General features: G+C 41.8%; 1 protein-coding gene, 1 long non-coding RNA gene and 1 pseudogene across 3 annotated transcripts; 2 read left to right on the top strand and 1 right to left on the bottom strand.

Annotated features, from left to right (window-relative positions):
- The first annotated feature begins 46,876 nt into the window (after window positions 1–46,876).
- Window positions 46,877–47,037, top strand: LOC149467848 (U2 spliceosomal RNA; annotated as a pseudogene).
- Window positions 47,038–48,083: 1,046 nt separating this feature from the next.
- Window positions 48,084–109,863, top strand: LOC149467849 (uncharacterized). Its single transcript, XR_016311825.1, has 2 exons — window positions 48,084–48,388; window positions 109,427–109,863. It is a non-coding gene; the product is annotated as an uncharacterized LOC149467849 (long non-coding RNA).
- On the bottom strand, window positions 103,841–121,590 carry FGFR4 (fibroblast growth factor receptor 4). 2 transcript variants are annotated; one of them, XM_089671155.1, is made up of 18 exons: window positions 121,114–121,590; window positions 117,941–118,102; window positions 115,725–115,976; window positions 115,083–115,175; window positions 114,484–114,650; window positions 114,233–114,356; window positions 113,032–113,222; window positions 112,775–112,913; window positions 111,841–112,034; window positions 110,163–110,308; window positions 109,954–110,075; window positions 109,723–109,833; window positions 109,412–109,602; window positions 108,057–108,179; window positions 107,871–107,941; window positions 106,313–106,450; window positions 104,919–105,024; window positions 103,841–104,819 (listed from the first exon to the last, which is right to left on the bottom strand). In XM_089671155.1, the coding sequence occupies exons 2-18, from the start codon at window positions 118,035–118,037 to the stop codon at window positions 104,658–104,660; spliced, it is 2,427 nt and encodes an 808-aa protein (XP_089527281.1). In that variant the 5' UTR covers window positions 118,038–118,102; window positions 121,114–121,590; the 3' UTR covers window positions 103,841–104,657. The 2 variants fall into 2 exon arrangements, with proteins under 2 accessions (XP_089527281.1, XP_089527282.1); XM_089671156.1 differs by lacking the exon at window positions 121,114–121,590 and adding an exon at window positions 120,427–120,584.
- Window positions 121,591–122,436: the final 846 nt, after the last annotated feature.

A 122,436-nucleotide genomic window follows, 5' to 3' on the forward strand; every position in this document is an offset into this window, starting at 1 on the left:
ACTATTTTGTATGGCTCTGCTATGCAGAGCCATACAAAGCAGTGTGCTGGAGTTGACAGGGGAGAGATCTGTGTTGTTTATACACAAGTTTCTCACCTGTTGGATATACTTGGTGATCACTGGGTGCTGGGGAGAAATCACTGGGTTGGACCCGATGATTGACAGCCGAGGCTGCGAATAGCGGTATTAACAGGGTGTGCAGGCAGGGCGCATGGCGTCCCCTAACCGGTACTGCAAGATCACATATATATATACGTGATTTTGCGCACCCGTGCCACCCTGTAGCAGTATCTCTGCTATAGGGTGGCATGGAAAATGGTTAATAATCACCAGGATGCATATACAAAACTGATATATACATACAGTAAATATTATACAAATCGGATACCACCCAGCCCCGTCCATGCCAGACATCTTGTTTTCTCTTTCATCAGTTTTCATTCTGGAACTTGGCACTAAACCTCCATCTTGTCTGTCTTCTATATTTGTGTGGAGATGCAAGCTGGCCTGTCTTAGCTCCAGTTGGCGGGTGCTGGCAGTGATATGCGATATAAGTCTTGGCAGGAGCTCCGCATTTCCTAGGGGAGGGCATCCAAAACAGTCAGTTAATAGGGAGGGGAGCAATGCACAGCTGCTGAACCCTATATTATCTTACATGCAGGAGGAGGATGGGCTGTTTCTGCATATGGATATGAAATGGAACCGTGTGCTGAAAACAAAAACAGACTATGTATTATACATGGTATGATCGACAGTGTGCGTAAATGTCTGTTGGTGTGTAAATATGCACAGAAAACCTGGACGTGGTGCGGAGCTTTGAAGTGTTATTCAGTAAATTTAGAGATGATGCAAATAAGTACAGTAGCATTGAAACAGACAGAACTCTATGACCTTTCATAATCTTACCTTTGAAACAGAGCTCCATGACCTTTTTAACATCTGCTTATACCAATGTACTGTATATTTACTTTAGTATCTCATGCTTTGAGTAAGGATACAAAATCATGTAAAATTCAGCAGTACATAAATTATCATTTTGTATTTTTTTGTCTAAAATGCTTCAATGTTACATGATTAAATAATATTTTGGTAATATTTAAAATAATTCTTTAGCAGCAAAGAGTAAAATATAAATTTGACATGAATTTCTTGAATAGTATGATACCCATATACATATTATCATCATCCAATACATGAGAGCAGACAACGATCAAGGTGTCTACAGGGAATCCACAATATCAGGAAGACACATTTTAAGTTCTTCTATAGCAAAACATCATCAGTTGATTATGACATTTTGTGGTCATTAATTTCTTGAATAGTATGATACCCATATACATTATATTATCATCAATAAATTTCAAAATAAGTGAGCGCTTAAAAACAACTAATATAAAATCACAAAGTGTAAAAGAAGAGAACAGCAGCTGAACACCAAAGAGGTACCATATGAACCTTCTCAATAGAAATGTATACAAGGGAGAGGTGCAGCGCTATCTATATGAATATACTTATATACTTAAATATAAATATAAATATAAGTCAATAAAAAGTGCTATTATAGTGCAAATGGTGACTAAATGGTAAATTCAGTCCATAACGTGCTCAGAATCCAAAAGAGTCCTTTAAGAGCTCCAGTCCCTGGATTCGTGGATAAGGTGATAAAAGTAAGAATTGCGCACTCACCAAATGCGCAATTCAAATGCGCATTAACAGCTGATATTCCAGGGTCCTCATATGGATCTGGTCAGGTCTGGTCATAGAAAGCCCTCCGCCACCTGGTAGTGTACTCCACACTTAGAGGAAAAAGCCGTTCTGCAGATGTAAAGGACTCTCACCAGAGCCCAAAGAACAAAGGAGGCCAAATAGTGTGATACCAGATAGGTAAGGGGTGTTTATTCCCAAAAACACACAATATAGTATACAGGCAGAGGCAGGAAGGATACTGACCATACACTGGATATGTAAATAATGGATGGCCGCCGGGGCCCTCGTGGCGCCGGTCGGCGTGACGTCACACCGCTTGTAGCCGCTCCCTAAAAGGGAGCGGCTACAAGCGGTGTGACGTCACGCCGACCGGCGCCACGAGGGCCCCGGCGGCCATCCATTATTTACATATCCAGTGTATGGTCAGTATCCTTCCTGCCTCTGCCTGTATACTATATTGTGTGTTTTTGGGAATAAACACCCCTTACCTATCTGGTATCACACTATTTGGCCTCCTTTGTTCTTTGGGCTCTGGTGAGAGTCCTTTACATCTGCAGAACGGCTTTTTCCTCTAAGTGTGGAGTACACTACCAGGTGGCGGAGGGCTTTCTATGACCAGACCTGACCAGATCCATATGAGGACCCTGGAATATCAGCTGTTAATGCGCATTTGAATTGCGCATTTGGTGAGTGCGCAATTCTTACTTTTATCACCTTATCCACGAATCCAGGGACTGGAGCTCTTAAAGGACTCTTTTGGATTCTGAGCACGTTATGGACTGAATTTACCATTTAGTCACCATTTGCACTATAATAGCACTTTTTATTGACTTATATTTATATTTATATTTAAGTATATAAGTATATTCATATAGATAGCGCTGCACCTCTCCCTTGTATACATTATATTATCATCGTCCAATACATGAGAGCAAACAACGATCAAGGTGTCTAAGAAGAATCAACAACATCAGGAAGACACATTTAAGATTTCTGCTATGGGAAAACATCATCAGTTGATTATGACATTTTGAGGTCATTAATTTCTTGAATAGTATGATACCCATATACATTATATTATCATCGTCCAATACATGAGAGCAGACAACGATCAAGGTGTCTAAGAAGAATCGACAACATCAGGAAGACACATTTAAGATTTCTGCTATGGGAAAACATCATCAGTTGATTATGACATTTTGAGGTCATTAATTTCTTGAATAGTATGATACCCATATACATTATATTATCATCGTCCAATACATGAGAGCAGACAACGATCAAGGTGTCTACAGGGAATCCACAATATCAGGAAGACACATTTTAAGTTCTTCTATAGCAAAACATCATCAGTTGATTATGACATTTTGAGGTCATTAATTTCTTGAATAGTATGATACCCATATACATTATATTATCATCGTCCAATACATGAGAGCAGACAACGATCAAGGTGTCTAAGAAGAATCGACAACATCAGGAAGACACATTTAAGATTTCTGCTATGGGAAAACATCATCAGTTGATTATGACATTTTGAGGTCATTAATTTCTTGAATAGTATGATACCCATATACATTATATTATCATCGTCCAATACATGAGAGCAGACAACGATCAAGGTGTCTACAGGGAATCCACAATATCAGGAAGACACATTTTAAGTTCTTCTATAGCAAAACATCATCAGTTGATTATGACATTTTGAGGTCATTAATTTCTTGAATAGTATGATACCCATATACATTATATTGTCATCGTCCAATACATGAGAGCAGACAACGATCAAGGTGTCTAAGAAGAATCGACAACATCAGGAAGACACATTTAAGAGTTCTGCTATGGGAAAACATCATCAGTTGATTACGACATTTTGTGGTCCATAGCCCATTTGCCTCCTTTGTTAAAGCGGTCGTAAAAAAAAAGAATAGAAAAGAAGAAAAACCCTGCAAGGTAAAGGCACAATGTGCTAGTATTCATTGCATACTAGCACATTATGAAGGACTTACTTTGAAACGAAGCCCTCCAGTGGATTGCTTTCACGGTTCCCCAGGACTTCCATCTTCACCCGGTCTTCCCTCCGGGTTTGTTGACTGGCCAAGCCGTGATGACGTCACTCCCACACATGCACACAGAAGTCCCACGCCACGGCACAGTGCTCTACCCATGCCATTCCTTCAGATCACATGCAGCCAAATTCCAAAAAGGAGGGCTAATATCTCCTAAACGGTGCACATTTAGGAGATATTCATTTTACCTACAGGTAAGCTTTATTAGAAGAAGAGTTTACTACAACTTTAATAATAAAGTGGGCCTATCTCTAACATTTATACCTTACCATAATCAACTTGATACATATGACCATTACTGTCACTTTCTTATTTTAAATTAGAAACTACCTCTTGCTTTCTATTAGCCCTGTTTCACACGGGTGCAATTTGACAGTTTCAAATCACATGACAAGTCGCACCCTATTGTCAGCAATGGAACCGTTCAAATCGGTGAGACACTGACTTTACTGTGCCTCGCCAATTTGAAAAAAAGGTTATTATTTGTTGCGATTTCAGGTGTGACTTGCATAAACATCTGTGCATGTAGTCGCACAGATGTCTGCCAAGTCGCACCTGAAGTCACACTAACATGCAACTTTGAAATCAAGTGAAGTTGCGCATTTTCAGAGTCGGATCCAGTGTGAACCAGGGTTTAAAGTCTTAAAGGGTAACTCAATTTTCATGGGAAAAAATATAGCAAATAATAAAATGAATACAGCATATACAATTGTGACACAAGCCATATTGTTGTTCAATGTTATTAAAAATGACCTTTCCTTTTAAACTGTAGTTTTCTGTAAATTCAATGCAATATGGCAACCTAGAGGCCTTCTCATGTGATTGTCTCACTGATCTTCCTAGAAGTTTGTACTAAGATACAAGTCAGATTTTAGGCATCTTCTGCAACAAAAATTTCAGCTGATCAATAATAAAAAAGTCACTCCTATTCAGAATCAGTATCCAAAATCACACAGAAGAACAGCTTTTACTTCAGAGCAGAAACAGGTAGGAATCTACAACTAAGCTTGTTAAATACCTACAACGTACACTGATCACCAAGAATGGGTTTTGTTTTGTTGTATCTCAACAAAAGCAGAGTTAAGCAAGCCATGATTTTTTTATTTACTAAAAAAATGTACCCGATTTCCCCATCTACATATTTGAAGTGGATGGGGAGGGGGATCCTGCCTGCTGTGTCATTGTATTTTGAGGTCTGGGAAACTTCCCCACCATCAGAATACACAGATCAGCATCGCAGGCTATAGCCTTCAGCGCTGATTGAGCAGGGAAAATCCAATATACAGAAGTCAGTCGGTAGATCGACTGCTGTACAAGCACTGAGTCAATAAATGAATGGAAATTCAGTCTGTCCTTGCTGTACTGGTTGAATTTCGATCAAGATATGGCTAGCTTTACTATAAACTAAGGGCAAATTGGAAATTTACCTATATGATGCAATCTGTCAATAGTAATTATACGTTTTTGTTTTTAGCAGTCAGTGGTAAAATCACACAGCAGCATTGTCAAACTGTGGATAGGATATATGGCGATGTAGTCTTAAATGACTTCTAAAGTGGAAGATAAGCCAAATTCTAACTATTCTTAAAAATGCCTCCCAACCTCCTCCTACCAAACTTGCCTAACCTGTATAAAAAGATGTATGTAATTACTTATATTTAATTGTCTGGTCACAAGATTCTGCAGCTCCGGCTCTGGGAGTTGCTCGACAACGACTGGGAATTCTGTGAGCTGCGATAACATCTATAGGGTCCCATGGCCCAGCTGTTGTCGGTGCTCCCTCCTATCCCCTGCAGCAGCTTCTCACTGACACAGGGGAGCCAGAGCTACTGGATCCTTTCACCAGACCAAAGTGGTTTAAAAATTTTTTTTTTTTTATACAGGTTAGACAGAATAGGTAAGAAGAGGAGGGAGGAATTAGTTTTGAGAACAGTTAGAATTAGGCCCCTTTCACATGGGCGTTCCATTTTTTTTCCAAGAAAAAACAGATCAGTTCACATGAGTTTTTCAGCATTTTGCATCTGTTTTTCATCAGTTTACATCAATTTTTCGTCCGTTTTTCGTCCATTTACATCCATTTTCGTCCATTTACATCCATTTTTGTCTGTTTACATCTGTTTTTCGTCCATTCCATTTTTTTTAACAGCAGAAAAATAGGCCCCTTTCACACGGGCGTTCCATATGTCGGTTTTTCATCCGTTCGTTTACGGATGAAAAACGTACACCTATGTATTTCTATGGACTAGTGGATGTAAACGGATGATCATCTGTTTACATCCGTTAATGTCCGCATCCATTAACATCCATTTTTTTGAACAGAAGAAAACCTTATTTTTCTTCCGTTAAAAAACCCTGAATTGGACGAAAAAAATTAATGTAAACTGACAAAAACAGATGTAAATGGGTAAAAATGGATGTAAACGGATGAAAATGGATGTAAACAGGTGAAAATTGGATGTAAACGGACAGAAACAGATGTAAACAGACAAAAAAATGGATGAAAAATGGATGTAAACTGATAAAAAACAGATGAAAAACAGATGTAAACGGATAAAAAACGGATGAAAAACTAACGTAAACAGATGAAAAATGGATGTAAACTGATGTGAGCTGATTCAGTTTTTCTTGTAAAAAACATGACTGAACTGATGAAAAAAAAATGGTACGTCCGTGTGAAACGGGCCATATGGTTTTCTTCTGTTCAAATAAAGAATTTTAACGGATGCGGACATTAACGGATGTAAACAGATGATCATTCGTTTACATCCGCTAGTCCTATTTTTCATCCATAAATGGACAGGTGAAAAATGGACATACAGAACGTCCATGTGAAAGAGGCCTATGACTTTCTTTTAGTAAGAAACAAACAAATTAGCCCAACTACGTTGACACTTTTTAAAATGTTATTACTGCAAAAGTTTTTTTTCTTTTGGATAAAAGGCTTAAGCCACTTGAATAAAAGCTGAGTGCACCCTGCAGTGTTATGAGATTTGTTCCAAACGTGTAACTGTTCCTACTGCTGCACAGCCATACACTGAGCAAATTTTGTCCTTTTCCTAATAAACCGACCAAAATTCGATCAGTGGGTGGCCCCAGGCATCATTCCATCCAAAATCCTTCAACTGGAAAATCGGAGGAACCGGAAAGTTGTCAGCCAAACAGGCCTGCAACCTGCACTGTTTGGGTATTTTCACAACTGGCCACAGCAGGAACCTCTGTTTAGCATGGGTTGAGGAATCTGTCCCCAGGCTGAACAAAAGGAATCTATGAGTTTATGGCCCTATTTAGTCTTAGTTAAAAAACAAGGTCCAACTGGCAGGATCAACAGGTAACAAAATATGCTACAGGTAGAATCTTCTTTTTTTTAATTCTTTATTTAAGGTTTTCACAATAATATATAAGGTAAGCAGAAAAGTAAAGCTGACCATTATTTTCTGTCAGTTTAAAAAAACAAAATACAAACAAAAAAGTTAACTTCATGGGGGATGTACACAGAAAAAAGAGAACTACTCTTACGTGATTACTGACCTGGGTGTAGACAAGAGAGTGAGGGCTAAGTCATAACAACCCTCATGCCAACCTGTAGACTCTTCGTAAGATACTCTTCCTTTTTTAGTCAAATAATGTTCTTTTATTTTAAAGTAAGCAGGTGGAGATGATTTTAAGTGTTACTAAACCCACAACAGTAAAATCAGTCTCCATATGCCCTAAATCATGCTTGTTATACTCACTGTGGAACCTAAGGGGTTATTCCTCCACATTGTGTAAAAAGGCTGTTTGATTCTGTCTTTTTTGATCCTCCCCTTCTTCTACTGTCCCCAATCCATTTCCTGAGGCTCTAGGAGTCACTCTGCGCATGCTCAGTTTAGTGTGTATTGCTATAGAGTTTTTTCTTTTTCTCTTTGGGAGGGTGCATGTGACCAGGACCAGCACAGGGCCAATCAGTACTGTCAAGACAGAGGGTCATGGGTTTTGCAGCCTCATAGGGCAGTCAGAGCAAATGAAAACTCCTACCAGCTTTAACCAGTGCTCAGCTGGACACTGATAGAAGTCACAAGACTTCTATATTATTATTATTATTATTATTACATCGAGTTTATATAGCGCCAAAGGGTTTGCTCAGCGCTGCACAATATAGGGGGGACAATACATGGCACAGTACAACAATAACAAACAACGTTCGAGGGGTAAGAGGGCCCTACTCTTTTGAGCTTACAATCTAGGAGGGAGAGGGTAGTGGTACAGTAGGAAGTGGCTGAGGGGAATGAAGTGGTGGGAGGAATGAGGGAGAATGGTCGTTAGGTGAGGGTGGGGTAGGCTTCCCTGAAGAGATGGGTTTTGAGGGAGCGCCTGAATGTGAGGAGGGAAGGCGACAGTCTGATGGATTGGGGCAGTGAGTTCCAGAGGATGGGGGAGGACCTGGAGAAGTCTTGCAGTCGTGCATGGGAGGAGGAGACCAGGGAGCAGGATAGAAGGAGGTCCTGTGAGGAGCGAAGGGTACGGGTAGGGCGGTACTTGGGGATCAGGTTGGTGAGGTAGTCAGGGGCAGTGTTGTGAACGGCTTTGTAGGTCAGGGTTAGAAGTTTAAATTTGATGCGTTGGGCAATCGGGAGCCAGTGGAGGGAGAGGCAGAAGGGGGTGGCAGAGGTGGAGCGGTTGGTGAGGTGGATGAGTCTAGCCGCTGAGTTCAGGATGGTCTGAAGCGGGGAGAGCTTGCACTGGGGTAGGCCGGTGAGGAGGGAGTTGCAGTAGTCAAGGCATGAGATAATCAGGGAGTGTACGAGTAGTTTAGTGGTGTCTGGGGTGAGGAAGGTACGTATCTTGGCAATGTTGCGGAGGTGGAGCCTGCATGTGTTTGTAAGTGATTTGACATGAGGTTGGAAGGAGAGGTTCGGGTCAAGAATGACGCCAAGGACTTTGGCTTGCGGGGCGGGAATGATAGTGGTGTTGTTGGTGATGATGGATAGGATGGGGGGGGGGGGGTGTGGGCAGGGGGAAAGACGAGGAGCTTGGTTTTGGAGAGGTTAAGCTTGAGGAAATGTAGCAACATCCAGTCTGAGATGTCGTTTAGGAGGTGAGTGATGCGGGCGGAGAAAGTGGGGGTTAGGAGAGGGGTGGAGAGGTAAATTTGAGTGTCGTCAGCGTAGAGATGATAGTTGAAGCCGTGGGAGTGTATGAGTTTGCCCAGGGAGGAGGTGTAGATGGAGAAGAGAAGGGGTCCAAGGACAGAGCCTTGGGGGACCCCAACAGAGAGGGGGAGGGAGGGGGAGGAGGCACCATTGTAGGTGATGCTGAAGGAGCGTTGGGATAGGTAAGATGAGAACCAGGAGAGAGCGGTATCTCTGATGCCAAGGGAGAGTAGTTTATTAAGGAGGAGGGGGTGGTCAACTGTGTCAAAGGCCGCGGAGAGGTCCAGGAGAAGGAGGACAGAGTAGTCGCCCTTGGCTTTGGCGTTTAGTAGGTCGTTAGTGATTTTGAGGAGGGCAGTTTCAGTGGAGTGTAGGGGACGGAAGCCGGACTGGAGTGGGTCAAGAAGGTTATTGTCAGTGAGGTGGGCGCTTAGGCGATCGTAGACTATGCGCTCAAGGAGCTTGGAGGTGAGTGGCAGCAGGGAGATGGGTCTGAGGTTGTTGGGGTCCGTGGGATCCAGGGAGGGCTTTTTGAGGATGGGGGTGATATGCGCGTGCTTTAGGGGGGAGGGGAATGCGCCAGTAGAGAGGGAGAGATTGAAGATGTGGGTGAGGGAGCGGATGAGGGAAGAGGGGGGTGACCGGAGGAGTTGAGAGGGGATAGGGTCCAGGGGGCAGGTAGTGAGGCGGGCTTCTGAGAGGACCTCTATATACTGCTGATGAGAAAAGGTATTCAGCAGTTTATGTTTAAAAAAATAATTGCATTTTCATGTTCTGTGTACTGGGGGAGATCAGATATAGTGAATGCAGAGCCCTGGGTTTAGTAACACTTTCAGCTAACAATCACACATTAAAATCTATTTGTATTGTCTCCCTTTACAAAGCGCTATATAAATCCTGTATAATAATAATAAAAAATTATAATTTGTACAATCTTTTTTTAAGATCTACCAATAACTATGTACTGCAAGGGTCTATCTGACTGGACACACTTTAATTGGGTAGTTTAGACAAGTTCTTTATTTACTTGGTGGATAAACCTGAATTAGATTGTGCGAAGGTTGTATAAACCAGATAAAGTGTAGTGAGCCTAAAGCTGCATTCATACATCATGATTTTGCATTGCGAACAGAATCGCTGTGATTCTGCTTGCAATTCCAAATTGCAATTGTGGCAAAATGCAACACATTAAACCCTCCAACAGGGCTGTTAATAAATGTAAAAAAAAAAGAATCTTAAAGAATGTTACCTGACTTCCGCTTTAAATGCGAAACATGTTGTCACTTTTACACCTGCAAATCATGTAGAGTGTCCATATTGTTTGTCCAATCCCTGTATAGTTACATGTAAACATACAGTATGCAAATCATAGAACTTTCTTTGGGCAATAAAGCTGAAGTTACGGGAAACAGCTATATACTCAGTTTAAAAACATTACATACTATACATACGTGGGAGCTGTTTAAAGCTAGCTTCACACCTATACAGTTTGCGTTTGATCCGTTTCTGCAGTGCTTTTTGCAGTGCGTTTTTGATGCATTTTTTAACATTTTTTCAACTTGTTACTGGGGAGAATAAAACGCAAAATGCAAAACGCATCAAAAACGCACTACATGCTTTCCTACCCTCCCTCCCCTTCTTGCAGCTATCCTTTGTTGGGGAAAATTTAAAATTTAAATTTAGGGAACCCTATTTATTTGAATTTACTAATTATCTAGTTTAGTTAGGGAATGTTTTTTTTCTGTTCTTAAAAGTTAGTGTTAATGTCAAATCAGATATTTTTATCATAAAATGTTCATTTAAATGCTGTTCATTTGTATGCCTCTTTGTTGCTGTATTCTATGTGTAGTGCCCTCTAGTTTAGGTAGGATTTTTGTGTTTCGTTAGAGGCTTGCTAGAAGCTGGGAGTATGAGTCAGCCTGGGAGTGAGTCAGTGAGTCACTTCAGGTTAGGCAGGGAGGCTATACAAGTCAGGGCTTCTGGAGCCCTTCCACCCTTCTAGAAACTGCTGGTACTGTCTAGAAGAGGGGCAGAGGAGGAGAGGAGCCCTGGATTTGCATGTTTGACTAAACCTGGACAATTCCCAGGCAGGAGGCCTGGCATGGTGGTTGGACAACCCTTAAATATATGGGGAGCCTGATCAGCAGGGGATGTTGGAGTCGGGTGGAAGATGGAATGAGTCAGATGCTGTTGGTGTGGAATCTGGGAGGGGGCCCCAGAGGAGGGCGGGCTGCCTACAGGCTGAAGCTGGATGGAAAGAACTCCACTGTCCCACAGTCTTCGTAGGAAAGATAGCCTGTCAGCAGGGAAGGAGCCAGCCCAGTGAAAGGGCTGAAAGCAGCTACAACCCTACAGCTACAGTACAGTGTTAGTACTTCTTCACCCCCTGAGCCAAAAAAGGGAGAGGGCAGTCAGGTGCAAGGCCAGATAGTTCTCCCTGGGGCTACTTCATTTGCACCTCAAGGACACTCTCAAGACAGCCAGGTGGATGAGGATATTTTCATCTGGGGTCTGAGGAAGCTCACTAAGGGGACCAAGTACTCTGCAAAGACTGTGTGCTGCTGAGTTTTGTTTTTTTTTGTCCTCCAAAATTGTACAGTTCCATCGGGCATCCCATATACCCCTAGATCCCTTCCAAGTTAAATCCCCTCATAATACAATAAAAAACAGGCTCAAGGACTGTTACTGACTTTGGCTGAAAGTGTGGAAAATTTGTGTTGCCTGGCTGTGTAGAGCCAAATACTCAACAGCCTTTGAGAGGGTAGTGCTACATATGTGTGTTCAGGGTTTGTATATTTTTATAGTGTTTATATTCTCCAGTAAAACAGTAGCTAATACAACTGTTTATTGCATGCACAATGTGCCAAGCTTTGCCAGGATATGCTAGCGATTTTGTCTGTTTTCCCTAACTCATGGATATGAGCATGATAATTGCTAACATGTGGGATTATACTGTCATAACATGGACTCCCCTTTGGTAATGAACATTATCCAGGGGATGTTCTATTTGCCAAAAAAGCTTACTGCTCTAGTTTTATACTTTTTTCTTTCCAAAAAATGATAAGATGGATAGACAGCTAGATAGATAGCTGGAGAGATAAATACTGCATTTCGTTTCTTAGGTAAACCATTTTCAAATCGTTTATCCTGGATATTAATAACTATCCTTTGTTTGTTTTTTTAAAAGAGGGGGTGGGGGTGGGGGTGGTAGGTCGGGGGGAGGGGGAAAAGGTCATACGAGGTTCAAGGAGGAGCTTGACCATCGGGGAGCAGGGAACGTTATCTGTCAACCCGGAAAAACCCTTGGATCATACATACAAAGCAAGTATTAGGTATATTGGAGATATTCATCTGAGAAGCAGAAGAGGTCTCAGTAAAACCACCTGGTGTTCCTCTGATTTGTCTCGGATAGCAGAAGTCGGGTCACTATCCTTTGTTTTTGATTCATCTGCCTTTAAATGCTGAAATTACTTCACACAGATCAGTCATCGTATAAATATTTAGCATCTAAAGGCCATTTTTATTCACAAATCTTACAGTATCTAATACATGTTTCATATGCAAATTACATAGTAATCAAAATAGTGTAATCACAAATATTGTATTGTTAAGAAAATCTGACGTGAAAAAAGGACATAAACTGCAGCTACCACCACAGTAAGCACTAGGGATGAACTTCGGGTTCAGGTTAATCGCTTCCCGACTGCCGTATAGCAGATATACTGCTACAGGGCGGCATGGGTGTGCAAAATCACGTGTATATATACATGGTTTTGCATTTCCGGGTAGGGGGCGCGAGCACGGCTGTCAATCACCGGGTCCAGGCTGGTGATTACTCGCTGGCACCTGGTGATTTCTGAGGATCTCCGACGGGGAGGAGAACTGTATGTAAACAATACAGTTCTCCTACCTGTAAGCTCGTGCACAGCACAGCCATCCAAAGTAGTGTGAGTACAGAGAAGCACACACACAGAGCTTACTTGGAAACAGCACACAGCACACAGTTAACCCTTTGATCGCCCCTCATGTTAACCCCTTCCTGCCCAATGCCATTAGTACAATGTCTGTGCTTTTTTTTTTAGCACTGATCACTGTATTGGTGTCACTGGGGATGTCAGTGACACCAAGTTAGTTCCCCCCAGTGTCCGAATGCCTGCTGCAGTCCCTCAATAAGTCGCTGATCGTCGCCATTACTAGTAAAAATTAAAAAAAAAAATCCAGTATCTATACCGCTATTTGTAAACGCTATAACTTTCACGTAAACCAATTAATTTACACATATTTTATATCTTAAGTATGAACTTGCTTGATCTGTACATTATTTCTTTTTTTTCTGTGCAATAGTACACCTTAATTTTTGTTGATTTGTTGATATTTATTAATTATAAACCAGGCTGATCTTTCCTTGTGAAACTATAGCCTAGTAAAAGTACGTACATAGTGTACCTGAAGTCAGTACAGTATTTCCAGCCTTTTTCTGTAAAATAATACACTCTAATTTTTTTTAATAATTGTAAACCTGGCTGGTCTATCCCTGTGAAACTGTAGCCTAGTAAAGTAGTGAAATAATACACTCTTATTTTTTTTTTTCTGTGAAATAGTACACTCTATTTTTGAATACTTGATTAAAAAGTTGCCCATTGTCTCCTTTTGAAACTGAAGCTTACTAAAGCAGCTTACAAAGTGTGCTTCAAGTTTGTACAATATTTGACGCTTTTTTGGGGGATATAATACACTTACATTTTTATGTATTTATTAAAATCTGCATTATATCTACCTCGTAAACTGCAGCTTACTAAACCTGCGTACATAGTGTACAACAAGCCTGTACAATTTTTGTGGCTTTTTTGTGTGGAATAATGCATTTTAGGTTTGTTTTCTTCATTAAAATCTGCCTAGTCTACTTCTTAAATTGCAGCATAGTAAAGCGCTAACATAGTGTGCAAGGAGTCTGGAAAATATTTCTGGCTGTTGTCTCAGAATTAATACACTCTAATTTCATGACAAAACGTACCTACTCTCTCACTCCTAAATTGCTAGGAGCTAAGAGCACAGATAGAGAGTACATGGAGGCTAATCACACGTGGGTGTTTATTGGGGAACTTGAGTATACTGAAAGGATGGCAATAGGACAAAATGCAGAGAAATAGTCCAAAGGGCAACAATGTATCACAGCTCTGGTAAATAGTCAATGGAATAGTCAGTGGTATGGCATCCCCAGGGTATTAATAAGACCTTAATATGACACATCAAAAGGGGCACAGTCCACGGGGCAATACAAAGGCACAGCAAGGGATAATGATCTACAGGATAGTAATATGGCACAGCAAAGAGGAAATAGTCCACAGGGTGACCAGAAGGCTCGACAAGGAAGAGTGGTTTTCAGGACAGTAATATGACAAAGGAGAGGAGAAACAGTCCACAGGGCGACAACAAGGCACGACAAGGGCAAATGATCCTCAAGAGGGTAGAATGGTACAGCAGAGAGGAAAAGGTTTACAGAGCGATAAAAAGGCTCAACAAGTGAGAATGATCCTCACGATGGTGGGTAATAGGGCACAGCAAGGGTGATAATTACCTGGGCAGTAATAGGGCACAGCACTAGTTACCAGTCCAGGGAATGCGATTCGGGCACAGCAAGGGAGGGCAGGAGGGTTCATGGACTCGCACTTAGGATGCCTGAGGGCCCACGGCTGCTGGCGAGGTGGTCGGGGTGCTTGATGGCTTGTCTTGGTAGGTCCATGGAAGCAGGGAGCAGGCAAAGAGGCAGCTGGGTAATGGGAGACAGGATCACTCCTGGAGGCCCAATCTCAGTTTGAGGTCCTCACAGGCACAAGTAGCACACAGGGCTGGCAGCAGGAAAAAAGTGTTACTGTTTTTCCTACCTCAGGCAAATATACCTGAGCTGGGGCATGGACTTGTGATCCTAGTTATCTGATGCTCAGCATCAGATTGCCTGGGCAACAAGCTCTGCACCCCTCCCATGCGACTGCATCAGACTGGGGGGTGAGCTCTATTGTTCTATAGTGGGGCACAGTGCGGGAAGAAGAGTGCGCTATGCCCACTAGACCCTAGCGTCTAGAAGAAAGAAGCCTGCGAAGAGATCAATTTACTAGCTACAGCAGGGGATCCAACCACCTAGTGCCCCGCACACAGGAAGTGTGGTGTGGCAGAAATTTTGTGTGAGAAGGGACAGGTGTTGGATGCATGGCTCCATGCACTTATGTGGCATAGTGAGGTGGGGGGCATGTGGGGAGCAGAGGAAGTCGGGGGACCATGACAACCTGCTTTACAACTCTGTTGTTTGTGTTAATTAGTTTTTCCTGTTCTCATTGGGTTCCCTGACAGAGACGTCTAACTTTTTTGAAACATCAGTGTCCATCTTTTCCATCTTACTATCAATACCCTCCCTACGCATTGTCAGGGGAGCCCAAGGATGCAATTGACGCCAAAAAAGAAAAACGTGCAGAGAATGTCAAAAATACTCCTTGTTGCCTTCATGACCTCTGTGAGTTCAGTGTCTGAGCTGGTGGCCTTAACAAAACTACAAAATTCTATAAAACAAAAACACATCAGCTATTGCAAACTGTGGGAAAAAATAAGGGGCGCTTTGATGCATACCACTATTGCTCATAATTATTCTCTGACACAAAAAAACAACTTTTCCTGTTTCAGGATCAAACCACACCAACTTTGTATGATGACAGCCAGCCATTTCCCTTTGTTTTCCACCCTACAGCTATGCCCCACTGTGGTGAAACCAGGCACCAGATTTAATAAATGTAATAGTAGCTATGGCAAATGGGGGATAAAAGAGGAGGCATCTTGGAGCACACTACTGTTGCATACAAGTTTCCAGTGGCAAGCTGCACATAAGAAGCAAGTAACAAGTTTCAAACCAAAGCCACCTTTTGGGATGTTGGCTTCCAGTGCTGTGGATCCAGCCACTGTCAGGAAATGTGGCAGAGATGTTTTCATCTTGGGGCACTTTGTACTCCCTTTTGAGTGTTGGCAATAGATTACCATATAATTTTCCCTTTTGTACTAAGAGGGTTCAAATGTCACATTTGAAGCTGCTATAGCTCTTACTCCCTAGGGAGCTGCTGAATAGATCTCACTGCCGCTCCTCAGTGGTGACCCGCTATGAACTGAGCCCAACACTTACTGACACACCATTTGTAGGCAGGTGGAGTTCTCCATAGGCATCTTAGGGAAAGCAGCTGTCCAATTGGATTCTGCAATCCCCAGTGACCATCCGTGGCCATCTTGGATGGGGCAGCCCTTATGAATAAGGGACCCTGCCGGGATTCGGTGCACATTTTGTGAGTGAACAGAGTAGGGACAGAAACCTGCTTGTTAGGGATAGAGCCTTAGCGTTAGAGAAAAGTTCCAGTATGAAGATGGAAAATGTAAGGACACTGCTGTACACCCCTCAAGCCACCAATCTCTGGAGCTGCTGCTGCAACCTTCTCAAAATCCTCTCAGAGCCACTAGCTGAGTCTGCCACCTTGCCAGTCAACCACCCCTCCTGCAGCTGCTGTCTTGGTAAAGTAGGCATTGCCTATATGGTGACTTACTGTGTGAATAAATACCTCTGCATATCTGTGTTGATGCTTTGTGGCCTGCTGGTACAAATTGGTGAGACCACTATTGCTATTGCACCTTCTGTGCCTTCACCTGCAAACTGTTGGGGACTGTTCTGTGATTAAATGAAGCATTAATTATATCAGGTACTGTGACTGATACTGCAACTGTTACTGCACCTGTTACTGCAAGTGTTACTGCACCTGTTACTGCAAGTGTTAATACTAGTGGTCCCAAATATGTTGCTACAAGTACTCTTGTAACTCTTCTGCCATACTACTTTTTTGAAAACAAGAACGGATAACTCTTTCTGGTCTGTGTATGTACTGTTCTCTCTGCACTGGGTAACTTAGCTCCTGCCCCCTCGCACGCACGCACGCACGCACGCACACACGCACACACACACACAGCAGTGTTAGGTTGTGCTATGTTTAAGAAAAAAAACCCTTCAAAGGAAATTCTGTTAAAATAGCAATAACAAGGTTAACAAAATGTCAACCACTAACTTCAAACACTGTTCAGACAGTATTTAAGAAGTAGCAGTATAGCCTATATATAGTTCTGAGACCCTGACTGCACCACTCGTACGTGGAGGATAAAATATACAGTCCGCTGGCAGTGGAACCTTTAAAATGGTTCTAAAGGCTGAAGGTTTTTTTACCTTAATGCATTTTATCTCTGCATTAAGGTGAAAAACCTTAGTGGGCTGTTCTGCCCCAGCCCCCAATTACATATACCTGAGCCCAATATCCGTCCAGTGCTGTGTACGAGGGCAGTGGCTCTCTCCCTCCTGAAGGCTCAGAGACAGCAGTGAGAGCCCATCACAGTCACCAGTGTTGTGCAAATGTGTGCAGTGAGGTGCCACACACAATGGGTAGCTTTGTTTGTTTCAGCAACAAATGTCAAATTAAACCCACCTTGTAAGAAGGCAGCCAGCATTTTCCTATTAGGTTTTCCCCTTCAGTACAGTGAATCCATCTACCATCAGGAAATGTGGCAAAGGGCTTCTTTGCTGTGCATTCTCAAAGTAGGACTGGGAAAGGTAAAACATCTCTCTTGAAGCTATCCCAAATTTTTTCCTCCTCATCACTAGCAATGAACATACTCCTACTTCTCACTGCCGGTACCCCAACCCCCATCCTTACTTCCAGCATCCCAGCACTCCTCCTCCTCCCTCCCCCTCCACCCCAACCCTCCTTCTCCACTTTACGGTCAGCACACCAACCCCCCTCCTTATTCCCAGCATCCCAGCACTCCTCAACCCCCCCCGGCACCCCAACCCTCCTCCACTTTATGGTCAGCACACCAATCCCCCCTCCTTATTCCCAGCAATCCAGCACTCCTCAACCCGCCCCCGCCCCGGCACCCCAACCCCCCTTCTCCACTTTACGGTCAGCACACCAACCTTCCTCCTTTTATGCCTCCACCAAACCCCTGCCTCCTCATGGCGTTCCATATGATAGTGGACAGCAGTCTTTCTTTCAGTGCCAGGTGCTAGAATACAAAGAGCATTCCAGCTTCCGGCACCCAGCTGCCACTCTATTTTCTCTATGGTGCAAATAGCCCATAGGCTGCATTCAGAAGGAGGCACTGAAACAGCAGGGTGCAAATTCACTGGGGGTGCTGCGGCTGTCTGACATCTCAAAAAAATGTCAGACAGAAGAAGCACCCCCAGTGAATCTGTTCCCCTATTTCCACTGGTACATTTAGGTCCAGTGGCGGACTGACCATTTGGAAACTCGGGCACTGCCCGAGGGCCCGGGGTCAGTAGGGGGCCCCATGAGATGCCCCTGGTACCTTTTTCATAGGCTTTTTTGAGTTTGGGCAAGGACAGAGGGGCCCTATGATCCCCTATTGCCCGGGGGCCCCATGAGTTGTCAGTCTGCCCCTGTTTAGGTCTACTAATGCTAGATAAAATACCAGGTGTTGCATCCAACACTACCGAAAACAGATTTTTTTTCAATCAGATTCATTACTGATGCTGTATTTAGGCCAAACAATATTGTAAAAGTGAAATATCTATGACACATGCTAAACATGCAATGCAAGAATATGGTGTCTTTGAAGCTGTCTGTGAGAATCGCACTGTTGTGTAACACCACATACATCTTAACCTCCCTAGCGGTCTGATTATGTCCATATTACTGTGCTCAAAGCGGTACATTTGTTTGCATGGAAATATGTATTTTTTTATTGTAGGCCTGTAATTTTTAGGAATAACTCACTGAAATCTGTCTGAACAAGAATCTAGTAAACATCCCCGGTATGTTAAAATTTGAAACACGAAATCATAAATTATAATTTAAGAAATAATCATAAAAAATTATAATATAATAATAATAAATTTAATTCAATAATATAATCAAACCAAAATCACTGAAATTTGAAATATAGCGCCAAGTTCGCACATCACTGAACAAAGTCACAAAATCGTTTTCAGTGTCTGATGACGAATTTCCCCACTAATCATTATCACTCAATTCTGCAAGTGGTTCTAATTTACTATCGCTGTTCTCTAGCTGGTCTAAAACCGCTTTTGACCTAAAGGGATGCTTTTTGGACGTCATGGACATTTATCAGTTTCCAGGCAGAAAGAATAGTAAAAATATAGGCAGGGCACAGGACAAAGCACTAGGAACAAAATGTATGTGAAATGGATTGATACAGTAACGTTTTACTTTTAGTGAATTTAGTGAATGTCACTTTTTGTCATTTTCAAATTTCCCGCTGGTCCATCCCCGTACGTCCCGGGACGGAACCCAGAAGACAGATGCCAGCATCCACTGGAGGACATTACAGGGGATACTGCAGGAGGGACATCGCGGGAGCGCAGGACAAGGTTAGAGAAGAACAGATCCCGGAGCAGCGCCGCATAGTAAGCCCGAGTGTAGCTCGAGGTTACCGCTTGTGGTACTGAAACTTTACCCCGAGCTACACTCGGGAATACCGCCAGGGGGGTTAAAGTGGAAATTCACTGCATCTGAGCACCACAAACCAAAAATGCTATTTAGTTCATTGTTAATATTCAAAGCCAATTCACCCACCCATTCATGTCTCCATGCTTTATTTTGGTGAGAAATAATTTTGAAAAACACCCCCTAGCATTTCTGGCAGTGGCCATCTTGAGTGAGGCCAGATGATTCAAGTAGCATTTACTTCCTGGAGTCCATCTGCTCTTAGCAGGCATTGGCTGAGCTGAGAGCCCTCCCTCCCCTTCTGAAGACTGCTTTGATGTATAACATCATTTGCCTAGGCAGGAAACCAGAAAGTAACTGAAGAAATGTAAAAAAAAAAGTTTAAAATTAGTAAATATGATCTACTTTCCTATTTACTAATGCTAGCAATGAGGATTAAAATAGTCAATGTTGATTGAGAGAGTGATTTTCCATGTTTAGGACTCAACTGATAGGTGGTTGGAAGCCCTCTCTGTAATCCTGTTCTCACTGGCGGGCCCTGCTATTCACCCTATCCTGTCTCTGATATTGCTTTGTCAAAATGTCTAAAAAAGGAACAAATGGCTACCTATCGCTGTAGATTTAAATTTCATTTCTGTCAATCTGCTGGACATTTCCTATCTCATCTTTAATGGCATTTTCCAAGCATGTGATTGAAAGGACCCTTTGTCCACTTACAGTATTTATATATTTGTTGTTTTGCATTCATAAATAGCAGTGTCTAGATCCTCATGCCCTTTGTTTGGCAATCCCCTACTAATTAGCTGAATTGATTTTCAAGATCCGAGCCCTCCTCTCCAGAGACTTCAGTGGAGTGCAGATTAAAGTGTTACTAAACCCACAACAATAAAATCAGTCTATATATGCAGTAAAACATCCTTGGTATACTCACTGTGGAACCTAAGAGGTTAATCCTTTGCATTGTGTAAAAGGCTGTTTGATCCTGTATTCTCTGATCCCCTTCTTCCAGTGTCCCCCTCTTATCTCCTGATAAGACATATTGTGTGGATTCACTCTGCACATGCTCGGCTTGGTGTGTTTCTTGGGAGAGTTAATGTGATCAGCACAGGGCCAATCGACACTGTCCAGACAGAGGCCAGGGGTTCTGCATCCTCCTAGACAAAAACGAACACTCCTCCTACATGCTTTAACAAGTGCTCTGCTGGACACTGATAAAAGTCACAAGACTGCTCTAACTGCTGATGAGAAAAGGTATTTATCAGTTTATATTTACTAAAATAATTGCATTTCCATGTTCTGTGTACTGTGGGAGATCAGATATAGTGAATGCAGGGTCCTGGGTTTAGTAGCACTTTATGTTCGCAACTGCACAGTCTGTTTGCCTTTAGTAAATCAGCAACATAGTACCTAACTTTCTCTTTAGAGCTCAGCCATATGGGTGTTAAAGTGATTGTAAACCCTCACCTTGTAAAACAACCCATTCACTTTAAAATAGTAATGAAAGGCAAAACATTTGTGTATGGATATTAAAAAATTATAAATTTCCCCCCTATTTTTTTTATAAGTGATCACATTCCCTCTGTTCACAGCTGCATAAGAGCTGGGGGAGGAGATATGGCAGCACACTGATCTTCCCAGTGAAAGGCTGTGCAGGGGTTGGGTGTCAGCAAAGTTCTGATCATTGGAGGAGAGCCCACTGAGTCCCCAGCACGTCTAGAGAACTGACCACGTTGTGCTCTCATGCTTAGTATGGTTAGTTTTTTAATAGGACCGGTAGGAACACCAGGTATTTCATGTTGGTTTTACATATTATTTAAGTATGCTAGAAAAGGTGCAGTTTGGTACCTCATTTATTGTGTATGCTTTGATACCTTTTGAAGACTGTTATGCACTATCTGTTTTATTATATTAAAAAAAATTAAAGAAAAGTATCTGTTTTACCATACATGCACCTATAATCAGTAGGAATGGGTGTAATCAAATCTGGCAATATTACAGCATATAAAAAATCTTTTATTTTTTTGCCAGGTTTTGTTCTCTTGTTTACCTTTTATTTAATAAAGCTGTTACATGTATTTGCAGAGAAAATGTCACCATTTAGTGAGGGAGTTAATGTCATTATGCTTAGGTGCTGCCCTCACTACAATAATAAAACTCTCTTCTTACACCTTAAGTGCTACATCAGAAATCCTAGCCAGCTAATGACAATGTAATGACATGAAGTGTATCATGCTCACAGCATGTGGTGCTTCTACCCCCTCCCTCTTCCAGGGTAATATTCTGATCATGAAAAGTAGAATTACACCTGTCTATGTCTAGGCTTACAATGCAAACAGAGAAGTGGAGAAGTGCAAGTGCAATGTGCAGCAATCAATCAGAGGTCTGTGCCAGTGTGATTGGTGTATTATGATTGGAGTTACTGTGCTTTGTTCTTTGCATTCTTTATTGAATTAAAACCTGTTAGTATTTTTTAATACAGCAGGGATGTTCAATTTGCATCACCCGACATCCTGGACATGTAGTTCCGAGTGCCGGGCAGGTAGTTTTTTTTAATCCCTTTGCTCTGGCGCCTCCCGGCCCTTTAAGAGTTTCAGAAGCCGGGAAGCAGGCAGGGCAGGGCGCGCGCTCTCAGCACATATGTATTTTCTAATGGCACGCAAATTTGCGGCCGCTCAGCATCAAGGCCCAGACGCCGAGAGGCCGCATATTTATGTGCGGTTGGCGTCTAGGTGTTAAACCTTTAGCTCTGCTGCAGGCTGGCAGCAGGGCTCACCTGTCAGGTGGAAGCCTTCTGCAACCGATTGCACCTCTTGTACCTCCATCTTACCCGTTATGTCTCCCAGGCTCCGCTTGCCCATCTGCAGGCTTAGGACCAGTGCAGCGGGAGCCAGCGTGTAGAGGGGATGAAGGAGAGGACACATCCACTCCCCTCCTCTTCTTCTTCTGACCCAGAAGTGACGTCATGATGTTACTTCCGGGTTCCTGTCATCAAGGCTGGGAAAGAATGTAACATAGTGCAATGTGCACTGCATTACATCCAGTTGAGTACAGGGGAGACATGCAGGGTCTTTTAGACCCTAGATGTCTCAATAAAGAGAACCTCTCACCGCTTTATTAGGTACAGCTTGCAAGTGCCAAGAAAATACCCCCCACACCATTATACCACCAGCCTGAACCGTTGATACAAAGCAGGATGGATCCATGCTTTCATGTTGTTTATACCAAATTCTGACCCTACCATATGAATGCCAGTCTGCCCACTCTCCTCTGACATCAACAAGGCATTTTTGTCCACACAACTGCCGCTCACTGGATATTTTCTTTTTTTTTGGACCATTCTCTGTATACCCTAGAGGTGGTTGTGCGTGAAAATCCCAGTAGATCAACAGTTTTTAAAATATAAAGACCAGTCCGTGTGGCGCTAACAACCATGCCACATTCAAAGTCACTTAAATCCCCTTTCTTCTTCATTCTGATGCTCGGTCTGAACTTCAGCAGGTCATCTTCACCACGTCTACATGTCTAAATGCATTGAGTTTCTGCCATGTGATTGGCTGATTAGCAATTTGTGTTACAAGCAATTGAACTGGTGTACCTAATAAAGTGGCTAGTGAGTGTATGCTTCAAATTATGTTACCAGTTTCCAGCTGGTAGTTGGCACCCACTTTCTCCTTAGCATTTCCAGAAACATGTGAGATGGGAATGTCATACATGGTCAGGAGACATGTTGGATGCTCTTGCAGGATAAAGGCCGAAGCAGGGGTGGACTGACCATTTGGAAACTCGGGCACTGCCCAAGGGTCAGTAGGGGGCCCCATGAGATGCCCCTGGTACCTTTTTCATAGGCTTTTTTGAGTTTGGGCAAGGACACAGGGGCCCCATGATTCCCTATTGCCCAGGGGCCCCATGAGTTGTCAGTCCGCCCCTGGGCCGAAGCAAATAAAAAGTGTTTACAAGAGTACGGCCTTGTACAGCAATTTACCTGTATAGCAAGTTGTACGTGAGCTCTCTGGTAAAGTGCTGAGAAATTACTCTAGGCACTAGAAAATACCCGTGTACATGAACCCTAAATGTCGATGGCTACTCTGCATTCTTGTAACAGGGGTATCCTGTTTTGTTTTCTTCTATGCTTTTTTCTGTACTGGCTATTGACACCTGTTTTGAAACCTGTTTTTATTGGGTTTAAAGGTCAAATTTATAAATGAAAAAATAATAATACAAAATAACAGAGACAGTTGATGATCTCTGCCCGGAGACCAAAGTGGTCAAGTAGTCTGGTGGAGTGTCTTTAGATTTGAAATAAGCTCCTGTTGGGGGGATGTGGGAGCAGGTGGCTAGTGACATGGCTGGGGGTGCATTATGTGTCTTGCACATGGTGTTAGTGAAATCTGAAATCCTTTCCCATCCTTGAAGCGGTCACAGCTGTGGGATCAGTTACAGATCTATGCTGCTAACAGAGGTCATGGTTACTTACTATAACAGGGGGACTAACTCACAACAGATGTGTTTCAACACACTCACTACAGACTTGCACTGAACGTGAGACACAGATACATAAAGTAGCTGTGTCTGTTTATCTGCCAAAATATGACATGAATCATGTTGTGTGGCAACCTCATTAGCACATCCTAGTGCACATACAGTATACCTAGCATAATGATAATGATAATAACCTGATATTGCTTTGTTAACCACTTGTCCTCCTGAAGATATACTCCCTTCCTGACCAGGCCATCTTTTGTGTTACAGAGCTGTTTTAATTTAACTAACAATTGCGCGGTCATGCAACGCTGCACCCAAATGACATTTACGTCCTTTTTTCCCCCACAAATTGAGCTTTCTTCAGTGGTATTTGATCACCTGTGAGGTTTTTATTTTTTGTGCTATAAAAATTTTAAAAAAAGACCGACAATTTTGAGAAAAAAACAATATTTTTGACTTTACCTATTAAACATGTCCAGTAAAAAAAATTTTAAAAATCAAATTTCGTCATAAATTTATGCCAAAATGTATTCTGCTACTTGTCTTTGCTAAAATAAAATCCCAATACGAGTAAATGAATTGGTTTACGTGAAAGTTATAGCGTTACAAATGGCAGTATATATACTGGGATTTTTTTTTAATTTTTACTAGTAATGGCAGCAATCAGCGACTTATAGTGGGACTGCGGCAGACATTCTGACACTGGGGGGGAACTGACTTGGTGTTACCGACATTCCCAGTGACACCAATACAGTGATCAGTGCTAAAAAAAAGCACTGACACTGTACTAATGGAACTGGGCAGGAAGGGGTTAACATGAAGGGCGATCAAAGGGTTAACTGTGTGCTGGGAGTGTTTTACCAGGGAATGGTGTCAGTGTGCTTCACTGTACTCACACTGCTTTGGATTGCTGTGCTGTGCACAGCCATCCAAAGCAGTGTGCCCGAGCTGACAGGGAGGAGAACTGTTAGCAAACAAAACAGTTCTCCTCCCCGTCAGAGATCCTTGGAAATCACCAGGCGTCAGCGAGTAATCACCGGCTGGGACCCAGTGATTGACAGCCGTGAATGGCAGCGCGGGTAGGGCTCACGCACCCCCCAACCCGGAAATGCAAAATCATGTATATATAGGTGATTTTGCGCACCCGTGCCGCCCTGTAGCAGTATTTCTGCTATAGGGCGAACGGGAAGAGGTTAAATTATCTAAGTATAAGTAACAATGTCCTGCAAAGGATACATTGAGGCTATTACAAATAGCAACATACAATGTAATTTATTAACATAATTAAATTTATATTTTTTTAATGCAAGCACTCTAAGTACCTGAATTTGATTTAGTATCAGCCACTGTACAGCAGAGCCCAGAGTGGGTATGCAAGAAGCAACACAAGGAACTAATCAGTTCATGTGCTGATGTAGCACTTACTCCCAAAGGAGCCGCTGAAATTTTAGTAGATTGTCCTGCAGTCAGGCACACGAACACTGTCATTCTTTTCCTCAATAACCAGACTTGGTTGAGGGAATTGAATGGAGTACTCCAAAAACAGAAACTATGTACAAGTTAAGGACAGTGATCTCCTTTCTATACAGCTAAAGCAGGTTTGTAGTAGAAACAGTTAAATGTAGAGCTGAAGCAGAAGTCCCTTGTATATAGCAAATGGTGGACTTGGCTTTGTAATAGAAGCAGTTAACAGCACACAAGCTTCTTTCTTTAGAGTAACAAGAGCAGAGTCCCTTCCCAGAGAACTAGATAGATGAAGCTCTTCAGAACACTCTGTAGCAAACACACCGCAACACCCTGAGAAGTCTCTAGTATCTCTCAGAGCAGTCTGTACTCACAGAATGACCAGGGACAGTTGGTTGGCTCCTTCCAACTTCCAAGCAACACCTTTCTCCAGTGATACCAGACTAAATCTTCAGCAGAAAGCCCCTCAGTCAGTTCTCTGCACCTTCATCATTTAGGCTCTCAGGTTGCCCACCTGAGGCCTCATGAACAGCAAGCACATGGCAGCAAGCACATGCTTAGTTGCCAACTGTTACAACTTGCCCAGGACAGTCATGAATTTTTGAATGATGTCCAGCATGCCTCAGTCCTGGCCAGTGTCCCGAAAATCCGAGATCAGGGCAGGAATCCCAGCCAGTGTCCTGGAAATCCAAGATCAGGGTGGGGGCAGTAGCAGATAGGGGTTCCTAATTCTGCAAGAGCCTAGAGTAGTTAAAAGATAAAAAAAAATGATTTGCCTTATTTTCTCAGCAGGAAGGGGGCATGGCAGACTGGGGACTATTTATCCATTTCTAGGAGTGGCAGAGTAAACTATAGCACTGCTGTTTCTTATCAGTATACTAAACTCCCGTCCACTTTTGCATCAGTCCGCCGGATTGCTCCGGCGGATTGATGTAGAAGAGGATGGGACATTAGTTTAATGCAGGGGTCTCCAAACTTTCTAAACAAAGGACCAGTTTACTGTCCTTCAGATGTAAGGGGGGGCCAGACTATGGTTATAGGGAATAGGAAAGGTCCCGATGTCAGTGGAATAAACAATGCACCATCTTTGGTGTCAGTGGGAGGAATTGTGCCCCATCGCTGATGTCATTGGGCCCCGTTGTTGGTATCCTTGGGGGGAATTGTGCTTCATCTTTGGTGTCATTGGGAGGAATTGTGCCCCATCATTGGTGTCATTGGGCCCCATTGTTGGTGTCATTGGGGGGAAATTGTGCTTCATCTTTAGTGTCATTTTGAGGAATTGTGCCCCTTTTTGGTGTCAGTGTTGGGAATTATGCCCCATTGTTGAGGCATTGGGTCAGTGGATGAAAAGAATCCCCCAAGGCTGGATAAAAGCAAGCAAAGGGCCACAGTTTTGAGACCACTGGTTTAATGCATCGGTGTTACTGCACTGCAGAATAGGCTGTGGCACCCGAAAATGGAGAAATAGTCCCCTGCTGTGGCCCCTCGCTTCCTGCTGAGCAAATAAGGCAAGGAAGTTTTTAATCTTTTAACTACTCTAGGCTCTTCCAGAATTAGGAACTCCTATCTGCTCCTGCCCCTGCCCCGATCTCAGATGACCAGGATACTGGCAACACGTGTAAAGCTGGAGTGGACCCGACAGGATATATGCTTGTGCTGAAATTTTTGCTCTCTTTGCATCTCCATCTCTGGGGGGGGGGGGGGAGGGGAGATCATGATGGCTTGATCTTACAAAAGTTACACAGGCTGTAATTCATAGGAAGATCGAGGCCATTGTGACAGCTACAGTCCCCAAGCATCCTAAGGTGTGGCAAGCTTGGGTAGATACTATTTTAACACCTGGTTTTGACTCTTCCAAACTTGAGCCCTGACCTCCTATCCCTACCCAAAGTAGAAGATCACAGCTCTGACTCCTTGGGAGTGGGTGCCCTCCTCTCATCATCTCTTATCCTTTTTCTTTCTGCCCCCCCCCCCCTTTTTTTTCCTGTCCTTTTCCCCATCTCCCCTCTCTATCCGTGGAAGTTTTGCACTAAAGTTTCAGAATAAGTTTTGCACCACGAATTTCCTAGATTGGCTATCTGATATTGTTATTAATGTTTTTGTGTATTGGCTAAATGCATTTCATAGGGTTTAGCAATCCTGTTATTTGATCTTATAAAACATTACTGATTATTTATTAAAAAATGAATAGCTATTCGCATAGTGAAAGTATATATGCTTTAGGTAACTAGAGTAAAAAAACAAATGTTATTAGGCTATTTCCGGTGCTAGTTGAATGGATTCAGGAATCTAAAATGGAAAACATCACAGTTGGGCATTAGATAGTGCTAGGTATCATATGAAAATCATATGCTAATTAGCTCCATCCAATAGCCAAATTAGGTATTTTCCATGTTAAATCAATGAAAAACAATCATTCAGCAGTGGAAATAGCCTAATAACAATTGGTTTTTGCCCTTATTCACATGTACTTTTTCCATGTGTTTTGCTTGCTCACAAAAATCAACAGGATGACAATGTATCATTTTGTAAATAAACAAGGGTAGTGGGCCCAAAGGCAGGTTTATAAAGTCATCTTAGATTAGGGCTGGTGGCCACAGTATGAATTTATGAATTGAATGTTTACCAAAAATCTTCAAGCTCATAATAGATGATGCAGTTATTCAAGAGCTGGAAGCATGTGCTGATTTTGGCACCAGCAAATGACATCAACATCAACAGGATGACAATGTATCGTTTTGTAAATAAATAATCCCTTAGGCTAGTGGGCCCAAAGGCTAGTTTATAAAGTAGACTTTTCAGCTTTCAATTGAGAATCATAACCTGAAATTTCCTATTTCCTATTTCCTAAGCTCTTCTACTGCTGAGAATGCACCATGCCAACTTAATGGGCACCTGTTCCTCGACTATGGACATTAATCATTTAAGCTTCAGAAGATTTCACCTCCTCAATGACCAGGCCATTTTTTTGCTATTTAGTGCTGTGCTACTTTAACTGGTAATTGTGTGGTCATATAACAATGAAAACTCTGTGCCGCAGGCAAAACCAAAAGAGATGCTAAAGAAACACAGATAAGTGTGATTGTGGCTGCTGAAGTCTTCAAAATGTTTCTAACTTCCACATTAGTGAGCCCTATAAATATCTATATAGACTGCGCTGCCAAAAATGTGAACCAAAATTACTTAACAATTTGCCACATGTGAAAATGCACAAAATGGAAAAAAATTATAAAAGTGGACAACACATAGAAATTAAAATAATGTCCAATGTGTCAGTAAGTCCCATTCAAATAATAGTTGCTTGAAAGCCAAAAGATAGGTGAACATGCGCTGGTGCCATTAGTAACAGAAAAAACAGGTGACCACTTCCAGGTGCTCTAGGTGACTCCACATGGATTTGCACTCACAATTGATGAACCTTCTATTACTAGACAGGTTTCACTGCATTTTTTTTGGTTGGACCCACTGCATGTCTTGTCACCAACTTGACCATTCACATATACCAGGAATGCGATTTCTTTAAATGCAATACACCACCAGCAGTATCAGGGAAAAGGTTCAAAGCAGCTGACGTTATTAAATGATATAAACCTAACAATTATACTGCACTCACATGTATATGTGCCTAGGAACTGGCACCGAGTACATACAGCACTTGTTGTTAAGATGGCTACCACCGCCCCGAAATCAGAAGCCGGCTTGCGCTCCAGGGATGGGATGGGATAGGGTGGGGTGTGAAATATCGGCTCGGGAACACTGCTTCAAATTACGCAGTCATGCAACGCTGTGTCCCAACAAAATGTATTTAATTTTTTTCACACAAATAGAGCTTTCTTTGGTGGTATTTGATCACCACTGGGTTTTTTTGCGATATAAATGAAAAAAGTCAGAAAATTTCGAAAAAAAGTTTTACTTTTTGCTACAAAGTATCCAATAAAAAAATTTTAAAAATCAGATTTCTTATAAATTTGGGCCAAATTGTATTCTGCTACATGTCTTTGATAAAAAAAATCCCAATAAGTGTATATTGATTGGTTTGCGTGACAGGTATAGTGCATACAAACTATGGTATACAGTCAGGTCCATAAATATTGGGACATCAACACAATTCTAACATTTTTGGCTCTATACTCCACCACAATGGATTTGAAATGAAACGAACAAGATGTGCTTTAACTGCAGACTGTCAGCTTTAATTTGAGGGTATTTACATCCAAATCAGGTGAACGGTGTAGGAATTACAACAGTTTACATATGTGCCTCCCACTTGTTAAGGGACTAAAAATAATGGGACAATTGGCTTCTCAGCTGTTCCATGGCCAGGTGTGTGTTATTCCCTCATTATCCCAATTACAATGAGCAGATAAAAGGTCCAGTATATACAGTCAGGTTCAGTATATACGTATATAAAAAACAAGATATTCAGGGTACATTCCACCTGTACTGCGACACAGCGCATAAATGCCCTAAATAACAATACAGTCTCAGTCATACAATAAATACATTCACCCAGTGGTATGATGCCTAATGTGATCTGTGGAGCAAAAGTTCCCTGAACCATCACATCATGCATTATGCTGCTTACCCCGAAACTGTTTTGTGGCCCCCTAAGGTTCCACCGGAGTACCAAGCAGCGCGATGTAAGACATGCAGTGCCTGGGTTAGACCCCTGTCCCACATGTCCTACTTGGCACTGCAGCATAATCCATAGCATGCAAAATGGAAATGTTTCAAACATTGGCAATAAACAAAAACAATTCAATAAGCAACGGATGTGATGGGGGGTAGATATCAGATACTAGATTTGATCTTAGCTAATGTCACTTTGCCTGTGCGGGCAATGTACTGAGGACGGGAGGTCCGCAAGGTGTTATAACAACCCTATTGGGGGGTGGGGGAGGGGAAAATCAGAGTATATGCCTGTAAAAGAAGCAGGTTCATACTTATTTGACTGATGAGAAGTTTGCGGAAACTTTGCATTTTTGCAGAGTTCTGTACACCAACCCTATTCCATACTTCCAGGTTTCTCCAGACAGTGTGAGCAAATGGCATTTTGATATTTGTAAAACCCCTCCTAAGAGTCAATCCACCTTCTGTATCAGAGTTGAAGGCTCTTAAGAGGAGTACTCGGGCAGAGTGCTGTGGTGTTTTCAGATAGTTATGTAGAGCACCTTACTGCCCCCACCCACCAGCCATGATCTGCCTGCATTCTACAGAGAAGAACAGAATCTAAATAAGGTAAGTCATGAAAATGGAAAGGTTTCATTTCAAAATGTCATCAACACATATATGAAGGGGGAAAGGAGACACAAGGGAAGGCAAAATATGGTCAGACTAACTTCAGATTTCCTTTACCTTGTTTTTATCCCACTACTGTTGACCATAATGTATCTTCTTAAAGCAGCAGGTATAACCACTTCCCAAACCCCCTATAACAGATCTACTACTACAGGGTGGCACGGGCATGCAAAATCACGTATATATACATGATTTTGCAGTTCCGGATAGGGGGTACGTGCGAGGCACTTGTGCGCCTTACCCATGCCACAAAGCTGTGGCTGTCAATCACCGGGTCCAGCAAGGTGATTACTCACTGGCGCCCGGTGATTGCTGAGGATCTCTGACAGGGAGGAGAACTATATGTAAACAATACAGTTTTCCTCCCTATCAGCTCGTGCACACTGCTTTGGATGGCTGTGCACAGCACAGCCATCCAAAACAGTGTGATTACAGTGAAGCACACACACAGAGATTACAGTGAAACAGCACAGAGTTAACCCTTTGATTGCCCCTCATGTTAACCCCTTCCTGCCCAGAGTCTTTAGTACAGTGTCAGTGCTTTTTTTTTTAGCACTGATCACTGTATTGGTGTCACTGGGGATGTCAGTGACACCAAGTCAGTTTCCCCCAGTGTCAGAATGTCCACCGCAGTCCAGCTATAAGTCGCTGATCGCCGCCATTACTAGTACAAATTAAAAAAAAAATTCCAGTATATATACCGCCATTTGTAAGCGCTACTTTCACATAAACCGATTAATTTACACGTATTGGGATTTTTTTTTTAGCAAAGACGTAGCAGAATACATTTTGGACTAAATGTATGACGAAATTTGATTTTTTAAATAAAAATCAGTTTTTTCTCAAAATTGTCGGTTATTTTTTTTAATAGCGCAAAAAATAAAAACCGCAAAGCTCAATTCGTGGACAAAAAGGATGTAAATTTAATTTGGGTGCAGAGTTTCTTGACCGCGCAATTATCAGTTAAAGTAAAGTTGCGGCATAACACAAAAAATGGCCTGGTCGGGAAGGGGGGGGAGTAAATCTTCTGGAGGGCAAGTGGTTAATCTGGAATCTGAATAACGCAAATGCAGTTGATTAAATGTTATTAATTTGCCCTTTTGTGCTCTGTTTCCTTTCACAAACACTTTCAATGTGAAAAAAGTTGACCTGCCTGACTCTGAAGGAGTTAGTCTCCACATGTTGGCAGCTGTTGACATATTTTTCAAGGAAATGTTTTGGTAGACAGGAAGAGGTTAACATTACACGGCAGCAGAAATATTCCAAGAAGTCCTCCAGCCAGAACCGTTAATGCCCAGATGCAGCTTCTACCCTAGAATGGAGAGTCACCACAGCTGGACACTGGAATTCTATTCAGCAGGAGATACTGGACAGAGAGTCCTGTAATTGTTGTGTAATGATCAGGATTAAGGAAAAGGCCTAGTTCTGCTCCTCCAGTTTCAAACATGATACACTTGGAAGGATCCATATGATTCTTATCTCCGTAGAACAGGAAGGAAGGAGTAAGGGGGAAGGGGCTTTGTTTGTTTCTGCCATACACTAGTTGACTGTGGATCAGGCCATGTGATTGCTATGGATGGGATTAGGGATGGATTGAGATGGCCATACACAAGGGAAGCTGATTGTTAGGAAACAAAAGTCTAGTTTGTTACGTCTCAAAACCATGAATTGTATCAACAGATTATATAGATAAAAGAGGTTTTTTTTACTTTATTTCGCATAAAATATATCAGTTTTGACCCAGTAATGAGTACATGAAGAGTAAGGGGCCTCACATGCTTAAAGTATATGTACACCTGGCAGCAAAAATCACACACAATTTTTAACATGTTAATGTCCTTTGAAAAGCGATTTTCTTTTCCAATAAATTAATACCTGACAATCCTTCCATTAAAGTCTTTGTTCAGGCACTTCCTGTTTTAGATCACAATGCTCTGTCCCTGTCGCTCAGTTGTGTTACTGCACCATGTCAAATGCATTTCTATTGGAAGAGGCCATGCCAATGCTCAATATGCTCATCATGTTCTGGTCTGAGCAATGACATGCCGCTTATGCAGGAACGAGTGCTTGTAGATAGGTGCTGGCTGCAAGAGATAGCAGGAGATCAGCAGCACTGAGATGTAACAAAGGGTGAAAAAGGTGTAAACAGTATTTAATGAAACAGTACTTTAGCAAAGTAAATGGCAACTAGTTAGCATTTACATAAACTTTAAAGGTAGATGTGGACATAGGATGGCCATCAGATCATTCTGTAAAAAAATCTGAGGCAAAAACGAGCACAAATTATTCCCAAATTGGTTGGTCTAGGGGTTTCTGCACAAATCTGGGGCAACACAAAGAAATACAATTGTGCCGCATCCAACTATTATCAAATGTATTAGGAAATTATCATTTAAAGTGGTTCCAAAGTTTTTCAATGCATTAAGGTAAAAAAGGTTTCACCACTTTTTGTGCCCCCTCCCTCAAACACTTACCTCTGAATTCAGTGCTGTTCCCAATGTTATAATTTATTTTCCCCATCTCACAGGAGACTCGTGTAACAGCAAGAGTAAGTGGCTCATGCTGCTGTCAGTCAATTCCTGTGAGGACGGAGCAGGGGCAGGGTCAATCCACGCTGCTGTGTGAGTCTATGGAAACACACAACCCGGGTCAGGAGCATGCCCCTGCATGTTTGCCCCTATAGCATACAGTTTGCTGGGGGGCACATGTAGGAGAGAATGAGCAGAGAACTCCAGAGGGGGACTCCAGAAGAGGAGGTAAGGGCCTGCTCTGTGTAATGCCATTGCAGATTAGGTAAGTATAACATATTTTTATTTTAATAAAAATAAAACCTTGACAACCGTTTTAATGTTTTTTAAGTACCTAAAGGCTAATCTGTAATTTTGTCATACCGTGCAGAGCAACAGGTTCACTAGCTCTACATGTCTACCTTTGTTTTGCTCTTGCTGTCCATTTCAGAAGTCAGGGAAAACAGAGTTAGCTCTGCGTAAGTTCTAAGTCTGAACTATGTCAGCACTGGTTGCCTCTGTAGTCATATGCAAAACACCAGTGCAGCTACATGAGAGGAAGGGAAGTGAGTCACATGTTCCCCATACCTGAAAGTACTGATTACATTTGGTTCCCAGAGACTAAACAGAAGAAAAGTAATTATATCCAACTGGTGGGGCAGCCCTTAAAGTGAACTTGTTGCTTTGCCCTGCATGGGGCATAAACTTTGGACAATTGTTGCTTGAAGCTGGATGATAAAGTAGCTGTATAGAAACATTTTTCCAAAAAGTAGAAATATGTTTCAAAACATTGTATGGATTTGGGTAGTGTTGGTTAGAGTTTTATCCCCTGCTGGGTCATTATTGCTGTTTGCGCACTTTTTGAAAAGAATATTCTACATAAAATTAAAACAAAAAGAAAACTCCTATTAAGTTTGCAATGGCGTAAAACACAAAGTTTTATGCTTGCCATACATTATTAAATTTGAAAAAAACGAACTGATGCCTCCATCCAAACTACACAATTAAGATTGATGAATCTCCCACTTTGGCTTCTGTATTTTGACAGCTGGCTCTGCCTTGACAATTTTCTGCCCAGCTCCTTTGGTCCACGAAGTGTATTTCGGCCTGTTAATCAGGAACTGGCCAAAACTCTACAGTATATGGCCAGCCATGATAACTCCCATGATAATGCCCATATTGCTAACCTTATGCAAAAGAGCAAGTTAATTACAATCAACTAAAGCTGTCCATAGATGGGATAGTTTTTTTTCTGTCAGTGGCCTGAACTATTGTGTTCTGATGGAGGAGAGACTTCCACACCATCAGAACACACTGATCACCTGGCGGCACTGATCGAGAGGAATTTATCAGACAGGGTGGTTGTACAAAAGTCGATTGGTAGATCAACTTTTGGACAACCAGGGTGCTCATACATGGATCAAAATGTGTCCGGTCCCTGCTGAACCAGCCAAATTTCAATCCATGCATGAGTAGCTTAAACCTATACCCTCACAGTCTATCATGGTTCCTACTGACCATTTCAACAAACAAAAGATAATGTTGTTTTCATTGCAGGTTGCTTTCCCACAATGGAATCTCTGCTCTGCTAGGAACTGAGAGCAACATGTAGTCATCAGTTTAATTTTATAGAATTGTCTAATGAAGTGCTAATTCCAAGTAAAGAGAGCACTTGAAACATTTTAGCACCTCGTTCTATTTTCATCAAAGAGCTTGTTGAGGGCACCCATAAGCTACTGTCTATTAGTGTGAAGGTTTTACCATTTACTGTAATCACCAGCCCCTCCACCCCCCCAAGCCCACCCTGACCACTCAATCCTGTTTGGAGTCAAAAGGTTTAATGTTGGTTCTAGGGATAGATAGATAGATAGATAGATAGATAGATAGATAGATAGATAGATAGATAGATAGATAGATAGATAGATAGATACAGTTGCAATAAAAAGTATGTGAACCCCTTGGGATTACGTGGAGTTTTGCATGAATTGGGCATAAAATGTGCTCTGAATGTCATCTACGTCACAACAATAGAAGAACACAGTCTGCTGAACATAATAGTACACAAACATTAGATGTTGCCATGGTTTAATTGCACATAACATGTAAACATTCACAGTGCAGGGAGGAAAAAGTATGTGAACCTTTGGACTTAATAACTGGTTGACCCTCCTTTGGCAGCAATAACCTCAACCAAACGTTTCCTGTAGTTGCAGATCAGACCTGCACAACGATCTGGAGTAATTTTGGACCACTCCTCTTCACAAAACTGTTTCAGTGTAGCAATATTCTTGGGATGTCTGGTGTGAATCGCTCTCTTAAGGTCATGCCACAGCATTTCAATCGGGTTGAGGTCAGGACTCTGACTGGGCCACTCCAGAAGGCATATTCTGTGCTGTTGCAGCCATTGTTTTGTTGAATTACTTGTATGCTTTGGGTCATTGTCATGTTGCATCACCCATCCTCTGTGGAGCTTCAGTTGGTGGACAGATGGTCGTACGTTTTCCTGCAAAATGTCTTGATAAACTCTGGAATTCATTTTCCCATCAATGGCAACAATCCGTCCAGGCCCTGAGGCAGCAAAGTAGCCCCAAACCATGATGCTCCCTCCACCATGTTTTACAGTGGGGATGAGGTTTTGATGTTGGTGTGCTGTGCCTTTTATTCTCCACACATAGTGTTGTGTTTTCTTCCCAAACAACTCAATCTAGGTTTCATCTGTCCACAGTATATTTTGCCAGTAGTGCTGTGGAACATCCAGTTGCTCTTTTGCAAACTTCAAACGTGCTTCAATATTCTTTTTGGACAGCAATGGCTTCCTCTGTGGTATCCTCCCATGTACTCCATTCTTGTTTAATGTTTTCCTTATTGTAGATGTGCCAACAAAAATGTTAGCATGTGCCAGAGATTTCTGTAGGTCTTTAGCTGACACTCTGGGATTTGTCTTTACCTCATGCAGCATTCTGCGCTGTGCTCTTGCAGTCATTTTTACAGGACGACCACGCCTAGGGAGAGTAGCAACAGTGCTAAACTTTCTCCATTTGTAGACAGTCTGTCTTACCGTGGACACATGAACATCAAGGCTTTTGGAGATACTTTTGTAACCCTTTCCAGCTTCATGCAAGTCAACAATTTTTGATCGTAGGTCTTCTGAGAGCTCTTTTCTGTGAGGCATGGTTCACATCAGACAGTGCTTCTTGAAACCAGTAAACCCAAAACAGGTGTGTGTTTTTTTAAGGGCAGGACAGCTGTCAGCAACACATCCAATATCATCACACTGATTGGAGTCAAGGTTGGCTCACTCCTGGCTCCAATTTGCTCTGGGAGAAGTCATTAAGCTAGGGCCTCACGTACTTTTTCCTCCCTGCACTGTGAATGTTTACATGTTATGTGCAATTAAACCATGGCAACATCTAATGTTTGTGTAGTATTATGTTCAGCAGACTGTGTTCTTCTATAGTTGAGACTTAGATGACATTCAGAGCACATTTTATGCCCAATTCATGCAAAACTCCACGTAATCCCAAGGGGTTCATATACTTTTTCTTGCAACTGTAGATAGACATAACAGATGCTATCATTCACATAGTGCCTGCTAAAGCAGATCACACCCAATTGGGTTTTGAATGTTCAGGCCCATTTCACACTATGGCATTTTAAATCACAGAGAATAGCTGTGATTCTGCCCGCGATTCCAAAATGGTTTGCTAAAATAATTAATTGAACAACAGTGTGTTTGTGTGTCATTCATTTTAATGGCACCTAAAACCACAGTGCTTTTCTTCAGTGATTGCCATGCAAACCGCATCTTGCAAAGTGTGTTGCCCAAAAGAAACTCCTGACCACTTTTGGGCGACACGCGTTTTGCCACTGCATTTTAAGGTGCTATTAAAATGAATGGCGCCTGAACATGCTCTTGTGTGATTTGTTGTTTGAGCAAAGTGTTTTGAAATCAAGGGCAGAATCGTAACGACTCTACCCACTATTCAAAACACCATAGTGTGAATGGGGCCTTAGATTTTAGCAGATTTACATTGAAAACAGGTACGCACATAGATAATCTATAAACACAACTTTATGGCCTTTCACCAAATAGGGATGAAAGTATATTAACATAACATAATGTAGTCTCCAGCGCCATTATTACAATTTGCCACTTTAGGCTATAAGTAACAAAGGCAAATAAGTGGCATTTCCCTGTTCTATTATTAACCAGAGGCAGTATTCATTAGTTGCTTTTTGAAGGCAAGAAAAGATACCGTATATACTCGAGTATAAGCCGAGTTTTTCAGCACATTTTTTGTGCTGAAAAACGGCCCCCTCGGCTTATACTCGAGTCAACGTCTCCAGGTGTGGGCAGGATGACATGCCGTCCCTGTCATCTGGACACACCCCCGGGATCAATCCTCGCCGATGATTGGCCGCCGGAACTGTAGCTCAGGAGAGGCACACAGGCGCCCAATCACCGGCGAGAAGGTGGAGCTTGGAGAGGAGGAGCCGCGAAGATCGAAGAACTGCGAAGATCGAGCGAGTAAAGAGGAGGAGAGCGGCCGGAGAAGGAAGACATCTGACCGGTAAGTGTGTACCATGGGAGAGGGAGGGAGGGAGCGAGCCCAGGCTGGAGCAGGGGTCACTATTCCTCCCCCCACTGACACCAACGATGGGGCACTATTCCTCCCCCCACTGACACCAACGATGGAGCACTATTCCTCCCCCCACTGACACCAACGATGGAGCACTATTCCTCCCCCCACTGACACCAACGATGGGGCACTATTCCTCCCCCCACTGACACCAACGATGGGGCACTATTCCTCCCCCCACTGACACCAACGATGGGGCACTATTCTTCCCCCCACTGACACCAACGATGGGGCACTATTCCTCCCCCCACTGACACCAACGATGGGGCACTATTCCTCCCCCCACTGACACCAACGATGGAGCACTATTCCTCCCCCCACTGACACCAACGATGGAGCACTATTCCTCCCCCCACTGACACCAACGATGGGGCACTATTCCTCCCCCCACTGACACCAACGATGGGGCACTATTCCTCCCCCCACTGACACCAACGATGGGGCACTATTCCTCCCCCCACTGACACCAACGATGAAGCACTATTCCTCCCCCCACTGACACCAACGATGGGGCACTATTCCTCCCTCCACTGACACCAACGATGGGGCACTATTCCTCCCCCCACTGACACCAACGATGGGGCACTATTCCTCCCCCCACTGACACCAACGATGGGGCACTATTCTTCCCCCCACTGACACCAACGATGGGGCACTATTCCTCCCCCCACTGACACCAACGATGGAGCACTATTCCTCCCCCCACTGACACCAACGATGGGGCACTATTCCTCCCCCCACTGACACCAACGATGGGGCACTATTCCTCCCCCCACTGACACCAACGATGGGGCACTATTCTTCCCCCCACTGACACCAACGATGGGGCACTATTCCTCCCCCCACTGACACCAACGATGGGGCACTATTCCTCCCCCCACTGACACCCCCGGCTTATACTCGAGTCAATAGTTTTTCCCAGTTTTTTGTGGTAAAATTAGGTACCTCGGCTTATATTCGGGTCGGCTTATACTCGAGTATATACGGTAAGTGTTTCCTTAAAAGCTAGGTTTACCTTTTCCAGAAAATAGCCTATGCTGTGAAACGGCCTCAGTAGATATTAAAAAAGGTTCAGCTTTGTAAAATGTAATATCATTTTATTGCATACCTGTAGGCCACTTGCCCCCTGCTTTCCTGGTAGCCTGGCCAAAAAACTCCCAGTTAGCAATCTCCTCATTATTTATTTCAGGTACTTATAAAGCGCAGTCAATTTACGCAGCACTTTACATATATATTGCACTTTCACATCAGTCCCTAACCCTCAAGGGGTGTACAATCTAAGGTCCCTAACTCACATTCATACATACACATACTAGGGCCAATTTAGACAGGATCCAATTAACCTACCGGCATGTCTTTGGAGTGTGGAAGGAAACCAGAGTACCTGGAGAAAACCCACGCAGGCACAGGGAGAACATGCAAACTCAATGCAGGTGGTGCCGTGGTTGTGATTCGAACCAACGACACTAGTACTGCCAGGCGGAAGTGTTAACCATTTAACCACTGTGCTGCCCCACATCCTACATTGTTGCTAGGACGTGAAAATATTGGGTGTTCACGCTCAGCGTTACAAAAGCGAAAACTAACTTTTTTTTTTTTGCCATAACAACAAGGTACGAGAATGGGGTTTGCTCACTGAGAGTTTTTTGCCCAGTTCTCGTGGAAGGGGAGGGGAGTGGAGGGGAGGAAGAGCTCATGAAGGGGAGTTACAGGTATGACAATAAAATAAATGAACATTTTTCAAAGCTATACAGTTTTTTAACTTCTACTGAGGCCTCTTCACCACATAGACTTTTTTTTTAAATGTGAACTTAGCCTTTGAATAAATACTTATCATTTTGTTTTTTAATGAAGTCTTCAGGCTGGTCACATGATGTAGCACAGTCCTTTTTTAAAATCTTTGCCTATTCTCTTGGCAGGGTGGTCTTTAATTATGATGACATAAGCACCACTTTCTGCCCCATTACACTGTGAATGCAGGGCACCATGGTGATGCTGTTTAGGGGTTGGGCCAATGACACCCTGCACTTTCTACGCTTCAGATTTGAATGACGATGAACATCATGCAACCTGACCGAGGACACTTTGTGGTGGAGAAGAGGTACCGTGGAGGACAACAATGGACTGAAGGAGAGTATTACAGCTTGAGCTGCTTTTTCTTTTGCTAACACTAGCTGGTTGACATTTTTTAGAAAAATAAAATGTAGCCCAGAGTTGAATTTTAAATTAAAAAAGTGACCCTATAATCAATACATACTGTTTTGTTTCATGTGTATTTTAATGCTAGGCAAACTTTAAGGCACATACGGACACGGACAGCATGCATTATATATTTGTAAGGCATTATTCACACCACTTTGACTTTTTTAGAGGTTTACTTTAAAGTGTATTTCTATTTCTGCAGTTAAACACACCTGTATGATTGTTATGCATTCCCGATCACACAGCATTACTAATTTTTTGTTAATATTTGTTACCTTTTAGATGTTTCTCAGGAGGTGTCATGGCTGACTACAAGGTTTTTTGAACAATGTTAGAGTGAACCTGTCCCAGGTCTGTCCTGATTAACATGCAATGCAAAAAGCCCAGCTTCTATTCCTTTAATCCTTTGTTAGGACAGATAGGGGTTGATTTACTAAAACTGGAAAGTGCAATGGCTGGTGCAGCTCTGCATTAAAACCATTCAGCTTCCAGGTTTTTTTCAAAGCCTAATTGAACAGCTGAAGTTAGAAGCTGATTGGTTATCATGCTGCACCAGATTTTGCACTCTCTAGTTTTAGTAAATCAACCCCATAGTGTTCAAATCGAGTTAGCTTTGGCAATGAATATCTTCCTACACAGTGCAGACAGGATTAATTAGGACAGACATACCTGTCCTGTCCTCTCATAAACAAAGAAAACTACCTAGGATTTTTCCCAGCTGGAGGCCATCTAAAAAAGGTAAGCAGCATTTATTTTTTTAACTAATGCAGTATGGATGGAGGCATGTAACAAATATAAAGTAGGATTTATCTCAATTTGGTTGCAAATGTGGAAATAAACTTTAAAAGCACTTGTAGATTGGAAGAACCTCATGGCAATTATGTGACCAGCCCATTGTTATAGAGATTACTGAGCATCCAAAGTTTTTGTACCAGTGCAAAGTACAATGCAATGCAAGTGAAAGAGAAAAGGTTATATTGTTGATAGCAGAGATTTTTCATCATGCTGGAAAACATCAGCAACAGTTGTAGTGTCAGTCACTTTTACACACCTATAGCAAAATTTCTCAGTCTTTTAGTTATTGCAGACCCAGGTTTTAGTGCACACCTAAAGTAGTGCAGATGTCCAACATAAGTGTAAATTCTGCAATCAGAATCATATATCATACATTATAACTTGACATTATTTTTGTTAGCTTGTTTAACTTCTAACTAGTAAAAATGCTGGTAAAAATCAATATTATATGTATATAATATGCTGACAGAGTATCATATGTAAACGGCACATGTAAACGGGATCTGCTGTCCATCACCTTTTCAGTTTATAGATTTGAAACAAGTAATGTGACCCACATGCAGCCACATCACAACATCTCCACGTCTCTGTTTACAGCCTGTCTCCTGGATTTATGTTGCTACTAGTGTTTCCATAACCGCACCATCTGCTGGTGGATAAAGCAGACATGTTTATCAAACACCTGGGCATCCCCTTTCATCGCATTGGGAGAAAGGCTTTGTCACGGCTCGCAAGCATTTTATTCCTTGCATAATTCGACATAACATCCTTTACAGCTGGGTTATGGGCACATCAAATTTACCTGCTTCCTTGTAGTCTCATTGAACCTCACATTCAAAGGGAAATAGTTTAGAGTACATTTATTTAACTTTTTTTTACTATGTCTACAACAAAATTATGAATAAACATAAAAAGCCAGACTCCAGTCACCATCATTCTATTAGCTTTGGAGAGGATATTATCTGGTTACTTCTGCAGTAGTAATCCCATGATAGGTTTCTTTATATAGCTTAAATAGATTGCTTTCAGTTGCTCTAGATAGTACAGCTTCCACTAATATTAGATTGTGCAATTACATGCTCTAATATAGCCTTAAAGTGTATCTATGGACAAAAAAACATGCAGTACATATCTGCAATATACACACATTTCTCCTATGTTTTGCATCTTTTAAAGTTGTGGGTGGGTGAAGCATGGTGCAGTAGCAGTGAACAAATGGAGTTTGGTTGCAGTTTACAAGTTGTATTGAAGGAACAACTCAAAGATACAAACAGCCTAGCAGGAAGACTCCTGGCTGGGAACAGTCACTGTTCTGTCCGAAAATGTAGCACGGAGCTGATTCTGATGCACTGGTAGCTTCTGTCTCCGAGGGTGTAATGCGACCTGGCCAGTCGGAGCCCAATGGGGAAGGATATCGTGTCCATACTCGACCAGAACCTTTCCCTACTGCTATTCACCTTCACTGGCAGGCTGGTAACTTGTCCCTACCCTGTCCACTTGCCAAATGCACACCAAGCCCAGCAGCCAGGGTCTTAAATAGACTCTGCCTGACCCAAAATGACATCCAAAGTCACATGTGGAGACGGCATCCAACCGGATCACTTCTCCAGTGACCCAGGAAACCATTGAGAAATATGTTATTATTATTATTATTATTATACAGGATTTATATAGCGCCAACAGTTTGCTCAGTGCTTTACAATATAACAGGAGACAATACAGCAACAATACAGTTCAATACAAGAGGGATAGGAAGGCCCTGCTCCTTGGAGCTTACAATCTAGGAGATTCCTCTTCCTCTTGACTTCCTCTCCCTCTGCGGTGCTGCTATGGATGCAGTAGGGAAAAGAGACTGCACATGCCTACAAGGTACTGCAAGTATAGAAAAATACCTGCTGATCTGCCAGTAAAGCAAGTCGTACATGGATCAAAACGTAGCTGTTTCAGCAGGGATCAACTGAATTTCCATGTATGGGCATTGTGGTTGAACAGAGATTGATTGATCTACTGGTCGACATCTGTACAAGCTCCTTGTCAGATTTTTCCCACTCGATCAGGGCTGCAGGCTATAGCCTACAGCAGTGATCAGTGTATTCTGATGGCAGGGAAGTCTTCCTACTTTCAGGATACAATAGCTCAGTGGAGAGGGTTCCCTCATCCACATCAAAACTGACTAATTTATGGGCTACTTAATCCAGGGTGCATCTAACTTCCTGTTTTTTTGTGTGTGTTTTTGTGCATTGTACATGTACAGAACAAGTTCTAAGATTGACATAAAGGTTACAAGACAACAGTGTGATGGCCCAGTTACAGTTCAAAGCACAAAGACTTATAAAGAAAAAGTGTCCTTTGGAAAATTAGTGTAGGAGGAACATCCAAGCTGCAGAACTTAACATGTAGGCAAGGTGGCAATTATCACACTGAACAATACAAGTCTCCAAATGGGATCAACAGATGCATTGTATACTGCATGAACCTATTACCATTAATCTTGATTTGGAATGAGAAAAAAGAGTTATCCAGGTTATCACAATGTAAAATAACTATAGGAACGTCCTCCTTCTCTTGTGTCAAGGGAATTAGGATGAGAAAAAAGGAGAAATTTAGGAAGTGTTGGTCCCACCCAAAGTGGGGTCTGTTATATCTTAAATACCAGAAGGCGGGATCAGTAAAGGAAGAGCTGGGAGGGCTAGGAAGAGTGTGAATGGAAGAAGAGGGGTAAATTCTCTTACTACCACAACCCCTAAACCCCCTCCCCAGGAGGGACAGCAGACAGCTATTAGAAAGTACTGAGGTCAGAGCCCAACCTTTTAATGTTGGAAATTCACAGAAGCAGCCATTGTATCAATGTCCCTTTTTGGGAAAATGTTTGGTGGATCATTGCTATCTAACATCCTGTTTGAGCTAACAGCACAGTACCTTCACTGCACTAAAATTCTAATCAACATTATCAGCCCTGCCTGCTCAACTTCCGAACTCAAATTATCCCCCACCCCACTTCGCATGCATGCATTGTTCTTCTTCTCAATAAAACAGTGCTACTGCCTTGACTCCTAGGACCCTGCCCACACACCGTATGGGAGCTTGTGGAGTATAGCTCACCCTGGAACCCTTGCCAACCAGCGCTCCATCGACCTGCTCGTCCAGACCTGCGAGGACTTCGGCCAAGCTTCGGGGGCAAAGGTCAACTGCGGGAAGTCGGAAGTCATGCTCTTCGGAAAGTGGTTCCTGCCTTCTTCTGCATCCATGCCCTTTGGCATCAAGACAGACTTCATGAAGGTTTTGGGAGTTTGGTTTGGTGCCGAGGGCGCAGCCCTGAAGTCTTGGGAGGAGAGACTGGCCAAGATGCGCCAAAAGTTTGGACTCTGGAGCCTCAGAGACCTCACCATCGAAGGGAAGACACTGGTACTCCGCAGCGAGATTCTCCCTGTGTTGCAGTACCTCGCCCAGGCCTGGCCCCCTCGGGTCAACACCTGCAAGGCCATCACCAGGGCGGTGTTTCACTTCATCTGGGGCTCCAAGATGGACAGAGTGAAGCGGGCAGTCATGTTCAAGGAACCCCTCAAGGGCGGTAAGGGCGTGCCCGACATCGCCACCCAGCTGAGGGTGTTCTTTGCTTGCAACTGCATCCGCAGAACTTTGCCAAGACGGACTATGGACTCTGGCGGGAACGCAATGTCTCGCTTCTTCCTGTTGCCTCTCTGGAGGTCCCTGGGGTGGGACACTTGGGATAGTTCCATCCCCTACAACTGGGACACTCCTTGGTACTACTTGGATACTTTCAAGTTCATCAGGGAGCAAGGGCTACAGGGAGTCAAGCCTGACTTGTGGAAGCCAAAGACTATCTACAAGCTCATCCGAGCCAGCGACATTTTGGAGTCGGTTCCAGGCCTGCCTTCGGACACCTGCAAGGTGGTCTGGAGGAATGTTTCTTCAAACATCCTCACCAACAGGCACAAAGACCTGGCATGGATGGCTATCCAGGGGGGACTGCCTCTCAGGACATTTATGCATGCCAGGAACCTGAGCAGATACAGACACTGCCCCTTCTGCATCATCCATGAGGAAACGTCTTACCACGTTTTCTGGGAGTGCTCATTTGCTCAGGCCCTGTTGGGGGCCCTGGAACCTGAACTCAAGGACTTTGTGCCACAGACAGCCATCACTCACTTTGGGGTGTTGAATGGACTGTTCCGTGGAACCTTTTCTCTGGAGGACATTGACAGCGCCTGGCGGGTGCTGTGCTGTTTTAAGGACGCTTTATGGTGCGCCAGAAAGCGCCTCACCCTCCAGCGGGAGAGGATGTCCATTGAGGACTGCCGCAGACTGACCCTCAGTCTGCTCAGAGACTATTCCTTGATGGACTTTAAGGAGGAAGAGGACGTCTGAAGATTTCCCCCTTCCCCCTACTCCCCCTTGCGTGTCTTTGTCCCTTCAATAAAGCTTCGGGCCTGTGTTTCCCCCCTCCCCCCCTTCCCCCCCCCCCACACACCCGATGCCTATTGTTGACCGTGTTTTTCAGTTATCGTTATCGTGCATGACATAGTGACTAGGAAATGTATATTGTATTAGGATGCTACAGTTTTTGGGGTAAGCGGCGTCATGCATGACGTGGTGGTCCGGGGGATTCATCCTCCGTGCACATCACGTCAGGCATCATACCGCTGAGCGAATGTATTTATTTGCCTGACTGTATTTATCGTATGCTTGGAACTGTATTGCTATGTGGTGCGCTGCGTCGCAGTACAGGGTGAGATGTACCCCGATTACACGTAACATGTTGTTTTTGATGCTTCTGCAATAAAAGTATCTTTTCAATCAAAAAATAGCTCACCCTGGAACCTGAACTCAAGGACTTTGTGCCACAGACAGCCATCACTCACTTTGGGGTGTTGAATGGACTGTTCTGTGGAACCTTTTCTCTGGAGGACATTGACAGCGCCTGGCGGGTGCTGTGCTGTTTTAAGGACGCTTTATGGTGCGCCAGAAAGCGCCTCACCCTCCAGCGGGAGAGGATGTCCATTGAGGACTGCCGCAGACTGACCCTCAGTCTGCTCAGAGACTATTCCTTGATGGACTTTAAGGAGGAAGAGGACGTCTGAAGATTTCCCCCTTCCCCCTACTCCCCCTTGCGTGTCTTTGTCCCTTCAATAAAGCTTCGGGCCTGTGTTTCCCCCTTCCTCCCCCTTCCCCCCCCCCCACACACCTGATGCCTATTGTTGACCGTGTTTTTCAGTTATCGTTATCGTGCATGACATAGTGACTAGGAAATGTATATTGTATTAGGATGCTACAGTTTTTGGGGTAAGCGGCGTCATGCATGACGTGGTGGTCCGGGGGATTCATCCTCCGCGCACATCACGTCAGGCATCATACCGCTGAGCGAATGTATTTATTTGCCTGACTGTATTTATCGTATGCTTGGAACTGTATTGCTATGTGGTGCGCTGCGTCGCAGTACAGGGTGAGATGTGCCCCGATTACACGTAACATGTTGTTTTTGATGCTTCTGCAATAAAAGTATCTTTTCAATCAAAAATAGCTCAGGGGACGCCTCAGGGCCTGGTCTGTGCACAATTCGGCACGGTACCACTTTTTTATTTTTTCTTTCTCTTATTTATTTATTTATTATGCACTTACCCACGTTTGTCACTTTTTCTTTGCCTTATGTGTGTGTTTTTCACGGATGGAGGGTGTGGGTCCTCGGGCCTACCCTGAAGTCTAGGGGGAGGATGTGTGGCCATACGGTTCCTTCCTCCCCTGATCCCTAGAGGACTCTTCTTCGGGAGAGTCCCCTTGCCTAGTACTGAATGTCCGGTTTCGGCTGGGCATAGGGAACGGTGGTCCACCAGGCCTTTTGGCCAGGAGGACCAAGTGGGAACCTTGTCCCCGTCAGGAGCTTCGTGCCCCGGGGGATCAGGGTAAGCGGTCCAAGCCCCTTTAGGGGTAGGACACAGCACACCCCTAAGTGCACTTTTTGTGTGGTGTTTTTGCACTTGCACTTTTTTGTGAAACACTTACGGGTTTTTCGTTATAGTTGCACGTTTGCGGACTTTAAAAAAAAAAAAAATAGCTCAGGGGACGCTCGCTTCTTGGCCTTTTGGCTAAGATCAAGTGTAGTATCTGTTCTTATCAGTGTCCAGTGGGGGTGCTCCCGACCATTCTAGCTTTGCGGGGATGGTTGTTGTATAGTACTCTCACTGGTATGATGGGGGTCCGGAAGGCTAGTACCGGAGGGACAGAAACCGGGGAGCGCCACGAGTTAAGCTGGGGCCCCGGGAGTAATTCCTCTGAGAAGACTGGAAAGACCCAGTACCTCCTGATTTGGACGGATCTACCTTGGTCTGGCCTGGGGCTGGGGACGCAAAAAGTCCGCAAACTCAGTGCCCCCTGAGTAGTCGCCTCAGGGGTGTCACTAGTAACACTTGGGTGTGGGACCCCACGGTGTGAAGATGACACATGGCCACTGTTTTTCACCTCTTTTTGCACAGCGCCCTAAGGACCAGGTCTTTTGGCTAAGTCCAGGGCAATTTTTGCTACGGGCCTCAGGGCCTGGTCTGTGCACATTTCGGCACGGTACCATTTTTTTATTTTATTTACTTTACTTTATTTATTTATTTATTATGCACTCCCACGTTTGTCACTTTTTTCTTTGCCTTATGTGTGTGTTTTTCACGGATGGAGGGTGTGGGTCCTCGGGCCTACCCTGAAGTCTAGGGGGAGGATGTGTGGCCATACGGTTCCTTCCTCCCCTGATCCCTAGAGGACTCTTCTTCGGGAGAGTCCCCTTGCCTAGTACTGAATGTCCGGCTTCGGCTGGGCATAGGGAACGGTGGTCCACCAGGCCTTTTGGCCAGGAGGACCAAGTGGGAACCTTGTCCCCGTCAGGAGCTTCGTGCCCCGGGGGATCAGGGTAAGCGGTCCAAGCCCCTTTAGGGGTAGGACACAGCACACCCCTAAGTGCACTTTTTGTGTGGTGTTTTTGCACTTGCACTTTTTTGTGAAACACTTACGGGTTTTTTCGTTATAGTTGCACGTTTGCGGACTTAAAAAAAAAAAAAAAAAATAGCTCAGGGGACGTGCAAACGTCAGTGGAAATTGATCTCCCAGTAGATGCCTAGTGATGATGTCAAAGGGCATAAATAAAGCAGTTTCTTGCTACAGTATCAATGTAAACAAAAACAACACACTGGAACATACTCTAGAGGGGGAGTGGGAGGTTTGGAGATACATTAAATGTAAGTAATGCCTGGACCTATCCTTTTCATTTGAAGACACATAGTAGTGGAAGAGGAAATCATGGGTTCTCAGTGTAGTGAATCTGAGGCCTTGAAATCAAAGCACCTATTAAAACATTGACCTAGGAATGGACATACCCTGCTAAACAAAAGTGGAAACAAGAAAAAAGTGGTTGTCAGTGGATGAACATATGACAAAGGGGGATATAAATGGATAGAAAATAGACTGAAGATTGAAGACTGAAAATGTGATTAAAGGGCCATCAAAGAATAGTTGGTGAACATAGTGGGCCTTCCTTGGCTCCAGACTGAGTAGCTATACAGTGTGCTGAATTCATCACTAGACCTGCAGACTAGGGTAGGTAAAACATGATCAACCATACCTGCAAAATGATCATATTTACATTCCTGTGTCTAAAGTAGATTTTTTTAATGGGCCGGAACACTGAACACCATTTGTCTATCATCATCATTCTGCTTTTGTTTCCTCCTACATTCTTGCTATGAAACTGATGACATCTATACAGTAATGCTCTCACTATGGAACAGCTGCACTCTATTATAGCCATTTTGATTAATATTCACCATAGCAATTGTGGGCATTTTCACTATGGCATTGATAGACATTTCTATTGACAACACTTTGATCTGTCTTTAGTACTGCTTGGTAATTTTACTGTGATTTTTTATTTGTGTCATCTCCACAATGGTACAGTCAGAGCTTAAGGAAAATGCTATCCAAATTTTTAAATGAGACAAAATATATATTTTTTAATTTGGGTGTGTGAGTGTGTGTGTAACTTCTGTCAATTTTTTGCCCTCTGTGGCCCATTAGTAAACTTTCATTTCAGTTTTGGAGGAAATCCCTGTCACCAATGTCACCAGAACTAGTATCTGCATTGAAAGATTTCCCATCTTCCCCTGTTCTGGTGACAACCCAAAATGTAGTACCCTTGTGATACAGGACAAATAAGGTAAATCTGCCTAAAGGAGCACAGGCAGCAATTGAAACCTAACACGTTATAATCTCTCTTCACTCTATCTAAAACTAAAAAAAGCTTTGCTTTAAGTTATTCTTTTTACGGCATTTTTTTGTGCACGTTAAAATTGGCATTTTTGGCTATAAAATTACTTAAACCTTTAAAACATATATTTTCTGAAAGCAAAGAATCTGTAGAATAAAAAGATGGAAGTTGCAATATTTTACGCTGCATGCTATTTGCACAACTGTTGATCAAACCTATTTTTTCAGCAAACGTTTTTTTTTTACAAAATATAAGATGAGGTTATGTTGAGTAAATAGATACCAAATATGTCAGGCCTCAAAACTGTGCTCGCCTGCAAAACGATGAAAAGCTGCCTTTTATTGATGATCAGTTTAGAAATAACAGTAATTTTTCATCATTTACATACATGTGCTTTCCCAATGAGTGCATCTGAATTTGTGTGTGTGGGGGGCAGCAGGGGTGCTTTTACATTTTTTTTTTTCATATTTTACTTTTAACACTTTTTAAAGGATACGTTTACTTTTGAGAACATGTTACATGTTCCACCCATTTTTAGGGTGGAACATGTAACATGTTCCTAATGCTGCAGCAGCTGCCTGTTTCCCCCTTTCCCCCCTTCCTTTGACAGCAGTATTGAGAGAAGTTCCCCATACAAGCTGTTGTTTTTTTTGTTTTTTTAATGTAATCTTTATTTAGGGTAAAAAAACAGTAAATAGAAAATCAAATAGATGTGTCTCAATCAATATGAGCAGGAAGAATCATAACCAAGGAGGCAAGCTCCAGTCTTCCGATGCCTCTGGCATTCAAGCTTAAAAGATAGCATAATAAACTAACTTGAGACAAAAACTAAAACAAAAAAGACCAAATGAAGGCATCCAGGGTAGCCAATATGAGATCTCATTACAATACGTAAACACAAACATGTCAACCACATCTAGTTCTGGAGCTGAAAGGTAAAAGGTGTCAATAGGCACAATTAAAAGGAAGCCCCAACTACCACCTCCTAAAGGTGATAGCGGCAGGAGGGGAAAATCATGATTGCTGATGTGCATGGACAAGTTGTCCGAAGGTGGCATCCAGCAGAGCTAAATCTAAGCTGTAGGAGAGTGCAAGTGATCTGAAGGCGTCGTGCCGCCAGGATGCCCATATAGTGTTTAAGTGGTCTTGGGTACCCTTACATGTGGCAATCCACTCCTCAGCCTCCATGATCTCCGTCACCTTCCCAATCCAATAGGCATAGTGGGAGTGTGAAGCAAAAAATGTTCAGGAGATAGGGGGAAATCTATGTCTAAAATCCCTGCTATGCGGTCTCGGATGACCACCCAGAAAGGCGAAAGCACAAGGCAATCCCACCAAATGTGGAGGAATGTACCTGTCTGTCCACAGACTCTCCAGCAGTGGTCAGCAACGGAGGGGTAGATCCGGACAAGTGTGATGAGCATACGGTACCATCTTGACAGAAATTTATAGTTATTCTTCTGAGTCTTAGTGTCAATAGAATTTGAATGTGTCAATCGGTATACTGTAGGAGTTGCAGTTGCTTGTCAGTAAACTTACACTGGAGGTCTCGTTCCCATTCCCTAATATATATCGGTTTAGAAATGGAGGTAGCAAAAGCAAGTAAATTATAGAGGATTGATATCATATATGGGACGGGGTCTCTGGAAGCCCACAGGCGCTTGAAGCTTTTGAGGGTGGGCCTAATCTGCGTAAGGTGAGTCTGTGTGAAAAAGAAATGGCGTAACTGGAAGTGGTTTCGGAAATCAAAAGGGAAGCAACCAAAGCACACACTAAGATAGGTAAGAGAGGCCAGAGTACCTCCTTCCATAAAATGAGACAAACTAATAATTCCATCCCTTACCCATGGTCCAAAATAGGAAAACTGTTCCCCTGGCGGAAACCACGGGAATCCCCCTACCGGTGCCAATGGTGAAATGGGGGGGGGGGGCAGTGATAGTGACCTATTCAGCCTATCCCAGAATGCTAGAACGGGTGGTCAATGGAGAGACCCAATTTGAGAAACCCCTAGTGCCTGATGGGACCAAGGTGCGTAGGACAAGTTCTGGCCCGCTATAGATTTTTTAAGGGAAACCCAGAGCTTGGAGGAAACATGAAATCTTCAGTTAAGAATCCACTGAAGTGCAGTTGCCCTGTAATAAGAGTTGTATGTTAGGCATACCCAAACTCCCCATCCGTTTAGACCATTTCTATATACCCCAGGCCAACTGTGGCCTCTTGCCACCCAAAACAAACAAGGTAAAATGATGACGAAGCTCCAGAAAAAGGGTTTAGACAGGGAGACAGGTACCATCTGCATGAAGAAAAGTATACAGGCAAAATGGTAATTTTTATAATATTAATATGAACCTATCCATGTAAATGTCATCCCATCCCATGCCTGAAATTTACCCAGTAAAGGGGCATAGTTAGAGGCATAAAGGGAATGTACGCGATCAGTGAGGTGGATACCTAAATACAGTAGAGAGTTAAGTGTCCAGGTGAATGAGAAGGCATCCTTCAAGACGGAAGCGAGATTCGGAGGTATAGTAATCAGTAAAATTTCGTATTTTGCGTAATTGATCTTAAAGTTGGACACTTGGCCATAGGCAGTTAGTTCCTCCAGCAGGTTTGGCAGTGAGGTAGTGGGGTCTGTGACATGAAAAAGGATATCATCTGTGTATTCTGAGAGTTTGTGCTCCATGGAGCCTACCAGAACTCCCATGATGTTTTGGTTAGCTTGGATTTTCCAAAGTAAGGGTTCCAGGATTAGAGCAAACAGGAGAGGGGAGAATGGACACCCCTATCTCATGCCATTCCTGATGGGGAACAACGCAGAGAGGGACCCATTAACCTTGACCTGTGCAGTTGGGGAGGTATAAAGTGCGGCAATCCAGCTTAACATATGATGAACCAGGTAGACCCAAGAAAACTCCAATCCACCCTATTGAACTCCTTCTCAGCATCAATTAAAAGAATTAGATAGGAAGTGAGATGATCATACGTACGTGCCCAGTGAACAAGCTGGATTGCTCTGATGGAGTTATCTCTAGCTTCATGTCCCACAATAAATCCCGTCTGGTCGGGATGAATTAGGCAGAGTGAGGTCCTTTCCTTCCTGTGGGAGGACAGTAATGTGTGCTAATAAGCCACTTGAAGGGATGTGACCTTGGGAAGCTAGGGAGTACCTACACAAATGGGGTTGGAGCAGAGGAAAGAACTTCATATAGTAAGCTTTAGTGAAACCGTCAGTCCCTGGGCTTTCCCATTTGGTAGGGTCTTCACAGTCGCTAACAGCTCCTCAGGGGAGATAGGTTGTTCTAGTTCTGCCCGTTGTTCGGAGGAAAGGGCCTGCAGTCCCGAAGAGGAGAGATAGGCCTCAATACAGGATTTTTTCTGCAAGGCATCTAAAGGAGAGAAAGAAGAGTCCAAATCATACAAGGCTGTGTAATAGTCGTGGAACAATGAGGCAATTTTTGAAGTGTGGTGCGTCTTGAACCCTGAGGGGGAATGGAGTTTATGAAGAAGGGTGGAAGCGCGACATTTACGCAGTGCCCTAGCAAGCATCCTTCCAACGTGTTCATAATTTTGATGCACGACATACCGAAGTCAGCGGCAAATACGGCTGTCTAAAAGTTTAAAGAAGAGCTTGCGTAATTCCATCAAGCATCTCTGAGTGTCGGAGTCAGCCTGTTGCTTATGTTGCAGCTCTGCATTTTGTAATGCAGAAAGGACTTGATGAAAGTCTGCCTGCCTCTCTTTCTTAAGCCTGGAGCCCTGAGCAATGAGAGTACCTTGGACAACCATCTTATGGCCCTCTCAAAGAACACCATCGCTGACCTTCCCAGTATTATTCTCAGCAAAATAATGTGCGTTAGAGTGTCTGAGGCTTTTGCCACTGCAACAACATCATCCAAAAGATGCTCATTTAGCCATCCTTGCTCTGGCTGCAGATTGGGGTAGTAGGAGAGAAGCCATAACTGGGACATGGTCAGAGATGGTGATCTGTTCTATAGTAGAATCAGTTAAAAGATCTAGAGTGTTTTGATCCACAAACAGTAGGTCAATTCTAGTATAGGTATCATGTACCTTGGAATAATAGCTGTAGTCCCTCTCAGACGCATGTAGAACCCTCCAGCCATCCACCAAAGCCCTATTTTGGAGAGATTTGCAGAAGTGTTCCAGAAAAGCATAGGAATGGGTTGGGTGTTTTTAGGAAAAATCCAAAGAGGGATCTGGGCAAACGTTAAAGTCCCCACCTATGATCAATTGTCCCTCCCTAAAGTCAGCCAAAAGTTTCAGGACCAAGTCAAGGAAGGTAAGCTGTTGAGAATTTGGTGCGTGTAGTGTAGTGAAGGTGTACTTTTGACTCATTATGGTGTCTTTCAGGAAAACATAACGACCCTGAGAATCAGCATAGTGATCATCAGGTTGAAAAGGTAAGTGTTTATGAATAGCAATTGCAGTGCCCTGAGACTTTGCTATCGGGGAGTTACTTAGGTACCAGTGAGAGAAAAGATGGGTCGAAGCTTGGGCTCCGAAGTATGGGTAAAATGCGTTTCCTGCAAGAATAGTAAATGCACCCCTAACCGCTTCATCTCTAACCATAGCCTATTGCGCTTTTTGAGAGAACAGAGACCACGTACATTGTAAGACACTACCTTAACCGTAGCCATGGCGAATATAAAGAACACTGTCCAGGTGACCAAATGGATTAACCCAGCCTAGATGTGGTTTTCAACAGCAGTGTACCCTGGAAGTACAAAGAAAAAAATTAACAATGAAAAATGCTACAGGGATCATATGATAACATGTAAGCAGGGCCCTAGGGCTCACAAGTGGCCACCCACTGACAAAGTACTGCTTGCCCAACCCAGGAAGCAAGTCCAAAAGGACCAGGCTACCAAGGTGGGGCAAGGCACCCTCTAAGGGGCAATCACCCAAATGGGGTAACCCTACATGGGAAACGTAGTCGGACATACAGGGTACATTAGTGCTCCTGCCTCCAACACATTAGCATATACAAAATGAAGTAAAAACATATGGCAGGGATATATGCATAAAGTCCCTGCTGCGATCACAACCCAGTCTGTGCCAGGACTTATATTAATCCAAATACAGGTATCGTAGGAGACAGATCAACAGGCATCAGACAGGAACACATGGAAATAGAAAGGAGGGAGAGGGGGAGGGGAGGGAGGAACCCCCCCAACCCTGTAACCCTCCCCAGGGGAGGACAGTATCAAGGTTCCTTAGGTCCACCATTCAATAAGTCGGTTTGGAAAAGGCAATAAAGTAAGAAGGCACTGCACAATAATGGTAGAGCAATGACATCTCCTCAGTCACCCCCGGATGAGGCAGGTGGTGGGGTCCTGGATGAAGAGCGCTGGAAAGGCCCTTGGATCTTGCAGGTAGCCAGGGCGGGTGAGCCGTGGGTACAGGAATGTCAGTGGAATAGCGCCAGTCAGGGAAGTCCATATGTTCAAGCTCCCGCTGAGTAAGAAAATGTGGGAGGTCATCCTTAGTGTGTAATATCACAGATTTGCCATCTCTCTGCTTGAAGGATAAAGGGGAACCCCCCATCTGTACGTAGCGCCAGAGCATCCAAGAGGGGGTACAGAGCCCTGCGTTGCATTAACGTGTGGTGCAAGAGGTCCTGATAGAAGAATAGATGGGTTTTGACTGTGTATATATGTAGCTTACAAATTATGTCCCTGGGGTTGGACTCATCTCGCAAAGGAGGGTGAAGAGCCCTATGGGCCCTATCAATTTCAGCTGAATCGGAGAAGAGGCCTACGATTTCTCTGAATATGCCTTGGAGAGTGGGAACAATATCCCTTGCCGCCATGGCCTCCAGCAACCCACGGATACAAATATTGGAACGGCGGCAGTTCTCACAGTCATCTAGTTGGCAAAGGAGAGCCTCAATTCTCTGATCTTGCGCTGCACATTTGTCTTTAAATGACGATAGCCCTGGGATGGTTTCTTAAAATTTTTTCTCCAGTGTTTCTAGCCTATTGCAAAGTTGCATAGTGTTCATCTTTGACTTTGCAATATCTTGTTTAAGGGCCTTCTCCATTCTACAAGCAAAGCGCTCTAGATCCTCTCCGGTGGAGAGAGACCAAATATGTTGTTTTTGGTCTCGATCCCCTATGATGTCCATAATGTTGGAGCTCTGGTCCTGAGAGGTCACTGAGCGGGGAGAGGCTGGGGCGGTTGAGTCTCTCAATGGGGGCATGCAATCGGCAGCACTCCTGGGAGTAGGGAATGCTGAATGTAGCTGCAGCATCGTGTCTCCACTCCCGCTCTGGTGCCATCTTGGAGGCCTCCCCCTTCATCCGCCCGCTCTCTCCAAAAAATAATTTTTTGGAGCCCCAGCTGGGAGTGGCAGTCCCCTGGGCCTGGGAAGAGGCTCTGTGGCAGTGGGACATTGCAGGGTGTTCTGGATTAGCCACGGGAAACCCCGTAGCAGGCTTAAGATGTGGTGGTCTGTGAGGAACTCTGGCACCATGTTTCCTCACTCCTCCATGCCCAAGCCACGCCCCAGCTGTTACTTTTTAAAGGTTCTGTGAATGAATCTACTACAAGTACCGACATCCTTTGCTTCTTCCTGTCAGTGTATCTGCTTGCCCGTAAGGGATGTATGGGCAAGCAGATATATTGACAGGTCTACAGGAGATTTGCATGGCATCAGCGATCTGCTTGCTGGTGCAATGCTTTACAGGCTCCTGCAACAAAAAATAATAAATGCACATTTTTTTACCTGCAAAAAAATGTGCATTTATTTTTTTTTGTCAAAAGGTGAACTTATCTTTTAACTACTTGCTTACTGGCCCCTTCCTGCCCAGGCCAATTTTCAGCTTTCAGCGCTGTTGCACTTTGAATGACAATTGTGTGGTCATGCAACACTGTACCCAAACTAAATTTTTATCATTTTTTTAGAAAAATAGAGCTTTCTTTTGGCGATATTTAATCACCACTGGGGTTTTTATTTTTTGCTAAACAAACAAAAAAAGACCATTATTAGACCCCACTGTCTCCCCTGCCCTCTGCACCAACCAATCGAGCACAGACTGTGCTTGATATGCTGTTTACCCAGATTTGCAGCCAGGATTTTTACAGCTCTGAACCTGGCTTCCAGGCTCACTATCAGGGAATGAGAAGATCGCCGCAGCGCTTGAATCTGCACATGTGCAGGATTCCGACAAGGCATACAGGAAAGCGGGCACTAGGACCCAGGCGCACCTGTCACCGATGACGGCGCCGGACAGGCACTAGGACCCAGGCGCGCCTGTCGGCGCTGGGCAGGCTATTTAAAGAGCACCTCGGTGCTGATTCAGTGCTGACTGGTCTTTCAGCTCCCCCTGTTACCTGCTAGTTCCTGACGTTCCCTTTGTTGCTGACGCGGTTTGTTCCTGACCCGACTCCGATTGCTCTCCTGCTCCTGGTTCCTTTCTCTTCTGATTTGGTACTGTGCTGCCCAACTGTTTATGACCCTGGCTTGTCTGACCCTGCTCCAGTCCTGTTCCTGGCTACCTACCGTGCTCTGCTGCACATCCGGCTATCCACAGAACCTGCCTGCTCTATTGCTACTGTGCCCTAAATCAGTGGATACTCAGTCTACCAAGGCCATCATCTGCAAGAGCCACAAGCAACAACTCCTGGTGCTCTTGTCCCCCTGGTCCCTAGACTCCCCCTGTTCCAACCTCAGTGGGGTCAGGGCTAGGGACACAAGTGAGGCCGACCTCATCAACTCAGTCTCCCATCAGGTACGTGACACTCACGATCTGCAGAAGACATCAAGGAACTGATGTTCCCATCCTGACAGATTTTTTTTTTTTTGTGATTTAGAGTTCCCAGAAGGAGTTGGAGAGCCCAGGACACTGTGGTATCCATCAACTTGTTGTAACCCTTTGAAAGCCATGATGTATGGGACGTGTAGTTGGCTGCCAAAGGGTTAAAGCTGCTCTGTAGGCAGTTATAAAAAAATTAATGTAGTTAAACAAAAGAGAAAAAAAATACATGGAAAATATGACTAGTTTATTAATATTATAACAGTTTATGTATAGAACAACACTTGGGTCAAGTGTGCTGCATGGATATATAGGCTGAAAAGAAATGTTCTGACTGCACTGAGAGAGCAGATTGGATACAGGAAGCACACTTACTCATAAACCCATGCTTGTTCTCATTTTGAGGCCCCACTACATTTGTCGTGACTCGTAGGCTAGGTCCCTACTGACTGTGTGCCATGAATTCGGTCCCAGCATGTGGGGAAACCAGTTGCCAGTAAAAGGGCCAAACATCAAGCCCTTTCACTACCAGAGTTTCCATCACCCATTGCATGTCATCCACTTCCTGACTGGTTAGTTGCTTAAGCACTGGACACAATTATGGCAGTTATTAGCAACTACACCATAGCCACCTTAGAACAGCTACTCTGCTCATTAGACCTCTGAAGTTCTCCAAGACATCTCCAACACAAATTCCTGACAAATTCTCCTGCTGTTGTGCTTCATGAGGTAGTCATACCTAAGTTAGGCAGTAAAATCCACTAAAAGTCCTTTGCAAGGCAACAGTCTATTATTAGCAGTAGATTCATAACTTGGTAGCAATAATCCATAACATGTAGTAAATCCATGATTGGCAACATAAGTCCATATCAGTCCTTCCTTTCAGCAACTTACACTGCAGAAAATTGTTGGAATACAGTGTTCATGTATGTTGTGCAACAACTACATCAGTATTCAGTAGAAATATATTCTTCAACCTATAGATGGCAGTGTTTATACATTTGAAGCTTCATCTATGGTATACTGTATGTCTTTTCTCAAAATAAAGTTTCCTGTTTCCTTGTTGCAGTGAAAAAGAAAAAGCACATGTGGGCTGTGCACTGTCTGTTCAGTATGGCTATATAGAGAATTTCGTACAGGTTCTGGGCCCAGTCATAGCTGACTACAGCAAATGAGGGCAATACACAGCAACAGAAAGAAGACTGTAACAGAATTAAAGAAAATAGCCAGTAACACGGCTGCAACAAAGCTTTTATTTGAAAACCTGACAAACCAGAACTACCAGTCTTGGAAATTCAAGATAAAAATGCTGCTAATAATAGAGGGTATGTGGAAATGTATAAATGAAGTCAAGCCAGAACACCCTTCAGATGAGTGGATAGAAAATGATCAGAAAGATCAGAGCACAATCTCTCTTAGCATAGAAGATGGTCAAATCATACATAAAGTATATGTAAGTGTGAAACTGCTAATGAAATGTGGTAAGGATTAAAAAAGGTGTATGAAAGAGCTAATATCAGCAATGAACTATATTTGATTAGAACGCTATACTAAACCAAGCTGATGAAAGGCCAGGGTATGCAGGATTACATAAGGTACACCTTGGAAATGGGTGAACGCCTGAGAGGTATAGGAGAATAAAAGATTTTCATGTTGCAGCACTATTACTTAGCAGTTTACCAGAAAGCTATGAAACACTTGTCGCAGCACTTGATGCACACCCAGATGATGAACTGACACTGGAATATGTTAGGAGCAAGCTTGTAGATGAATATAAACATAAAACAGAAAGCATTAATAGTGATGGTGCTTCTGTTGCAGAGTCTGCTTCAAAGATGAAAAATGGGAATAGAAAACAGTAACATGCAGCAAAAAAACGCATGAATGCTTTGTGTGTAAGAAACAAGATTTAAAAGCAGATTGCAGAATCTGGAAAGTCAGAATGCAAAAACAAACTAAACTACAAAAGGCCAGAAGTGTGAAGGAAGAAATGGATTTTTCTTCAGATAATGAATATGTTTTTCAATCCAAACGTTGCACCTCATGTTTACAGGCATGGTGTGTTGATTCAGGAGCGACACATGACATCCACGTGACACGTGACAGGCCGGCGACCATCTTGGTTGCTGTATTCACACTAAATTTCTGTTTGGGCTCGTTTGATTGCGAGCCCCCCCCTTAAGGTGGATTCTGTCACTGCTCTGCACCTGCCATTGAGAGAGGTCCCCCTGGTGGTTATTCATGATACCTGGTACCTGGAGTGTGATCCCCCTGGTGGATGGCTGAGTGATTCCTGATCCCTGGAGGCTGATGACCCTACAATTATTTGTCCTTCTGCTGGTTGGCCAGTTGATCTGTGGATGTTCATCTTTCTATACCCAGAGGACCAGGAGTGGTTTAAGTACTCAAATGCGCATATGATTGCGATGCCTGGTTAGTGCAATCTACACTTATTTACACATCACTGGAGTCATGGTTTGTATGGAGTTTGGGACTTATGTGCATATTTGTAACACTTTATTATTGAAATTCACCACCTGCACAATATAACGTTCGCAGATGTTCATTGCACTTCAATTTAACCTCAGCTCCTCACAGCGCAAATATTTTTCTTTATATCATTGGTGTCATTCGAATTTTAGCGCTGCATATTTATTATTGAATTTTATGAAGGTTAAGAGGTTTTGCCTTTATGTCATCTGCTCTTTCCTGCACTACCTAGCGCTCGTATACTTTCTGCAATAATAACAACCTAACAGGGTTTATAGTCTATCTCCACTCTATCTAAAACTAAAAAACAAATTTGCCTTTAGTTATACTTTAATGTTTTTATGATTCTGATTGTTGACATCTTATCTTGTTCATTATTCTTACAATTATGGTTATCATTGATGTACTGCCTACAAACTTTAAACGGGCAAATAAAACAGAAAGGAGCAGTTTTGTGTGGGTGCTGATGGTTTCAAGCACCTGGGCACTTTTGGGGTATTCAACAGACAGTTCTCCTGGCTGACCACCTGAATCCATCCCATGCTTAGACTGCAATGGTTTTTGATACAGAAAAGCAATTGTAGGAGATACAGTGGTCACATGAAGAGATTAGAGGACCCTATGTTTCTTCCCAAGAGAAAGAAAGAAGGGAAAACTCCTGGACATCTTTGCAATCACTCACCAGGCTCAGCCGTCAGTGTGAGGACTATATCTTTCTCTATAAATAGTACACATCTTCCTTTCACTTTCATCTTTGATGTGGGCCTATAGATACTCTAAGACTACAAGTATATGCAAGTTCTTTCCTAACATAGATCATGACCCATTCCCGACTCATGCTGTGGTAGCCTGTCTACAACCCTGCAATGCTGGGAGGCAAAATCTTAGCAACTCTGGGCCTGTGCAGCAGATGACAGCAGAAGTAAATGGTCTTCCCATCTACCTGCAACATAGCAGGGAAACAGCCTATTCAAGTCTATTGCACTAAGATGTAATCTCCAAATGTCAGAGCAGGAAGTGGGGAATGGTCTCTACAAATGGGACACAGACAACATTAAACACCTTTATTTGTATCCTTTTTATTGGTTGAATTAGGTGGACTTGCATCTTTTTTCAACCAGACTAACTATGTAACCTAACAGAGGTTTTAGCTTTTTCCCATCCTAATCAAATAAGTTTTGGTTGGGGGTTCTACTTTAGTGGTATACCATGTAAAACTGCTGAATACTATTTTTTTTTTAATTTTATTGCAAGCCTAAATAATGAAAACAGACATTGTTTTGTGTCACGGTAATGTAGTGATTATATTTATTACATGTAAATATGATATGGTGAATTGTTACCCCAAAATATATTTCTTCAACAAAAAATAAAAAGGTTTTTTTCCAAGCAGATATTAAAGACGGATGTGAATGGTAGACATGCCCTGCTAGAAAGAGAAAAGAAAGTGGCAATAATATTTAGCATTTGTAAGTTAAATTTATGACACGACTGATAATAACTATACAGATCCCTAGATAAGTATAGATAAAGACTAATAAGTTCACAATATAGCATTAAATGATGTACATATCCCCACATGTCTAAAGTGAGAACAGATCTATTATAGCGCCATGTAGTATGCATGCACATGGGAGATCAATAATGCTGAGAACCAGAAGATGCTGAAATCATACACATGCAGAGCTGTACATGCAGAGCTCAGGGTATAATGTAAGATGTTTGTAAGTAGGAAATTAAGAATCCTTTACTGGAGAAGTGACATTGTATGTCTCTTCTGAAATAAAGAAAAAACTTACTTTTATACACCAAAGTTCTGCTTTAAGGTTTCCTGCCAGCCCTATCAAAATATATGGACTTGTGTGGCCCATGATAACACACTGCACATTGGGAAAATGGGCCCTCAGACTATATCTATTGTACAGGACACCAGGAGTGTGTCCTGAATGGTAGATACATTTCCCCAATATTTGCGTTGTGGTCTCTTTAAGGGAGACCGTTGCAGAGACTACCAGGACTTTGGTCCCAAGGAGGTTAAATCCCAGGTGAGGGAGGCTTAAATGGCAGCAGAGGGAAATTGGCAGGTGTGTCAAGGAAGTGGAGAAAGAGAGACTCACAGGCTGTAAGGCAAATCGAAGCTTTCGGACAAACTGAAATGCGGGCTGTTGAACCCCCAATGTGGCCTGCCTGGCACCTTTGTATGGAGGAGCCTAACCCCCTGTATGGGATTGAAGATTGTGGTGAGCTTATGATTTAGCTTCTGAAACCAGCTTTTGGGACTGTTTATAGACTTTTGCTGAAGTAAGCTGTCTTTTGTTTTCATGAACTAAATAAATTAACTGTTTTGCTTTTACCAAACTGGCTGGCAGTCGTTCCTGAGCTACCCCATATCACACAATCTTATTGAAAGCTTGGACAGAACCATAATCAGTAGAAAAAGAAATATAGGGGAATGAGTCACTGCTATGACTTATTCACATGAGTGTACATTTCAGCTTGAGCTGTTGGGGTCTGTAGACAACAGGCTACATTATGAAATGTGTATGCTAGTTTAAAAATTGTCTACATAAAAATTAGCAGTGCCCGAGTGCTCGAATGGTCAGTCCGCCCCTGTCCCTGGATCAACTTTACCTATAAATGTTAGTATCCAGTTATATTCTGTGTATCTAAGAAAGAATCCAGGCCTTTTTAAAGCAATCCACTGAGCTGGCCAGAACCAACTCTTGAGGGAGTCTATTCCACATTTTCACAGCTCTCACTGAGAAGAAACCTTTCCGGTTTGGAGATGAAATTTCTTTTCCTCCAGTCGTAAAGAGTGCCCCCTTATCCTCTGTGATGACCTCAGGGTGAATAACTCTACACTGAGTTCACTATATGAACCACTGATGTATTTATACATGTTGATCATATCCCCCCTTAATCTCCTCTTCTCAAGAGAGAATAAATTCAGTTCCTCTAATCTTTCCTCATAGTTGATCTCCTCCATGCCTCTTATCAGTTTGGTTGCCCTTCTCTGTACTTTCTCCAGTTCCCCAATGTTTTTTTTGTGAATTGGTACCCAAAACTGAACTGCATATTCCAGGTGAGGTGTTACTAATGATTTGTACAACTTCTGTTGTGGTGCAACATGCAGCAACACACTAATGTGCATTGTGCTGCACTGTTGGCAGGGCTGCATGCATGATTTTTGGTCTGTTGTGGCGTGTTAGGTGGCCTATTCAATGGAATATACTACTTTAACATAATGCACACTAAAGTGCACTGCAATGCGCATTAATGCATGTGTTTAACACAACATTGCAGACCAGGCTGTTGTGAGTGGGCCTTCAGATTTTGAGTTTAGCCACTGAGTCGCTTAAAGGCTATACAGTTCAAAAGGTGTTAGAGATAATTAGGTCATATTTGATCTCATTTAATACATTATATATGATATTAGTATGGAGCATTATTTGGGGGCACTGCTTTTTTTTATTGCTGGACTTACATGTTTTTAATAAGTAAGCTGCCAAATGTTGAAAGCCCAACTTGTAGCACAATGGTTTCTGATTTATGGACAATTAAATGGCAGAAGAACATATAATCTTCTTTGGTATACATTAACCAGCTTTCACTGCATACGTAGATTTTCCACAGGAGCAAATTGTTCTGGGCAAGCCAAATATATAAAAAAGCCACACAGTCATCATTTTGGTTTCCATGTACGTTAAAGGAAAAATATAGCTCAATTCATCTTTTTCCTTAATGAAAGGACATTTTGTAACCTGAAAAAATGTACGTACGTTATATTTCTCAAAGCAAACCAGGATTTATAGTGCACATGCACTTTTTCCATCTTCATGGTCATTTAATAAATGCAATTGCTGTTTGAACTTTTGACTGCTGAGTACATGCATATCAGCTCACTCGTAGCTAATTTGGGTTTCCTATGGCTTTCTTACCATCCCTGTGACATCACATGCATTGACAACATTTTTGAGTCATTGAGAGAAAAGAATATTTATTTTAGTTACTTATATAGTGCCATCAATTTACGCAGTGCTTTACATATATATATATATTATACATTCACATCAGTCCCTAACCCTCAAGGGGTGTACAATCTAAGGTCCCTAGCTTACATTCATACATACTAGGACAATTTTTAGACAGGATCCAATTCACCTACCAGCATGTCTTTGGAGTGTGGGAGGAAACCCACACAGGCACAGGGAGAACATGCAAACTCCAGGCAGGAGGTGCCGTGGCTGGGATTCAAGCCAACGACCCTAGTAATGCCAGGCGGAAGTGCTAACCATTTAGCCACTGTGCTGCCCCATATACTCATACAAAGTGCTGCGAATATTTAATCAAGATTCACAAAGTCAAATTCTCTGTCAGCTAATTCTAGCTAAAGTTGCTAGTTGCTAAAGAGGGCAGAAAGCAAAGAATGAGAACTCGAATTATGCTGCTGACTTTTTAGCATATGTATTTTGGACAAATAAAAGTAAAATACCTGTTTAATTAAATGTTTAATTTAAGTTCTATAAGAAATCTAACCAATTAACATCATTGCCTACTTACCTGCAGTGGGACGGTAATTTAGCAGTTCTGCAATCTGCTCTCGCTGACAACATCACAAACTGTGTAACAGGTATAATAATGATTCAGATTGACAAAGGCCAACCCTACTCATTAAAGATAGTGAGTGTTTATTGACTTTTCACAGCTCAAAACTGTTTAGTATTGAGCAACTTAGCTAAGTGTGAATTGTTGAATTTACTAGGTGCAAACCTATTCAATTAACCTGCTGGAAATGTGCACACAAATTAGCAAATTTTTCAAATGCATAATTATTCATAATTGCTGTTCTTAAAAGCACGATGGTCTTTTTTTTGCTACTAATGATGTAAAAAGTTAATCATCAAAGCTGATATTTTAGCTTTTGGCAGAAGCTGGAGAACTAAAGTGTGACTAAACCCTCTTATCCTTTACAGCCAAGTAAGCTATCACCTTTGCCTCCAATTGATTTGCAGTTGCTAGAGTGTTGCATACACGATTAGCCAGCTATTTGATGACTGGAAAGGTTGTTTGAGAGCACAAGCAACTGTGTCAGTTATAATACATGGATTAACATGAATGTAACTGTATTAGGAAACAGTTATTTTGGTGGGGTTCTGCTTTAAGCTAACAGACAGTCTAATATATCTCTAAAGTTGAGATGTATGCACTTGAGGTCCTGGATAGCAACACCTGTTGTAACCATTGGTTTGACAACCACTCACCATATTGGATATTTGTTTTTTATTATGATACATACAGTAGTTAAAGTACTATTCGTTTTATAGCATAGAACAGAGGTCTCCAAACCTTTTAAACAAAGGGACAGTTTATTGTCCTTCAGACTTTAAGGGGGCCGGACCATGGTTAGCGGGAGTAGGATATGTCCTAGCATCAGTACACAATTTCCTATCTTTTGTAGTAGGAGAATTATTAGTACCCCTTCGTTGGTGTCAGTGGAATGAATAATGCTTCATCATTGGTATCAGTTGGAGGAATAATGTGCCCTATCATTTGTATCAGTATCAAGAATAGTGCCCTATCATTGGTATCAGTGGGAGGGATAGTACCCCATCATTGGTGTCAGTGGGAGGAATAGTGCCCTATCATGGTTTCAGAGGAAGGAATAGTCCTCCATGATTGGTATCAGTGGGAGGGATAGTGCTCCGTTGTTGTTGTCACTGGGAGGAATAGTGCTCCATTGTTGATGTCAATACAAGAATGATTGCCCCATCATTGTTGTCAGTGGGAGGAATAGTGCCCCATGGTCCAGATAAGCAAAGGGCCACATTTTAGGAGCGGTATTTGCTTCACTGCAGCTGAGCTCTTTGCCTCTCTCAGACCTACCCATTTACAATGAACTGGGGAGGCTTGCCCATACACTGGAGCATTTGTGCACATGTATCTGTCATTTTAAAAACATGGAAACACAATATGCTAGACATCTTTTTGTCATGGTAAGAGACACAGATTTTCTGAAATGCTTTGGGATTATGTCCTGTCCTTATTTATATTAAAATTCCAGGATAAACCTAACTAGTCTTAAAAATGTTCCCTCCTAACGCCTGACTAAATGCTGACTAACCTGTGTAAAAAATATATACTGTATATATACTTACCTATTTTCATACCTCTACTTGCCAGTGAGGGAGAGGAGAGAGCACTCAACAACAACTTGTTAAGCATGTTATGTTACCCATAGGCTTCAATGGCCCATTGTTGTCAATGCTCCCTCCTCTCCCCTGCAGCCACCACTGGTTGACACAGGCTAATAGATGATGTGACCAGACCTAAGCGGCCTGAAAATAGGTAAGTATGTACAACTTTCTTACACAGGTTAGTCGGCATAGGTGTTGGGAGGGGAGGGGGGGTGCATTTTAAGACTAGTTAGGTTTACCCTGGAATTCTACTCTAAGTAAAGTTCTTTAATTATGGTATAATATACACATATCCTCAATATCAACATACCAACATACCAGATAGACAATGTAAGAAACTACAATGTTAATGATAATTTTTTTGGCATTTGTAACTTGCACAGTGACATCCAAGGTGGGATCAGAGTGTGTATTCTTTGACCCAAAGGGCAGGTAGATCAGGTTTGTATGCAGTGAGGCTGGCTGAGGGCAGAGCAGGTAGATCAGGTTCAAACATGCAAGGACTAGCCAAGGTCAAGACAAGAGGATCAGGTTCCTGCATGGAGTAGGATAACTAAAAAGCAGAAGTACTAGAAGGACAGGCCACACAGGGCTGGACTGAGGAGTAGACAGAAGATGCAGCCAGTTTGGGTGCTTCAGAGTGGGTGCAAATAGGGCACGACATGAAATCTTTGATCTTTTCATCTTGGATGCCAAAGAACCTTATCCTGGCCACAGAAATGGAATAGCATGGGTCCTACTGAAAGAGTCCAGTATATGAAATGTAAAGAGCATCTAAACCCAGGTAGCTGTATTTTTTCTGAACTACTATTCTACTATATTATTTATCAATTTATGCAGTGCTTTACATATATATTGTACATTCACATCAGTCCCTAACTCATATTCATACATACTAGGCCAATTTAGAGAGGAACAAGTTAACCTACCAGCATGTCTTTGGGGTGTGGGAGGAAACCGGAGTACCCAGAAGAAACCCACACAGGCACGGGGAGAGCATGCCAACGCCAGGCAGGTGGTGCCATGGTTGGGATTTGAACCAACAACCCTAGTACTGCCAGGTGGAAGTGCTAACCATTTAAGCCACTGTGCTGCCCACTATATATTGTACAGTGCCTATAATGGAGCAGCGTTGTTACTTTAGGATAGGATGTGCATTTGGACTACAGAAAACCTCCCCCTCTCCTTATCACCATACCATAGGGGGAGGTGTTCTGTAAATCTCAGAGACAGCAGAGAACAATGTAATATATAACAGTGTAAGACAGGATGTTATCGGCTCACAAACTTTCAGGCAGGATCAACAGGTATTTTTTGCACTTATCAAACAGATATAACAAAAACACTTTCAATGTTAAATTTAACAGACCAAAAGGAGCAAAAAAGAGAAGTTCATAGTTATGGTTTACATAAACTATACCTAGTAAGTACACACATGTGCCAGAGCTAGTTAATTGGAAAGCATGCTTTGTGTACTTGTAAACACAAAACTTTCATAAATGTGCATGTGAGCATACAGGAAGATTATACTGTATTTGTTTTATTAGCCTGAAGTTCTGAAATAAAAAAACAAAAAGAAACATAAAGAATTCTGGTTCCTAAAGATCACTTTAGAAAAGCCATCTTGTTTTAGGGTTACCCTTTAATGTTGACTTGATAAATCCCTGCTCCTATATGGAAACATGACCTTGAAAAAATATCCACAACCATTTATTTACACAAAGGGCTAATTGATAATGCAAGATTTTTTTTTTTCGTTGCGGCCAGAAGTGAGGCACAATTATAGTCTGTATCCAAAATGCACATCCACTACCATGCAGCCCATTATCCACCTACATATTAGTGATCTCCCAGTGTGTTCTCCTTAGTGGTCCTTCATTCCATTAGCAGGGTCACAGTGAAAGCAGGAGCAGTACTGGTATCCATGTGGCCTGGCGGTCATGAAGACACACTAACTAGGGTATGTCACCAGCCCAGGGGAATTTCTGAACATGGATCTGACATCTGGCATGTCCAGTATAAACACAAACTACTACTAAGCAGATGGTTTGTGACTGACCTGTGTTTTGGGTTTGACATCAAATCAACTTTAGAAACACTTAAAAGTCACATGTGGACATTTTAACACTGGGAATCAGTTGAATTAGATTCACATAAAGCGCACAAATTGATAAAAAGGCAATATAATCTTCAAAGTTTAGAGAAGCGATTCATTGTGTCATTTATAGGGTAATGGAAAACATGACAAAGGTCCTCCTTGTTAGACCTGGTAATGCAGTGTTACATCAGCAGTAATCTTTACCCAGAAAAGCAAACCAATAATTTTCCAGGTTTTTCTGAACTAGTATTGACTCATTTTCCCACAGCGTGGAAGATGTCTCATTATTATTATTATACAGGATTTATATAGCGCCAACAGTTTGCTCAGCGCTTTACAATATAACTCCTAGATTGTAAGCTCCAAGGAGCAGGGCCCTCCTATCCCTCTTGTATTGAACTGTATGGTTGCTGTATTGTCTCCCTTTATATTGTAAAGCTCTGAGCAAACTGTTGGCGCTATATAAATCTTGTATAATAATAACGGGAGACAATACAGCAACAATACACTTCAATACAAGAGGGTTAGGAGCAGGGGCGGACTGACCATTTGGAAACTCGGGCACTGCCCAAGGGTCCGGGGTCAGTAGTGGGCCCCATGAGATGCCCCTGGTACCATTTTCATAGGCTTTTTTGAGTTTGGGCAAGGACACAGGGGCACCATGATCCCCTATTGCCCGGGGCCCCATGAGTTGTCAGTCCTCCTTGGAGCTTACAAGATCAGTGGGTGATGAGCCATCCCAAAAGGGTGATCTTCTTTCCAACATGGCCAATTTCTGAATGGGCTTTATTCTCCGTTCATTCAGCTTTAGTTATAGATTAAAGAACAGTAGGAGGTTGTTTAGAAAATCCATGGGATAGTCAGATTTTCTGACTAACTCATTGATTGTTACTGTCCTTAGACAACCCAACAATTTACAGAATGACATCCATCACATCGCATGTAGCTTTCAGGACATGCATAACAGAAATGTAGAACAAGGCTATAGTTAAACTCTTCCTGTCCCCAATGCAAACATGAATAAGGAATCCACAAATCCTATGTGTTATTTATGTATCATAAATACACAAATTAATGATGAAATACAGCCTGGCAAGAATATGACTGAGGAACATGAAAAAATCTGCTTGTTAATAAACCCACCATGTATGACTGCTCCAATGATGCAATGCAAGAAGAATATTTCGGAAGCATCATAAATTTCCCTATTCACTGGTCCAGTAGCTCCTGCTGTGATCAAGGCTACTTGCCGAAACGCATCAGCATGCTTTTATGTTACTCCTGTATCACTAATATAGCTTTCAAGAGGATTTTGGAGTTGCTTTTTTGCATCCAGTAGCTCCTGCTACCTTTGTATGTGATGGGCACGTGCAGTGCATTCTCTACTTCTCTAGTTAAAGCGGCTGAGCTCAGCAGCTGAATGGGCCAGACTGGTCACTTGGGGGGGGGGGGCATACTTGTAGTACCCAACGTGTTGCAAATGGCAGGAATAGAGAGGCCAGCAGTTTCTGCTCCCCAGGGCTGCATATGTCATAGCTAGCTGGAGCAGCATTCGAGAATAAAGAGCTCTGGTATATACTATTCAAGGGATCTGGAGTTGCAAAGGGAGCTTTTTTGAAATGTTGCTAAAGGTGAACTTACACTTTAAACTTTGACAATGAAAGAAGCTGACTGGTTGCCATGCACAGCTGATCCAGATTCTGGCTGCTCCAATTCCCTTCATTGTATTTAACATTGTTGTTTGCCTTTTGTCCTAAGTTAAGCTTATCAGCTATTTAAACTAAAGGGGTTTATCTATGACACTGGTTGTATTCTTCTCAGGGATTACTGGGCAGGAAGTCATGTGTTGTCATTGTAATATACCCTCTTGCTACACGCACACAGACACACACACAAACACACACACAACATTTTTGGCTATTTAAAAAATGTTTTATTTTTGATGGAATACAAAATTTTAGTCCAAAAGGCATAATGGCAGGAGTAGTTGATGTCTTGGTAGAATAACCGTACAGCATTGCATTTTGCAGAAGTAAGAATCAACTAATATGGAATGGACATGGTGCCTGTTAATCTATGGTGATGTACCATTTGATGAAAATGGTGTAAATATTATTAAATTAAGTTCAAATACGCAAAATCTTTAGTAATTATGCCAATTGTAACCTACATATAACAGTATTTTCCTATTTTGAATACAACCCCTTTTTAACCACTTCAATACTAGGCACTTTTACCCTCTTCCTGCCCAGGCCAATTTTCAGCTTTCAGCGCTCTCACAATTTGAATGACAATTGCACGGTCATGCAGCACTATACCCATATGAAATTTCTATAATTTGTTTTCACACAAATAGAGCTTTATTTTGGTGGTATTTAATCACCACTGAGTTTTTTATTTTTTGCTAAATAAACAAAAAAAACCTGAAACTTTTGAAAGAAAATACACTTTTCTTTGTTTCTGTTATAAACGTTTGCAAATAAAATTTCTTCATAAATTTAGGTCAAAATTTATTCTGCTACATTTCTTTGGTGAAAATATTAATAATAATTGTATTAGTATTTTTTTTTCAGATGTATTTTTTTTTTATTACATTTTTTTCTTTTTTTTACTATTTTATTTTTCAGCACACTGTGACCAAAGCAATACAATGTTACCATAGTAACATTGAACTACTCTGGGCAAGTGAACAGGATTTTTTTTTTAACACATTATGATTGCTAATACCAATGTATTTCATTGATATTTGCAATCATTGTTACTGAATGACAGGGGCGGACTGACAACTCATGGGGCCCCCGGGCAATAGGGGATCATGGGGCCCCTGTGTCCTTGCCCAAACTCAAAAAAGCCTATGAAAAAGGTACCAGGGGCATCTCATGGGGCCCCCTACTGACCCCAGGCCCTCGGGCAGTGCCCGAGTTTCCAAATGGTCAGTCCGCCCCTGCTGAATGAAACTGATTCATTCAGTCTCTTGTTGCGATTAGCTGTGATTGGGCAAAGCTCATCACATGACATAGATGGGCTGTGATTGGCCCTATCTGTATCATGTGTCTGCCTTGACCAGTCACAGCTAACAACATAATTGTATACAATGGACGGCATGACAGGAAGCCATCCATTGTATACAATCGACATGTGATCTGTTGTGATTGGTCACAGAAATCACACGACACTGGCAACGGGTCGGTATAGTGATATGTTACCGGCTGTGCCCCGCGGCCACATGGGAGGCTCGTTTTGACAGGACGTCATATGATGCCCAGTCACAACAGCGAGTGTCCCGCCCAGCCGTCAATCTGCTATAGACCAGGTGGGAAGGTGTTAAAGGCAACCTGCATGTGGACAGGACCAAGAGTATGGTACCCACGGTAAAGTGGTTGTACATATACTGAGTGAAGTGCCTGGCCTCAGGTGATAAACAGAAATGAAACAAATCTTCCTGCATAAGTTGTACCTGTATATTAGCAGTCTTCTCTTCTCCACATCTGTTCAAAGTTCAGAATTTATAAAGTTTGTCTGAATTTCAGAAAAAAAGGGGGCAAAGAGCTGAAGTTACACCCTGCGGAACTCAGGAGAGCATGTTTTTCTGCTTGCTTCTCTGTAAACAGGAAACTTTATTTAGTGATAATGTCATAGAGTGTACAATACCATAGATGCAGCTACAAACATATAAACACTGCCATCTGCTGGTTGAAGAATATATCTCTACTGAATACTGATGTTGTTTTTTTCATAAAATACATGAATACTGTATTCCAACACCCCCACTCAACAACTCCTTATATTAGTCCCATTTTGGATCTCAGTTCTATAAATCTGTTTCTTGTAAACAGTTTTGCCAAAGCATTTGAAACCATGTTCATGAATAGCTCTGATCCAGTCTTTGCATCTCATCCCATGAATCTGGCTCTGATTTTAATGCTACGTGAGCAACATAGGACAGACATTTGGCTTGGATGCCTTTATTACTTCTGGTGGATTTCCTGATTGAAGCCTCTTGTGGTCTGGATTTCTTATTTTACAGTATTTGGATTGTCTGTGTTAATTTCTGTTTCTGTGTCACTTTGTTGCTTATCTTCATGTGACACGGATGTAGAATTTCTATCAGTTTGAAGAGTTTGTGTTAGTTCAGGAAATTTTGAACACACTGAAATTCCATTGACAATTACACTTCTGCTGATGGATACCTTGTTTGTGTCTTGGTCAAGGGCGGACTGACCATTTAGCCACTCAGGCACTGCCCAAGGGCCTGGGGTCAGTAGGGGGTCCCATGAGATGCTCCTGGTACCTTTCATCGTCTTTTTTGGGATTGGTTTGAGTGTGAGCGAGGACACAGGGGCCCCATGAGTTCCTTTTGCCCGGGGGCCCCATGCGTTGTCAGTCTGGCTTGTCTTGGTGTAGAATTCTGTATCCCTTTTGAGACTCACTGTACCCCATTGGTAAATGTTCCTTGTGTGGGAGCGTTCCACTTGTACATTTTTCTTTTGGGAGGTGCACATAGGCTTTGCTTCCAAAAGTGTTTAGATGGCTCAAATTCAGGGCTTTTCCATTCCACAGTTCATATGGAGTTTTCTCAGTTGATTTTCCTGGTAGTTGATTTTGGAGATAGCATGCAGTCATAATTGCATCCCCTCAGTATGTGGTTGGCATATCTGCATCAAACAGCATGGTTCTTCCCAGAGGTGTATCATGAAGTCAGTGGGAATGGGTGCAAGATCAAAATTGGGCCCTAAGCATTGATTAAAAAAATGTGACACACAAACATTTTGGGCATGGCTTAAAGGGGGTGTGGTTAAAGAGAGTCTGAGATGACTTACATTGTGCAGAATGTACTATTGTTAAATAGGGAATGTGGTGGTGGGTAGTGTGTGCAGGAGAGGGGTGTGGAGTGTGTCGGTGGGTAGTATTTGCATGAGAGGAGTGCGGAGTATATAGTGCTGGATACAATGTGCATGATGGTGTCAGGGAAGTGGACGGTGTCAGTAGTTAATAATTTTATTATTATTTTTTTTTTACAATTTTATTTTTTAAGTTTTTATTTACTATTTTTCATTTATCTTTTTCATTTTTTCAAAATGCTTTTTGGGGGGCAGTTGATGGTGTCAATAGGGCAGTGGACGGTGTCAGTAGAGCAATGGACAGTGCCCAATTGTTTTACTTTTTTACAATTTTTTTTTTTTATCATTATTTATTTATTTTTTTTAAATTATTTTCTTCATAATGCTTTGGAGGAAAAGTGGGTGCAGTGGACAGTTGCAGTAGGGCAGTGGACAGTGTCAGTAGTTTTTTTGTGTTTTATTATTTTATTTTTTAAAAAATTTATTTTTTATTATTTTTTTTATAATTATTTTCACAATGCTTTTTTGAGGGGGAATGGATGGTGTCAGTAGTTTTTTTTTAATTTATTTCTTTATTTCATTTTATTTTTTATTAATTTTTACAATTAAATTTGTAAATAATTATTACAATTCTTTTTTTTATTAGCCATGTTGAGGCTATGGTGATATATCATGGGTCTAAACAGACCCCTGACATTTCCCCTTTGGGACAGAGAAAGGGACTGAGGACAGAGAATCCCTAGTCCCTTTCTCTGCAGCCTCAGCTGCACTGAAGATGAATAAACAGGAGACAGAGGCTCCTGTTCATTCACAAGTTGAAGCATTGTAAACAAAGTTTACAATGCTTCAATTGTGAATGGACAGAGTTAGTGATTGGTACCAATCATTTACTCTGCTCATTCAGAAAAAGAAGGGGCCGGTAAATGACATGTTTACCAGCCCCTTCCTCCCCTCTCCACCCTGACAGATCTCCCGCTGCATTTGGTGGGAGAGGAGGGAAGCTGGCAGCGCTGCAGGGGATGAAGAGGGAGGCCCACAGGGAGCACACAGGGGAGCCCAGAAAGGAAGATGGACAGTAAGTGGTTATTGGTGTAGCAGTGAGGGCATTTAAACCACTAATCTGCCTGTATGGCTTTCAATGAAGCAGCTGAAATCTGCAGGAGGGAGAAGAGAGGTGGCTTTCAGCTGCTTCATAGAAAACCATACAGGGAGATTGGTACTTGTGACTGCCCCATCACTACAGACTGTAAAATTTCACCTGCTGTAAGAGGTACCGACCAGGGACGGATCATCCATGGGTGCAGTTTTTGTCAGCGCACAGTATTCCCTGGAGCCTGTGTGCAGTGGACACCTTGCAGCCATGTATGATACGCCGCTGGTTCTTCCACTCTCACATAAACATGGTTCGTTCTTTCTGCAACCCCATTTTGTTCTGGGTTATATGGTACAGTAGTTTGAAATATTATGCCGTGCTTTCTGAGAATCACCTGTGCATCACCTGTATATTCTGTTCCATTGTCTGTGTGCAATACACTCGGCATTTTGCCATATTTGTTGCTTACTTGAGCCAAATGCTGTTCAAGTTCATTTGGTACTTCACTTTTGTTGTGTAACAGATAAAAAAAAGTGAGAAAATACCCTTTCTTCCCTTGAGTCAATTTTTCCATTGGATCACAAAGATCTGAATTAATTAAGTGCAGAGGTTTCTTAGCTTTGCTTTTACTCTGCTTTGGAAAGGCTTTTCTTGTCATTTCTTCTTATATACAATTGCTGAAGTTCACTGTATGCAGAAGAAGGAACTCTGTTCCGAAACATGTTTGGAATTATGGGAAGATTTTATTATCGCAAAGCAAGATATGTAGCTATATTGTTGTATTTCTAAATACACTTGGGTATATGCTGGTTTAATTATTTGGTGTATCATATCGTATTTTACCTTTGTCCCATTGGCTATTTTTTTGGAAATAATAATAAAGATTGATTACTTGTTTTTTAATATATTTTATGTTTCATATCTTCTGCCTCTAAAGTCCCCTGGGGAATCCTTTGACCTGTGGGTCGCCTTTTTTTTGTACTAGCTGCCAATGGCGATGGGGTAGGGCAGCACACGTGTGTGCACCCCCACCCAGAACTGCAAATCATGTGTATATATATATGTGTTTTTGCGCAGCCCTGCCGCCCTGTAGCATTACTTCTATTATATAGCGGTGGGAAAGCGGTTAAAGCATACTCTGCAACAGAAGCACCAACACTTTCTATTTTATGCTTACATTTATCCATAAACTTGCCCTTCACACATTCCAATGTCACTTCATGATCTGAACAAGCTGTGACGAGCTTTTCATAACTTTCTGGTAAACCACTAAGTAATAGTGCTGCGACATGAAAATCTTCTATTTCTTTTTCTACACCTCTCAGGCATTCAACCATTTCCAAGGTGTGCCGTATGTAATCCTTCATACCTGGACTTTCATAAGCTTGGTTTTGTATAGCTTTCTGATCAAATACAGTTTATTGCTGTGATTAGCTTCTTTATGCACCTTTTGTAATCCTTCACACATTTCTTTAGCAGTTTCACACTTACATACAGTATATGTATGATTTGATCATGTTAAGAGAGATTGTGTTGTCCGCATTCTTATCTTTCTCTATCCACTCATCTGAAGGTGTCCTGGCTTGATTTCCTTTCTACATTTCCATGTATCGTCTCTTATTAGCAGCATTTTCATCTTGAATTTCCAAGACTGGAAATTCTGGTTTGTAAGGTTTGCAAACCTTTGTTGAAGCTGTGTTACTGGCTATTTTTTTTTAATCTGTTGCAGTCTTCTCTCCATTGCTGTATATTGCACTTATTTGCTGTAGCCTGCTATGCCTGGGTCTACAACCTGGTAGAAATTCTGTATACAGCCCTGCAGAACACACAGTGCACAGTCCACATGTACTTTTCTTTCTGCTTCACTGCAAAGAGAAAACTTTATTCAGAGAAAAAAACATAGAGTTTTACCATAGATACAGCTACAAACTTGTAAACAATGCTATCTACTGTTTGAAGAATATATCTCTGCAATAGGAAGAAGAGTCAGCCACACACTGGAGGATAGATGAATATATTAGTGTATATTTATTGATCCATAGGACACACAAAACACCAGGACATGAATACAGGACCTGTTACCGCATTTCACACGATCTTGTGCTTAATGATGCTTATGATTAACCAGTTGCGGCCGGGCGAACAGCTCGTCCCTCTGGGTGGACGCCATATGGCATCCTTTCAGGCAAGCGCAGTGCGCCTGCCTTCAGGGCCGCTCTGCGGCACGATCTGTCACCGGCCGTGTACCTCGGACACGGGCGATGACAGATCTGTGTACCGGCCCCATTGCCATTACCATGTGACCTGCTGTGACCAATCACAGCAGGTCACATGACAGTTGTATAGAATGGATGGCTTCCTTTCATGCCATCCATTGTATACAAGTGTGTCTAGCTGTGAATGGTCACAGCGTGCACATGTACAAGCTGGGCCAATCATAGCCCAGCTGTGTCATGTGATTAGCCGTGGCCAAATGACAGCTAAGCACAAAAAAAAACCCTGAATGAATTGATGTCATTCAGGAAAATGCTTGCTTATAGCAAAGTAATTCTTTGCTATATTCCTAGATTGTAAGCTCCAAGGAGCAGGGCCCTCCTTTCCCACTTGTATTGTTTCTGTATTGTCTCCCTTTATATTGTAAAGCGCTACGCAAACTGTTGGTGCTATATAAATCCTGTATAATAATAATAATAATCAATAATACTGATCACTTCCCCAAAGTAGTACAATGTTACTATGGTAACATTGTACTACTTTGGTCATAGTGAAATATGAAAACAAATCCTAAAAAAAAGAGAAAAAAATGTAATAAAAAATTTAAACTAATTAAAAAAAAAATTATCAATTTTTTTTTTTTGTACTGTCACCAGTCAGTGTTCCTGATTACCGCCATGCCAGTTATATGATGATGCTGTACTGCACTGGTGACAGTATGTAAAAAAAAAATAGTGAAAATAATTTTTTTAATTCTTTCATTTTCCAAAAAATTACTAAATAATACATCCTAATTTGGGTTATTTCCACCAAAGACATGTAGTAGAATACATCTTGGTCTAAATTTATGAAGAACAATTATTTATTTACAAACTTTTATAACAGAAACAATGAAAAACACGTTTTTTTTTTCAAAATTTTCGGTCTTTTTTGTTATTTAGCAAAAAATAAAAACCCCAGTGGTGATTAAATACCACCAAAAGAAAGCTCTAGTTGTGTGAAGAAAATTATAAAATTTTACTTTGGGTACAGTGTAGTATGACCGCGCAATTGTCATTCAAAGTGTGAGAGCTGGGCAGGAAGGGGGTAACAGTGCCCTGTATGGAAGCGGTTAACCGTTTCAATACCGTGCAATTTTACACCTTCCTGCCAAGGCCAGTTTTCACGTTTCAGCGCTCTCACAATTTGAATGATAATTGCGCGGTCATGCAACATTGTACCCAAACAAAAATTTTATCATTTTCTTCACACAACTAGAGCTTTCTTTTGGTGGTATTTAATCACCGCTGGGGTTTTTATTTTTTGCTAAATTAACAAAAAAAGATCAAAAATGTTTTAAAAAAACACGTTTTTCTTTGTTTCTGTTATAAAAGTTTACAAATAAATAATTGTTCTTCATAAATTTAGGCCGAGATGTATTCTACTACATGTCTTTGGTGAAAATAACCCAAATTAGGATGTATTTTTTAGTTTGTAGGAAAGTTATAGAGTTCACAAACTATGGTATAGATCTGAATATTGATCAATCCTGAAGTACTGACGGCCAATCTAATTTCTTGAGGTCCAAGAATGTGAGAACAGTACAGATATCCCCAAATGACCCCTTTTTGCAGAGTAGACAGTCCGACGTACTTCATAAGAGGAATGGCGAGTTTTTTGAAGTTTTTTTTTTTTGTCATAATTTTTTGGAAAATGAAAAAATCAAAAAAATTTTCACAATTTTTTTTTTTTACATACTGTCACCAGTGCAGTACAGCGTCATCATATAACTGGCATGGCGGTGAACAGGGACACTGACTGGTGACAGTATAAAAAAATATATATATATATATATTTTTTTTTATTTTTTTTTATTTTTTTTATTATTTTTAATTTTTTATTACATTTTTTTATTTTTTTTAAGAATTTTTTTTCATATTTTACTATGACCAAAGTAGTACAATGTTACCATAGTAACATTGTACTACTTTGGGGAAGTGATCAGTATTTTTTAAATTTTTTTTTATTTACACAATTTGCTTATAGCAAAGAATTACTTTGCTATAAGCAAGCATTTACCAGAATGAAATCGATTCATTCAGTTTTTTTTTTTTTGTGCTTAGCTGTGATTTGGTCACAGCTAATCACATGACATGTGCATGTGACCTGCTGTGACCATTCACAGCTAGGCACTAGTATACAATGGATGGCATGAATGAAGCTGTCATGTGACCTGCTGTGATTGGTCACAGCAGGTCACATGGTACCAGCAACGGGAGCCGGTACTCGGATCTGTCATCGGCCGTGTCCGAGGTACACGGCCGGTGACAGATCGCACTGCTGCGCCGCTCTGCAGTTGCGCGAACTGAGCATGTGCGGGAGCACGCCAAATGGCGTGCACCCGGCATGCAGAAGCACTTTTGCCGCCGCCAAACGGCCATTGGCCGGGCGGCAAATGGTTAAGCACGAGATCGTGTGAAACGCAATAACAGGTCCTGTATTCATGTCCTGGTGTTTTGTGTGTCCTATGGATTAATAAATATACACTATATTTATATATCCTATGGTGTGCGGCTGACCCTTCTTCCTATTGCATCATGTGTGGTGGCGAGCCAGAGCTTGCACCTGTCGTGGAATGATCTGGATTGTTTGCCTGAGTGGTGCCTCAGCGGACTGACAACTCATGGGGCCCCCCGGGCAATAGGGGATCATGGGGCCCCTGTGTCCTTGCCCAAACTCAAAAAAGCCTATGAAAAAGGTACCAGGGGCATCTCATGGGGCCCCCTACTGACCCCGGGCCCTCGGGCAGTGCCCAAGTTTCCAAATGGTCCGTCCGCCCCTGCCTCTGTTCTAAGAATATATCTCTACTGAATACTGATTAGTTATTGCACAAAATACATGGACACTGTATTCCAACAAGAATCCTCTTCGCTCATCCTATTGGCATATCCATTGATCTACATCTGCTTTAAAATCATAGTTATATGACCTCTATAACGCACTCATCTCCCTTTACAAGTAGAAGCAAAGAACCATGGTGACGCCTCATCTTCTTTAAGGGTCAAATGCTGCCATTCAGCTACTCTACAATCCATGAAAATGATGGCAGAGTTTGACCTCCTGACTGCAGACCAACTTGCTGCAGAGGAGACAGTCTGATTAAAAAAAGGAAGAATGATGTTGGACATATATTACACAGACTACATAGAGGCTGAATTCTGGTTGGGTGTGAATTCATCTTTAAATTGTACTGCAAGATACTATGGTTTCCATTATGGCTGGAACCTAAATATGTGCTGGCAACTAAAACCAGTTCAGAAAGCTTGATTTCTATTTTATGGTCATCTTGACAATAATTCCCTGGATGTTTCACTTATATTTCCTAGAGCATAAAACAGCAGCTAATGTCCATGACAGGAACAATGTTTTTCACTCACTTTGTATTTGCCCATATTTAGACCCATCACTGGGACAACAGCCTGTGTGCAGGTCACTTTTGACAAGCAAAGTACAAAAATGGTTTATGCAGAAAAGAACACACACATCCCTGTGTTTATAAAAAAGTATTTTTGTCTTATATGGGCATTCCCAGAGTGCTCCCCCTTCCCCTTTTTCCAATAAAGGGCTTATTGGTAGCTCCACATGTTTGAAATGCAACATGATGCTCCTACAGGAACTGTGTGGTTACTGGCTCATAATATTGTTGCATCCCCTTAACCCTGTAGGTCCATGCTGCTGCATGGATCTTTTCCAATATAGACTGCCTAACGTTTCAACATTCAGGGAAAGTTCCAGTTTTCAAGGTTCACTTTTTAGAAGTTTTTGTCCCTGGAAATATTCCTGTCTCTTAATTCCAGACCAGCTTTACCATAAAAACATACTTTTCACTATTTTTTTTATCATTCATTAGTTAACCTGTCACTTTGCCCTGGATGTCAAAATGTATTGCAACATGATATTATGTATACTAAAAAAACAAACAAAAATGCAACCCATATAAAAACGTGCAATGTCAATGCATTTGCTCTATGGCGTGAATGGGCTCTTAATGAAGAATTCCTGCATGTTTACAACTGTATACGTAATGTGTAAACTGAACTTACCATGATGATGTCCTTCAGTAGATTTGCTTCAAGACCCCATGCAGAGTCACCACTTTGGCATTCTTGTTGTTGGGAAATCCCCACAGACTTGCTGTGAGATTGACTACTGTTAAAACAATACACAAATTGGGATGTAACTTGACAATGGCAGCATAAGTTAGCAAAACAATGAGTTGTGCACTTCATGATTGCTATACCCTAACCACACCTGATCTACACCACCTCCATGCAATGCCCAAATACAGGAAACATACCAAAGCCTAGCATCATAACTGAATGGTGTTTTGGGTTTGAAACCACCTCCAGCATGTTGAGCAGCTAGGCCAAGGTCTAGAAGCCAGCAGCCTATGGGGAACATGGAGTTTCCATGCACCCACTGGAAGACACTTCCTCTCTTGACACAACTGGTGTTCTCTCTTAGATTGTAAGCTCTAACAAGCAAGGCCCTATGAATCCTCCTGTATTAATTTGTATTGTAATTGTACCGTCTGCCCTTATGTTGTAAAGTGCTGCGTAAACTGTTGACGCTATATAAATCCTGTATAATAATAATAACTGGGAGCAGTCTGCAGAAGAAGCTACACCATGCCTCAGGTACTCAGCCATCCAGCCTGGGATCCGTCAATTTTCCATGCAGGGCTGTTGTTAGGAACCATGGGGCCTCATACATCCAACCTGACAGCCCCCCCCCAAATGCTTTTGTTACGAATGAACACAGTGAGTGATTGGTACTGATCACTCATTGTGTTCATTCAGGAAAGGAAGGGGATGGTAAATGTGACATATTTACCAGACTTTTCCCCCACTCTCCATCCTGAACAATCTTTTTGTGTGATTGCAGCTGCTGGAGGGAAGGAAAGGAGGGAAGCCGGCAGCACTGTGGGGGTGGGGGCACTCAGGGGAAGCAGGGGGAAATATATGGTTCACAGGGAGGGTGATGTGGGGGACACTTACTGGATCCGACCCCCTTGTATGGTTCTATCTGCAGCAGCTGAAAGCCAGCGGGAGGGAGAGGAGAAGCCAGCTTTCAGCTGCGGCAGAGAAGGCCATACAGGGCATCGGTTCCAGTAATTGCCCCCTTGCCATGCTGATTACTCTCCCTGCCACATTAAATTCACCCAGCTGCCTGGACCCAATGTTGGGCTGGGCCGCATACAGGAGGACTGGTGGTACCCCCTTATCCACGGCCCTGGCTCCATGTCACCACTAAAGCTGGAACATACCATAAAGGCCATACCACTGTATAACATATCAGCATTGGAGTTCTCACATATTCTTTTATGCCAATTTTATGGCCAGGATTGAATGTGGCTTAAAAAAAAAACATCTGGTGGCGAAGTACCAAGATATGCAAGAACTGTCTGACAGAGTCACAACACAGGACTCCAATCACACTGTCCTGGCACAGAGTATCAGTTTTGGAAAATGCTCAAACAGCACAACTGAAATGTGACAACTGGATACTACTTAGAAAACCATAGTTGTCGCAATAACATCAAGCTTGGAGGCATAAAGGAGGCCATCTCAGGGACAGGGATCCTGAATGCTGTTCTAGACAGACCCCCTCCACCCCAGCTCTCTGAAATTATCTACTTGTGAACAGGGGAGGACTGACAACTCATGGGGCCCCCGGGCAATAGAGGATCATGGGGCCCCTGTGTCCTTGCCCACACTCAAAGCACACCCAAAAAAGCCTATAAAAGGTAACAGGGGCATTTCATGGGGCCCCCTACTGACCCTGGGCCCTCGGGCAGTGCCCAAGTGCTCAAATTCTCAGTCCACCCCTGCTTGTGAAAGGATTTGGAACCAGCTGAAGACAGTTTTGTGATCAATAACTCCCTATCGGTCAATACGCTAGGTCTTCTTTGCAGGCTACACTGTAGCCAAGCAGTGCAGACTGGTCCAGGACCCATCCCATCCAGTGAACTCCAGAAAGGGAAAGCAATAGAGGTTGGATCAGCTCAGGATGGTGGCTGTCTTTACTGATGTCTGGGAATCTCATGAAGTTGATATTAAGACAAATTAAGGTATTCATGTTGGTTTTGTAACAGCGCATTTTAGTTATTTTCTAATTAAAACGTTTATATGAATAAAATTGTGTTTTTTAGGTTTAACTTTAATCATGTTAGAATGTTTAAATAAGTAATTACATGAAGAACAGTAATTAATTAATTAAAGCCTAACTCCAAACAAATATTAAAGAAAATAGTGCAGTTATGTATTTATTACAATCTCTCTTGATATCAGCCTCTTGTAATACCCTCTAATTATACTAAGAAAAGGGAGGGGCAGCACTGAGCTAATCTACTGTGCTGCATGCACATGTGCTGACAAGGAATATGATGATACAGTGCACAGAGAGATAGACTCATCACCCTCCTGTGGCTATGACACTGTTCAGTCCGATGGTGTCACTAGCGCTAGGCACCCAGGGCAGGTGTCACGCATCTCCTGTGAGGTGCTCTGTGTCCCTGTGGCTGCGATCACTCAATACTCAGCAGCCAGCATCTCTTCACACTGACTGCCTGTCATAGTGAGTTTAGAGCCGAGGGAAGCTTTCCATAGGCTTCTCCTTGGCATGGATGTGACACGCTGGTATTGGGGGATAAAATGGTTTGTGAAGGGGGAGATTTTGGATGGAAGAGAATATGTAGAGGGAGGATTTCTGCTTGGAGGGGGATTTTGGGAGGGGAGAAAAGAAGATTTGTGCTAGAAGAAGGGGTTGGAGGGATTATTTATGCTGGGGGGAGAGGCTTTGTGCTGGAAGGGGGAATGAGGGGAGGGATTTGTGCTGGGAGGGGAGATCAACCATCGATCGACTTGCGTACCACCAGCCTATGGATGTTTTCCTGAACGATCAGTGCCGCCAGGTATTGCTGCTAACAGTGGTCATTGTATTCTGCTGATGAGGAGCAGAATACAATAGCTCAGTGGGAGGAATTCCCCCATCTGCATTGAATGTGTGGATGGGGGAATCAGTTCCTTTTTTTTCATTCAACCCACTCATATAAATCTTGTATAATAAATCCTGTATAATCATTTATGGCCTGCCTAACCCAATACACCCTGGCAGAACTATGTAAATATCATATCTGCAATAACAGAAATACAAATTCTTTGGCAGGTAAAATGCCTCCACTAACTATATATTTAAATTCTAGTTTTAGTTTTCTGGAAATTAGTTTCAAAATCCAAAAATGTACTTGTTTTAGAATTTAGTGAGCATGCATTAACTGCATTTCTAGTGTTCCACACTTCTGTAAATGACAACTTTAAATATGCAGACCAAATGATGAAGTGTCCCTGGAAATTATTTTGAAATAGTTACGACTACGAGATGGTAGTTATTGGGGTTGGCACACATAATGAAAAAAATTACGTTGAGCTTTGAGTCTTTGGCTCTGTAAAGACAGCAAAATTCTCCTCTTCAGATGTGCCAGTCATCCTTGTGCTAGGACTATAATAGGTATCGTAAACCCATGGCTAAATAAGACCATGAAAACTGAGCTTACTAGAATGGTAGTTGGCTCTGCTCTTTCTTAATCCCAGTTTTAAAACAAGTGTCTGATTAAGATATAGACAGTGAGTTGTATCTTCGTGTCTCCAGCTTGTTATGACAACTGATTGCAGGCCAGGACTCCATTACTGCAGCTTGTCATGCAATGCGTAGTTTGTGCCTGGTAAAGGATTATAGCAATCCAGTCATTCAGTTATTCTTATACTCTTTAAAATGAAATCTAGTTAGTTTAAGAAAAAGTAAAATAGTATGTAGTATCAGAATATGAATTTTTTATTTTTTTTTCTGATTGCAAGGTGTCAACTGACTGGACATAGAGGGGCACATGTTCAGTGTATGAATTGCTATGGTAGACAGTTAAGCTGGCCATAGATGGATCCCTTTTTTTCACACAGACGGCTGAACAAAAAAAAAAAAAGGATTCCTCCATACACACAATTGTGGTGTAAACAGGTGCAGTTAGTCTGCCAGTAAATGGCTTTATCCTATAACATTGAGGTAATAGGGACTTATGTAATTGGGTGCTACCTGTGAATTCTTTGTCGGTGGCTGGGCAAAAAATTGCATTAAAAAGTTATCAAACAAAATATTTTACAAAATGCAACCCCTGGGCCGTAGTTCTCCTCCGCCTGCACTGTGGCTTTCTGTCTGCTGTGGCAATTACTCACTGTAACAGATTTCACTGGCAGAAGGCCTGTAGTTTCTGAGATGCTGCAACCACCTTGTCTGGCACCAACCAAGTTGCAGAACCAGAAGTCAGATAGTTGCAGAGAGGAGAGCAAAAATTTTACAGCTGTCAGATCACTTGTACATTTAGCAGAGAAGCAAAGGACAAGAATTAAAACAAACTCTCAGTATAACGCTTTGATTGCTTTGATGTACAGTATACCATACGTCACTGGCCACCAAAGAGTGAGTACAGCCATGACATATGAAATCTGTCCTTGGCTGTCAGAGGTTCAAATACATCCCACCCTCCTTTCTCTGAACTTACAAAATGCATGAAGCTAGTGTAGGACCAGTTGTTTACAGCATCAAGACTTTTATGGAAAACAAAGCAGTATTGGAGTCTAGTGAATTCCTCTTTGTGCCAGAAACTCTTAACAAACCAAGCAGAGCTGGTGACTTTCTGACTGGAGATCGTTTCAAATTCGACATGAGCTCTAACGAGCAGGGCCCTCTTTTTCCTACTGTATTAAATTGTATTGTAATTGCACTGTCTGTCCTCATGTTGGAAAGCACTGCACAAAGTGTTGGCGCTTTATAAATCCTGTATAATAAAAAATGTTTAGGATCAGTTATTTATTTCCTAAAATTTAACACACTTCTGAGTCCACCTGGATCAGTGAATGTGGTGAAAAACTATAAAATCCCATCTTGAAGCAGGAACTGCTTGAAAGGAAAACTTCACTCTCTCCATCATTGATTATTTGCAATCCTTATGCTGCTAGCCTTAGTAAATAGATAGGAAAGCATATCACATTTACTTATTTTAAACTTTTTTTTATGTTTCTTAGTTACTTCCCGGTTTTTAAGCCTAGGCAAATGATAAGATACATCCCAGGAGTCTTCAGGAGGGAAGGAGCTGTTTTCTCCACTAAGTGCACCCTCCTGTCTGCATGCCTGAGCTAAGGACAGATGGATCCTGGGAAGTAAATGCTGCTAGAAATATCTGAAGGTGGCCACGGCTAGAAAAGCTAGGGGGTGTATTTCAATGTGATTTCTCAGCAAAATAAAGCATGGAAACATGGATGGGTTAATTTACGTTGAATAATAAAAATTAACTAAATAGTGTGTTTGGTTTGTGGTGCTCAGATGTAGCGTAGTTCCACTTTAAGATGGCCATAGATTACTATTTTTTTCCGAAAAGCCAGTGGGCTAAACTATAAAAAAGAAAGAGAAAAAAAAGCAAATGGATTTCCTGTGCACACAAGAGAGGTGGATGGAGGAATACTCCTTGCTGAGACATTGTATGCAGAATACAATCTATGGCTTGATCGACTTCTGTCGAGCGGGAACGGCAATGCATGGATTGAAATTCAGCCAGTCCCTGCTGAAAAAGTCAAATTTCGATTTATCTATGGTCAGCTTTACAGTTTTCTGTGTCTACAAATGTGGATTTTAACTGCATTTTTATAATGCATTGGAAGTATTTTTTTACCATTATAATAGATTTTACCATGTGCTTTTAATGTATGCAGAGGGAGTTGCACTTATTTATTTATTTATTTCAGGTACTTATATAGCACTGTCAATTTACTCAGTGCTTTACATATATATATTATACAGCTGCAAGAAAAAGTATGTGAACCCCTTGGGATTACATGGAGTTTGGATGAATTGGGCATAAAATGTGCTCTGAACGTCATCTAAGTCACAACAATAGAAGAACACAGTCTGCTGAACATAATACTACACAAACATTAGATGTTGCCATGGTTTAATTGCACATAACATGTAAACATTCACAGTGCAGGGTGGAAAAAGTATGTGAGGCCCTAGCTAAATGACTTCTCCCAGAGCTAATTGGAGCCAGGAGTGAGCCAACCTTGACTCCAATCAGTGTGATGATATTGGATGTGTTGCTGACAGCTGTCCTGCCCTTAAAAAACACACACCTGTTTTGGGTTTACTGGTTTCAAGAAGCACTGTCTGATGTGAACCATGCCTCGCAGAAAAGAGCTCTCAGAAGACCTACGATCAAGAATTGTTGACTTGCATGAAGCTGGAAAGGGTTACAAAAGTATCTCTAAAAGCCTTGATGTTCATGTGTCCATGGTAAGACAGACTGTCTACAAATGGAGAAAGTTTAGCACTGTTGCTACTCTCCCTAGGAGTGGTTGTCCTGTAAAAATGACTGCAAGAGCACAGCGCAGAATGCTGCATGAGGTAAAGAAGAATCCCAGAGTGTCAGCTAAAGACCTACAGAAATCTCTGGCACATGCTAACATTTTTGTTGACACATCTACAATAAGGAAAACATTAAACAAGAATGGAGTACATGGGAGGACACCACGGAGGAAGCCATTGCTGTCCAAAAAGAATATTGCAGCATGTTTGAAGTTTGCAAAAGAGCACCTGGATGTTTCACAGCACTACTGGCAAAATATACTGTGGACAGATGAAACCAAGATTGAGTTGTTTGGGAAGAACACACAACACTATGCGTGGAGAAAAAAAGGCACAGCACACCAACATCAAAACCTCATCCCCACTGTAAAACATGGCGGAGGGAGCATCATGGTTTGGGGCTGCTTTGCTGCCTCAGGGCCTGGACGGATTGTTGTCATTGATGGGAAAATGAATTCCAAGTTTATCAAGACATTTTGCAGGAAAGCGTACGACCATCTGTCCGCCAACTGAAGCTCCGCAGAGGATGGGTGATGCAACAGGACAATGACCCAAAGCATACAAGTAATTCAACAAAACAATGGCTGCAACAGCACAGAATACGCCTTCTGGAGTGGCCCAGTCAGAGTCCTGACCTCAACCCGATTGAAATGCTGTGGCATGACCTTAAGAGAGCGATTCACACCAGACATCCCAAGAATATTGCTACACTGAAACAGTTTTGTGAAGAGGAGTAGTCCAAAATTACTCCAGATCGTTGTGCAGGTCTGATCTGCAACTACAGGAAACGTTTGGTTGAGGTTATTGCTGCCAAAGGAGGGTCAACCAGTTATTAAGTCCAAAGGTTCACATACTTTTTCCTCCCTACACTGTGAATGTTTACATGTTATGTGCAATTAAACCATGGCAACATCTAATGTTTGTGTAGTATTATGTTCAGCAGACTGTGTTCTTCTATTGTTGTGACTTAGATGACATTCAAAGCACATTTTATGCCCAATTCATGCAAAACTCCACATAATCCCAAGGGGTTCACATGCTTTTTCTTGCAACTGTACATTCTCATCAGTCCCTAACCTTCAAGGGGTGTACAATCTAAAGCCCCTAACTCACATTCATATGTACATATACTAGGGCCAATTTAGACAGGAGCCAATTAACCTACCAGCATGTCTTTGGAGTGTGGGAGGAAACCGGAGTACCCAGAGGAAACCCATGCAGGCACAGGGAGAACATGCAAACTCCAGGCAGGTGGTGCCGTGGTTGGGATTTGAACCAACAACCTGAGTACTGCCAGGTGGAAGTGCTAACCATTTAGCCACTGTGCTGCTGCCCACTTCTCTGTGCAACTCTATGTATAAAAATTAATATATTGTATGGGTGTAGCCTCCTTGGCGGTATTCCCGAGTGTAGCTCGGGGTAACATTTCAGTACCACAAACGGTAACCCCGAGCTACACTCGGGAATACCATGCGGCACTGCTCCGGCATGTGTTCTTCACTTACCTTACCCTGCGCTCCCACCATGTGTCCCCTGCAGCGTCCCCGGCCATCTCCTCCGGCCGATGCCGGCATCCGGCTTCTGTGTCCTGTCCCTGTGACGTCGGGACGTACGGGCGCCGCTGGCGGCGGGAAATTTAAAAATTTAAAAAAATGTCTTTTTTTTTTTTTTTACATTTTACATAGTAAAACATTGCTGTCTCAACCCATTTTACATACATTTTGTCCCGAGTGCTTTGTCCTGCGCCCTGCCTGCATTTTGTCTGTTCTTTCTGCCTGGAAACTGAGAAAAGTCCATGGCGTCCAAAAAGCGTCCCTTTAGGTCAAAAGCGGTTTTAGATCAGCTAGAGAACAGCGATAGTAAATCAGAACCACTTGCAGAATTGAGTGATAATGATTTGTGGGGAAAATCGTCATCAGACACTGAAAACGATTTTGCGACTATGCTCAGCAATGTGCTAACTTGGCGCTATATTTCAAATTTCAGTGTTTTTGGTTTGATTATATTATTGAATTAAATGTATTATTATTATATTATTATTTTTTATGATTATTTATTAAATTATAATTTATGATTACGTGTTTCAAATTTTATCCTACCCGGGATGTTTACTAGACTCTTGTTCGGACAGATTTCAGTGAGTTATTCCTAAGAATTACAGGCCTAAAATAAAAAAAATACATATTTCCATGCAAAAAAATGGTACCGCTTTCAGCACCAAAAATCGGAAAGAATCATACCGCCAAGGAGGTTAACTTGCATTTTTCATGCATTTCTGGAAGCTAAACGTAATTTAAAGCTGAACTCTGGACACAAAAACTTTCATGTAGATGCATCTTTCAAGAGCCACAAAGGATATTGTAGCCACTGATCAGTGTATTCTGACAGCGCCGAGCCACACTGTCAGAATACAATGTCTTGGTATGGGGTGGAATTCTTCCTCCATCCACCTTGTTTGTGTGGCTGGAGGAATCTGTTTTATTTTTTTGTTCAGTCCACTAGTTGAACAGAAAAAAAAGCATCTATAGCCAGCTTTAGTTTGCAAAGTACCAGCAAACACAAATGCTCCTGCGCTTGGGGATGGACTCGATGCAGGCTACAACCACATTAAGAATGTCCTGGAACATGCACACCTTGCTGCCCTCAAATGGACTGGCTCTGAGGAAGAGGCAAGTCCTCGAAACGAGTCAGCCTTTTGGATGTCTAAACTCCCTATTGTGGACTGTTACTCAGCGCGGTGTTGACCCAGCTGTTCTTTATGATGTGCCTTGACTATATTGTCGTTTGTGAGTACAACACCTACTTTATTTTTTATTAAACATTTTTTATGGTAATGCACTAGGCCTGTGCGCCCTCTGTTTTGTCTTTCCTCATTTATTTTGCAAAGTGGCTGGGGCTGGGCAGATGGTGGCTCTGTCAGTCTGTTCACTCTTTGTTGGCATTGGCTGAAGCTGGCTATACACAAGTAGATTTTCGAATACAAATCTTCCATACACTGCTCAAAAAAATTAAAGGAACACTTTTTAATCAGAGTATAGAATCAAGTCAATTAAACTCCTGGGATATTGATCTGTTTGCAGTAGCAGATGGTGTTGTTAGTCAGTTTCAGCTGCTTTGGTGTTAATGAAATTAACAACAGGTGCACCAGATGGGCAACAATGAGACAACTACCAAAACAGGAATGGTTTTACAGGTGGAGGCCATTGACATTTTTTTCCCTACTCATCTTTTCTGTCTGTTTTTCACAAGTTTTGCGTTTGGCTAGGGTCTGTGTCACTACTGGTAGCATGAGGCGTTACCTGGACCCTATAGAGGTTGCACAGGCAGTCCAACTTCTGCAGGATGGCACATCAATATGTGCCATTGCCAGAAGATTTGCTGTGTCCCAGCACAGTCTCAAGAGCATGGAGGAGAATCCAGGAGGCAGGTAGTTACTCTACGAGAGCTGGACAGGGCCGTCGAAGGTCCCCAACACATCAGCAGGACCGGTATCTGCTCCTTTGTGCAAGAAGGAACAGGATGAGCACTGCCAGAGCCCTACAAAATGACCTCCAGCAGGTCACTGGCATGAATGTCTCTGAACAAACAATCAGAAACACACTTCATGAGGGTGGCCTGAGAGCCCCACATCCTCTATTGGGCTCTGAACACCAGAATTGGAAGGTCTGCCACCCTGTGCTTTTCACAGATGAGAGCAGGTTCACCCTGAGCACGTGACAGACGTGAAAGGGTCTGGAGAAGCCGTGGAGACCCTTATGCTGCTTGTAATATCGTTCAGCATGTTTTGGTGGTGGGTCAGTGATGGTCTGGGGAGGCATTTCCATGGAGGGACACACGGACCTCTACAGGCTAGACAATGGCACCCTGACTGCCATTAGGTATGGGGATGAAATCCTTGGACCCATTGTTAGACCTACACTGGTGCAGTGGGTCCTGGATTCCTCCTGGTGCATGACAATGCCTAGCCTCATGTGGCAAGAATATGCAGGCAGTTCCTTGAGGATGAAGGAATTTATACCATTGAATGACCCTCATGCTTGCCTGACCTAAATCCAATAGAACACCTCTGGGATATCATGTTTTTGTCCATCCAACGCCGCCAGGTTGAACCTCAGACTGTCCAGGAGCTCAGTAATGGTCCATATCTGTGAGGCAATACCACCATCCGTGGTCTCATTAGGAGAATGCGCTGACATTGTCAGGTATGCATACAGGCACATGGGGGCCATACAAACTACTGAGTACCATTTTGAGTTGCTGTAATGAAATTTCAGCAAAATGGACTAGCCTGCTGCATCATTTTTTCACTTTGATTTTCAGGGTGTCTTCGAATTCAATCCTTTGTAGGTTGATAATTTTCATTTCCATCAAACGATGGGGCATCCTTATGTTCCTAACACATTACCCAGTCCATATCAGTATAGATATCCAGCATGATATTTTTTCCCATTGAGATCTGATGTGTTTTCAAAGCGTTCCCTTAATTTTTTTGACTTGATAAATATCCTTCGATAGTAGATAAAGATCACATTTGCTTTTAACTTTTGGAATGAACAGACTTTACCAAATGAAAACCACATACACTGATAGAAATTCATTTGGTTGAGAAAAAATTTTAATGCTATTTTTTTTATATTTCTCATCACTGCCTTTAAAAACAAACATCAATTTGACCCACTAATGATTAGAAAATTGAACAGAACAAAGGTTTTTATAATGAACATTTTTTAACATAATTCTGCAAGTGTATAGCCAGCATTAGAAGGAGGAACACTGATACCAATCACATGAATTCATATACTGTAGCCCCACTGTGCAGTCATGTAACTGACACATATCACATCAAGAAAGTTCCCTTGACACAGCTGCCAATGAGGGTATTGTGATAGTAGAATGAAGGGCCAGTGGCTGATTTTTGGATACCAAAAAAGACTGACAGCTGAGCAAATTATCAGCCCTTAATAGACCAGTAATTGTTTTTTTTTACAACACCAATGTTAGCTGTCATAAGCTGGAGATATAATGGCTGGGTAGAAATCCTAGCCACATCAAACTCAAAATTCAGCCTGATCCTCCTCATCTCCACAAACCAGCCATATCCTAATGTAGTGATCCTTCCCATAAGCTGGAGATATAATGGCTGGGTAGAAATCCTAGCCACATCAAACACAAAATTCATCCTGATCCTCCTCATCTACACAAACCAGCCATATCCTAATGTAGTGATCCTTCCCATAAGCTGGAGATAAATAATGGCTGGGTAGAAATCCTAGCCACATCAAACTCAAAATTCATCCTGATCCTCCTCATCTACACAAACCAGCCATATCCTAATGTAGTGATCCTTCCCATAAGCTGGAGATATAATGGCTGGGTAGAAATCCTAGCCACATCAAGCTCAAAACTCAGCCTGATCCTCCTCATCTACACAAACCAGCCATATCCTAATGTAGTGATCCTCTCCATAAGCTGGAGATAAATAATGGCTGGGTAGAAATCCTAGCCACATCAAACTCAAAATTCAGCCTGATCCTCCTCATTTACACAAACCAGCCATATCCTAATGTAGTGATCCTTCCCATAAGCTGGAGATATAATGGCTAGGTAGAAATCCTAGCCACATCAAACTCAAAATTCAGCCTGATCCTAATCATCTACACAAACCAGCCATATCCTAATGTAGTGATCCTCTCCATAAGCTGGAGATAAATAATGGCTGGGTAGAAATCCTAGCCACATCAAACTCAAAATTCATCCTGATCCTCCTCATCTACACAAACCAGCCATATCCTAATGTAGTGATCCTTCCCATAAGCTGGAGATATGGCTGGGTAGAAATCCTAGCCACATCAAACTCAAAATTCAGCCTGATCCTCCTCATCTACACAAACCAGCCATATCCTAATGTAGTGATCCTTCCCATAAGCTGGAGGTGTAATGGCTGGGTAGAAATCCTAGCCACATCAAGCTCAAAATTCAGCCTGATCCTCCTCTTCTACACAAACCAGCCATAACCTAATGTAGTGATCCTTCCCATAAGCTGGAGATGTAATGGCTGGGTAGAAATCCTAGCCACATCAAACTCAAAAGTCATCCTGATCCTCCTCATTTACACAAACCAGCCATATCCTAATGTAGTGATCCTTCCCATAAGCTGGAGGTGTAATGGCTGGGTAGAAATCCTAGCCACATCAAACTCAAAATTCATCCTGATCCTCCTCATCTACACAAACCAGCCATATCCTAATGTAGTGATCCTTCCCATAAGCTGGAGGTGTAATGGCTGGGTAGAAATCCTAGCCACATCAAGCTCAAAATTCAGCCTGATCCTCCTCATCTACACAAACCAGCCATATCCTAATGTAGTGATCCTTCCCATAAGCTGGAGATATAATGGCTGGGTAGAAATCCTAGCCACATCAAACTCAAAAGTCATCCTGATCCTCCTCATCTACACAAACCAGCCATATATTAATGTAGTGATCCTTCCCATAAGCTGGAGATATAATAGCTGGGTAGAAATCCTAGCCACATCAAACTCAAAATTCAGCTTGATCCTCCTCATCTACACAAACCAGCCATATCCTAATGTAGTGATCCTTCCCCCCCCCCTAACAATAGCACTGGATCAATCAGCTGTAAGGAGGAGAGAACCAGATGTTTCAAGAAAAATTGTTCTTCTCAGTCAGTGCTACCCAGGTAGAGTGTGACAGGAGAGTGATGTGACAGGACCATGTTGAGGGGCTCCATTTAAGAGAGAAAGATCTTGTGTTAGTGGAAGCCCACTGCCCTGTGAGGGATAATCAGAGGCATGTGACCAGATTTAGTAGAGGGATGAAGATGCCTACCAGATTCGCCACGGGCAACCCAGAGTGGGTGGATACCCAATTGGAGCGACCACTGCTGCTGTGTTGTTTGGTCTAGTGAGAGGGGCTTGCAGCAGCTACTTGTTACCACTGTTAGCAAATGAGCCATTAGGAACTACCCGCCAGCTACCCTACAGTCCTAATACTGCCTGCAGCCTTATTGACTTCCTTAACGCGTGCCGACACGCTCCAACATTTAGCCAGCTGAAGAGTCAGGACTAAAAACTGTCCCTAACAGTTGGTGCCTTTTTTTGGGGTGAGGGTTTTTTTAAAGCGGTACCTCGTAAGAGACGCTACATCCCAGCCAATCCCCTAGAGTGCACTCTAACCTAGTGTAGTGTTATCATCATTTATACTGCATTTAACATTTACTAATATTGTTTATTGCTGATTTACTAACTTACCCTCCTGATTCTAGTCAGGGGTATACAGTAAAATCTAATTTTTGCCAATTTAACATATTTATTACTCTGTCTAACTGTGTTATAATCTATCAGCTGTTTGCTCATTTACGGTATGTTCATTTGCCATTTATTCTAACCCATTTCAATAGATTAAGAGCATTTACCATTAAACGGGTGTGTCTGTTTACTTGTAGTAACCCACAGCCAGGGTAAAGGTATTTTACACTTGTGTATTTATCTGTGATTGCAGTGATTTATCAACCAGGTGTGTGAGGCTACATTCAAACTAGCGTTGTGTGCAGGCGGCAGAAAGGCGTTTGGGAAGCGTTTTTACCGCTTCCCAAACGCCTCGGACAATTCTGCACATTGGAGCACATGTAACAGGGTTTACAATCACTTTAATAGTTATTACAAATCCAAGCTTTATAAAGTAAGGAAGGAAATGTATAAATTCTAACCTTCCAAAATGACATTACAGCCTGATAGCACAATCTATTTACCACTTCAAGTCCAGACACTTTCACTCCCTTCCAGTCCAGGACAATTTTCAGCTTTCAGAGCTGTCACACTTTGAATGACAATTGCGTGGTCATGCAACAATGTACCCAAATGACATTTTTTGCGACAGATAAAACTTTCTTTTGGTGGTATTTATTCACCACTGAGATTTTTTTCTTTTGCTATATAAATGAAAAAGATGAGAAATTTTGAAAGAAAAAGTGTTTTTCTTATAAAATTTTGCAAATAAATAATCTTTCTTCATAAACATTTGCCAGAATGTAATCAGCTATCTTTTTGGTAAAAAACAAAATAACCCAAATCAGTTTATAAAAAAAATTATAATTTTTCAAAAAATGTTTACATTTTTATTTTATTTCTGTATATATATTATTATTTATGTATAGAAAAGGCCAATTCAGTTGTTTTTCAGGCTGACTGGTAAGTGTGTTGGAAAATCCTTTGTTTGTGATGTGCATTGCCCTAAGGCCAGTTATAGGTTGGGGTGGTTGCCACTTTTTTATACAGGTGGATGAATTGGGTGCAGGGACGCACTGGATGCCTTTGCTGGCATTTATGCTCTTGCTGGGCGTCATGTGCATCCCTGTGCTTTTAATGAGGTGTGGGCTCCCTCCTGGCTTACCTGCCCCTAATCTATCCTTTCTTTTATGTGCTCCTATTATGAAAGCTCTGGAAAGCTTTTAACGTAAACGGTTAGACAGGGCCAATTCGGTTATTTTGCAGGCTGGCTGGTAAGTGTGCTGGGAATTCCTTTGTTTGTGATGTGCATTGTTCTTCTATGTGCACCTTGCTGCATAGGCCAGTTTTAGTTTGGGGTGTTTGCCACTTTTTTGTAGAGTTGAGTTCTGCAGAATTGCATGACAAGGGAAATTACAATTTTTTCAATGGTGCCCGTTCACATGAATGTGACAGTTTCAGTGTGAATTGGCTCCATAGAATATCCAAACCACATCCAAGTGACATTAAAGTTGAACTACATAATTGCACTGAAAATCATATGAAAAGCACATCACAGTAGTGTGAATCAAGCCACAGTAGGGAGCCTTAGGAACCAACAGACCAATTGCAACAAGGATGTGTAAAGAGCATAATCCTTAACAACCAAAAAGATCAAGCAATTTCCAGTTGCTATGGGTTACTGCACTTTGCTCATCACCCTGGCTTGATGCTGCCTTATTGCTTCTCTTCTCATCACCTAAGTCAAGGAAAGATTATATTACCATGCAACAGTCCTAATTACCTGTTTAGGGAAAGGATGCTTACAGTATTTACTAGGAGCCATAACAGACTGAAATTAGTCCTTAACTGCTTGCCCGCCACCCTATAGCAGAAGTACTGCTGCAGGGCTGCACAAAATCACATATATATACACGTGATTGGCATTCCCGGGTAGGGGCCCTACCGGCTCCGCTATTGGTGGCTAGGGATATCAGTCACTGGGTTCCGGCCGGCACTTATGTAAACAGCACAGCAGAGAGATACAAAACAGCATGCCTCTCTAGTAAAACAGCACACATAGTAAAACACACACAGTTGACCCTTTTGATCGCGAAAAGTTATTCCCTTCCTGCCCAGTGTCAGTGCTTTTTATTAGCACTGGTCACTGTATTAGTGTCACTGGGGATGTCAATTGCAGTTAGTCAGTTCCCACCCAGTGTCAGAATACCCACCACAGTCTTGGAGTCCTGCTATAAGTCGCTGATCACTGCCATTACTAGTATAATCAAAATAAAAAAAAAAAATTTCAGCATGTATACCACCATTTGTAGACGCTATAACATTCGCGTAAACCAAATAATTTACACGTCTTGGGATTTTTTTTTAGCAAAGACATGTAGCAGAATACATTTTGGCCTAAATTTATGACGAAATTTGATTTTTGAAATTTTTTTGTTGGATATGTTTTATAGCAAAAATATTGGTTTTTTTTTTTCAAAATTGTCGTTTTTTTTTTTGTGTATAACGTAAAAAATAAAAAATGCAGAGGTGATCAAATACCACTGAAAGAAAGCTCTATTTATGGGGAAAAAAAGACATAAATTTAAGTTATGTACATGGTTGCATGACCATGTAATTATCAGTTAAAATAACGCAACGCCGTATCGCAAAAAAATGGCCTGGTCAGAAAGGGGGGTAAATCCTCTGGAGGGAAAATGGTTAACCAATGGAACATACCACAGTTCAGGTCAAAGCCGAATCTGATAATATCCACCAACATTCTGAGGATAGCTATGTTTATAATGGCTTGCTCTGCCACATGGGCAATATTGGGAATAATTCAGAAAATGCACTGAAAACGATATGTGTGCTATGTAAAAATTGAGGTACACAAGCTTTAGAGCCAGAAAGAGGTCAAATGTAGGCGTAAAAGCTCTAGATTTAAAAATCCCAAATAAAACTTCAAACACAGCTCCAAAAACGCTTTACAACCAGAAGCAAAAAAAAAAATGGTTCTCCAAACATGCAGCCAAACAGATCCTGAAGAACAGTCTTCTGTTCAAAGCAACACAAACACATCTTGACAGATGCATCCCTTTAGAAGGTCCCAATTTTTTTTCCTAGTAAGGCATACCAAAAATTTCCCAAAAACCCATGATTTAAATAAATACACTTACTGATTCCTGTTATATATGAGTTATCGTTAAACTTACCAGTTGCACCCCCCCCAAGGGTCCACATACCACTGACTGAGAACCAGTGATTTATATTTTATTAGAGGCATTTATACAGTACTGACAATTCATGTAGCAGTTTACTCCCAAAGAACTTCTAAGGTTCAGTTTGGAAACGAGCTAGGTAACCTATCAGCATGTCTTTGGAGTTTAGGAGGAACCTTGAGCACCCAAAGGAAACACACACAAGTGCAGGGAGAACATGCAAACATCATACAGATTGTAGCCTGACTGGGATTCAAACTAAAGACCCCAGTGCTTCAAAGCAGAAGTGCTAACCACTAAGCCACAGCAATCTACATTATACAGTTTCCTGCATTGTTTGATTTGGCTAAAAAAAACATATGATGCCACCCAGTTATCCTAAGAATACATCAATACATCATGCCAAGCTGTGGCAAATGGAACTTCTTATACAGTGGGGGTTGCGCATCTAATTAAACTCCGGTTTAGGGTTAATTTAGATAGGCTTGTGTTTTCTTAGTCCAATTGTATTGTCACTCAAATAAGGTGCCACGGACTAATAGAGCACTCCCTGCTGAAAATAAAAAGGTCAAAAGGTGGAACATTTGCATCAGTGTGGCAGACTTAAAACCATTGTAATTCACTAAAAACTAGTTTTTGAGACAGAAAAAAAAAATCTGACTTTACATGGATCAAATCTAGATTAGTAATTAGGAGGACAATTCAGCCATAATCCTTCCACAGTTTTCTGTAATTAAGGAAAGTACAGTCTTAATGGTTGCTCTGTAATTAACTAACAGTAATGAATTTAGTAGGGTTTAGGTTGTCTACAGGTGCTTTTTGGTTTTATTGGGCAATAATCATTATGACAATTATTGCCGCTGTCTTTTCAAGATAAACATGCTGTTTTGGGCTTTGAGAAGTCTCTACTGAGATAATGTTCAGTCAATGAGCTTTCAGAAAAATGACCGATGGGCAAATTGTGACTGCACACCTAAGCACCATCTTACATCTATAGATAGCCTCCGCCTATTCATACACTTTATGCAACATACAAGGCAGGTGCATCTTCCTGCAGAAGGCATTTTGGAAGTTGATGAATGATTCAACCATCAGCGAATGTCTCATTCACTGTATTAAAAATACATGTCTATGTAATTTTTGAAAATCTACAAACTCTTCCAACTTTTTCCTTTCCCCGCACACTCGTGTCAGGAGTAGCAGTATCAGGTGTTCACACTGAAAATAGGAAGCACTATATTGTCTGTTCCCATATACTCAGACTAGATAAAAAATAGACAAAAATAGCCCTAATCTAAAATATATGCATGTAGATGCTATACAAATGTCAAATGGACAATATTCCAATCAGGGGCGGACTGACAACTCATGGGGCCCCCGTGCAATAGGGGATCATGGGGCCCGTGTCCTTGCCCAAACTCAAAAAAGCCTATGAAAAAGGTACCAGCGGCATCTCATAGGGCCCCCTACTGACCCCGGGCCCTCGGGCAGTGCCCGAGTTTCAAATGGTCAGTCCACCCCTGCTCACGTTCAGTTCAGTTGGTTTATTTCTCATATGCCTCAAGAGGACCAATACTAATGTTGGAGGTTGCTATAATGTTGGTAATCAGTCAAGCTGCTCAGTGGGCATACAGGTCTATGAAAGCAACCAGAGGGGTATGCCATCTCAACCGCGTGTCAGGCAGAAGGATCCTGGATAACCATGTGCTCTTTAGGAATTCATATTGCAAGCAACAGACAGGACCACCTCAAGAAGTAAGGAGCATGGAGTATTACTTAGGTACTGTAAATACCTGATTAACACTGACTCCAGTACTGAGGTATCTGTAGGATTCCCCAGCTCAACTCATCTGTCGTGGCCATCATTATTCCATTTATGGCATTTTGCTACATTTATAGATAATCTTTGATGAAGAATAAAAATATAATTTGGTGAATCCAGTAATTAGAGAGTGTGATCCCATCATTCTACCACACCAGGGGCGGACTGACAACTCATGGGGCCCCCGGGCAATAGGGGATCATGGGGCCCCTGTGTCCTCACCCACACTCAAACCACACCCAAAAAAAGCCTATGAAAGGTACTAGGGGCATCTCATGGGGCCCCCTACTGACCCTGGGCCCTCGGGCAATGCCCGAGTGCACGAATGGTCAGTCCGCCCCTGATTCCAATGCATCCTAGAGCAGAACTAATAGAAGTACATCGAGAACTTGGGAAGGAGTAGATACCACTGCATTTTTTTACAGGAAAAAAATCATCATTTACCTATTTTTCCCCATCTGCTTTGGCTCACTGTTATTTTCTGTTTGAGCCACTGAAAGATTTTTAAAGCTGGGTACACACTATAAGAAAACCGGGCAAACAATCGCTTGGTTTTCCTCGATGTTTTGAAGCAAGTTGCACCCAAGGATGGTACTAATTGTACGGAAATCCAAAAGCTTTTTTTTTGTTTGATGCAGAAACATGGTAGCGTAGATTAGTAAATGATGTAATGTACAAGTGACCCTGTAGCCTCGCCTTTCAGTGTCATACATTCGGAGTGTTGCAGATTCTTTGGTTTTGTCTCCTTACATTATTTTTTATTTGGATTCCACATCTGATCTTTCTACTACTGTTGGCTATTATGCATACAATTGTTTCGGGTTTCCAAAATTTATGTTCGTTATATGTTCTTCCTGGTCGTACATTGTTCCCTAATATGCACGGTCTTTCCTATCTGATTTTTCTTGCAAATTTTGCTTTGGAAAGTCTGAATCAGATGTTGAAAGTTGTGTACACACTATACAAAAATCGAACAATCGTTCTGAATGCAGAATTTTTCATCTGATTTTCTTTTAGTGTGCACCCAGCTTTATGCAGGCAATAGACGGGATGTTTATCGGCCGAATTGTCGACCGAACGAATAATCGGCCGATATTCACACCGTTAGGCAATGTCGTCGGCCGATTTTCACGGTTCTTCTCGTTTCTTTTTATTGGTCATGCTCAGGGGCGGACTGACTATTTGGAAACTCGGACACTGCCCGAGGGCCCGGGGTCAGTAGGGATGCCCCTGGTACCTTTTCATAGGCATTTTTGAGTTTGGGCAAGGACACAGGGGCCCCATGATCCCCTATTGCCCGGGGGCCTCATGAGTTGTCAGGCCGCCCCAGGTCATGCTGGAAAATCTACGAAAAACGGCCGTTTTTCGTAAGCATTGGTGGCAGCAATGACCGATTTTTTGTTTATCGGCCGACAATTCTATGGCCTGTATTAGGCTTACTGAAAATAAAATTGGTAAATGAACTGGTCTACAGGTGCCTGTATATAGAAAATTAATATCACTGCTTGCTCTGGGTAATTATGGCTGCTTTGGGAAACAATTACAAATGTGTGGGCACGCTGCTATCTCTTGCACATGCCCCATGGTTCTGGGTAAAGGAATCAATCAGCCAAGTTTGAACCTCCCAGGCAGTCCTTATTGTTCTCCTGAGATAAAGCTGATCCCTAGATAGTCTGTGCAGTGAATAAAAATGCACATTAAGCTGATGGGAGCATGCATTTTTATGGCATAATCATTCAAAGAATGGATCAAATTGATTCCAAGTAAAACATAGACAGATGGATTTTTACTGACTTTTGAAATTATATTAGCATGTTACAGATTTTATGAGATTTTAGATCCATTTTAATGATCTGAAACATTTTGGATTGCAATCCAAAGGCAGATAATACATGGTAAGGAAAATAATTATGTTTTTGTTAATTGAGCTTTTTGTTACCAAATGCTCTATTGTTGCGGACTGATACTGTAAGGGCAGTCTTTATAGGAAAGACAAAGGGCTCCATTGGCTTAAATATGCTTTGGCGGAGTAGCTGAAATGCTTGTGAAAGCAGGCATTGCTCACAAAGATCTCAAAATCTGTCCTAAATTGGAGGCAAAGCTCAGCTGTGTTTTAGTTAAATATTCACAGTATTGTTGTTTGGTAAATCTGTAATCCCCCCCACAGTGTAATTGCATGTGTGTTTGAGAGGGGGGGAGCAGGTGTGTGTGTGTGTATATGGAAGACTCCTTTCATTAGGATGCATGGGAGGGGCAGCATTAGATAATGTGTAGCAAGTCACCCCAGGCTACTGAGCCTGTCCTGCTGGACACTGAACAATATACTTGCTGGAGAAAACAGTTGCTTCAGGACACTGGCTGCTCTGCCAGGTAGTTTCACGGTGTTAGAATTGTAAATGGGTAAAAAGGGGCCCCCCATCTACACATGGCTGACAATACATCAATCACTAAGCCTGGCTTTTTCAAAACAGGTCTTCAGTCTTTCATTTTCCTCTGTTGACCTCTGAGGCAAAACATTCTGATCAATCTTCACCAACTCTTTATGCCTTTTTTTTTTTTTTTTTACTATGCACATTGAAGCAGAAATTTACCACCCCCACCTCCCCCCCCCCCAAAAAAAGGGAGCAGGCAGACTTTTTACTACCATGTCTCCTTTTCAATAAAAATGACCTGCTTGCTCACAATCTTCTTTTGCAAATGCACACACATGCGCAGCTCAGTGTACATGCAGACAAAAGAAACAAAATTTTGGCCAAATCCTGATAGACTGGCTTAAAACCCATCTGTGGGTAGCCATGCCGCCACCCTCCTGCCTGGTATCATTCAACTGAAGGATCAAAAAAAAAAAAAGGGGCTGGATGGAAAAGAGTCGAACATTTGCTGCATTCAGTCATATGCAGCTGCTGTAAAGATATTTTGACAGCTACTGGTGCCAGCTATCAGAGAAAAGTGATTTGAGAGGGAGATTTGTCCATCTCACTGCGCAACACAGATGGAGGAATCTTCGCAGCCAGCTTTAAGCCATCATGGTCCAGCCAATCAAGAAGGCTACATATGCCAAACGCCAGAAGAAGACCAGGCAACGATGGCTGGGGAGCAGTAAATATGTGGCGTTTCAGCAAACAGGCTGCTAGAAAGAGAAGTATTTTCCCTCCTCTTTTACAAAGGATGTTCTTACAAATACTGTGTCTCTGGTGCGGACACAATCCCTTTAAAACAAAACAAAAAAAAAAAACACCACACCACATACTAGTAGCCAATCATAATTCAGTCTTCAGTAAACTGAAATCTGATTGGTTGCAGTGTGTTAATGCCCTCTGGACATCATTCATGACTTTGCTGAGTAAGCCCAAACTGTATGGTTAGCATAAAGTAAATTTGCTACAAGATGACTACATAGGGCTCAATTAAGGCTGCATTCACACTTGAGTGTTTTATAGCTTGAAGCTCCAAAAACCTTCAAAAACTTAAAAAAAATCAATTGTTCTCTATGGTGCCTGTTGGCAGGATCAGGTGTAAACAGGCACCATTGAGAACAATTGATTTTTTTACTTTTGAGCATTTTCAGGGCTTCAAGCATCAGGCTACAAAAACACTCAAGTGTGAATGAAGCCTTAGCATATTGTTGCCAAAACCAACTCTCTTCCACTCGCAAACCTGAATTTGGGAAAAAAAGCATCAAATCTGACTGGTAGCTGTAAATAAAATGCCAATGCTTGATATAGTTTCTCAAACCATTCTGCTGTGGGCAACTAATAAGGTTTTGAAAATCACCTCATTAACATATAATATATTATGGTGCCTTGTGCTAAATAATAATAGTATTGTGCCCACACTGGTACAGTTGGTACAGTGTGGGCACAATTACTATGGAAAATCACCTACTTAGCTACAAAGGAAACTGCTGACATTCATGTCGGAAGTACAAAATAGAAAAGTGTCATTAACCACTTCATGTCCGGACACTTTTACCCCCTTCCTGTCCAGGCCAATTTTCAGCTTTCAGTGCTGTCACCCTTTCAATGACAATTCTGCAGTCATGCAACACTGTACCCATATGAATTTTTTAGCATTTTTTTTTAGATAGATAAAACTTTAATTTTGGTGGCATTTATTCACCACTGGGATTTTTATTTTTTTTGCTATATAAAATGAATAAGTTAAAAAACATTTTGAAAAAAAAAAAGTTCTTATAAAATTTTGCAAATAAATAATTTCTTCCTAACTCTTGGGCAAAATGTATTCAGTTATCTTTTTAGTAAACAAAATAAAAATAACCCAAATCAGTTTAGAACAAAAAAATTATAAATTTTCAAAAATTTGTTTTTACATATTTAATTTTTTTTATTATGTTTTTTTTTTAACATACCGTCACCCTAGCAGTACAGTGTCACCACTGATGATTTTTTTTTTTTTTACATTGATTGCTTTTACAGCCATAAAGGCTGTAAAAGCAATAATGTATCCTTCTTTCTCTGGCTGCATTCTTGCAGCCATTGATAAATACTGTGTGAGCTGTGATTGGTCACAGCTTGTCACATGGTACAAAGCTGTTGTGAATAGCCTTGTACCATGTGATCTCTGATCATTCACAGATTTCACACATAGTAAGCAATGATGCCAGAAGTGACATCTTGCTTACACCTATTCATTTGATCACTGATTGACCAATCAGTGATCACATGATCAGGACCTCACACAGAGGTCCCATACAGCGATCGGAGGACACAGCGGGCACCGGATCGCAATGCTGCGTGCTCCCGGGGCGCGCGCACAGTCCAAAATGGCGGGTGCAGTTCATGAACGGCAACCCGCCCCTGCACTGCCACCGGCCGGGCAGTGGTTAAAGACAAAACTCCACCCCTCCCCCCCATTTTGGATAGAGTAATAGAGGGTCATTTTTTCTTTTGCTATCATTGTCCCATTTTGTCACTTCCGATTCGCATAGCCAAAACTGGATGCGAGAAGAAATCTCTCCAAAAGTGAGTGAATCCCAGGGTGTCACCAGAACTAGTGTCCCCATTGGCGTCAACCCAAAATTTGGGATTTTCTTTTATTTTTGATAACAATAGTAAATAAAGACAGAGGGTAGATCTCCACAGGCAGAAATAAAAACTGTCAGGTGTTCTGTTCCCTCTCCACTTTATAAAAAAATAAAAATAAATATAAGTGTTTGGTATGGTCTGTTTCATGTCTGAGCTTTAAAACATGCACTTTTCATACTTGCCAAATAGATGCTATTTGTAAATTATATAACGTGGTCACAATCAGTGAACATGCTACACCAACACCTATTGTCTTTGTGGCTCCATAAAGCCTTCCATGGAATGTAAAAAAGTACTCAAAAATTCCAATAAAAAAAAAAATTGATATAATTTAAATCTTTATATTAAAAGTAACTTTTTAACAATATATAAAATAAAATTGACACAAAATGTGAAACTTTTGGTAAATTGCAAAAGAGCATATTCTGTTTTAAATATATCTATAATGTATAAAAGCATTTATGAATCAACAGATTGTAGGGATTCTTCAGAGTCCAAAAAGTATTATATAATTACAAAAAAAAATGATAAATTATATGGCTGCTAAGAGAGACTGTAAAACATTTTGAAAGACGTCTTCTCCTTTATAAAACATTTAGAATGACCTACAATATGCTTCGGAGCAAACAGGACATAAATAGTTCTATTAGAAAATATTTACAAGCTTTATATAATATTTTAGGCACTTTTAAGGCCACTTGTAAGACCAGATTGCAGCTTGGCTTTACAAATGCAAAAAGTCTAAAAAGTAGGTAAACTCAGTTCCTCTTCATACAGGGATTCCAGCATCACAGTGCTACCCTGTTTGGTTTTTAAATTTCTTGAAACCAGCTCGGGAAGTCCATCCCTGCTAGCTGTAGTCCTTCACATCCACAACATGGGAATATAGAGAATGTTCCTGACACGGCTTGACAGAACCAGTCAGGGGCTCACAGTGCTTTATATCCTGTAGACTGGTAGCTTGACTTTAGCACCATTTTCTTTTTTTTTTCCTCCAAGGCAGAACGGAAAAGCAGCACAGTGTTTCACCAGAGTCTATACAACTAGACATTGGCGTTGTCTCTAATAAATAAAGTTGCTGATACGGAGGGGATGCTGTTTTGTGAAGTCCATACTCCCCTATACAGTTTTTTTATTTTCAGGTCCCCATGTGACTATGAACATTGTGATAATTGAAGAGACAGGAAGGTTCCGCTACAGGGTCATGTGTAAAGACAGAGTCATCAGATGAGGAACATGTGCTTGCGGTATCTTCACAGGAGGGCGAATACTGTTCAAATGGCATTGACAGGTCCAGATACTGAAAAGTTAAAAAAGTTATTATTGGATGATCTAGCCCAATTCTGGTAATGAAAAAAAGCAGACTAGCAACAATGATGATAATAAATAAAACCATTACCTCCTCTGATACAGCAGTAAGGACCCTGTCCAGCTGTTCCACTAATTGTTTGAATGTAGGTCTCTGAGACGGTACAGCATGCCAGCATTCCCTCATCAGCATGTACCTATAATAAATTGCATTGTTTTAGTATGATGTAATGAAAGCTACCACCATCATTCACTCACTCTATACTCCACACCAGCCTGTCTCAACCAGGGTGCCCAGGCACCCTGGGGAGCCTTGAGGTTTCTTCAGGGGTGCCTTGGCAAAATGTCTAAAAATTGCCCAAAACTTGTATACACGCCAGCGGGTGGAACAAGCCTGCCTTTTAGTTAGTTACACAAAGCCACAGGTTTTCATTGTGGACCATTACGACCTTCTAGCCACCAGCATCCTGACAACCAACATCGTCATCAGTTGATAAGGAGGATGTCAGCTGCCTGCACAGCATCCTAGTTTGACTCTCCTGTGCCCCTCTCCATCAGCAACGGGGTCACATTAGCTCAGTGATGGAGGAAAACTGAGGGAGAAGAGAAACATTGGAATACTAGTCAGTACCACTGGGCAAAAGTGTATTTGCGCTAGAAGAAAAAAATCACCTCTAACATTGGGTGTCCTACATGTGTGGATGTTGCTGCATCATATAAACTATTAGAATTGTTTTTCACATTTTAGAATGGGGTGCCCTTTTAAAATGGTGGACAGTCTAGAAACACCTCATTTTAGAATGGGGTGCCTCAAAACTGTCCATAATTTTAAAGGGTGCCTCGGGACGGTTCATAATTTTAAAGGGTGCCTTGCCTGAAAAAAAAAAGTTGAGAAACACTGCTCCACACCCTTATCAGATAGTAATATAAGGGTCCTGCTGTTTTTACCAGCCAGAAAGAAGGCAGGCTGATAAATGCATGAATAATGTACTAAAAACCAGGTATGTTATTATTGTAACCTATATAGGAAAGAAACTATTCAAAATTAAACAAAATGAGGAAAAAAAAAAAGTCAAAATAGAAAAAAAAAAAAAATCTGAATTCTGTCAAGGATATGTTTCTATTTTAAGCACATGTTCTGTTTTTTTCACCCCCATCACTCAATTTTTGGTAAGCAAGCTCAGACACTCCCCGATGAGCAGCTTTGCCCAGCTGAACTAGAAATGACCAGTTTTAACATAGGAATAGGATGGATTTGAAGGGGATGGGTGTAAAAAGGAGCAGTGTAATTTTTTTATTAACGATCATAAAGGGACTCCCAAAAAATAAAAAATTAACCCTGTAGATTGGAAAATAAATTATGGTTCTAATCTATTTGCAGTAACTACAAACACTTACATTGGTTCATTTCTACAGCATGTAATTATATAAATATAGCGGCCATTTAACCAATCCTAGAATTCATGCTTCCAGATAATTACTTACAGCTCATGAGTACAGTTTGATGGCTTGTCCATTCGATGTCCTTCTCGAAGCAATTTAAATAATTCTTCCACTGGAATACCAGGATAGGGAGATCCGCCGAGGGTAAATATCTCCCAGGTCAACACTCCAAAGGACCAGCTGTGGAAGGAAAATATATTAATACATTATTCCACTTGTAACTCCACTACAAATTACACAAATCCTTATAATCAGCATACTTTTAAAAGAAAACCATAAGTGCTAACATAAAGCTATATTAATAATCATCTTACTGGAACATATAGATATAAAGTGCTAGAAGGGCTTCTACAGTTTTCTTTCGGTGCAAGCCACATGTCTGAAGGTCTGCAGCATAGATCACATGACCTTCAAAGTATGTTGCTGGTACGGAAGAAAACCTGGAGCAGCATTTTCTCTAGTATAGGTTGTTTTTACTACTTATACTTTATCTTTAAACCACCTTAGCAAGACTATTAAAACATACACAATATTATAAATGAAATATATATGTGAAATCAGCAGGAAGTCTCTAATGTTAAGGTGACATCCCACCTTGCATGCATCATCACTGCTAACTAATTACATTGCACTACTGAAGTACCAGAGTGATTTTCTTGGCCGTGTAGTGGGCCAGAGTATTATACAATGGCTATATAAAATTATACATCCTTTGGCCAATTTAACAGTAAAAAGAATTGCAAAGTGTACATTTCAACTGAACCGACAATCTACATTACATGAAAGCTTGAGAAAATTTACAAGTGGGAGAGCAGGCAGCAAAAAATTTGAGGCAGCAAGCAAGGGTGATTGTTCAACAAATCATTATTGAATTTTAAAAAGATTACCCTTTGTGCAAAAACAGAATTACAAAACTAATTAATCTGTATCATGTACAGTAAATTATATTCTCATATTAATGGAAATGATCCACATCACCAGTTTATATTTTAAATGTGTAGCTGAAAATATCAGTTACCCAAAAGAGGCATTCCAACAGCCAATAATATCTCCAGTGTTCAGAATATCCCATATTAAGAGATCAAGGAGTAAAGGGCAGCCTTGTTGCTACAATCCTGGATCAACCTTTAATCCCTGTGTTTGCAGTAAATAGTTTCATAAACCTAAGTGTTGTGTGATGTCACATTGTCTCCCGCTGCTGTCAATCACAGCCAGTGATTGACAATCAGGAGATGGAAAGGATGGGGACAGAGCCCTGGCTCTGTGTGTGAATGGACAGGAGCATGCCTGCTTGGGTGCCCCCATAGCAAGCGGTTTGCTATGGGGGCACCCAACAGGAGGGAGGGGCTAGGAGCGTCGGCACGGGACCAGAGAAGAGGAGCAACCGGGCTGCTCTGTGCAAAACCACGGCACGGTACCGCTTCATAAAAACAGACCTAGTTGTAGAAAAAAGGTACATGACCCAGAAAGGCCAGGTATGGGAAGGGGCAGGGGGAACTGGGGGTCCATTTAAGTATGGGATTGTTGAGAGAGTTATATTTAATGGTAAAATCTTTAAAATATTCCTTCCCTTTGTAAAAACATTTTATTTTATACTTACATGTCACTTTGGTGTGTATACACCCTGTCGAACAATGCTTCTGGTGCCATCCACTTCACAGGGAGCCGACCCTATTGGGAGGGGGGAATTAAAAGATTGGTTTACATTGCAGAAATGACAGCCCCTTGCAAAGTTAACATTTGAATAAGGAAATAGTCTTCTTCCAGTGCAGTTTTAATAACTCACATTGCTGGTTTTCTTGTAGTAGTCAATGTCATGCACCCCTCGAGCAAGGCCAAAGTCAGCGATCTTCACAACGTTATCTTCAGCTACAAGGACATTTCTGGCAGCCAAGTCCCTGTGTATGCACTGCAGAACAAAGAGTTTTTAAAATAGGTGCACTCTTCCTAGAGTAGACTGCATAAATCACTAAAAACCATTAAAAAAAAAAACAAAAAAAACAAAAAACCTACCACACAACACACTCACCCCAGTATGACAAGGGTGCTGCCTACAGCTCTTTATGTATTCTATGTAACTAGGTGGTGACAGTTCTCACCCATATACCCTATAACGTGAGATTAGCAAATATCACTATGTAGAATTCTTGTGTAGAATTCATGTGTGTGCAAAGTGATAAGCAAAATCTGTCACGAGAGAAAATAAAATATAAAGTCAGCCAATGCATACTTTCCTCTTGCAAGTTGCCTGGTTGTTAAAGTATTGAAGACAGAACATTAGTTTATGTCACTTAGCTGGAACAAGTAGCAGCAAGTAAATCAGAGCTCCTGATGTGTAGAATTGATCCACGTCAGTGACTTACATGCATAGAATCATTATGACAGCAAGCCAAAAGGCATTTTCAGAAGAACGTTTGCAATGGCAGCCAACATATTTCTCTCATGATGGGTTCCTTAAAGTGTTACTAAACCCTGGACCCTGCATTCACTACTATATCTGGTCTCCCTCAGTACACAGAACATAGAAGTGCAATTATTTTAGTAAATATAAACTGCTAATTACCTTTTATCATCAGCAGTATATAGCAGTCTTGTGACTTCTATCAGTGTCCAGGTGAGCACTGGTTAAAGCTTGCAGAAGGAGTTTTCATTCTGCTCTAACTGTCCTATGAGGCTGTACAACCCCTCACCCTCTGTCTGGACAGTCTGGATGGATCCTCTGCTGATCACATACACCTTCCCAAAGAAAAAAAAGCCTCTCTAGCAATACACACTAAACTGAGTATATGCAGAGTGACTTCTAGAGCTCTGTACAATCAGCAGATGGATTGTGGACAGTGGAAGAAGGGGGAAGATCAAAGATTACAGGATCAAACAGCTTTTTGTTTTTATATATAATGTGGTGGATTAACTCCTTAGGTTCCACCGTGAGTATAACAAGCATGCTTTACTGCATATACATACTGATTTTACTGTTGTGGGTTTAGTAACACTTTAATTTTCATCAGGTCAAGTTATCTGTGTTTAGATCTAAAGCTGTCCAGACACCAGAGGGCAGTTGATAAGATGGGATTTTTAAACATTCCCAAGGATGCATGAATGTAACAGTTGACAGATATAAGCATTTAACTTCCTTCTTACCTTTTTGGATTCTAGGTACTCCATACCACGAGCCACCTGGTAGGCACAGGACACAAGATCCTTGAAAGACAGGAGTTCTTCAGGCACCTTGGTAATGTCAAAACCATCTTCTGGGGTTGGTGGGCGACGAGCACGGAGGAATTCCCGCAGGTTTCCCTTTGAAGCATATTCCACAACAACAAAGAGGGGGCCTGTATCAAAGAACAGAGTTATTAAGTTTTCCTTTATTACACCTGCATTGCCTAAGCACCCAATCACTACAGGTCCCCAGATTCCCAAAAATCAAGGTGCCAGTTATATACACAGCTTACCCTCTTGAGTGCAGACGCCCAGAAGGTTGATTATGTTCTTGTGTTTTCCAATCACTTTCATCAGTTCCATTTCAGAGATGAGATCAGACAAGTCTTTGTCGCTGCCGTTATCTAAAGAATAAAAAGGAGAATGCATATTTATTTAGGATGTCAATTTTGTGTCATTTATTTGTCTTCTAGTTACTTTTTTCTGGCAGCCAGTTAATTAGAAGTTCAGTTTCAGAATCTCACCTTTAAGCATCTTTACTGCAACCGTTACAGGTTTTTCAGGGCGGTCCTTATCAATACCATAGGCATCAGCTCTCACAACTTGACCAAAGCAACCTTCACCCAGAGGTTTCCCTAACACAAGCCTGATGGAGGAAAAACAATATTAAAAATCAGGTCGTATTAAAGTACACATATATCAAAAAAGGGTCTACACATGACAGAGGTCTAACCTGTCCCTGGGGAACTCCCACTTGGCATCCAGAGGTAACTCAACTTCCATAACTCCAGGAAGCATGGGAGCACAACTAGAAGAAAGCCGGGTAATACGAATCAAAGGGGCACTGGACTTTCCAGAGGAACTAGACTCCAGGGAAAACTAAAAAGGAAGAAAAGGTCTTATTAGTTAATGTATTTAGCATAAATCTACAGAACTGTAAGCAAGATGTTTGGAAATATATAGGACATAATAAAAAAGGTAGTCAAATACAAATGATGCCAGTGGTTGAGGCTCACACTTACAGACCTCACAAGTAACAATGACATTAAGACTACATTAACACCTCTGTGTATTAAGTACGCATTTACATACATTACCATTTATCCCTAATGAAGGTGTGATTTCACAACTGCAGTAAGACCAAACTTTTTTTTTTTTTTAAAGAAATTAGTGAATGCACTCTAAAATTCTTTACTTTTTCAGTGATAATTTCACCAAGAGACGTAAAACAATTACAGATCATGTCTCAGTGATGTAACTGTATTGCTTGGCCATTAGAAACATTTTTAGGGGGCAACTTACAGCTATGCATACACCACAGACAACAATTAACCTCCTCGGCGGTCTGATTATTTCCCATTTTTTGTGCTGAAAGCGGTACCATTTTTTTGCATGGAAATATGTAGTTTTTTATTGTAGGCTGTAATTTTTAGGAATAACTCACTGAAATCTGTCCGAACAAGAGTCTAGTAAACATCCCGGGTAGAATAAAATTTGAAACACGAAATCATAAATTATAATTTAATAAATAATCATAAAAAATAATAATATAATAAATTTAATTCAATAATATAATCAAACCAAAAACACTGAAATTTGAAATACAGAGGCAAATTCGCACATCGCTGAGCAAAGTAGCAAAATCGTTTTCAGTGTCTGATGACGAATTTCCCCACGAATCATTATCACTCAATTCTGCAAGTGGTTCTGATTTACTATCACTGTTCTCTAGCTGGTCTAAAACCGCTTTTGACATAAAAGGGACGCTTTTTGGACGCCATGGACTTTTCTAAGTTTCCAGGCAGAAAGAACAGTCAAAATGCAGGCAGGGCACAGGACAAAGCAGTAGGGACAAAATATATGTGAAATGCATTGAAACAGCAATGTTTTACTATGTAATAGTCATTTTTAAAAAAATGACATTTTTTAAAAATTTCAAATTTGCCGCCGGTTCCAGCGCCCGAAGTCACAGGGACTGGAACATGGAAGCCGGATGCCGGCATCGGCCGGAGGAGATGGCCGGGGACGCTGCAGGGGACACATCGTGGGAGCGAAGGACAAGGTAAGTGCTGCAGGGACTCCCAGAGCAACGCCGCATGGTAAGCCCGAGTGTAGCTCGGGGATACTGCTTTTGGTACTGACATTTTACCCCGAGCTACACTCGGGAATACCGCTAAGGAGGTTAAATGTACTAAAAAGAAAAATAGAAAGAAAAAAAACAAAACCTACAAAAATACACATAGATCTCCCAAGTTATATTTCTTTAGCACAGCATACTTCAGTATGTAAATTTATTTTACATTTTGATTGGAAGTTTCAGTACAACTTAATCAACCCATTAGCCATATGCTGTTCCTGAACAGCCCAGCAAATAAAATTTAATGAGACAATTGTTATAAAACATTACTTACCTGTCGTATGAGAGGGAACTTTGCAAGTTTGTGAACAGGTGGCGGTTGGAGGGTCTGCTTACTGTGCGTTGTTTGCATACGGCATAGAATTACAATGACAACTGCCATGGCCACGGCTAAAAATCCAGAAGTGTAGATAATTATATCCACATATCTAGACTCTGCTGGCTCTGCCTCCTCTATAAAGCCTTCATCTGGTGAGGAAAGGAAGTAGAGACAGAGGGTCAGTGTTACATCTGTGACCTTGACCTTCTTTATGGACCTTGCATCCCCTCTCCCTTTATCCAATCTGTTATCCCAAACCCACCCACACATGACCGTGAAAACTTCCTTTACAGATGTGACTTTTCTTCTTACAATGGCATGTAAAGCAGTGTTTATGTTCAATTAAAAAAAAATACACCATATACCATACAGTCATACATTCCCTGCACATGCTCTAAATCCTTATCATATTTAATACACATTTTTTGTTGGCAGTATAATTTTTTGTCTTGTGGTACATAGCTTCTGCCAAAGCAATCATACTTAGAGAGAACCAAGCAATATAGGGCATATGTATGACCTGACTATTCCGTCTTAAAGCAATATAATGAACTTATTGATGGAACATATACATGTGCGCTCTTATTTAGCTTCAATTATTTTGTCTGAATCAGTTTCTTCTAACCAAGAGTGGAAGGGGTCCCTAAACCATGACAAACTACCTAAATTTATGGTCTTTGATTGTATGCAAGTTGGAAGTGAGAGGTGGAAAGAGAACGATGAAGTCTGCCCTGTTAATATATTAAACAGGATTTATGGCATTTTTTTTTTACAAATGTTAGACCTAAGGGGGCTCTCCCCTCTGACATTCAACCCCCTCCTCAATCCCAAACACATACATAGTATAACTTGTGTTTGCAATGTATTGGTTCTTAGATATTCCACTTACTAGGCAACACAGTGAGCCAGGCTGATTGATAAGAGAGACCAATGGAATTTCCTGCAAGGCATGTGTATTCCCCAGCATCCTCCATTGTGATGTTTCGCAGATGGAGCACCTCTACTTCTGATGTGTTAATATCTGCAGTCTTCAAGAAAAAAAAAAAAAATAGGATTTGACATTTGGGAAGTATTACAACAACAACATAAGATAGGCAGCAATGTTTATCGATTTTCCACAGTACTGACAGTAGTTATGAAAGTTACCTTAAGTACTTGTACATATGGTGCATCATCAGGTCCAAATCGGCTCCCATTCAGTTCAATGTGTTTAAGCCACTGAATGTGTGGCTGTGCATCACTGTACACTTTGCACAAGAACTCCACATCGCTGCCCACGCGTGCGCTGGTGTTCGCCGGGAGACCAGCTTGCAGGATTGGTCGGTGAGAAGATCGTTCTTTAGAAATGAAGAATAAAAAGGCATTACTACTTTAAGAAAAATCTACATCTGATTTTACCCGTTAACTTCCATTCAATATTTAAGCTGCTGTACATTTTAAAATGACATTAAGTGTTGTGAAATTGATATGAAAATTGTACACTTTCTAAAAAGAGCTTGTAATGTAACATGATTCTTGTTCTGAAATGGCCTACAAAATCTAATGTTAGCATTAAGAGCTGCACACTGCAGGAGGGCATAAAATGACAAACAGCCATAAAAGATGTACTCCGTGGAGACAGCATCTCAATTACCCCGGAAGATTGTTTGCAGATAGTTGTGGTAGCTAAACAGAAAGAGAGAGGGTAAGTCTGGCTACAGGGCACATAATGACCCTCATTAGGCTTATGACAGAAATGCTGTCTTATTGACTTTGAAGTTCCAGAGGGTCTAAAGAGCAAAGCTGGAACACCCCTGGATCATTACTGTATATTTTTAGGGATCCAGGTTCTCACATGTCACACAATCTATGCTATAGTTGTTCTCCTCAACAGACTTCTTTACAAAACAGTAGGACTGCCCTTGTTACTACTATTGCCAAAATATATTTCTACCACTAAAAAGGTTCTTTATTATGCTCTTGTTGCAAACCTTGATTCTGAAAATGCTTTTTCTTTTTTAGTTTGGCTATCACACTAATCCAATTGTATAATACTTCCAGAGAAATTGAAAAAGAACAAGTAACCAAATAAGTAATTATGACTTGGCTCAGTCTGTACTGCATGCATGTTTCAGGTCAATGATAAAGAAAGTAAAGAAGCCATAGGATCAGGAAAGATTCCTAAGACCTAGCATTTTCAGATGATGATCATTCATGGCAGCGTCTGTATTTCTCTAGGCACAGGTTTCTTTTAAGTGAATTTTAAAGATCACCTACATCTTTTTTTATGGCATTTTCATTTTCTCACATACACTATATCAATAGATTGCACACACGCGTGCGCGAGCCAAAATACATATATTCTCACCAAGCACATCCAGTATATAGGTGTAACTAATGCTGCCCATCTTGTTCTCCACTATACAGGTGTAGTTTCCACGGTCAGAGGGAACCACACTCTCCATGACAAGGCTCCAGTGCTGATGTCGTAGCTATAAAAGGGAAGTGAAAAAATAATTAAAGAACGCATAGAAAACCTACGTCAAATTGACCACTGATGAACAGGTTAGTTCTGAATAAAGAGCATTAACCAAGTGTCTTTATGTACTAATGACTTACCTGAATACCTCCTATCCGATGCTCTCCACGAAATTCTCTCCCGTTTTTTAGCCACCGTATGGTTGGAAGTGGGCTACCACCAGCAGCACAGCGAAACTTCACTGTGTTTCCAGCAGGCAGGGCATATAGCTTCTTTTCCATTCGCTGAGGATGAGTCCAGTATGGACCTACAAAACAAGAGTATAATTAAACAGGTTTTCACAGTACAAAGTTTATCACAGTTTAAAGAATATTTGATTGATTACCAATTCTAGCAACAATGTCTGTTAAAACATGTCATCCAACAGACTATACATGCAAGAGAATAACTCATCATTAGTTACTGTGAAAGAATATCTGGCTAAAGACCATCCTTTGATGGACACTAAAATATGATTATGTTGGAAAGGCAGGCTGTAACAGCTTATCTACTAACCCCAGGGCATAGGTCAGCAGCATGTATTCATCTATCTGGCCATCACAGACAGTCTGGTCTTTGGTATGTGGAGAACGCTAGGACCAGACTGCTCTGTACTGGGATTACAGTTTATGGCCTTGCTGGGTGAGGAAACACAGTTATTATAACCTCTAATTAGTCATCTGAACAAGAGAGCACTCACCTTGGTAGATATACACAGGATCCTCACTTAGATCACCTTGGAAATCTTCCCTACGGCCATCCTCATCATCTTCATCTCCAGATGCCATCGAATCTGCAGACAAGCAGGAGATGTGAGAAGGACTCAAATCCTCAAAAGCCAACGTTCTTTTGATCAAATATTAGCAAAGCCCATGCATAATTACATGGGACATTATAGGTCATGAGCATAATGCTAGCACAAATGAGAGCTGTCCCAATTATTGATTGTTTAAGTCTAGCTTGTATGCTGGTGGTAAGCACCACAAAGAGAAACATCAAGTGTGATTGCTGATAAAGGTCATGATTAATATTTTATTGATCGAGTGTTTTAGGTATACACAGAGCAGATTTAGAACAAGTAAGAACACATTTAAGATGTACAGCTGACTCCCTGCAAGGAGTCGCTCATATCATACATGATGCTACACAATGTTATGTTTGTATGTCTGTTAAACACAAATGTTTTGCATTAGCTTTTATGTGTAAAATGAAAAGCAAGTATGCTGGTCCGTGGAGAGCATTAAAAAAAAAAAAAAGTTACTGTAGAACAACTTCTAAGTTATGTTCAGGGTCCAATAAACAAGACAAATTAAGTGCTATGGCCTCTCATATAGAAACTCACCAACTACTGATATGGTGAACCTTCGAAGGATTTGACCAGTACCACGGACCACACAAAGATATAGGCCAGAATCTTCAAAGGTTACATCTGTAAGCTCCAAGAAGTAGCCCTGCATGCGAATCTTTTCTCCTGCCAGCAACCGCTCCTGCTCTCTGTACCAGTTAATGTTGCTGGTGTAGTTGGTGTCACAAGCAAGTCGCAAAGAGTTTCCAGGGTCAAGGAGGAGATGTTCTTCAATCCCAGGATGTGACTCTGCAGGAGGGGAGCATAGTACAAACAGAAAGGATCAATACTTCAATTCAGCAATACAGTCTTATCATCAGCATGCAAAGAAAAGACAGTGACAAATGTTTCGCTGACCTATCTTGAACTCTGGGAGGACAGTAGGGAGTCATGTTATCCATTTCAACTGTTTGATAACAGATTTACATTCTGAATTTTAATTACATTCAAAGGCCTAGTTTTTAACCAGTCCAAAACACAATACTGTCTAAAATAAATAAATAAATACAAACAACAACAACATAGTTACTTGAAACCAGTGGTCAATGTGAAAATAGTTGTATCTGATAACCATGAGAAGCATTTTTTATTATATTTATTGAAATTAGCATTGTTTCAGAAAGTAATTCTACTTAACTAGAATCATTGAATTATTCACCATCAGATTGATGTGCTAGAACAATGGAGAAGATTGGCAATGGTTGAGTTGCGAAAAGTACCATTCGTTTTGGTAAAAGGAAGCTGAAAACTTGTAAACTAAAACTCACAACAAACCATACATTGGATCACCACTAAAAACTTAGCACAGGAGTCCCAGTAAATGCTTAGAAAAACATATGCACTATACATCAGATGAACGTGTTAATGGAACACCTCAACCTCCCAGATACCTACACAAACAGTTTCTGTTAGGACATCATGTTTGTTTAACCATTAGATGAACTCTGAATCTTTTTTTTGGGGGGGGGGCGAGTGAAAGCCACACTCCAGAAGGGTGAGAATTTTCTCACCTCAACAAAATTGAAAACTTTGTGAACTTGTAGTATGACCTGGCTGTCACCTTTTGACCTCAGAGAAGACCCTCCGTGACATGGATCCCAAACCATATCACCCAGTGCCCCTTTTGCCAGGTAACCAGGGCACACACAAAATGGAATAAAAAGACTTATCTTGGATATTATTGTTTATTTATTTCAGGTACTTATATTGCGCTGTCAATTTACGCAGCGCTTTACATATATATATATATATATTATACATTCACATCGGTCCCTAACCCTCAAGGAGCATACAATGTAAGGTCCCTAACTCACATTCATACATACACATACTAGGGCCAATTTAGACAGGAGCCAATTAACCTACCAGCATGTCTTTGGAGTGTGGGAGGAAACCGGAGTACCCGGAGGAAACCCATGCAGGCACAGGGAGAACATGCAAACAGGCAGGTGGTGCCATGGCTGGGATTCGAACCAAAGACCCCAGTACTGCCAGGTGGAATTGCTAACCATTTAGCCACTGTGCTGCCTTATATTCCTTCTAACCCAAAAATTACTTTTTTTTTTATAGTAGGGAGCAGTCATATGACTGTTCCTTTTTCTCAGCCTACTGCTACTCATCCTAACAGAATAAAGTGACAATGATTTTCCAGCCTACAGTGCAACAAATCCTCACTTTAGAAATATATGTATTTTTCACTTTCCCCTTGTGTATTACACAGGGTGCAGAAAACCAATCACACCACTACCTTCCTCATGGACACAACACACCAAAATAGCCAAACTAGTTAGAAGCTACATTAACCTACCAGTAGGGTTTTTGTGGGGTTGCAGGAAATAAAAAAAAATACAAGAAGTAAAGTGTTGCCCAAGCTTCTCATTGACCCCAGTGTGTATCCATACTTTACACAACAGTCATTCACTAGGGGCCCACCGAGACTTTGGCATCCTAGTGAAGAAGAATTAATGCAGCCTATTAAAATGAATGGGTGTGCAAGCCCCCCCCAAAAAAAAATGGATGTGCACAATTTTTGGCAACACAGCACACTGCAATTCAAGGTAGTGTGTTACTGTGCAATGTGGCAGGTTGGAATTGTGTTGTCAAAATGAACGGCACTGCAACACGCTAATGCACATTATGTACATTGTTTTAACATGTTATCAGAATGCACTGCAGCTGTAAGTGTATTACAGGCTGTCCATTCCTATAATTACCTTTCTGACTGGTCTGGTCTTCTGACATTGTTGGTTTGCATGATGTCAACATGACGAGAGCCAGAGAACAGAGCAGGAGCCTTGGAAAGTTGAACATGGTGTCTTGGCTTCTTACAGGAGGTCTAGGTAAAGCAGGAACGAGTCCACTCAAGTAATGATAAACTGCAGAAGAAAACACATCCTTATGAATATAGATATACACAATAAGTCATGGAAGAATGTATATATACCCAAATGCCAAACACATTCAATCATAAAACTACTTTCACATTTTGACAAATGTGATGATTTGTACAAAAGGCCAAGATTTCTAGTTTACACCAATTTGGATAACCTCTTGATTGATTAAATTATATATGGAGCTATGTATTTATAAATAAAAGACTTCAAAATGGTATCCACATCATGTTTTCTGATAAGTGTAGGAACTGCAACGAAAAGGAGAAAAAAAAAAAAGAAAAAAAAAAAAAGACTGAACCAACCAGACAAGATTGCATTAAAGATACTGATCAAAACTTCTGATTGGCCATTGTGGTTAATCCAAAAAACTACTGTATACTCCATGGTATCAAACTGAGCCCTAGTTATTATAGATACTTACATAGTGCCGTCAATTTATGCAGCGCTTTACATATATTTTGTCCATTCACATCAGTCCCTAACCCTCAAGGGGTGTACAATCTAAGGTCCCTAACTCACATTCATACACACACATACTAGGGCCAATTTAGACAGAAGCAATTTAACCTACCAGCACATCTTTGGTGTGTGGGAGGAAACCGGAATACCCGGAGGAAACCCACAAAGGCACAGGGAGAATGTATTACCATAACCATAAACTACACACACATTGACAGATCTGGTTGCCTGTGACTCAAGTAGTCTGTTCTATAACAGATATGGTTATCCATGGCAAATTTAGGTTTTGGGCACCCTTACCAAACACCTGGATCATGCAATAGACTACAGCAAAATTGTATTAAAAAATGCACATTAGCAGTTCTATCCAAACATACATTGGATGAACTCACACATTGCCCAACTGTGAGCAGATTAAACTGAACTAAAACCAGTCTGCCTGCATTCGATACACGTGTGGGTCAGCTTCACTTTTGAGAAACCTGTTGTTTTAACTCAGATTGGAATACATTCCATTGACATCTACCAGAATAAAATGGAAGCGTGCAAATTGTGGTTAAACACAACATTGAATCTGATTAGAATTCCAAATCCAACAAGTTATCACTCCAGGTGAAAGTTTGGGGACTTCCTTGCACTAAAGTAAGATTTGATGTCACTTCTATAAACACAGACCATGCTTCACTTCCATTCTGACACTGGACACGAATACATTGGTGCAGCTACCATATCAACTCATTAATCAGAAAAAAAAGGGATAAAGAAATACACATGGTATAATCCCCACCCATCAGTGCATTCCAAGGGATATCAATGTGTAACTAGCTGCAGGGACCTGGGGCTCCAGCTTAATCTTTGAACACAAACTGACAAAGGCCTTTGTGTGCCAAGGCTACACTAGTTACAGATTTACAGAATACTTATGGTACCAGAGTGAGAGTTTACACAGATCCTCTCTGCAATCACACAAGATAAACAAGGAGTAAATACAGGGAAAAAGAAAAAAAGAACACAGCACATACATCATCGTATGCAACCTTCCCGATACATAACTGAACTGTTCCTAAAACAACACAGCATTCAGTTCATAGCACTGGCATGCAAGAACAGTGCACACAGCCAATCATACAAAGCCCTGGATGTTTAACAGCAGTCCCTGCACTCACAAGCATGCCATTCCTGCTATTATTGCTGACCATTGATTAACAATGCACAGTCACCAAGCCTGGGTAGAAGCATAAACTTTATATTTAGCACCTCCACAAGGTCAGATTGGAAAATATTTACTACAGACCACACCAGGGGATTTATAAATAGAAATGTAAAACCATTATCTAGGCAAATTTCAGGATATTTATAAACAGAAAAGCACTAATGGAAATCCCAGAAAATCATTACCTGCACAACCTTACCATAAAGCCAATTCAGACTCTAGACTTCAGTTTAAATATTTCAAAGCGTTAAACAGAAGCACATTAAGCATTAACACTGTTCAAACCATGGGGTTCAATGGCTGATCCACTCTTGAACTAGTGTAGTATTTAAGCATTAACACTGTCCAAACCATGGGGTTCAATGGCTGATCCACTCTAAAACTAGTGTAGTATCTGAAGACAGTCAGATATTCTCAAAGGGGTTTCTTGAGCTGTGGCTAACTAACTGACCTCACATCTAAATGGTACCCACCTTGATCCAGGGCACATTAAGCATTTACACTGTCCAAACCGTTAAGACCAATTGCTGATACGCTCTAGAACTAGCGAAGAACCCAAGACAGCCAGCCAACCAACCATTTGAACTAGGGTTCTGTAGAACCCATAAGGATCCTTTAGCTGTGGTTGACTGACCTCCAATTTGATGGTGCCTTCCAAAATCCAGGGAACATTAAGCATATACATTATCCAAATCACAATGACCAAAGGCTGATCCACTCTAGAACTAGTGCCACATCTAAGACAGTCATTCTCAACCAGGGTTCTATGGAACCCTAGGGTTTCTCCTATTGGTTCCTTGAGCTCAGGCTGACTGACCTTGTTTAGTTCTGGGGCCAACACCACTTGGCGGAATAAGTGACATGACACCAACTTTTTTTTTTTAGCTATCTGTATGGGTGGCTGATCTGAGCCAATAAGCACTGCTGAATTGGTTAAAGAAGGGGTTCCTCCAAATCTGAAAAATTAGTTCCAACTTTTGAGAAAGGCTGATCTAAAAAATAAAGAAGGAGGAGGAGATCAGTTCCATGCAACAGTCACCTTCGCTTCAGAGTGTGTGTAGGGGGGCTATGAATGAGGGGGACTTTGTAGGGTAAACATGTAGACCTCCCCACAACCTGATCACTTCAAAGGGGCAGCATGCCTATGGGCGATCACTGATCACATGGAGACATGTCTACAGAAGACAGCGATAACAGTGACGCCGCACAAGTGTGAACTTTATCTAGCTCCAAGCATTAGCAATCATTCGCACTCCCCCTGCGACCGCCAAGAGCCTGTTATACAAGGAGAGAGAAGGGGGTGCAGGCAGTGTGCTCTCACCTGATCTCACTTATTGGGGTGCTGTTGGTTTCCCCATCTACAGCCAGTCCTGGTGCATCCTTTCCAGCAGTGATAAATCCAAAGCGCTATGTCCAAATAAAAGCCAGCTCCACCCTGCCAGGTCTTCTTCATGCACCAAGCAATATCCCGCACATGTCATCCAGCTGCGATCTCCAAAATAGCAATCCAAGCACAGTGTAGTCCTCTGATCGCACAGTGTAGTCCTCTGATCGCACAGTGCAGTCCTCTGATCGCACAGTGCAGTCCTCTGATCGCGGAGTGCAGTCCTCTGATCGCGGAGTGCAGTCCTCTGATCGCACAGTGTAGTCCTCTGATCGCACAGTGCAGTCCTCTGATCACAGCCAGGATCCGGTGTACTGGGGGCTCATCCCGCTCTGCGATCTCCTCTCCGGTTCATCCCAATCCCTCCACTCCCCCAGGCTGGCCACTCTCTCCCTTCCCCTATGGCAGCAACAATGGACTATAAGGGTGCAATGCTACAGGGAATCCCACCACAAACACCGCCCCCAGGCTCTCCTCCCCCTCCCCCTGGGTTCATTCACCAACCCTCCCCCCTTCCCAATTCACCCTTTTCACACTCAAATTAGCTAACTTCTCCCCCAGCTTTGTGCGGGAGGATTAAACTGCTTCTCTCTGCTGTCCTGAATGCCAGCATGGCTCCGGGCTTTCTATACAACAGCCTTCCAGCTAATGATGACATTCCTGGCTGGCCTGGAGGGAGCACCCTGTCCTATTGTCAGCCACTGCACCGACATCCCGACTCTCATCACATGTATACACAGCATCGAACACCCCACATATATATACACAGCATCGGACACCCCACATATATATACACAGCATAGAACACCCCACATATATATACACAGCATCGGACACCCCACATATATATACACAGCATAGAACACCCCACATATATATACACAGCATCGAACACCCCACATATATATACACAGCATCGGACACCCCACATATATATACACAGCATAGAACACCCCACATATATATACACAGCATCGGACACCCCACATATATATACACAGCATAGAACACCCCACATATATATACACAGCATCGAACACCCCACATATATATACACAGCATCGGACACCCCACATATATATACACAGCATAGAACACCCCACATATATATACACAGCATCGGACACCCCACATATATATACACAGCATAGAACACCCCACATATATATACACAGCATAGAACACCCCACATATATATACACAGCATAGAACACCCCACATATATATACACAGCATCGGACACCCCACATATATATACAC

This window comes from Staurois parvus, unplaced genomic scaffold (genome assembly GCF_062004578.1).
Source record: "Staurois parvus isolate SC_StPar_1 unplaced genomic scaffold, SC_StPar_1.0 ptg000099l, whole genome shotgun sequence".
NCBI classification, from domain to species: domain Eukaryota; kingdom Metazoa; phylum Chordata; class Amphibia; order Anura; family Ranidae; genus Staurois; species Staurois parvus.

Bases quoted from the DNA above. Each gene is read 5' to 3' on its own strand.
- FGFR4 (XM_089671155.1), bottom strand. From the start codon at position 118,037: ATGTTCAACTTTCCAAGGCTCCTGCTCTGTTCTCTGGCTCTCGTCATG. The intron at 110,076-110,162 runs GTTAGACCTCTG...TTCCTCCATCAG, and splicing joins TGGGAGTTCCCCAGGGACAG to GCTTGTGTTAGGGAAACCTC. The intron at 105,025-106,312 runs GTAAGTAATTAT...AATTTATTATAG, and splicing joins TCAAACTGTACTCATGAGCT to GTACATGCTGATGAGGGAAT.